This window comes from Antedon mediterranea, chromosome 4 (assembly GCF_964355755.1).
Source record: "Antedon mediterranea chromosome 4, ecAntMedi1.1, whole genome shotgun sequence".
Classification (NCBI taxonomy): domain Eukaryota; kingdom Metazoa; phylum Echinodermata; class Crinoidea; order Comatulida; family Antedonidae; genus Antedon; species Antedon mediterranea.
The window spans coordinates 6,837,783-6,981,961 of record NC_092673.1 but is presented as its reverse complement, the minus strand read 5'-3'; the positions used below and the strand labels follow the sequence as shown (position 1 = coordinate 6,981,961).

At 34.2% G+C, this 144,179-nt stretch overlaps 6 protein-coding genes across 9 annotated transcripts; 3 read left to right on the top strand and 3 right to left on the bottom strand.

The window, feature by feature from the left end:
- The first annotated feature begins 16,979 nt into the window (after positions 1 to 16,979).
- On the top strand, positions 16,980 to 23,699 carry LOC140046507 (integrase/recombinase xerD homolog). Its single transcript, XM_072091168.1, has 2 exons — positions 16,980 to 18,802; positions 22,558 to 23,699. Exons 1-2 carry the CDS (start codon positions 18,586 to 18,588, stop codon positions 23,487 to 23,489), a joined length of 1,149 nt encoding a protein of 382 aa, XP_071947269.1. The 5' UTR covers positions 16,980 to 18,585; the 3' UTR covers positions 23,490 to 23,699.
- Positions 23,700 to 46,693: 22,994 nt separating this feature from the next.
- Positions 46,694 to 53,808, bottom strand: LOC140047963 (outer dynein arm-docking complex subunit 3-like). The gene is made up of 12 exons (XM_072092994.1): positions 53,750 to 53,808; positions 53,153 to 53,246; positions 52,692 to 52,816; positions 52,163 to 52,240; positions 51,636 to 51,809; positions 51,347 to 51,451; positions 49,955 to 50,077; positions 48,970 to 49,129; positions 48,432 to 48,699; positions 47,882 to 48,044; positions 47,483 to 47,687; positions 46,694 to 46,922 (listed from the first exon to the last, which is right to left on the bottom strand). Exons 2-12 carry the CDS (start codon positions 53,232 to 53,234, stop codon positions 46,795 to 46,797), a joined length of 1,611 nt encoding a protein of 536 aa, XP_071949095.1. The 5' UTR covers positions 53,235 to 53,246; positions 53,750 to 53,808; the 3' UTR covers positions 46,694 to 46,794.
- Positions 53,809 to 54,638: 830 nt separating this feature from the next.
- On the top strand, positions 54,639 to 70,782 carry LOC140046509 (DNA repair protein SWI5 homolog). 2 transcript variants are annotated; one of them, XM_072091173.1, is made up of 5 exons: positions 54,639 to 55,051; positions 62,745 to 62,793; positions 63,864 to 63,988; positions 65,113 to 65,198; positions 68,761 to 70,782. In XM_072091173.1, the coding sequence occupies exons 1-5, from the start codon at positions 54,777 to 54,779 to the stop codon at positions 68,823 to 68,825; spliced, it is 600 nt and encodes a 199-aa protein (XP_071947274.1). In that variant the 5' UTR covers positions 54,639 to 54,776; the 3' UTR covers positions 68,826 to 70,782. The 2 variants fall into 2 exon arrangements, with proteins under 2 accessions (XP_071947274.1, XP_071947273.1); XM_072091172.1 differs by having other exon boundaries at positions 65,113 to 65,207.
- On the bottom strand, positions 55,886 to 56,998 carry LOC140046576 (beta-2 adrenergic receptor-like). Its single transcript, XM_072091274.1, has one exon. The coding sequence runs from the start codon at positions 56,996 to 56,998 to the stop codon at positions 55,886 to 55,888; it is 1,113 nt and encodes a 370-aa protein (XP_071947375.1).
- Positions 70,783 to 78,521: 7,739 nt separating the features above from the next.
- LOC140046506 (uncharacterized) lies at positions 78,522 to 92,364 on the bottom strand. Of its 2 annotated transcripts, none has more exons than XM_072091166.1 (7): positions 92,044 to 92,364; positions 89,809 to 89,935; positions 82,278 to 82,472; positions 81,737 to 81,876; positions 81,009 to 81,189; positions 80,309 to 80,441; positions 78,522 to 78,876 (listed from the first exon to the last, which is right to left on the bottom strand). In XM_072091166.1, the coding sequence occupies exons 1-7, from the start codon at positions 92,290 to 92,292 to the stop codon at positions 78,639 to 78,641; spliced, it is 1,263 nt and encodes a 420-aa protein (XP_071947267.1). In that variant the 5' UTR covers positions 92,293 to 92,364; the 3' UTR covers positions 78,522 to 78,638. The 2 variants fall into 2 exon arrangements, with proteins under 2 accessions (XP_071947267.1, XP_071947268.1); XM_072091167.1 differs by lacking the exon at positions 92,044 to 92,364 and adding an exon at positions 90,747 to 90,880.
- On the top strand, positions 85,528 to 128,221 carry LOC140046504 (outer dynein arm-docking complex subunit 3-like). 2 transcript variants are annotated; one of them, XM_072091165.1, is made up of 12 exons: positions 85,528 to 85,598; positions 86,477 to 86,581; positions 99,406 to 99,605; positions 100,023 to 100,202; positions 100,651 to 100,878; positions 101,433 to 101,558; positions 102,020 to 102,163; positions 104,416 to 104,576; positions 105,103 to 105,259; positions 107,540 to 107,695; positions 110,754 to 110,838; positions 126,058 to 128,221. In XM_072091165.1, exons 2-12 carry the CDS (start codon positions 86,551 to 86,553, stop codon positions 126,189 to 126,191), a joined length of 1,602 nt encoding a protein of 533 aa, XP_071947266.1. In that variant the 5' UTR covers positions 85,528 to 85,598; positions 86,477 to 86,550; the 3' UTR covers positions 126,192 to 128,221. The 2 variants fall into 2 exon arrangements, with proteins under 2 accessions (XP_071947266.1, XP_071947265.1); XM_072091164.1 differs by lacking the exons at positions 85,528 to 85,598; positions 86,477 to 86,581 and adding an exon at positions 92,462 to 92,682.
- The last annotated feature ends 15,958 nt before the right edge of the window (positions 128,222 to 144,179 follow it).

Genomic DNA, 144,179 nt, shown 5'->3' with positions numbered 1-144,179 from the left:
GTATCATTAGATAGATAATTAGAATAGTTATTAAATGATACTTTATTTGATAAAATATGTTACATCAGTCATAAGTTATATCTAAAAAAGTGATTAATAGCAAATTTGACCTATTTGAGCTCTAATTTTGAGTGTTTCTATTTAAATGCCTGTAATTACGTGCCAAATTACGTTTCAGTTTTGATATTGTAAATTTTACATAACTATATTATAGGCAAAATATTTGTAAAACTTTGTTTTATAAAATATGTCATTAAGTTATATTTTTACTAAAATATAATTATTGAACAATTTTATTTTTGAATACAAATTTTTAAAAATTACAATTTTCAACCAAAAATTATATCATGTTTGCATGTAAAAATATCAAGTTGGCTATCATTAGATAGATAATTGAAATAGCTAAAATATGATACTACTTTTGATAAAATATGTTATACCAGTCATACGTTATAATATATACAAAAAAAATGTGATTAATACAAAAATTTGACCTATTTGACCTCAGATTTTGAGTGTTTCTATTTATATTTATGTAATTTCGTACTATACAAATTGTGTTTCAGTTTGATTTTGTAAATTGGTAAAATTTAGTTAAAAAATGTTTATATTTTTACCAAAAAATAATTCTTGAAAAATTTTAATTTTGGATAAAATTGTAAACAAAATACAATTTTCACCAAATAACTATACCATGTCTGCATGTAAACATATCATGCTTGGTATCATTAGATAGATAATTTAAATAGCTATGATATGGTATGTCATTTGATTTCTTAAACCAGTCATAAATTATACCTAAATATGTGTTTAATACCAAATGTGACATATTTGACCTCAAATGAGCCCTAAATTATATGTTCCACTAATCCGATTTTGGTAGATTTTAAAAATGAAGGACATTTTACAGCGATGCACAGTAAATGTACGTATTCATCGTATTAGTATGTTCATAATACCGTTGAAATACACAGGATTTTAGTAACAAATGTGTATACGGTACTGTTGATGTAAATTTACGTCAATTTTTTTGTTAAAATTACCAGGTTCGACGTAAAAATACAGAACAGAGATTTTAAACCGGGAATTTACAATTCCGTTGTAATTTTATATACAAAATACCGTAAAAATAAAATTTCACGGTTGGGACCGTTATTTTTACAGTAACATTGATTACGGTGAACGTAAAATTACAGACATCCGTAATTTTTTAGTTATAATTACCAGCTTCGACGTTAAAAAACAGAACCGAAATTTTAAACCGGGAATTTACAATTCCGTTGTAATTTTATATACAAAATACCGTAAAAATAAAATTTCACGGTTCTTACCGTAAAAAAGGTTTGAAAACTATTGCAATTTGTTTTGGGTTATACCCTTTTTTTCATAGGTTGCCTGGACTAGCTAGTGAGATTCCTATTATACGTCGCATGGCATTTATGCAATTGATCATACGTTCAACAACGATTACGTAATCATTAGCTCAGTTTTACGCATACTGCCGTTTCATTTTTCATAAAGTTATGTAATATTTTTGTATAATGGGTGTGGCTTAAGTAATGGCATCATTATATTGTTCAAATCATATTTATATAGTTCCGTGGGTTTGTACATGTCATAAGCTTTAATTTAATACCAAACTTTCCATATTAATTTGATTTTTCCCCACGAAGTTATGTATTATATAATGGATGTGGCTTTGATGACGTCATTATATTGTGAAATTATATTTTTCTTATGTTAGTGGTATTGTTCATAAGCTATAATTTGATACCAAACTTGATATATTTATGTAATTTATATATGTTTTATGTTTTTACATGGCGTGGTCAAAATGACGTTATTAAATTGTTCGAATTGTTGGGCACCCCTTCTAGAATTGTTAGTTAGGTCCTAAAGAAGGTTTCTGCCAGTTTGGTGCTTTTGTCACAAAGTGCACAAATTATGCCAAAAATAGGACCTAAGCGACCTGACTATTATTAACATGCCTGGTGGCTATTGTGGCATAATATTCTCTTAAACATATAGTACAGTGTTGTAGTTAGCGCCTGCTGATGTTCAGGTCTTTTCACCTTGATGTTAATATCCAATGTCCACAGTAATAGTAGGCTAAGTAAAAACTAAACCAGTCGTATGATCTGAGCACCTCCGCTCATTACGAGAAATGTTAATGTCGTTCTATCTCTGCCCTCTTTCTTGAGCTTTACCTTGATATTTGTCAAATCTTATGTACTATTTGTTTGTTATTACTATTATTCTAAGATAAAAATGAAAATAAAAAAACATTTATTATGTACTAATAGTAATAGTAGGGAGGCTAAGTAACTAAACTAAACCAGTCGTATGATCTGAGTACCTCCGCTCATTAGTTCTTTGCCTGATTTGTTTATATATAAAAAGTATCTCTTCGGAGATCCCGCCTCGTGAATAAAAATACTGTAAGATGAGGGCGTATCAATTTGATCTCTGGTGCGCGTGCGTACAACTGAGGACTAGTGCTGTTCCGCCGTACCACGCCGAGAATGTTAAAGAGTCGCTATCCAATCGAGTTCGAACAATACCATGAAAGCCCCAGTGGTCTAATGGTTAGGACATCTGCATATCAAGCAGGCGGTCCGAGTTCGAGTCTCGGTTGGGGCGACTTTTTCTCATTCTCACAGATTTCCTCATCTTTATCGTTTCAAATTAATTAATTAAATTTCAGTATTTCACCGGGCGGTTTAGAATTAATGTTCTTTGCCTGATTTGTATATATATAACTATGCCTTTTGTTTGTTAACATCTTTGATTGGTTGATTTGTTTTATTATGTAATTTTGTGACTTATATATGTTATCCTTTGTTACAATTCTTTTCACCTGATGATGGGCTATGCCCGAAACATGTCGTTAAAATAAATCTATATTGAGGCAGTTTTAACTTATTTGATCTTGATTTTTTTCTATATCCTGCCTATGCAGCTCTTTGATTTATATATATATATATATATATGTATATATAAATTACTGAAAAAAATGACAATGCTGTGGGTATCAGTGGCTGGATCTCAATGGAGATACAAAAATAAAAAGCGAAAAGCTAAATCAAAACGATAAAGTAAACAGCCAGAAAAGTTAGCAGAGCTTTCGGGCAACACTAGCCCTTCATCAGTGCAAGTGCAATATATATATATATATATATATATATATATATCTTGATATATATCAAAACTTAACAATATTTATTTACAATTCAGAATAAATATAAGCATACTTAACAATAGACCAACGCAAAATGGATATCATAACTTTGTCGGAAACAGCTATTTTGAAAATGTGCATAAACTAAGTGTAGCATTGCGTTCGCATGCGTGTTTTCTTCGTCATACTATAATATAACATCTAGAACTGTATTTGTTTCAATAATCAAAATCAAAAAACCTGATATTCACTTTGATACATTCAAATACTTTTTATAAGTATTACAATTTATAGAAGTTACTTTTCTTCGAATAAACGTCCTGTCCAGTAATGAACATATTAAGTATGGATGATTACTGACAACAAAGCCATTACAAAATGAATGGGACAAACACACGAGTGCACAGTCTATAACGCTACTAACGTGTTTGCTAGAAATGGTTTGATCCAACAGGCAAACGTCTTGTCCATCCACGCTGACCTTTCTGAAGTAGCCCCGTACAGCTAAATAAAAAACAGTTGTGACATTTTAAATCACTAAACCTGACTGACAATCATATAAATAGCTTTGTCAGTTGACATGACGGGTTTAATGACAACATTAATCGGTGGTGGATCCTGTATAGACTTACAGGTTACTCCGGGAATAACATTTACATTGTTATTAGAAAAAATAAGGCTTTTTAGATCGATTAATATTAATATTTTCCAGATATTTGGATATGAATGAATGCTGAATTGGATTAACGGATAAAACGAAAAATGAATAGTTGGTTTCGTAAAGAATTCTGAAATGCAGAGAGCGACAGAGGGCGCGCTATTCACTATTCGGCCGATTTAAAATTATCGTTTAATAGTGCTTTTTTCGTGTACGAAAAAAATCTGTTTGGATTTTGGAAAATATTGTTTTTATACTATTGTTTTTGAAATATAACATCGCCACTTATTTTGTACTTTCGTCCCAAATGTTATTGACTGGTTTACCAATGGAAGTATATTTTTGGAGAGATATATATGTACTAATATAGATCAAAAAGGCATTTAAATTAACTTTGGACCGTTTTTAGGATTTTTTTTTATTAATGGGAACATCTCTACAAGCCCGTCGACGTTTCATAGCTGTCTTTCAGCCTAGGCCTAGATAGGTATAGACCTAGAACAGTAGGTGCATTTATAAAATCCATATATAGTATAATCAATTGTGATTCAAATGTAGGCATTGGCTAGGCCTACCTTTTATTTGATTTAAATGACAGGAATCTATTTAGATGTTAAATAAAACAGATAATGGATGTTTTATATTCGTGTAATGGTACAAATAATGGCATTTGGTGAATGATAAAAGGTTATATATCAACTCGACTGTCGCCTCGTTTATTTATAACCTTTCATCGTCCACCTCATGCCATTATTTGTACCATTACACTCATAAACATTCATTATTTGTATACTGTGTATGGCATATCTGATTCGTCGATTGCAGCCACCATCTTGTTGGTTCCTTCTTAATGAAGTGTCACTTTTTGTACTGCGATAACATGGCGTTTGCAATCTAGACTTAGGCTATAAAATCTTTAGATAATGGTAACTACACTTATTTATTAAGTTTTTGTTACGTCACCAATATATCGATTTTCCCGAATATCAACGGGAATGATGCCTTGGTATATGCCTATTTGCAACAAAAATCTTGACGATGACTTTAAAATTGTGGACGTGTACGTGCGTACAAACAAACAAACACATAATATCTACATACAAAACAAAACAAGTAAAATACTTTAATAACGAATGTGTAAATTGACGAATAGACACGAGTAAATAAATACCAGATGAAAAAAAGAAAACGAATACAAATGATCTGTGAATTGAATGATTCGTGCAGTGGTAATTTTCTGAACAACCCTTTTAATTTGCATATAACAAATGCATTACCAATTTTTGATGCTACACAGCTTCGTTTTATTTTTGTTGAACCTGTAAAATGAATTCATTGCGTGACTTAGATTTACAGTAGAGTAATTAGGTTCGAACATTAAGATAATGTAAAATCAAGACTGCTTACTTTGATTGATCGTGTTTATTGTTGTGTCCGTTGTTGAATCGGTTGTTGTGTCCGTCGTTGCATCTGTTGTTGTGTCCATCGTTGCATCTGTTATTGTGTCTGTTGTTGCATATGTTGCTATGTCCGTTGTTGCATCTGTTGTTGTGTCCGTTGTTGCATCTGTTGTTATGTCCGTTGTTGCATCTATTGTTGTGTCCGTTGTTGCATCTGTTGTTGTGTCCGTTGTTGCATCTGTTGTTGTGTCCGTTGTTGCATCTGTTGTTGTGTCCGTTGTTGCATCTGTTGTTATGTCCGTTGTTGCATCTGTTGTTGTGTCCGTTGTTGCATCTGTTGTTATGTCCGTTGTTGCATCTGTTGTTGTGTCCGTTGTTGCATCTGTTGTTGTGTCCGTTGTTGCATCTGTTGTTATGTCCGTTGTTGCATCTATTGTTGTGTCCGTTGTTGCATCTGTTGTTATGTCCGTTGTTGCATCTGTTTTTGTGTCCGTTGTTGCATATGTTGCTATGTCCGTTGTTGCATCTGTTGTTGTGTCCGTTGTTGCATCTGTTGTTATGTCCGTTGTTGCATCTGTTGTTGTGTCCGTTGTTGCATCTGTTGTTATGTCCGTTGTTGCATCTGTTGTTGTGTCCGTTGTTGCATCTGTTATGTCCGTTGTTGCATCTGTTGTTGTGTCCGTTGTTGTGGCTGTTGTTATGTCTTTTGTGGCATCTGTTGTTGTGTCCGTTGTTGCATATGTTGTTATGTCCGTTGTTGCATCTGTTGCTATGTCCGTTGTTGCATCTGTTGTTATGTCTTTTGTGGCATCTGTTGTTATGTCCGTTGTTGCATCTGTTGTTATGTCCGTTGTTGCATCTGTTGTTATGTCCGTTGTTGCATCTGTTGTTATGTCCGTTGTTGCATCTGTTGTTATGTCCGTTGTTGCATCTGTTGTTGTGTCCGTTGTTGCATCTGTTGTTATGTCCGTTGTTGCATCTGTTGTTATGTCCGTTGTTGCATCTGTTGTTATGTCCGTTGTGGCATCTGTTGTTATGTCCGTTGTTGCATCTGTTGCTATGTCCGTTGTTGCATCTGTTGTTATGTCCGTTGTTGCATCTGTTGTTATGTCCGTTGTTGCATCTGTTGTTATGTCCGTTGTTGCATCTGTTGTTATGTCCGTTGTTGCATCTGTTGTTATGTCCGTTGTGGCATCTGTTGTTATGTCCGTTGTTGCATCTGTTGCTATGTCCGTTGTTGCATCTGTTGTTATGTCTTTTGTGGCATCTGTTGTTGTGTCCGTTGTTGCATCTGTTGTTATGTCCGTTGTTGCATCTGTTGTTATGTCCGTTGTTGCATCTGTTGTTATGTCTTTTGTTGCATCTGTTGTTGTGTCCGTTGTTGCATCTGTTGTTATGTCCGTTGTTGCATCTGTTGTTGTGTCCGTTGTTGCATATGTTGTTTTGTCAGTGGTTACATCTGTTGTTACTACAGTAAAAAGAAATTGTGAAGTTCGTTAGTAGAATGATGTTTAAACAATCAGTTGGTTTGTTTCATTTCACTCTAAAGCTCAAAATGGATTTCTAACCTGCAATTGTTGTACACATAAGCTCGATTGTATCCCACAATGGATCTGTTGGAATAAAAAATAGATTTTTTACCATGTTAATCATATGCAATGGAAATGTAATAAACTTGAAATATATATTTTTATGCAACACGAGTCGGTGGTTAATTCGGCCTTTTTCTGGACATGTATGATGAACGATATTGCACCTAAAAAATTTAGGTTTTGAGTAGGGACAGTCTATGCACATCTCGTAAGCGACCTCCTTCCTAAAAACGGCCATCTTGTAAGCGACTACCTCCCAAAAGTGACCTCATCCATCGTACGCGACCATCCTCGTCAGTGACCACATTTCTTTACGTAAAATAATATAATGGCTTACCGTCATATATGAACATTCCAAATGGATTAACGAATGTATCACTGAGTGTCTCGATATTGTTCCCCGTTTCTTTATCGGCTCGATAAAGACCGTCATTAGAGCATATCCAATAGACACTATTTGCATAAAGAGTTATATCTCGAGCCACTCCGCATGGTGGGAAATTCACAAGTTGCTGAACATTTGTAAAATTCAGAGCCGCTATCATTATATGACTTTCCCCTTTGTCGCTCCAATAAACCCTTTCAGCTAAAAAAAAAAGAAAAATCAGGATTGAATTCAGTTTCTTTTACTGTTGTAACGACGGAACGGAAGTATTGTGGACCTCTAATGAGAGGACACCTTTGGGACCCAACATAAGTATCATTTTAATATATTATTTATATCAATTTTGTAATAATAACGATATAAATTGTATTTTTTTTTTTTTGTATTTTGTATTAATATTTGTCCTCAGTGAGGAAATTCGGATTAGGCCCTCCACGGACCCACGGCAGCCAGCAGTGCAGCGCCTACCAGATTAGGCAATGAGAGTAAAGCATCTTGCCTAAGGATGCAATTAGTATGGTACAGATAACCTCGAACCCATGCCTATCACATGCTAGTCCGATATTACCATTACACCATCATTCCCCAGTATATACAGCACCCGCCACGATTTCTAGATGGTCTCCCATCCAAAACGCAACCGGGCCCAACGTTGCTTAACTTTGGTGATCTGACGAGAACCGGTGTTTCAACGCAGTATGGCCGAAAATAATTCGTTCGTGTTTTTTGTTTATATGGGTGGGATCAACACACACTCCCTGTCCCTTAATTTGGGCGTTCCCTGAGGAACACAGTAGTCCTAAAACTATATTACCTATCGTTTCGTGGGAAAGTGTTTCATTAATAGAGGTGTCCCATGAATAGGGGTGTTCCAAAGAAGGGGACTAATATAAAGGCCCATCTGGCAATAGCAACGACGAGAATTTGAAATTAACTAAAGAATATAGTCCATTATTTTCGAACTTGCTTGGGAAATAATCCTGATAATACAAAACACATCTAACTATTAATAACCGAATTGACCAAGGGATCTCAACAAGCTGTATCTTTGTTTATTTTTCTAATTTGTCGAATTTTTGACGAATTCTGACGAAGAACCGGCTGTATGAAAACAACTATCGATTTAGAGGATATACTGACCGCTGTGTTATAGGTACGATAATTTACCATTCCCACTAGGATGCAGCGCAAGGACGTAAGCACAACCCTAGTGAATTGACAAATCACAAGTGACAGTTCGAATAATCCATCGCTTGTTATTGTTTAATTTGCTTGCGTTGCAGCTTTCGTCCTTGCGTTGCGTCCTCGTGGGAACCAAGCTTTAATGTCAAACATTCCCAATAGTTTCGTGTTCAAATTGAGCTGAAATCAGTTATCTTTTCCCCTTCTATTAACAAAAAACCAACTGAAACCTGTAAAATCGACAGCGAGAGCAGAAACCCAGTCTGTCGTGGTGTACTGTAATTCATTTACCGGTGAAGACAACTGAAAACGGATTACTTTAAGTTTTTTTCCGTAAAAGCACAGGCTGGAAAAAAGTAGAAACATATTAAGACAAACGCGGTAAATATATCATTCTTTTGCCTGAACTTAATTAAAGATAACAAAAAGGAGTAGGCCTAAATTTAAAAGTATTTATTATCGTCCTCATGCTTAATTGGAAATAGAAAATAGGACCATAACCTTCCGCGCGCGGCCCCATGGAAGTCGGCAGTGTAGCGCCTATCTAGATCAACAAACCGGAAGACGATCCCATATTCTCTTTAAATGTATGTTTAGTATAATAGGCAAATTGTAGTACAGTATGTATCATATGTGGCGCCTGTATCACCTTACGGTTACAGCGGCTGTCATGCGATGTTGCCTATATTTATTGGATAAGATAAAATAATTTAGTATATACTTACTCATGTTCCACACTGACCACTAAACCTCTGGTCTGGGACGATGATGCTGCAATATACTCTTTAATTGTTTCACCTCCGGAGCCGTCTAAGTTTGCTTTCAGAAGTGATCCTGCCACAATATTGACATAGTAAATCTTTCGATTAACCGTGTCCAGTGTCATTGAGCGAATTTCTAATTTAAAGAGGGATGTTATAATACTTTAATAAAGTTTAAATACAATTAAAAACAATTCTCCACGTTAGCGTCAATCTTGATCCTGATATCTGTTCGACATGGCTATTATATTACGGATTATACGAGGCCAAACAAGACATTGTGTGTGTCCGTCTTGTATATTGTTGAATGTGTATAGAAGATGTTGAAAAATAACCACCCGAAAAGTTTATAAAAGCAATCTAATGTGCGGAGGTTTTTAAAATGCCAGGAAGTAGGCCTAAGAAGAAATATACAAAGCAATGAACATAAGGTAGACGGGAGAACAAGTAACACTTCAACGTCTCCCTCCAATGAAAGACCCTATCCAATTAAAGACCGTTGCACTGCGGTCCTGAACGATCTCTCTTTTACCAATAGCTCATGCTCTCTCCAGTTATAAATTTCCATTAATTAGAACATAAGACCACGGTTTGAGTGGAACCAATTGACCATTTATTTTCAAATTTTCCCTCCAATTAAAGACCGATAAACTGTTATAATCAATGCATGTGTAGGTAGAACAGTCATTGAAAACCAGACAAATACTTCACACAAACCTGATTACAACTTACATACACGTACAACCTGAATACATTTACCATCATAGTTCGTGGAACAAGATAAACATTCTGACGATCCCTCTAAATAAAGTAATTTAAAGACCACTTCTATTCCGAACTTTGATAGGATTGATTCTAATTAAAGACCTGATACACTAATTGGATCATTGAAACGCTGGTCATAAAAGTTGTCTTTAATTTGAGGGATACCTGTATATTGATAGTTATGTTTCTCACCGTACTCAGCAGTGACAATTCTTTCTACATTTGTTCCGTTCAGATAGGATCGATATATGCCTTCATCACCCGATAAATCCGTCCAATACACACGGTCGTCTATGTCGTCATACGCTACAGATACACCCCAGCCTGTGCTTATATTACCGATGGGAGAAAATTCAAGATTTGGTAAACACACCTCTTTTGGTATAGTCGCTTTGAAAATGACATCTTTATCGTTATCTGTTATTAGGACAAAGTCCTCTATTTTATTCATTTGGGAAAGAAAAGAAAACATTATATTCAGAATAATATATTGTGTATCTAAGAGAGATATAGATATATTCAGAGTAATTGCTGTGTATTTACCGCATTTTAAAAGATAAATATATACTACTTTCCTGACAATACATAACATCGCAATCATGGATGATACATTGATACTCAAAAAATGTATTATGGAGTCCATTCACTCCCTTTTGGAACATTATAGCGTAATACTTATACTACTAATAATTATAAAATTATATGAATACACTTACCTGAAAAACACGTACAAATAAGAATAAAAATAATCAATTTTAATAATGTAAGTTTGAATATAGACAATCGTGAGAGACAAGTAAGTCTGTTCATCTTCAAGTATTGTCCAGAATTACCAACTCCTGAGATTAAACATTGTTTTCTTCATTCTTGTTATACGCATTGGAGAGCAGCAACATTGGTTCCCGTAGGCCTACAATTGTTTGCCGATTGATTGAGTCACCTGATCAAATGTTCAGACGTCAAATCAGGAGGTATCAATGCCCTTTTTTATGTATCAGTTTGCATACTCGTTTTATGTATTGATCAGCATCAAGCATTGTCTCGTAATGGTAACTAATAACATCAATTTGGACAAATATAATCAATCCACTTTTGTTTAATTTGAAGTTAATGATGTTGTATCATTGCAGTTATATGAACGATTCATTATGTTACAGTCCAATGTAATTTACCATGAACACTTTGTTTTGTTGCAAGAATAATTGGCAAAAATTTGCATTTATTAACTTACTAACAAAGTTATCACATAATTACAACCCCATAATCATATTATGCCTAACTTCTTACTCATTATCAGGCCATCATAATTATTATTTATTAATTATCACCCATCTCTAATATCGTCATCATCATCTCAATCATTTTTATCATGTAAATCGAAATCGTCATCAACTGCATTGTCTTCATCTTCAATAACATCATTTTCATTAAATACTATCATTGTGAGAAGTTATTTGCGTGCGTTGTGTATTGCACTTTACTTATACACCACTATATTTATTACCAGTATTTTAATTAAGCTCTCTATCGTTTTGTATTACTAAACGAGCACAAACTAATATGCTATTCAAACGTAGGAAACGTTATCAAAAAGTACAGAATAGCAGTTAAAACTGGCACAAGTGTTTAGTTAATTTGATACGAAGTGCAAGTTTTTATACTGCGTATTGGAAACAACACGCTTGTAATTGTATAGTGGTCAAATTATTGATTTAAACATCATTCAACCGGATATTACATGGAGAGTAGAATGTCTAAGAAATTAACATTGTATATATGTAAACACCGTGGACTCATTATTAATATTTCTGTGTCTTGTAGCGGTCACTTTTGAAGGCTTAAGTTGAAGCGTAAATCATTAGAAACCACGCGCTAATGTACCTGTTAGTGAGAAGTATTTTTGGCAAATTGTTGTCTAAGTTAAGCTAAATTAAGATTTAAGTGCTTATTAGAATTACATTACGTTATCTAATTATAGTGCAAGCTTTTGATATAATTATAATTAACTTTTGAATAACCGATGCGTAAATACTTATTATTTGTGATTGTGATTACCTCGCTCGTGCAAATCTCGAAAATTATGGTCAGTTGAGGGATTCGAGTTGGTGACCTCTCATTAATGCGCATGCGTGTTAGAGTAAGATATCCATTCATAGCGAATCAGTTGACAAACTGAAGAAATAGTTACAGTGCATACTACTGTGACAGAAACATTAATTGAGTTGAATTTTGGCACACATGGCGTGTCTTGTCTGTACTTGAGCAAGTTATGGACAATCGAATCATCGTAAGAGAATGCAAAACGTAAAAAGAATAACTATAGATGCAAGTCTATAATGCTTTGTGTGAACGATCTATATGTTTTCCAGTATTAGTAATAAGTGAGATAATAGGGAGATTTCGCAACCTTACGAATACGATAACGAAAACGGATACGTCACACATTTGTGAAACTTTTGAGCTGATCCCCATTTCATATTCGTAAAGCGTATTTGTGTTGAAGAATATCACCAGTCATATTCGTAACTACAAAACGAGTAGGCCTATAGTTTTTGATCTATTTTGCACATTTTGCATTTGAATCAGGAATGATTCATGATTATAATATAATTATACTTTTATTGAAAGTAATTTAATAAAGTAATTTACTAAAATGGCAGGTCAATTTTGATAAATAGAGAGGTTTCGCAATCTTACGAATACGATAACGAAAACGGATACGTCACGCACACGTATTCGTAAGCCATAAAAAAATCTGTTTCGCATGGCAACGAAATATTGAGGCGCGTCCAAAATATGACTGCGGTAAATTTGAGCGAAGCGCCGGTACGTGTTGCTTGGTGCTTGGCTGCCTAGGCCTAGCGTAACATCAAAGCGAGTGAGGACTTTAAAAACTGCTATTTATCAAAATTGACTTGGCATTTTAGTAAATTACTTTAGTAAATTACTTTCAATAAATCTATAATTATATTATAATCATGAATCATTCCTGATTCAAATGCAAAATGTGCAAAATAGATCAAAAACTATACTCGTTTTGTAGTTACGAATATGACTGGTGATATTCGTCAACACGAATACGCTTTACGAATATGAAATGGGGATCAGCTCAAAAGTTTCACAAATGTATGACGTATCCGTTTTCGTTATCGTATTCGTAAGGTTGCGAAACCTCCCTAATAGCAGTTGTAAAAGTCCTCACTCGCTTTGATGTTACGCTAGGTCTAGGCAGCCAAGTACCAAGCAACACATCACCTGCGCTTCGCTCAAATTTACCGCAGTCATATTTTGGACGGCGCCCTCAATATTTTGTTGCCATGCGAAACAGATTTGCTTACGAAAAACGAATACGTGTGCGTTACGTATCCGTTTTCGTTATCGTATTCGTAAGATTGCGAAAACTCTCTAATCGTTGAGGTGGAAATGTAATACAAGCCCATTTTGATGACAGAGATATTTTAAATCTAATAAAACACAAGGAGTATTGGTTTTGAACAATTTCTTTCTTAAAATTATTAAACTGATATTTTATTCGAATACTGCATATACTATTCAATGGAGGCCGCTACAGCACCGGTCGATAACATCACTATGCTCATCTCTTGTCGTTTGAAGTGTATGCTTGTACATACATTTAATAGAATATTAAACGTATATAGTTGATCAGTCATAACGGATGAGAGACAAAACACTCCACTTTTACCTCGCTTGAAGGCGGATCAGAGGAAACTCCATTATGTATTAATATTATATTTTCCTGTTGTTTACACTCGATGCGTATTTCACACACCGGGAAACAAATAACATTTAAGATAATTAAATTGATCTTAAACGATGTTGACCTATTAAAGATTCATTGTGAAATTAATCTGTAAATCACGTTATGTGATATATAGGTCTACGAACATTTTAAGCGTCTCTATTTTTCTTAATTGACTAAATATATTGACAATAAAACGGCAACTAAAACGCTCTCAAACCCGTTATGTATATAATAAGATATTCCTATTTCATTGTCCATGTGCAAGTTTAGTAAAACTTAAACTACATTTTCTGTTTATTTTCAAGGTAAGCGTGAGTTTAAAACTATTAAAAAATGCCACAAAACCATCCGGCCAAATGTTGCCTAAATGGATATAATATAATAATAATAATATTCTATTAGTTCGGACAGTAGAATTCGTAAACATCAGATGATGTAAAATCGTGTAAGTATACGTCTGAACAGAGCCTTAGAAACAAATCGCAATCTTCTTGAGGGATATTTTGTCGCAGCTGTTGATATGCGCCAACCTCGTTAACGTTTTGGAATTGTGTTTTGTCGAGACAAAGGCAACACATTCCAGCCGTGCACTTGTACAATTGAAAGCCAGCGTTATTTTTCTTTTTATGTAAACATTCACGTGAGCAATTAAAGATGCTTCTTGTTGATCGGTCTTCTAACACTTGGTGTGCTTTGGTGTTTTCTTCAATATACAGGCACTTACCACGAGGCATGGACTTGATCTTTCGAAAAGAAGGCAACTTGGTTGGGCAAACGGATTTTTCTAGAGTAAAGCAAATATGGAAATCGTAAGTTGTTTAATTAGGATCTAATTAGCATGTACCATACTATCAAGTTAGACATACAGTAGTGAAAAAAACTGACTTTCGGACATTTAGGCCTAGGCCGTTTATCAAACGAAAACCACTCACACATCATGCAACGTTTAAGCTTATATTATATTTGTCAGTAATTATTTTTTTTTTCTTTTGGTATCTAAACATGATATCACAAATTTCCCTCAATCGATATTGTAAGATTAGATATGTTGCCTTTCTGTGCATAGCATTGTTAGATTATCGAAGAAGCATTTGCATACAAATGTTGTTGATGATTATGTTATTATTGTGTTTCCACTAAACAATACAACCATTCGTAAAGAAAAATAATCGTGCTACCCCATTTACTACAAAGGCGAATATCTGAGATTCGCCTAAAGAAAGGCAAGTTTAACTAGAGATACTATGTTTAATAGAACATTAACCCAGTCAGATACATTTTCTGACCGTTGGAGAAGGGGATTTCGAAAATGGAAGAATGATTATGCTGCGTATAAGCTGACGCTTTCGATTCGCAAGAACAAATTCGCCTAATGTAAGACAGGACGGTATAACTAGAGATATTATGTTCAATAGAACATTAACCCAGTCAGATGAATTGTTTGACCGTTAGAAAAGGGGATTTGAAAAAGGAAACGATGATTACGCACGCGTATAAGCTTAATGAAAAACGGGTTTAACTAGAGATAATGTTCAACAGTCAGATGAATTTTTTCGTAAACATTTCTTCTTTCTTATTTAGTTTCCCCCTAGGTTTTCCCCTGATAATTGCACATTTATGTTATACATTGCTATGGAGACCTATGTATAAAGTTGGTCAGTCACAATCCCTTATAGCACAACATGAGTGTATTTTCCAGGCATGTATGGTTACTTCCCTTAGGAAGAAACTTAGTGCCGACAAGGCACGCATAGTCTAGGCAGCAAAGTCTATTTCTGGTAGATATTTTGCATTAAAATACCAAATGTTCAACTAAAAAAAAAATGTGGGGTAAGTTAAGTATAAGTCCTATTATTAGACCAAATAGATGATTTTCAATGGCGATGTTGACAATGATGCTTCAATGGTGTCAATATAAAAAAAGTATTCACACACATGATAATCTTTGGTGATGAGCTTGACTGGAAATGTTACCAGGCCTAATGTTGGTATCTCTGGCGGTTGGTGTGATTGTCAATGATGCATCGTCTGAAGTAGTCGTTTTTGGTGTTGTTGTCAAGCCGTCCGAAGTAGCCATATTTGATGTTGCCAATGTGTCGAACATCGAAACAGTCGTTTTCGCTGGCGTTTTAATTGTGCCAACCGATGTTATCACGGTGTCAATTAAAGTAGTTGATTTCGACGTTATCGGGGTGTCGACCGAACTACTGTAGTTGTTTTTGACTTTGTCAGGGTATCGAACATAGTTGTTTTCGACGTTGTCGGGGTGTCGACCGAAGTAGTTGTTTTTGACGTTGTCAGGGTGTCGACTAAAGTAGTTTTTTTCGACGTTGTCGGGGTGCCGACCGAAGTAGTTCCTTTTGACGTTGTCGGGGTGTCGACAAAAGTAGTTGTCTTCGACATTGTCGGGGTTTCTACCGAAGTACTTGTTTTCGAAGTTGTCAGAGTGTCGACCGAAGTAGTTGTTTTCGACGTTCTTATTACGTCATTGATTGAATCTTGGCTTATTATCACTGGCGCATTAAGTATAACGGCCACCGGTATTATATGTTGCCCTAATGTAAAGATAAAATAAATAGTGAATTATCCTGACCTGATTAACGTGGCCATACAATAATTTTGGCAGTACAAATTATGAAAATGGGCGCCTACACGTTGTATTCGATATTGAGGGACACAAATAAGAAACAATTCCTGTATCGTAAGACAGTGATGGAAACAGTTTTGTGAGCGCTCGGTACAAATTCATGAAATATCAATATAATCTGTATCTGAAAAACTAGCTAATCCCTGGGTTTCGGATCTCTGTTTTGCAGTTGTCTCGGATTTCTGTTTTGCAGGAGTCTCGTATTGAGCTCTGGTATTCATCATTTATATATTATTTTACTACTAACAGGTGGTCGATACTGTACCGTATGGCAAGTAAGCTTGAATCACAACACCTAACATAACTAACAGAAACATCTGCAAGATAAAAAAGATAATGTTTTGCTGAAATTCAAACCAACAGCTTTGTAACAAGCCTACTTCATCAGGCTTTTTCTAATTTTCTAAGCAACACATTTACAAAGTCTATAAATATATATACCTTCCTTTATAAATGTTTAATTTTGACAGTATTTTAAGCTCGTTCTACACATTTTCTGAAAATGTGTGATGTGTCCATAATATGGACCCGACGAAGTTATATCACTACCTTATTGTAGCGTATCACTACCATATTTTCGCACATCACACTCTTTTTGTCAAACTAGTTTGATAGTGTAGACAGAGCTTTAGAGATTAAAAAGAGAATTTTCCGAAGCATATAGGAAAATAGTTTTGTGTCACTTAGCAGACAGGTATAATTGTAATTCCTGATAGAGGGTGTTTCATTTGCCAAGTCATGCATAACATATCGCTGGAGGGGCTTTATAAGCGGCGGCGCATGTGGTTTAATCCTCTCCTTTGTTTTAATTAAGACTAAACCTACGTCCTGCGTCAAAACTCAATTTTCAAATTCCATTTCATCGTTGTCATTATATATTTGGAGAGTAATTTTTCGTATCACATCCTAACTATTCGTGATTTCTTCAGAATTCAACTGTATTTTACGCATTCTCCCTCGTTTCTGTAAGTAACTGTTTTAATTTATAAAGGTATCATGCCAATTACGGTATGCCTTTTCGGGCACTCCTTTATTCGGAGGCTACGTGACTATGCCAACACACCGTTCAACAATGCGGCTAATATGAGACTATCGAAACACAACTTTGTTATTGCCTACAGATGTAGAGGGGGTCTTAAACTTCATCAATACCCATCTTTATTATATGCTTGGCCTGTGTCGCCTGATGTTGTAATTATACAACTTGGAGAAAACGACCTAGCTGACCGAGATAATCGCTACATAGTCGCACGCTTATGCACTTTAGTTAACTTCCTGCTATGCGGAACAGGTTGTAAACTCGTGATGATTTGTCAACTCCTTAAACGATCGCCGAACGTAGTGGGTGGTCGCTTTAACGACAGGATCATTCAACTCAACCGAACTTTAGAAAGGCGGTTTGCAAATAGGCATGATGTTATACTATGGAAGCACAGAGGATTATGGGGCGATTTGTCTCATCTACATGTAGACGGTGTCCATCTCGGTCCATCAGGCATGTACAAGTATATGAGGAGTGTAAGAGGAGCGATGATGCACGCAGAAAAAATTCTTAAAAGGCCAGTATTTAAATAAATGTTTCTATCATCAGTAAATATAAAAAAAAAATAAATAAATAAAAAATTTATTGATGATATTTTTTTATAAGAATATGCAATAATACTGCTACTACTATTATATATTATATATATAGATATAGTATTTTATACTATACAGTATAATTATCTTTCTTCTACTATTACTTAGTAGTCTACTACCTATGATTACGGTAGGCCTACCTAACCACCAACTCATTACATGGTTTTCCTGGGTAATTTCCAGCTATTTTAGCTGTGCCTCCAGGCTTTTTATCTTATGGTCGGCCATTTTATCTTCGGTTGGTGTTATACTATGCCATATCGATTGGCAGTTTTTTTACTCTCCGCCGAATGTATTTTTATTTATAATAACGTAGCCACCAACTATCGGTCCTGGGTAACTTCCAGCAGTTTTATGCTGTGCCTCCAGGCCAAGTGGTGGGGCCGACCATACTATGCTTATATAGCTTTTTATACCATGTTAATTATATTTCTTTTTGGTTGGTTGGCTCACCCACGTTTGGATGTTTACCTGGATAATTACCAGCTATGCTGTGCCGCCAGGTTACTTGCAAATCGATGGGTGAATCATACATGTTACCACGGGATATAAACCCGCAACTACTTTATATAGATATATATTTTTTTTGTTCTTTAATTACTATTATCTAGGTAAAATGCCGAAATCAAAGTCCACCCGCCGGTCAGCGGCACCAAAACCAACCACAACGGAACAACTAACAGCTAATATCGACTATGAAAAATTGGCAGAGGCCGTAGCAAAACAGATGAAGAAACCGACCGATGCGCCTCCTGCTACTAATTCATCAGAGGGAGATGGACCATCGGCGATGGAAGAAGCGGTTACCCCTTTAATCAGCGACCTTCTCCAAGGTGAGCCGTCAACTGGGTGTCAATTGACAATGATGGACACTATTGCCTTGGGGTCGGACATTCCTCTTCCCACCAAAACAAAAATTTGGAACGATCAATATATCGAAATAAGGTCTCTGCTCCCCAACCAACGCGACCCGCATATGTCTGTGACTATAGCAGGAAACCAAGTGCGAGTCGAGAGCGACCAAAAACGGAAACCGCTCACGGTTTTAGAATGGCAACAGGCGTTCCACATCTATGCAGCCATTTTCTTGGAAAAATTCCCAAAGGAATGTTTTAACATTTTAAAATATGCGAACAACATTTTGGAGTTGTCAATTACTGCACAGAACAATGCATGGCGAGCATACGATGAACAATTCAGAAGAGCCCGTCAAGGACGCTCCTTGAAGTGGGAGGTACTGCACACCGAACTGATGCTAAAGCTAGTAACATATCAATCGGTCCCGATGACCACTTCAGGGGTGAGAACGGGATTCAATCAGCCTTTTCGTGGGGTTCCCAAAGGCTACTGCTTTGCCTTCCATACAGGAAAAACCTGCACAGCACATCCCTGTACTTTCAAACACAACTGTCCCTTGTGCGACCTCCCTCATCCCAAGATCCGCTGCAGGAAACAGCGTCCCTCTGGATTCGGACATATCACGGCCAGAAATCAAACAGCCAAGCAAGGCAACATTACCAACACCAGTAAAAGTTAAAGTGCTGGCCTCGTACTTAACCGGTTATTCACCACGCCTCTTTACAAATTTAATTTCGGGATTTTCAGTCGGGTTCAGACTTTGTTGCAACACTCCCCCTCCGCCGGGAATCGCACGCAACCATCCTAGCGCCATTAACCATCCGGAGCAAATCACAACTTTTATTAAGATTGGTATCCAACGCAAAAGGCTAGCAGGCCCGTTTGTCTCCCCACCTTTCTCAGATTTTGTCGCATCACCGTTGGGCGTCATTCCAAAGGCGGAGGCGGGAAAATTCCGTATTATACAAGACCTGTCATACCCGCGGGGCGTCTCTGTAAACTCCGGTATCCCTTCCGAAGCCTCTGCCGTGTCATACGATACAATAGATTCGGTAATAATGCTTGTTCTCCGCAATGGAATAGGATGCCTTATGGCCAAGGCAGATATCGAAGATGCTTTTCGCATTGTCCCGATCCATCCGGACGACTATCATCTGTTAGGTTTCAGTTGGGAGGGTCTACTTTACTTTGACAAGTGTCTACCAATGGGGGCTAGCAGATCCTGCCAAATATTTGAGTCATTTAGTCGAGCAATAATATGGATCATGGGGAACAAATTTCAGGTTCATGAGTCTTCGCACATTTTAGACGATTTCTGGTTCGTAGGCCCGGCGCATTCGAAAACCTGTCGCGAAGCATTAGCCAGTTTCATATTCCTTTGTCGCAGAATTGGAGTACCCATAAAAGATTCTAAGACAGTCGCTCCAACGACGAATATCATCATTTACGGCATTGAAGTTGATTCAATCAACATGATATGTCGCTTGCCGGAGGCAAAAGTAACGAAAATAAAATCAATTCTAGATAAATTTGTAACAAGGAAAAAAGTTACTTTAAGGGAACTACAATCGTTAATAGGGCTCTTGAGTTATGCTTGTTCAGTTGTCCTACCGGGTCGAACTTTTTTGCGAAGACCAGGGCTCGAAATTTACTTTTTTTTTCGACTAGCAAACTTTGCTAGTTGTAAAAAAATTAACTAGCAAAATCAGCAGCATAACTAGCAATCACATTTTTTTTTCGATAAAATAGTTAAATTCTACACAAATCTGAATTTATTTAGGTGTAGACCTAGGCCTAGCTTTTAGGTGTAGGCCTAGCTAGCTAGGCAAAGCTGTAGTAGTAGTAGTACCCTTTTTAGCCTAATTAAAAAAAGATCAAGACATGCTTTCATGCTAGTCAAATCAAGGGCGTTTCGGCCTATGGACGATTCGTCCCGAGACGTTTCGGCCCACTTTTTTTTAGGTCGAAACATCAAACTTTTAAAGTTTGAAGCGGAACAAAATTGACTAGGCCTATGTATAAAATATCATTGCCGATGACAAAACTGAGTTTTATATTGTTTATATCCAGACGTAATTAAAACATTAAATTTAATTGCCACCGAGCGAAATTGGTAGGCCATAACTAATCCGTCCAAGCTACGCCCGCCTCACTCCGCCGTCTCTCGCGCTCCACTCGTCTCTATCCAGGAAATTCCCTATCGCACGAGAGGCATGATGTTGGAATAATAGTGGGCTGATCAATAGTTTGAAAACAGCTTACGGCATTTCTTAAGTGAATTTTTATTCAACGTATTCTTCTTTGATGAATCCTTTGCCCATTGCTGTGTCAATCAGTAATTAAAGTTGTGATGCGAAAGTGTGTGTAATTTAATTCCGCAGGTAAACAATAGGCATAAGAAAATCCATCGCACAAACAACAGGACCTCGTGGTGTGCGAGATCATAAACAAAATTGGAAGAGTCCATTAAGTGGGGGGGGGGGGGTGTTTACTATTTACGAATCTATTAAATACGCGCTTCGACCACTGTGTAGGCAAAATATTTATTTTGTTAAATCCCTAAATTGATAATCGCGTATTCTGTGATCACGTGGTTGATGATTTAATCCTTAGCGACGTACTAAATGCACATGCTTTTGTGTTGGGGAAAAGCTTGCTGTTTATAATGCACATCGCTAACAACTATGCTACCACATGATTCACGGTGCTATTCGCGTTTCCTTGACGTAAATTGGCGGCGTGTAAATGAAACAATTGTTTTCACCAAAGTGGTTCCTATTAGCCGTTGTCGACATAGCGATTGGCGGCTAGCGTGGCTAAGCTAAAAAGTACGTATTTTTCCAAAAATTACACTAGCAAACATTTGCTAGTTTTGAAATTTTCAACTAGCAATTATCAAGAATCTACTAGCAAAATGCTAGTTTGCTAGCGTGAATTTCGAGCCCTGGAAGACTCATCAACCTCCTCTCTCTTGCAAAACACCCAAACCATTTCATTAGGCTTAGTTTAGAAGCGAAACAGGATCTGTACATGTGGCTTACCTTTATTAAACATTTCAATGGCAAAGCCCTCATTCTTCCGGAAAAATGGATCACCTCGGATACGATCCGATTATTTACCGACGCAGCGGGTTCAATCGGATGCGGTGCTATCTTAGGAAGTGATTGGTTTGCGTTTCCTTGGCCGTGTTCATTTTTAGGCAGGTCCATAGCTGTACTTGAATTGTTTCCAATTGTGATTGCGTTGGAAACGTGGGTACCCAGGCTCGCGAATAAGAGGATCCTATTTCGGTCCGACAACCAAGCAGTTTGCGAAATACTTAACAAAAAAACCGCGAAAGACGCTACTCTCCTGCGGCTTCTGCGACGCTTGGTGCTTTGTTGCCTAAATCACAACATTCTGTTCAAAGCAAAACACATTCCAGGCAAGGAAAATGTGTTGGCTGACCTACTGTCTAGGCTCAAAATCAACAAAGCATTGTCATTGGATAAGTCTCTTAGCGCTCATCCTACAGAAGTACAGCATGAGCTGCTTCACATTTAAATGCCTGGGATCATTATGCAGTACGAAAAGTTCAGCTTGGGCTGCTTCTAAGTACTCGGTCACGAACGATGAAGTCCAGCTTGGGCTGCTTCTAAATTACTTTGCACAAAACCTGAAGTCCAGCCGGGAGCTGCTTCAATAACTTACTTACGTTAAACAAGATTAATTTGTATAGTTTATTTTACAGGCTTCTCCATAGACCCACAGCAAGGAGCAGCCAATCCCACTCTGACACCGACAGCGGTCTCCTTAATCGAATCCTCCCTCGCACCAGCCACCAGAAAGGCTTACAGACGTAGTCTGCAACTGTTGGCATCCTGGTCAGGAAAACGAGTACCCTTACCACTTAATGTAGGTACAATTTGTAATTTCCTGTCTCATTTATTTGACAAAGGTCTGGCACCGGGAACAATTTCCTCGCATATGTCTGCAATCTCGTTCGTACACAAGTTAGTAGGCCTACCGGATCCTAGCGGGTTTTTCCTCGTTCAAAAAATTATCCGCGGAATTCATTCTAGGGCGGCAAAAGTGGACTCTCGGCTTCCCATAACAAAAGGGATCTTGATTAGGCTACTCGATGCATTGCAGTTTATAGAACCATTACTACCCCATCGTTTGTTACTTGAAGCATTATTTCTTACAGCGTTTCAGGGGTTTTTTCGACTCGGAGAATTGGCATCTAAAGCCAAAGATTCGAACGTAGTACAGCGCAACGATTTAACTCTGAACGAAACTGGGGCCTTAATCATAATACGACACCACAAAACTGGAGTTGGAAAACCCCCCGTTTCGGTATCATTTGCACCATGGGTTAGAGAAAAGTACTGCCCAGTAGCCGCACTAACAAACTACCTCGCACATTGCCAACAGTCCACAGGTCCCTTGTTTCAGCACCTTGATGGCAAGGCGGTTACACAACAATTTGTGTCGTGCCGGCTGAGAGCGGCAGTGTCGTTTATTGGGTTGAATCCGAGCCATTACAAGGGCCACAGTTTTCGTATTGGGGCAGCAACACATGCTGCGTCATTAGGCATGTCAGATAGCCTCATTCAACAATTTGGGAGATGGAAATCTTCTGTTTTCAAGAAATACATTCGTATTTCATCGTTCAGTTCATAAGGGGCAGGTCCGTGGTTTTTGTTTGGTCTGGGTGGGAACCCATCCAAGGCTGGGTTTTTGGCGTTGACACCCAGACTCATGTCTTATATACAGCCAATTTCATATTTTATTGTATTTTAATCAGACTCAAGTAGATTTATAGATGTATATATTTGATGCTTAAGTCAAATTTGTTAACCTAATATTAAGTACTGTTTAGTAAGTAGAGTTTAATACTTTGATTTATACTTTGTTTAAATATTCTGATAACTGATATCCGTTATGCAGTATTTGATTTATGTTTAAGATGACATAACGTATAGGGCGTGACCCATTTTATATTATGTAATATAATTAAGTTTTATACTAGAAGTGATATGTCATCTATGTTTTACCAATATACACGTTTTAATATTCGTCATTTGAATAAATGACATTTCCATCCAATGATGGTTTATCTGTGTTTGTTTGTTGTCCTGTCCGGTCGCTAGCGTAACACAAAGAGAATTTTCCGAAGCATATAGGAAAATAGTTTTGTGTCACTTAGCAGACAGGTATAATTGTAATTCCTGATAGAGGGTGTTTCATTTGCCAAGTCATGCATAACATATCGCTGGAGGGGCTTTATAAGCGGCGGCGCATGTGGTTTAATCCTCTCCTTTGTTTTAATTAAGACTAAACCTACGTCCTGCGTCAAAACTCAATTTCCCTCCGACCACCCCATTCTTCCCCCGTTTTGCTTTGGCTGGGCGCCAGACTCATGTCTTATATACAGCCAATTTCATATTTTATTGTATTTTAATCAGACTCAAGTAGATTTATAGATGTATATATTTGATGCTTAAGTCAAATTTGTTAACCTAATATTAAGTACTGTTTAGTAAGTAGAGTTTAATACTTTGATTTATACTTTGATTAAATATTCTGATAACTGATATCCGTTATGCAGTATTTGATTTATGTTTAAGATGACATAACGTATAGGGCGTGACCCATTTTATATTATGTAATATAATTAAGTTTTATACTAGAAGTGATATGTCATCTATGTTTTACCAATATACACGTTTTAATATTCGTCATTTGAATAAATGACATTTCCATCCAATGATGGTTTATCTGTGTTTGTTTGTTGTCCTGTCCGGTCGCTAACGTAACACAAAACCCATTATGTACAGCTTAGAAGCATCTGCACAAATACAGATTGTCGAACGTAAACTTTCATCTAATTTGTACTGCTTGAGATAAATACAAACTCATACATTATGCCAACTTGTACCTATTAGGCTTAGATCTCCCTCAGACGTAACGCAAGTACGTCATCGCGCCGCAAGTAATTTGATAATAACGACGCGATTGATCATCCGAACAGTCGTTTGTGATTGGTCACCTCGCTTGCGTTGTGCCTACGTCGTTGCGTTGCGTTTAATGGAAAACAGGCGTTAGTAGCGTACTGTACTACCTACCTTTATCCACCCTTGACTACTGCAAAAGATGTAATAAACCTTATACGCAAACAAATTGCGTATTAAATAGCAAAATAATAGCTTTGATTGATTTTTAACGAAAAGCCATTAGTATAACAAATTTCTCCGTTGAAATAAAAATGAACAACAATCGAACGACCTTGAGGTCTACATTATTTTTATTTAATATTATTTTATGTTGAAACGTGTTTACTTTTCACTGTATTGACATCCACAAACCTGCAACACAATTTGACCTATTGCTTTTATCTAGTGAAAGGTGAGACCTACAATTAATATTCAGAATAATATATATATATATATATATATATATATATATATATATATATATATATATATATATATATATATATATATATATATATATACGTTAAGTCTGGAAAAGAAGTAAAAACTACAGTTTGGTCTCTACAGGCTTGTTTCGTGAGTCGTGCAACTCACTCATCAGGAGACTATAATGAGAACAATCAATTACAACGTTGCTTATAAGCACATTTACTTGTAGAATTAGCATTTACAGGTGATATGTTTTGGAATGTCAGCTGTTATGTAACAATGCTTTCTTTCTGTGCCGGCAGGCGGACACGAGTTCGTTGCGTTTGTTTAATGTCGATAATTCAGGGTGGCGGATGATAAATAATTTCTCTTTGAGGCAGAGGTTGCATTCTTTTTGCCAAGATGCGCCATGAGATTGAATAGTCTGTGTTGTTGTCCTTCAATGTCCTGTTTACTGAGTTCGGTTGAGTTTCTAGAACGTGTATGACGGAATGATGAGGTGTGATTTCTGTATCGTGTTTTAAAATCATTTTCAGTGAGTCCGATATAAGTTTCCGAGGTGGATTTGTCTTTGCGTGTAACTGTGGCTTGGTATATTACAGATGATTGTAGGCAATTTCCGTTTAGCGGGCATGTGTTTTTCTGTCGGCAGTTGCATGTTTTGATTTCTTGCGTGTTTTCCATGGATGTTGTTTCGGGCTGGTTGAGTATTCTCTTGTTGTGACTGTCTATTATCTGTTTCATATTGTTCATACAACTGTAGCTAATCTTGATGGTGTTTCGGTTGAAGATTTTTCTTAGTTTGTTATCTTTTGGAAAATGTTTGTCTACTAGGGATAGGAATTTCTGTCCAATGTTTGTGCTGACGTTTTTGCTGAACGGTGGGTTGTACCACAGAATGTCGTTTCGTTGTCTGTTTTTTCGTCTTGTCTGGGTTACCGGCTCGTATTTTAGTGTGTACTGGTATCCACTGTCGTTGAGAGTTTTCTGGCATACAGGGGCGGCTTGGTTGAATGAATTCTTGTCGGATGACAACGACGAGAGTCGTTTGTTTATTCCGGCGGGTATATTCTTTAGGATGGTCGGTGGGTGGTTACTTTGTTGATGGATATACTGTAACGTGGCGTTTGGTTTGGTGTAGGGCTGGTATGTGTTCCTCGCTAGGTTTAGTGTGACGTCTAAGAAGTTAATGACTTGTTTGTTTGCTTCTATGGTAATGCGTAGGCCGTTATCTTTGAATATTTGGCATATGTCTTTTTTAATGTTTTCTGTGCTTTTAGGTGTGGTGTCTGTGACGGCAAGGCCGTCATCTCTGTAAAGTCCTATGTTGATTCCTAGTTTCTGTTGTAATTGGTGTAACAGGAAGCTTCCAACAAGTTCACACGTTTCTGCGCCATCATAACTACCCATAGTCACATCGAATGCGGTGGGGCCTTTTTTTGCCATGGTTGCTGTTTGTGTGATAATATTGATTTTTTGGTATGTACGATGATGTCTCTTTCGTTGTTGGTAATATCATCGTATCTATTAGCGAAGTCTAGTGCTTTGTTCTGCAGGTCATTGCTGATAGAGGGGTAAAATTCTACGATGTCGAAGCATATGAAGTTGTGTTGTTGTTTCTTGTCGATGCTCTTAAACCATTCGATGACCGATGAGGTATTTTTCCATTGATTGGTGCAAAGTTTTGATGTAATTTTGCTGTTAATACGATCGAGTATAGTTTTGCTTATCTTGCCTATCTCTGATTTGGTCGGGTTTATTAATCGGCAAGTCGGTTTGTTAGTGAAGTTCGGTTTGTGGTCTTTAAGGGTTATGAAAGCATCTTTATTTGCAGTTGTATCCACTCTGTCGGCGATGTTCAATTTTGTTGCAATACTTTTGTTTTTTCTATGAATCGTTTGTACGAGTTCAGGTTCTGCTTTCTTGTATGATTTGGTGATGTTTTCTTCTAGGAGGTTGTCATACGTCGGTGGGTCTAGTTTGTAGAAATGTGTGGTTTTGTCGGCTGCAATTAAAAGTTCGGGCTCGTTTTCAATTTTCTTGGAGTCGGTTTTTAACTTGTTGAGTAGAGGGTTGTCTATGTTTTTGAATGTTGTCGATTGTATCAGATGGAGTATGTCATCTTCGAATTTGTATAGTTCTTCGATCTTATATATATATAAACAAATCAGGAAAAGAACATTAATTCTAAACCGCCCGGTAATATACTGAAATTTAATTAATTAATTTGAAACGATAAAGATGAGGAAATCTGTGAGAATGAGAAAAAGTCGACCCAACCGAGACTCGAACTCGGAACGCCTGCTTGATATGCAGATGTCCTAACCATTAGACCACTGGGGCTTTCATGGTATTGTTCGAACTCGATTGGATAGCGACTCTTTAACATTCTCGGCGTGGTACGGCGGAACAGCTCTATAGTCCTCAGTGTTGTACGCACGCGTGTTACAACCGTTAATGTAGAAAACGCCAGCTTATGTCGAAACAACCGTTAATGTAGAACAATCCACCGCTTATGTAGTAAAACCTCCAGCTTATGTAGAAACACCAACAGCTTATGTAGTAAATAAAAATCAACACCAGCTAATGTAGAAACGGTCACCAGCTTATGTAGTAACGAAAAATGCCTCCCAGCTTATGTAGTTACTATCGCCAGCTAATGTAGAAAATGTTACATATTTTACAAAAATGTCTAAATCATGTGCAAATGCATCGATCTTTACTTAGCTATCAGTCTTTCCACCTCTCGTAAGCAACCAACTTTCTAAAACGACCACACATCGTAAGCTACCATCTCTGTTAAGGGACCGCTTCTCATAATCGACCACCTCTCGTAAGGGATCACCTCCTCTCATAAGGGACCGCTTCTAATAATCGACCACTGCACCTCTCGTAAGCGACCACCTCTCGTAAATGACCACCTTTTTTAAGGGACCACGACATATTTCTCTCTATTAAAGGGCCGCTTCTCTATTGAATTGCCCACCTCTATTGAACTTCCACCGTTTCTGTTAAGGGACCACTTCTCGTAAGCGACCATCTCTCTTAACGACCACACCTCTCGTAAGGGACCGCTTCTAATAATCGACCACTGCACCTCTCGTAGCCCACCTCTCGTAAATGACCACCTTTTTTAAGGGACCACGACATATTTCTCTCTATTAAAGGGCCGCTTCTCAATTGAATTGCCCACCTCTATTGAACTTCCACCGTTTCTGTTAAGGGACCACTTCTCGTAAGCGACCATCTCTCTTAACGACCACACCTCTCGTAAATGACCACCTCTTTTAAGGGACCACGACCTCTTTCTCTCTATTAAAGGACCGCTTCTCATAATCGACTATCTCCCGTCACAACGACCTCTAGTAAGTGACCACCTCTATTGAACGACCACCGTCTCTTTTAAGGGACCATTTATCATAATCGACCACCTCTCGGAAGTGATCACCTCCTCCTTTAAGGGACCGCTTTTCATAATCGACCACCTCTCGTAAGCGACTATCTCTCTTAACGATCACACCTCTCGTAAGTGACCACGACCTTTTTCTCTCTATTATAGAACCGCTTCTCATAATCGACTATATCGCTTACGGGAGATGGTTAATGATGAGAAGTGGGACCTGAACAGAGACGGCGGTCGTTCAATAGAGGTAGTAACTTTCCAGAGGTCGATGTAACGGGTGAAGGTCGATTATGAAAAGCGGTCCTTAAATAGAGGAGGTGCTGGCTTTTTAAAAGAGGTCGCCACTGACGAGTGGTGTGGTCGTTAAGGTGGTCGCTTACGAGATATGGTCGATAATTAGAAGCAGTCTCTAACAGAGAAAGTGGTCCTTTAAAAGAGGTCGTCACTTACGAGAGGTGGGGTCGTTAAGAGAGGTGGTCCTTTAAAACAGTCGTCACTGACGATTATGAGAAGCGGTCCTTTAATAGAGAGAAAGAGGTCGTGGTCCCTTAAAAGAGGTGGTCACTTACGAGAGGTGTGGTCGTTAAGAGAGGTGGTCACTTACGAGAGATGGTCGATTATGAGAAGTGGTCCCTTATGAGAGGAGGTGATCCCTTACGAGAGGTGGTCGATTATGAGAAGCGGTCCCTTAACAGAGATGGTAGCTTACGATGTGTGGTCGTTTTAGAAAGTTGGTTGCTTACGAGAGGTGGAAAGACTGATAGCTAAGTTAATATCGATGCATTTGCACATGATTTAGACATTTTTGTAAAATATGTAACATTTTCTACATTAGCTGGCGATAGTAACTACATAAGCTGGGAGGCAATTTTCGTTACTACATAAGCTGTTGACCGTTTCTACATTAGCTGGTGTTGGTTTTTATTTACTACATAAGCTGTTGGTGTTTCTACATAAGCTGGAGGTTTTACTACATAAGCGGTGGATTGTTCTACATTAACGGTTGTTTCGACATAAGCTGGCGTTTTCTACATTAACGGTTGTAACAACGCGCACCAGAGATCAAATTCATACGCCCTCATTTTTACAGTATTTTTATTCACGAGGCGGGATCTCCGAAGAGATACTTTATATATATAAAAAAATCAGGCAAAGAACATTAATTCTAAACCGCCCGGTAATATACTGAAACTTAATTAATTAATTTGAAACGATAAAGATGAGGAAATCTGTGTCCCAACCGAGACTCGAACTCGGACCGCCTGCTTGATATGTAGATGTTCTTACCATTAGACCACTGGGGCTTTCATGGTATTGTTCAAACTCGATTGGATAGCGACTATTTAACATTCTCGGCGTGGTACGGCGGAACAGCACTAGTCCTCAATTGTACGCACGCGCTCCAGAGATCAAATTGATACGCCCTCATCTTTCAGTATTTTTTATTCACGAGGCCGGATCCCCGAAGAGATACTTCTATATATATAAACACATTTCTCTACATTTCTTATAATAAAATAAAAAGTACAATAGTACACTTTACATTACTGTGTATCTTATTCATAAATATAACTGTTTACTCAGTAAGACATTACTTGCATTTATCATTAAATTCATAAAAATTGCTTTTATTAGTTTCATTTGAATATCTTTTAACTAATTTGTATGATTTTAATCTAACGTCTTTTTTTAAATTTCTTTTCTACAGTATAAATATTTTTCATACAGTATTTGCATGCACAAGTTTCTCTATGTAGAATTAGCTTTCCTTAGCATTATTCACATAATGTATTATAATATAAGTAAGTACATTTTTCATGTTACAAATGTTGTACACAAACTCAATCTCTTTTACTTAATTAATAATATTTATCCTTTTTTTTTCAATCAAGCATCTTTTTAGTCGCGTGGAAGCGACTCTATAGTTCACTATGTCGGTCGGTTGGTCGGTCTGTCTGTCGGTCTGTCTGTCTGTCTGTCGGTCCGGTATCACTATGCGTTTTATCGCTTTCTGACCTTATCTTGATATCAGTTTAATCTAGCTAGGTCAATTTTTCACAGTATATTCCTTATGGCCAGGAATCAATGTGGTTATGTTTTCACGGTGCGCAATAAAAAATTACGCGGTCTACGCACGATTTAACGAAATCACGTTTGTAATCATATCTTCACAACCATGAATCACAATTAAATAAAATTTGGTACTCATAAATTTCAGGGCATAAATCATCATATGGCAATACAATTACGTGCGTAGCGCATGTAACGCATGCGTACGCGCGCTTAAAATTTTCAAAATTTATTTTCGATGAAATAAGAGTACATTTCAGGCAATTTTAAGCGTTTACAAAATTGCCATGAGTGCGCATATTTTTGCGCGCGCACTGCGCGTTAAATGTTATTGCGCACTCTTTTTGCCCGATTTCTGTTTTCTTGACTTACTTTTCAACTCGAAATTACGTTATACGAGCACGTCGAAATTGACAGGCTACCCACGTGTAAATTAAAAAAGTATAAATGTTTTTAAACATTCAACATTTTTAAACATGTTCAGTAATTTCGGTCAGTATAGTTCACTATGTCGGTCGGTCGGTCTGTCTGTCTGTCGGTCTGTCGGTCTGTCTGTCGGTCTGTCTGTCGGTCTGTCTGTCGGTCCGGTATCACTATGCATTGTAGCACGCGACTTAATGGCTGTTGGCCTTGTTATTATATTGTTTAGTTTTGTTTTATAATGCTCTTCTCTTCATTTGTAAAAATATTGTGACCTGAATTTTAATTAATTTAAAACATACTGTATACCGATGTACATTTTCAAGTATTTTACGTTTGTATAAACAAAATATTCCTAAAGTTTCAATTTTTATAAGTAAATATAGTAAGTTAAAATGCGTAGGATTAAATTTCTTAAAGTAACAACATAATTTGTTTCAAATGGATTCCGTTATCTTACATTTTTCAAAAGGATGAGTTTTACCTCACCTTGCATTTTTCACAATCTTTACAGTTTTTTTAATTTTAATTAGTTGATAGTCTAATCTTACATAACTTACATTCTGATATCTTTGTTATTAATGGTAATAACATTTGCAAGCCATATATTTTCCCATTCTGTATTTTCATTTGCATATTATTTTGTGCACTAAGTGATAAATGAGTTTAAATTGTTGTTTAACCATCATATTAGTATATACATCACATCTATATGTCTTAACCTTTTCATTTTTATATACATTATTATTTTCTACGCTTAATAGGCTTAGAAATATTTTTCTTAATACAATAGTAACTGTATTGTATGCTTCTTCATTAACTTATTACATATCTTCTCTTTTGGAATTGTTCAGATACCATTTTTACAATTGTAATCATTCCAGATTCGATCCAATTATTAAAATATACAATACAAGTGATTCATTAATCTGTAATATACATTTCCAAGACAGGTTGTTTCATTATTTCAGATCTAGACAAAAATTATTTAATTGTACATTGATAAATACTAATCATTTCAAGAATCACATATTGATAACATTTTGGAATATGTTTTAACAAATTCAAAATTAAGGAGTTTATAAAATGAGGTTCAATATAAATAATATAATAATAATAATAACACTAACACTAATAATAATAATAATAATAATAAGATTTTTATAGCGCACATACCACTCCAGAGTGCTCAAGGCGCATTTAAAAATAAAAAAAAAATAAATCATACAAATTCCTGAAAAATAAAATGCAATTTCTTTGGAGGGTCCCCATCCGTTGTCGTTCTGTCGCGGTCCCGGACCCCTACCTAGGTGACCAAACAAAGGAGCAGGATACACATTTGCCTTGCCACAGACGACCGGGTGCTCAGAGACAACAACCAAGACAGAGGCACCCCAAAGATAATGCTGGCCTGGAAAGGTATACAAAACAATTCTAAGTCTAAAAAACTTTAAGAAACCTCATGATTTCCATATGCCTTAATGAATAAATGTGTTTTTAATAATTTTTTAAAAGTATCAACAGTTTTGCAAAATCTTATAGAGCTCGGTAGAGCATTCCACAGACGAGGAGCAGTAACGGAGAATGCTCTGTCACCCCATGAGTGGTGAGACTTAGGCTGATGTAGAAGCAGCGAGTCACTAGAACGCAGATTACGTCCGGGAACATACAGCCTAAGCATGTCAGAAATATACTCAGGAGCCATGCCATTTATAGACTTAAAAACAAAGAGTAATATTTTAAAAACAATGCGGTACCTAACATTGCCAATGCAATATTTCCAAAGTCATACTTTTTTAAATAAAATAAAAGATCGATCTTCCATTTCCAGCTATTTCTTATTCGGTTAAATTCCTAATCCATGCATGAATTTCAGAGCTTTTACTTTTAGCTTTAAAATCTATCATTTTTATTCCTCCATTTATAAAGGAAGCAATCATTGTGCTCGTCTTCATTTTAGGTTTTTAGTCGCGTGGAAGCGTCTCTATAGTTCACTATGTCGGTCGGTTGGTCGGTCTGTCTGTCGGTCCGGTATCACTATGCGTTTTATCGCTTTCTGACCTTATCTTGATATCAGTTTAATCTAGCTAAGTCAATTTTTCACAGAATATTCCTTATGGCCAGGAATCGATGTGGTTATGTTTTCACGGTGCGCAATAGAAAATTACGCGGTCTGCGCACGATTTAACGAAATCACGTTTGTAATCATATCTTCACAACCATGAATCACAATTAAATAAAATTTGGTACTCATAAATTTCAGGGCATAAATCATCATATGGCAATACAATTACGTGCGTAGCGCATGTAACGCATGGGTACGCGCGCTTAAAATTTTCAGAATTTATTTTCGATGAAATAAGAGTACGTTTCAGGCAATTTTAAGCGTTTACAAAATTGCCATGAGTGCGCATATTTTTGCGTGCGCACTGCGCGTTAAATGTTATTGCGAACTCTTTTTGCCCGATTTCTGTTTTCTTGACTTACTTTTCAACTCGAAATTACGTTATACGAGCACGTCGAAAGTGACAGGCTACGCACGTGTAAATTAAAAAAATATAAATGCTTTTAAACATTTCAACATTTTTAAACATGTTCAGTAATTTCGGTCAGTATAGTTCACTATGTCGGTCGGTCTGTCTGTCGGTCCGGTATCACTATGCATTGTAGCACGCGACTTAATGGCTGTTGGCCTTGTTTCTTATAAATTTATATTTCCAGTTCCTCATCGCTTTTATCGTCATCAGCACCATTATCATACTTATCATTATCATTAATTGCTGTTTGGTTGTTTATCTTCATAAAACCTCAATATCACAATTAATTACCTCATCGATATCTTTTAACATTAATATTAAATAGGTCTATATTTTAACGTCAATTAAGCATTAATGCTTCCTAAGTTAGTAGACAAAATTGTTCAATGTAATTAGTCAGCGGTGCAAGATAAAAACTTGGACGCCTAGAAAACTAAGATATATCTGAGATCTTAGTTTTTTGGACACCCTTTTAGACAGTACTGAACGATTATATTTGTATGGAGTCGTGATTTTGGGCTATTCAAATTTTGTACAATAATTTCCTTCCTTCGCGCTTCATTGTTTGTGAGAACCGAAATGCCATGGTTTGTCTTTAAAACGTAGGCCTAAGATGGCTTTCGTCGCTCTCTGCGGGTGAAATCAATTATTGCTTATTGCAGGCAATGACACTGCATATTCCGTGTGATTTTTTTTATCCAATAAGAAGCATTCTACTATAGACATAGGCTTTGTCTTTAGGAAGGCCACTACTGTACGTATATATCTGATCGCATAACTCACTTGCACTTGCATTTCTAGTTATATTATTAGATAATAGTCAAGTACTTTTTATACGTAACACAATTTTTAGCTCTGAATTTGTTTTGAGTAAGTTTCCTGCCCAAAAGCGAACAAATTATATTGTTTTGATTGGTGACGACAAAGCCGTCACAAAGGAAATGGGATAAACACTCAAGCGCACATTCTCTAACGCCACTAACGTTTATGCTATAAGTTGTTTTATCCAACAGGCAAACTTCCTGTCCATCCGAATTGATCTTTCTGAAGTATCCTTGTACATCTATTAAACAGTAATAATAATAATATTAATGTCGAAAGGTAGGCCATGCAAAAATTCGGGGGATCTACGTGTGGATTACCCGCCGTGCAATATTCAGGTCCACCGCGATGCAGAAACATTTCAATTCATTTAAAAACTGAAAATAATAGTACAGTACAGTACCTGCAACTTGAAATGAATAATTAGCGGTCGTCATACTATTTCGTTGAATGGTGAGAATATATCATGAGCTGTCGGTCTTTCAACTCAATAAATATTATTTTCATTCAACAAATACAAAACATTCATTATCTGCTTCTATAACACATATACTATTGTTTGAAGGTTTGGATGGCGAAATCAAATATTGATATAAAGTTTCTGGTGCACCACGTATATTAGTTCTGAAAGGAACTGTTGAGTTTCTCGACGTTTCGATTAATATACTTTGAGGTCGACTTTTCAGAACTAATACACGTGGTGTACCGCAAACTTTATATCAACACATTTACTGTTCTTATTAAGCTTGTATTCAATTAGGCCGCCGGGAAAGATACAGTGCTCCAAATTTGGACGCGGGGTAGAACACTTATAAGGGTGTTTGTTCGGATTTAAAACTCAATTACACGTGTAAACCTATAATTACAATAGGGACTAAACAGACGAACTGTTCGAACTATAAACAATTTACACATGTAAATGTCAATTTACCACTTGAAATGGGATTTTGAAACAGCTGGTTTATCTCAAAATTTACACCACACGCGACCATTTCACGTGTAAATTGTAAAGTACGAAGGGGCTCTAACAAGCCGCGCACACAGGTTGATTCTGAAACGCGGATCAGTCATTAACCTTGCGTGTCAAAAATGTTTACAAAAAGCTGAACGTGTATACTAGCCCATTAATCATCATTATACAGTATATCACTTTCCCATTATTCCTGAACGGAACATCATGCTCAATTAACCAATCAGAAGTGTTAATACGGGCTAACCAATCAAATGACTTTATGAGAGTATGAGAATGTCAGTTTAAGGAATGCATTGACGATACAGAAATGTATTACTGAATAGACAGATGATCAGATAAACGAAGAAAGGTAGTTTTTTTTAAATAAAAACGCATAATATACGTAGTATAAACAAGACAAAAAAAACACAAACAATGGAAATAGAATAGATATGTTGTTGAAATTAATTTGCATAAAGATTCGTTACCTATCGTTGATGCTACACAGCGTCTTTCTGCAGTTGTTGAATCTGGAAATAAATTAATAACTGTTACACTACAGTCATTTATTGTGTTCAAACATTAAGATCTGATTAAAATTTCTTATACAGTACCTTGATTGGTCGTGGTCACTGTTGTGACAGTTGTGTGTTTTGGATTATTCATAGTTACTGTGTCCGTTGTAGCAGCTGTTGGTGTGTTCGTTGCTCCATCGGATTGTGTGTCCGTTGTAGCAGCTGGTGGTGTGTTCGTTGCTCCATCGGATTGTGTGTCCGTTGTAGCAGCTGGTGGTGTGTTCGTTGCTCCATCGGATTGTGTGTCCGTTGTAGCAGCTGTTGGTGTGTTCGTTGCTCCATCGGATTGTGTGTCCGTTGTAGCAGCTGGTGGTGTGTTCGTTGCTCCATCGGATTGTGTGTCCGTTGTAGCAGCTGTTGGTGTGTTCGTTGCTCCATCGGATTGTGTGTCCGTTTTAGCAGCTGTTGGTGTGTTCGTTGCTCCATCGGATTGTGTGTCCGTTGTAGCAGCTGGTGGTGTGTTCGTTGCTCCATCGGATTGTGTGTCCGTTGTAGCAGCTGTTGTTGTGTCCGTTGATCCATATGTTGCTGTGTCCGTTGTAGCAGCTGGCGTTGTGCCCGTTGCTCCATCGGATTGTGTGTCCGTTGTAGCAGCTGTTGTTGTGTCCGTTGATCCATATGTTTCTGTGTCCGTTGTAGCAGCTGGCGTTGTGCCCGTTGCTCCATCGGATTGTGTGTCCGTTGTAGCAGCTGTTGTTGTGTCAGTATATCCATATGTTGCTGTGTCCGTTGTAGCAGCTGGTGTTGTGCCCGTTGATCCATCGGATTGTGTGTCCGTTGTAGCAGCTGGTGGTGTGTTCGTTGCTCCATCGGATTTTGTGTCCGTTGTTGTAGCAGCTGTTGTTGTGTCCGTTGATCCATATGTTGCTGTGTCCGTTGTAGCAGCAGGCGTTGTGCCCGTTGCTCCATCGGATTGTGTGTCCGTTGTAGCAGCTGTTGTTGTGTCAGTTGATCCATATGTTGCTGTGTCCGTTGTAGCAGCTGGCGTTGTGCCCGTTGCTCCATTGGATTGTGTGTCCGTTGTAGCAGCTGTTTTTGTGTCAGTTGCTCCATCGGGTTGTGTGTCCGTTGTAGCAGCTGGTGTTGTGCCCGTTGCTCCATCGGGTTGTGTGTCCGTTGTAGCAGCTGGTGTTGTGCCCGTTGCTCCATCGGGTTGTGTGTCCGTTGTAGCAGCTGGTGGTGTGTTCGTTGCTCCATCGGATTGTGTGTCCGTTGTAGCAGCTGTTGTTGTGTCCGTTGCTCTATCTGTTGCTGTGTCCGTTGTAGTAGCTAGTAATGTGCCCGTTGCTCCATCGGGTTGTGTGTCCATTGTAGCATATGTTGTGTCTATTGCTTCATCGGGTTGTGTGTCCGTTGTAGCAGCTGTTATATATTTTGCTCCATCTGTTTTTGTGTTCATTGTAGCATCTGGTGTTGTGTCCGTTGCTCCAACAGGCTGTGTGGCCGTTGTAGCAACTGTTGTTATAACGTTTACTCCATCTGTTGTTGTGTACATTGTTGCATCAGTTGTTGTGTTTGTTGCTCCATCGAGTTGTGTGTTCGTTGTAGAAGCTGTTGTCGTACTTGCAACTTTTGTACACATATTCCCAGCTGCTTCGCTCATTGTATCTAAATTGAACATACATTATTATTGAGTTAATGTTTCAACCAAGTTCATAATAAACTGATTAAAATATCGATTTCTGCTATACTTGTTTTCTGTTTTTCGTTTGTTCAGCTGAATTTATCGTGATAAACTGATCAAAATATCAATTTTTGCAAATAGGCTATACGTTATACTTGTTTTCTGTTTGTCGGTTGTTCAATTATCGTTTGTTTTTAATTATTATTAATTTAATGAGTGAATCGGGAGGTATGGAAGGCTGAAAAAGGAAATATAATATAATATTTTAGATACAGTATAACTTATATGAATACGTGAATTTGGTGGTCGAAATTACATAAAATGACTACCGATACGTGGATCGTAAACGTTGTAGTTTTTGGAGAACTGTTTTTATTTACTGACCAATTTTTGTGTAATTTCCACGTCCCTGTCAGGCATATGAAATAAAAAAAATGTCAATTATATTTTTTCACTTAGAACAATTAACTGTTATAGGGATGCATAATCAAAGAAGTTAGCATTTTATTCGAAACCGCTCTTACACTTGTTGATGATGAAAATCATAAATTGCGCCACCTAAAGTAAGTACTGAATATAATATGATGTCTTACCGTCACATATGAATATTCCAAGTGGCCTCATAAATACTTTATCACTGACTCTTTTAATATTGTTCCCCGTTACTTTGTCGGCTCGGTAAAGTTTGTCCGTTCGGCATAACCAATATACACTATTTGCATATATAGCTATATCTTCTGTAGTAGAGCCACACGGCAAATTTACAAAAGTACGAGCATCCACAAGGTCAATGTCCGCTATCTTTATTTGATTTTCAGCTTGGTCGCTCCAGTAAACCATTTCAGCTAAAAAAACAATAACGATAACTTAAAGTTTTACTTTGTAAACAAAATTCATACCAATTTAAATAACGTTTTATCCAGCTATTATTAATATTAAAATATTAATCAACGTTTTCATTTTATATTTTATTCCTACCTTACTGTACAATGGCCATAAACAGAATAATTGTGATAATTAAGTTAAAATTAAATCAAATTAACGGCAATCTACTACATAACAAGGATGACTGCGCTAACAACTGTCTATTTTAAACAACCGATTCTGCCGCTGTCACTAGATAGATATTAACTGGTTATCGCAAGTCACCTGTATGCGAGTCTTTTATTACGAAGTTACCCCTTCGGTATCTGTAGACTCATTGATACACTCACGTTATACAACTCATTGTAAACGGAACTAGATGATAAGTTGTGATGCGATAGTACGCAGTAGAATTATATAATAGGTGGTCGTGTAATCACGGTTTATAAACCAATTTGTCATTTTAATTGGTGGTCGTGGTACAATATGACTAAAATTATTTAAAAAGTTGTGATTTATGTGCCGGAATATGTTGGAAGTTATGCTATATAAATAAATTAGTTTATTTTATGACTGGTTGTAGTGTGGTGCTCATGTCATATACCTATGAAATCCACAGCGATTGCGAAAACCCAGTCTTGTGCAACGTTTATCATTTCAAATATCGGATTAGACAACTGAAAATGGACGACTCCAAATTTTATTGCATAGAAAACCAAACTGGAAAATAAATAGTACAAACAAATAGCACGCGGGTATAATATTTTCTTTTACGTTCATTGAGTACATTTTTTTATTAGAAGTGATATATTCTTACTCATTTTCCACACTAATAACTAAATCTCTGGTGTAGGCTGTTGAAACCGATTTAACGGTTTCAACTCCGGATCCGTCTAAGTTTGTCTTTAACAGTGCATGATCTCCTGTGTCATAAGCAGGTTGTATGTAGTAAATCTTTCGATTAACTGTGTCCAATGCCATCGAGTAAATTTCTGTTTAAAAAAAGATGTAATTTAATCATTCAAATAATGAATATTTATGGATTTAATAAGAATAATAATATTTTATCTATACCATTGTTATATTTAAACGATTTATGACAGTCTGGCTTACAACGAATAGTTAGTTTTCCAGTCGAATACGCCGACTATTTCTTTTTTCATTTCATTTATTTTGTCTTCATAAAATACAACATAAATAAAAAAACCGTGGACAAGAAAACATCACACAAATCCAGGCAGAGAAAGATTCCTACAAAGTGAACCTAATCACAATCTAGTATAGGTCTCCTATTGCACTGATTGTATAAAAACATTTAGAATAAAATTTGTGTAAACATTCAAAATGCATATAATACTATATCAAAATAAATTAAAATATATTGCCATATCATCCTTCACAGGCAATCAGAGAGAAGTTATTGAGACTATGTTCAAAGGAATACAAATAATTAATGTTGATGATTGTCGCATCAAAAACAATCAGATGGTAAAGATACTATTGCCTTATTATATAACCAACAAATGATTCTTACAAAACGCTTTTTGTGTATTTCATACGCATCCATTATCTAGAACATCGCATATTACAGGATGGATAAGTTATTTATCATGCTTATAAACTAAGTCTTATTTGGAGAGCCTTGAATTACAACTGAACACTGACATTAGGTATGGAAGGCCAACATGTTAATCTTACCTAAAGCAGTGACAATTCTTTCTATATTTGTTCCGTTCAGATAAGATCGATATATGCCTTCAGTATTTTCATGCGCACCAACCACGTTGGATATATCCGTCCAATACACACGGTCTTCTATCGGGTCATACTTGACAGATACACCCCAGACTGGGTTTATATTCGCGATGGGTAAAAATTGAAGATTTTGCTGACAAATCCCTTCTGGTATTGTCGATTTGAAAATGGCATCATAGTCGGCGTCTATTATTAGGACAAAGTCCTCTGTGCAATTAATTAGAAAAACAAAACCATAAGAATAAAAGAAAAAGAAAAACTTGCTTAAGATATCAAATCACCACTAATACATTATATTGTATAAGTTATAGTGTTACAGTAGGCCTATATTTTATTTTATTTATATTTTTCAGAATGTTTTGTTAATAAGGAAGATAACATGGTGTAATCGTACAACTTTCCAAACTAATTAAAGTTAGGTTATTATAGGCATAAGGCCTGAAAGCGATTTTGTCGTACATAAATTGGGGACCACTTATGTGAAAGATGAAATACTACTACTACCTATTAAACCTAACCCTCTAAATAATCTGTATTTCACTATAAAGTAAAACGAAGTTCCTCATGGTAATCGAGCCCCATACATCGATATGTAAAGTCTAGTATAATCCATTCGACTACACAGACGGCTCTCATAAAGCGTTTGCATTAGAGAATTCTAGTTCCTCAATTTTTTCGTCACACCTTATGAATACGACTAATGAATATTCATGTTTATTTTGTGACATTTCATGAGAGGTCCTCAACTTATGTACGAAAAGAAATATCGAGGCCATGGAATGTATAATTACTGTATAAATAATATAGTTACTTATTATTGTATATATTTTGTATTGTAATTTGTTTTTAAACTTGGCGTTATCGTGCAAAAAAACTCATGCCTTATAATTACAACGCAAGTAATTATAATGGCATGTGATAGGCTATTGTAATTTAGTTATTACTATTAATAGTTAGTATGGTTTCAGTAAAATAGTATTACTATTGCATTGTACTATTCTACTTATACTTCTTCTTCTTCTTCTTTCCCTTTTTTCAGGGAATTTATTGGTTCAATGTATATTGGCTTTTGGCCCTAATACAAACAAATAAAAAATAACTATAACTTAAGTTAATGGTTTCTTCTTTCAAAGGCAAAGTAGACGTATTTTCCTAAATTATAAGTAAAATTTGTGTTGGAAAGTAATAAACATAGCTTATTAATAGAAGGAAAAACACGAATAAATCTTGGAATTAAACTTTTTTTTAAATCATTATAAAATGTGCATTGCAAAATAAAATGATCCTCAACAATGTTCTTTTTACATAATTTACACGTTCTCTTATATCTTTCTACACCCTCCCATCTGCCCTTTTCAATTTCTAGCTCTAATATCCCTAAACGTAACTTAGTTAATTAATCTTCTTAGTTTAAAATTAATGATGTTGGTCAAGTGATAACTTAAACATATTTTTTTTTTATAAAGAGAAAAGAGCCTTAACTTATTATGTAAACTAAATTGTTGAATGCATTTTTGTTTTTCAATATCACATAAGCGCAACTTAAATCTCTCAAAAATAAACCTTTACTATTAACATATTGTTGTAACCATATATAACCAAAACCAGTAGAATAAAGTAAGTGTTTGACCTGTTGTGCCCAACAATTCTCATTACGGTTAACTTTTTTAAGTTGAAACTCATAACACTTAAAAATGAATCTGTCATGATCTAAAGTAATAATATGTAACCAAAATCTGTAACTAAACAATCCAAAGAAAGCGGTAATCTATCTAACTCAGAAGTTTTATAAAAGCGGAATTTGGTGCATTTTCCCAACTTGCAATAAGTATCTACAAAATTTAGTATGTGTTTTTTCAATAATGTTTGTGCTATCTGACATTCCCCAGATTTCGCTTCCATACGTTAAAATAGGAAGTATTTTCACATCAAAAATATGGTTCCATGTATTACTTGGAAGATAAGATAAGTTACGATAAATAAATGATTTTAAGCAGAATAAACTTTGATTTGCTTTTTGTTGATTATGTTGCATTGAGTTGTTCCATGCACCATTTGAACTAAAAATAAACGAAGATAATTATACGAATTAACAATTTTTAATTGAATATTTTTATACTTCCATTTTTCAATGTTCCTTAAATTGCGGCCATTTTTAAAAACCAAATTTTGGATTTTGTAGTGTTTACAGTAAGTTTCCAAAGTATCACAATAAAGTTCAAGTTTATTTATTAATTTTTGGAGACCTTTCACCGTATCACTAACAAGCACTAAGTCATCTGCATAAAGAAGATGATTCATATGACAATCTCCAATTTGAATGAAATCGTTTACCTGATTAAGTATACCACTCAAATCATTAATGTAAATATTAAAGAGTAAAGACGACAACGGAGAACCTTGTTGTACTCCAATCGAACAATTAAAAGATGGACTAAGTTTGTTGCCAATTTTAACATGAGCAGATAAGTTTTGGTATAAGGAATTTATTATGTTTAACATTCTGCCTGAAACACCGATATATTTCAGCTTATGTAGTAAAAGTGTATGATTTATAGAGTCAAAGGCACGTTTAAGATCAACAAAAATCCTACCCCGCTTTTTATCTAAGTATTAGAGATGACGGTATCTAAAATGAATATATTATCTGTCGTTCTATATCCCTTACGAAAGCCTGCTTGTTCCTCATAAATTAACTTTTTACTATTTGTAAATTGTGTTAACCTAGAATTAAGAATATGTAAAAATATTTTTCCTAGGATTGGAATTAAAGAAATACCTCTATAATTTTCAGGTTTGTTTTTATCTCCATTTTTAAAAATTGGGACAATTAAGCTTGTTGCCCATTGTTTGGGAAATTTTCCGACTAAAAATATTAGCGTTAAAAATAATTTTTAAAATATCAAAAATAATGTTGAGGGCGTTTAGCAAGAATTCAAAATTCATTCCATCAATGCCGGGAGCTTTTCCACTATTTTGAGAATTAAATGCTCTATTTATTTCATCCAACGTTATGTCGTGGTTTAAATTATCATTGTCTTCATTCTGTTGGCATTCTGTGATTTTTGGCAACTCAACGCTACCAATAGACTCATCGTTTTTAAATACTGTAGGTTCTTAAAATGAATATAACATTGATTAATAGAAAGTTCACAAGATAATTTCTGTTTTGTCTTCAACTTCATCCAAAATGTTTTGCTATCCTTTGTATTGAGTGAATCGATAATTTGTTTGCGTATTTTTTTATGAAAGTAAATTTTTTTGCATTTTAATAGCGATTTATATTGCTTTTTTGTCTGAATATAATTATTTAAAAAAGGTTGAATGCGCATAATTCTAAATCTCTTTAATGATACACAGATTGTTAATTAAAACACTTTATATAATATCTAAATATATTCCTGTCATTGTATTTGACGATTGTGGGTTACATGGCATGCAATATAGTACGCACTATTGAACGTTCGTTTAATAGTAGTTTATTGTGTGTAAAAACAAATTATAATATAACCTTTCATTATTCACCTCATGCTATTATTTGTACCATTACATAAATATTTATATATTCTAATAAACAATTATTTGTATAATAATAAATGCATACACCTACCTGAATAACACGTATAAATAAGAATAAAAATAGTACAATAAAACAAAGTACACTTGGACATAGATAGTCGCGATAGACACGCGAATATAATATTCATTTTTAATATAGCATCTGTCCAAAATTCTCTTACGAATACCTAAACACAGTACGTAGAACAGATTCCTTCGTTTCCATAGAGCTGTTCTTTGGTAAATGACAAATGTTTATTTTAGCAATATTATTAAATCATTTATCGTGCTTTTCTTACAGGTTGAGTATCGATAGACGTGAAATGGTAAGACACTCCTGAATGCAGGTAATAGCGTTTTATTAAATTTTAAATTTTTACAATATAGAAAAATACATTGTAAAATTAAGAACGATTTTTTTGTTACAGCTATAATGTAATTAATTACCATAATGCAAATATCTTGCCAAGCACGCATGCATTCATACCACTCTCAAAATAAATACTAATTGAATAGTTTGATTATCGGTTACAGTATCACTTTCAACAAATAATCAAATTATAACAATTTTGTTTCTCTATTTCAAACAAATTATATTTTTCATTAGGCCCTTCTATATCCATGCGTTAACAATTCCTTCATTTTTTAAAGCTAAGACAGATACACAATACCGTATGCTAAAATGTTATAAATACTATGGTCCTATAATGTTATCAATCTACGTTTCCACAAAAGTTATTGAATTATCTCCACCTATCTCAGAATTACAATGCAGAACTAAAGTTCTGTTTACATTATCAAACTTTATGTGACAAAAAATGTGATTTGCCCATATTATATTGACATGATGATGTCATATACTTGGGCATATCAATACCATACTTGGGCAAATCGCACTTTTGTTTGTCAAAATAATTTTATAGTGTAGATATAGCTTTCTAGACATTACCCACAAACCAATAGGAAATCGATTTTTTGCATTGATAAATATTAAACGGCCGTACATTAATCAGGCCGTACAGAAATATAATATAGTAATCTAACCAAAATATAATCGCAGTAGCCTATAATCAGTGGCAACTGATCAGAATTCAAAGCCGAGGGGAAGCTGCATGATATGTGAGTAGCCTAGAACTTCTGTTCAACTACTCTATCAAACGTGTTGACACCTTAATTGTGACACATAGTCTAGCAAAAAATAAATGAGAAGGCGAAAAATTGACGTTCTTGGCTCTCAATATCGAAGTATATTTCAAAATAGACGATAGAAATGTTGGATTTCTTATACGCCGAAAGTTAAAATGCCATGTAGAAAGCTATTCAAACAGAGGTTGCATTGAATTTGAAATAATACTAACCAAATAATTAAAATTTAATTAATATACAAATAGTTGATGTTTATGAATGCAATAGGGCAAATAATTGCATGTGAAAGATGACGATATGACATATTTTCATCTTAAATTCGTTCACCAATTCACATTATTTTGCTCGAATAAAACATTCCCGTTGTCATAATTGTCTTGATTGTCTTGTCAATATTAATGGTGATGAATGTGTTGAGTTTATAGGAATCAGATGTAGGAAACTATACCGATGATCCATCGTTATTATGCTGTTTATGGTAGTGGTGGTTATGGTTGTTATGGTGGTGGTGGTTATGGTTGTTTATGGTAGTGGTGGTTATGGTTGTTTATGGTGGTGGTGGTTATGGTTGTTTATGGTGGTGGTGGTTATGGTTGTTTATGGTAGTGGTGGTTATGGTTGTTATGGTGGTGGTGGTTATGGTTGTTTATGGTGGTGGTGGTTATGGTTGTTTATGGTGGTGGTGGTTATGGTTGTTTATGGTGGTGGTGGTTATGGTTGTTTATGGTGGTGGTGGTTATGGTTGTTTATGGTGGTGGTGGTTATGGTTGTTATGGTGGTGGTGGTTATGGTTGTTTATGGTAGTGGTGGTTATGGTTGTTTATGGTAGTGGTGGTTATGGTTGTTTATGGTGGTGGTGGTTATGGTTGTTTATGGTGGTGGTGGTTATGGTTGTTTATGGTAGTGGTGGTTATGGTTGTTGTTATATGGTAGTGGTGGTTATGGTTGTTTATGGTGGTGGTGGTTATGGTTGTTTATGGTGGTGGTGGTTATGGTTGTTTATGGTGGTGGTGGTTATGGTTGTTTATGGTAGTGGTGGTTATGGTTGTTATATGGTAGTGGTGGTTATGGTTGTTTATGGTGGTGGTGGTTATGGTTGTTTATGGTGGTGGTGGTTATGGTTGTTTATGGTGGTGGTGGTTATGGTTGTTTATGGTGGTGGTGGTTATGGTTGTTTATGGTGGTGGTGGTTATGGTTGTTTATGGTGGTGGTGGTTATGGTTGTTTATGGTGGTGGTGGTTATGGTTGTTTATGGTGGTGGTGGTTATGGTTGTTTATGGTGGTGGTGGTTATGGTTGTTTATGGTGGTGGTGGTTATGGTTGTTATGGTGGTGGTGGTTATGGTTGTTTATGGTGGTGGTGGTTATGGTTGTTTATGGTAGTGGTGGTTATGGTTGTTATATGGTGGTGGTGGTTCTGGCAATGGTGGGGGTTATGTCGGTAGCGGTGATAGTGACGATGATGATGGTGATAGTGATAGAATATTATGATTGGCCATGTGATATAACCTTCACCTATAATAAGATTATTTTTCCTTCATGCTTCACATCATTTCTCATGTCTAGGCTTAAGCAACGATTTTTTTGCTTTCATGTTTTAATTCATTAGAGAAGGAAGGGATGGAAACACAACCCCATTGCCATACAGTCTTTCCTGATATTATTCCCAATATTATAGTACCTTTTTACCTAATTCTGTTTGGTTTTCTTTTTGGCATGTTTTTAATTACAAGACGTTTCAATATATAATTTATTTATTTTATTACATCAATAGAATCATTGTTTACATTTAGTAACACTTTGATAGCTTTAATTTTCAATTTGATTGTTTTCTTTTCTATCGTCTTTTAACTCGTCGTGCTCTCTTTTTTAGCTTCCTTTGGTCCATCAGAACTTGACCTTGTAACTTGATGTCATTATTGGTCAGCATGTCCTCATTGTCCTGACTGTCGTAGCCAAAGTCATCTATAATATAAAAAATATTTACAAAGTTAGTTTATTTTGTTATTGTGTATTTTACAAAAGAAAAAGCTGATAAATGTAGGAATAGCCTGTACTGTTACCTAAGAGACATTCCGATTTACAACAACAATTAGTTATATCTACGCATTAGTGTGTTGTTAGTCAGAATTCGGCGCCGAGACTGCATTGTTGAAAATAGTAAGGACGCCCGTCGAAATGTCTCCTACATGCGCACAATTTATTCATATGAACTATTTTTAATCCTATATTTTGGCAAATCCCAAGGTCCCTAAATCTGTATCTGTAAAAGATTTTACATCGGCTTATCCACCCCGGTTTTCTCGTAAAAGCTTCTTAGAAAGCAACGTGTGTAGAGTATTTAAATTCTTAGCTTTGAATACTGTATTCTTTTTATGTGTGGCCTGATGTGAAGCGGCACCCATATCATGAGCGTGGCGAAAAAACCCTAATCGTCACAGAGAACAAAACTCCGTTATCTATTTATATTATCAATGCAATGCCAATGGATTTTATTTATAGATTTAATATTTTAAACAACTTACCGTCTTCGTAAGGTACTGTATCTTGGATGCGTATGCGTAAATTTTCATTTGGCAGACGATTTTCCATAAATTCACTGAACTCGGCTGTATGTCGAATTTTGACATCTTTCGTTTTTGAAACTGTGGACATCAGTTTGGCTAGTTTGTTAGTTGAGACCGCAAGTTGGTCTAGAGAATCCCCACTGAAAGCGTTGTTCCTCATTGGCTACAAAATCAAACGATAATGCGATTATAATACATAGATATTGGAGTTAAATTGCGATGTATCGGAGTTAAATTGCGGTTTAGTTTCTTCTGTGTTCAGACGAAACGGTTTTAAATTACAAATGTAGCCCACTTCCCAACCGTATCGGAATTATATCGAAGGAAGGGTAGAGTAAATATCTTTTGTTTTCTTACTGGTTTAAGTTTCACATCTTTAAATGTTTCGTAGAGATGATTGATGCCACTAATGATATCCACTGTTGTGCGAGTTGCGTTGTCAATGTGCGTGTTAAGCGAGGCAGCCCTCTCAGTCTGCTGTTTGAGGTGATCATGCATTTTTTCCAGCATCTGCTCACCCCTGTTAACAAGTTATCAATACCTTTATTAGAACATACTAGCGGTTTTATCAATTACAAAATAATACATCGATGATACGTTACCTATGACAATGGTGAATGAAAGAGGCAATTTATAAGCTTAACAGTATTCAACACCCTAGTTTCGGTTTATTTGTTTTTGGCACACATACATGACGTGTTTATACTTATACTTAACATTCACGCATGACTGTATCATCGTCATTATCATATCATCATCATCATGTCTATGTCTATCATCATCGGAATGCATCTAAGCATATTGTCGATACACTTCTCTTTTCGTAAACCCAATATAGCAGCGCCACATTCCCACCATTTTACTAAGGAATTTAAGAAATTTAATTAAAAAGCTGTAGGCTACTAACTGCGACATGTTGCTTTCACCGCTGTATTTCATAGCTTCATACTGCTTCTGCTGCTGGCTCTTCTGTTCTATTAGCCAGTTCTTCTGCTTCTCCACCGATATTTTCTGCTTTTCCAAATGCTCCATTGTGTGGTTCTGTCCGTGGAATCTCTGCAGTATCTCTTCGATGTCAGATACACCTGTTGCGTCTTTGATGCGCTGGAAGGCGTCCTCGTAACTGGTGACTTTCTTCCAACAGGTCTCGTCTTGTTTTGCTTTTTGCTGAGGATCTGTAAAAAACAATTTCAAACAGGTTGTTCAGCGGTATGGACCGACGCAAGTCTTAATAAAATGATAGGGGTGGCACCCTCACTAAATTCCGGAAAAGTAGGGGGTTACCCCGGTGTACTTTTTGTCCAAATCAGCCCCTGTCGTTGCCGTATCAGTCGACACAAAGGAATAATCTAAGCTCTGTCTACACTATTAAACATTGTGAAACTAAACAATGTGATGTGCCCATATATGCATTGTCTTTTGTCTTTTAGTATAAAATAACTTACCGATTGTCTGTTCGTCCGTTTGTAGGAAAGCACGTGCCCGTCTATCGACTTTGTCGGCAATTTCTTTCTGTTTCTCAGCCTTCTTTTTCATCTGCACAAGCTTCTTTTCACGTGATCGTCTGGCCTCCATAATATGTTGCTCAATTTCAGTAAGTTCAGCCTATTACAAACAAATTATTTTCTGATGATAATATTATTAATTTTGATTGATCCATAAGCAAAGAAATCAAAATCACACATCAATCAATTTGAAAAAGAAAAGTGACAATGGGATAGCAGATTATGATCATTGAAGAACAGGAGATTCTTGTGTTATAAGTTCTTAGTTATGATGCTTAAAGCTTGAAAGATTGTTTTAAAAGTAGTTATCAAGTTATCAAGAATACATTTCAAAAAGAAGAAAAACTAAATATTGAAGTTGTTGTCCCCTGAAAAATAAACCTTAACATTGTTTTGTTGTTGAATATGCTATTTTAATGTTACATAATAGTTATTCACTTTTACCCAAAATTGGACCGACAAAAATATAATTAACCTTTACAATTTAGTAAATCCAGCCAATGCGTTTTTGGTTGAATTTAACCATTTTATTTTGTAATTTTATAAATAAAAACAGTATCTTAAGTGATTAAGCTTATTAAAACTTCAAATACAAAATAACTCATTCAAATCCTGATTTAATTAACCTTCATTTTCTTGTTTTTTGGGGAAAATACATTTTTAATATTTATACATTACATACATAAAATATTTTTAAAAAACTATTAGAAAGATGTACTACTTTTACAACTGCTTTTAGGATTATTATTTAGAATTTTTCAATATAATTTATATAACCTATTTAATTAATTTGCGCTAGGGCTGTTATGAAAAAATAACAATTACTGAGCTGAGAATGTGTCTAGATTTTGTCATAGAGACGTAACTGCTTGAATTCAATTAATTGTTAGACTTATTAACTATCATAACACTCTTTAATAGTTACCCTGGCGACATCTTTTTTCAAGTGTGCGTCTTTATTAATGTTCTTCAATTCTCTGAGTTCCCGGATTTGATGTTCGAGTGCTTTCTCCAATGCTCTAAGTTTCCTTGGAAACGTCAAGCTTTCCTATAGATGTAAAGGTTAGACACACGATGTGGGGTGGATTGCTATAAGCGGTCTATAATCGGTCTTAGCGCTTAGCCGGCTATAATTCGTGACGTAGCAAGTAGTCTTATATTATAGACCATTGCTATACCGCGGTCTAACCTGTAAACGGTCTTTAAAATTAAAGCCTACTCGAAGGAGTCTTAAAACAGTCTTAAACCTCTCTTTTTGTTGCTTTTACGTATTATTTATCGTCAAAGACAACCAATTGAACGAGTTTTAAGTGTTAAATCAAATAATAACGATGATTTTATTCTTATAGGCCTAGAATGGATTTTCTCGCGTAGAAATGTACGTACTGTTATGATTGTGAATTGAACAAGCGTGACGAACATTACCTTATTTGGTATTCTACGCGCAAAGTACGCCCTCAATTTGTTACTTTACGCGGTCTTATCTAAGACTGTTTTATAGCAATGGTCTAACAGGGGTGGCTTTAGTAAGACCGTCTATCTGATAAAGCCGGCTTTAATCGGGGAGTTAAGACCATCAGTTAAGACTGTTTTATAGCAATCCACCCGTGAAAATGATGTATACACTTTACTACTAGTTTTTAATTTGAAATTTTAGACAGATGACCACCATTCTTATATTTAAAGTTATTAACAAGTTTTAATTTTGAGAATAAACGGTATAATATTTAATTAAATACAATTAAGATTAATATGCTAATGCGTTTGAGCCGTTTTTATTATCGGGACTGTATTGTTCCTCTTTCCCGAAACAAAATCTCGCTACTGTCTTTATCATATAAAACTAATAGCATTGCGGAATACATGAAGAGTATATAGTGGTTTGCATATTTAATAAATTAAAGGCTCGATCGCGCTGGACTTAAGAGTAAACATGTGCTTAAATTTTGAATATTTTCTTTTGCTTAAAAGCACTGATGAACATTTTAGTTGCTCATATCATTATTTATCAACGTCGGCTTACTGTGTGTTAAGTATTGAGGTTGGTTCGTCAGTGGCGAATGATCCAGTATCTTTAAATTAGGGTGGGGGTCCAAAGCGTAAACATTGTGGAAGAGCTGAATAACTCTATGTTCTATCTCCTTTTTTTTTTGGCATTGTACTTTCAAATTTTAGGACCAGACCGGGTTTATTTATTTATTTATCAAAAATATTTGGTAAATAGCGGAAACCATGGGCCGATGGCCCTAGACAGAAGTGGATTCCTTCATTGGAAATCTTTCTTGGATCTGCCTATGTGTTATCAGAGCCCACGTACCTCTTCAAGACACGCTACAATCTCTTTGTAGTTCACGTGGATCTTTCTTGCCGTTCGATATTTAGTGTCAGCTTTTTCCAAATTGTTCTCGATGATTCGAATAGACTGTATATTACAAAATTAAATACATTATATTTATATCCCATCTAGACACACTATATACACTATCATGATATAATAACTAATATTGCTATAAAGCTTATTAACTAACACGTAATCATTAGCTACGTATTACTTCGCCTGTAAGGTATGAGTGCTTTGTTTAAGTAATTGAGTATAATATGTTTACTTTTAATTCATTTTTCTCGAACATATCTTCCTCATTGTCGGCCTGCGTCTGTGATCTTTCCAAGGTAGTTTCCAACTCCTGAACGCGTTTTTCTTTCTCATTGCGTTCGTACATCAACGCGTTTAAATACTTGGCTTTCTCACATGTTTTCTGATCCATTTCGGCTACAGCAGACTGAAAAATGTTATCATTAATCAAATTCAAATAGAGTAGAAAGCCCTACTTTGGTACACCTATTGATCCACCCTTGTTAAGGATCACTCACCTCGGATAATAGGCCTAAACCTATACGATTCTGAAGAAGCTTCATTCTTAACTCTAAGTACGTGTGAAATATTTTTCTCTCAATGCACAACAGTGTTTCTTAACATTTAATTTTAAATTGTGTTTCCTTAGCCTCCTATTCGTAATCGTTCAGAATTTTCCCTTAATTTTACTGTATTGTATTGTATTGTATTAATATTATTATATTACAGTTTAAAGTTACACTCATGCAGTTGTTAGGTTGTTCACATTTCGAATCTTACCTCGGCTGTCTTTCTTCGAAAGGCGAGTTGATCTTTCCTTCTTCCAGAAAATGCATCAACAATAACTCTTTTATCTCCCTTTTCAGATAATAAAAAAAATTAGGATCATCTTGTAGGAAAAAATAATAATTTGTTTTATAAATTGTTAATTTGTTTTTATCTACCATGAATAATACAACATTTGAATTGATTGATATAAGTTTATTTGGTCCTCATTTGTTATGCTGTGTATTATTTGTATGGCATTTAATGAAATAAATGTTATTTGAATTTGAACTACTAGTTGTCACCCCGTATCAAGGGAACACCATTATTAAATGGATCATTTCGTATACCGTATACGACCAATCCCTATTCAGAGGACACCCCAGCAGAGAGTTTGATGGGTCCCGAATTAGGTCTACCCTTAAGAGGGGTTCTCTATAGGATAATTGTTAATAGTAATGAATATATGTATAATATAATGAATTTAATTATTATGTAGGCCTATAGGAGTATGATTCAGAATATGTAATGTTACTACACTTACATTACGTGTGTGTTCCGAAAGATCAACCCTCTTCATTTTCAGATTGCGGCGGAGAATCGATATTTCTTCTTCGTTCATCTTCTTGTTGAATTGGGAGCTCTCATAGTACGCCTTGTGGTCACGTTCTAAATATCATACATACATATAAATAATGTATAAAGCATTGAATAAAATAAATTAATAACAAAATAAATTAAACATTTTTTTAAAATAATGGATAACTGATAGTAATCATGGTGGCTAGTCAACGAATGATAATATTTGGAGAAAAAAAATATTGAACAAAATTTCTTTGTGAATATATTCATTACCCGTCTATTGATTTAATTTCAATAATAATATATTATCTTACTTCAAACTATTTTGGTTTCTTCAGACTACGTCACACATTATTATAATTATTTGTATTATTCGTTCATATACTTTAAAATGCATTAAATTATTTTAGTACAGATGCATACCTTTTAGGCCAAGCTTTCCTCTGTATTCCTCAATATGGTCATAGATGCTCCAGCCATTTAAATCGTCCGTTTTCATTGACATTTTGAATTATATCTAAAGAAATATATGAATTATCTTGTGCAAAATGTTATTCAATAAGTAAGGTTCTAAAAGTAGAGTGTAATAAGGTATGATATGATTGATGATGGGTGAATGTGTCCCAGCCATGCACAGCGCCATATTCATGACAAATGTGGGGTACCGATTGCTAATATACTGTACACTAGCCTAGGCCCAAATTGTTTTGGTTTTTGTTTGTGTGCGTGTTTTTTAGGCCTATTTGCTACCAAATAAATTATTATTCTTTCGTGGTTTAATCGATCTCCCGATAACCGACCTAGGCCTAAGTATCACACAGGATACCAACAGAAAATATGTACTAGACTAGCGATATGCCTATGTTTATTAGTATTACCTGGCGGTTACATCTATCAATGTCTATGTGATGAGACTTTTTATATGGTTAATTACTCACTTTCATTCAACGTACTTTTCTTCCTACTGTAATTAATTGTTTTTGTTTTAAATATATAAACAAAAAAATAAATAAAACTTACAATTTTCGATTTATTTCAGTGAAAATATATGCTTGATGCAGCTCTTCTCTGTTTGTACTTCGACAAGTAAAACATAAATATCTCAATGTTTTGAGGCAGTTACCATGCAACATGCAAGGTTACTATGGTATTTACAACGCACGCATTGATAATGCGCAATATAACCATGGAAGTTAGATTTACGCGCCTAACGTTGTATCCGGTTTGTGCACGTGACGTGTTTGTATCCCCCCCCCCCCACCCCCTAGTACCACCTTTCATGATCAGCTGTGTCTATTTTCAATGAAATTATTCAAATCATTAGCAAAATATAACATGTAACGTTTTTTTATCTGAAATACCGTAATTCAAATCCTCGTAAATGGATTATTTGAGATAAAACAAACATTTTGTATAATTACGCCAGTTGAAAAAATGATAATAACAACATTTGAATTATCTACCATTGTTTAAGATAATATTATTTGTGTTTCAAAAGAGAATTATAATATTTGAGAGAAAGTGAGAACAAAATGTTTAAGTATATATTAAGTTTAGAAAGGTTGCCCTTATTTATTTTTATTTTTTTATTTATTAACTATTTGTTCTTCAATGTTTATGAGCCGGGGCAGTATTTTAGCCCTTCCCTTGATAATTATGTATTTATGTTTACAATGTATATATAAGAAAGACAGAAAGACTTGTTCTGAGAACATTGTACGATGTATGATTTTAACTTTCCTTCGAGTAACATGAGTTTGCATATTATGTTCATTTTAAGGAACTGGTACCATCAATAATTGTTAGTACTTATAGTCAAAATAATTCGTGCAGTTTGTTTGCGAACCCTCCGCCAAATAAAAGTTTAAAAACTGTTAGTACCCCCTCTGGAGTGTTGTCTACAAAAAGAGATATGCATGAGTGATTAAGTCAAAATATGGAGGAAAACATTTCTAAACCGCGAAAATATGAATTAAAAATGACGTGAATAATGTTCCGTCGTCATTTTTAATCTCTACAAAAAGTGTAGATCAAAGTAACAGCTACAATGTCTACTACTCCTCTTCAATTTAAGTCAAATTCTATGTCTAAACGAAGGTCTCTTGGACTTAGCCGAAAGTGGCTGTCACCTGCCGCAGCCTCACCCTCCTCCAGCTCAAGTTCTCCTGCTGGGCCTGAAATGAACTCAACCTCTGTAGTAGGGCTAAGAAGTCCCAACACCACGTCCAAGGCGTTGTGCAATCGGGAATCAGTTTCACTGCATGGTGAATCTCCAAGACCAGTCTCTACTGTTCCTCCTTGCAGTAATGTTACACCAAATAGGTAAAGTACAAACATTTTTGTTTCCTTATTCTTCTTAATTAAAATAAAATAAATTCAGGGCAGACAGTGTGGTATTATAAAATAATATATGATGGGTGGTGATGTCCTCCTGGCCTATCATACTTTCAGCAACCAGAAGCTTTGATATGGTACAGTATGACACATTAGTTTATTTAAGTACTACCGTTGTCCAGGGGTTTCTACACCTGTTCCAGTCCAGTTTCGGCAAATCAAAAATTAAACATCGGTGTTTTGTTTTCACAATGCTCCATGCGGCTATGTGGCAATCAACAGCCGCATGAACACGAAATATTGACTTTATGTGCTGCCGCGGGACTGTAACCGTGTCATGCGTATAAATCAAGACTAAGCTACGTACTAATTGTCAAGAAATGAAATGCATCAATCAAATTTTATTGAAAGTTTTTAATTCAAAAACAGAAATATTTAAAAAAAGATGTACAATTTACAACTAATAATTAATAAATATATACAGATTTTTTACAACAATGCAAACAAGTAAATTACAGTAACACAAAAGTTCAACATTTACCGAATTTTTTCATTTTTTTTCATTTTTGAGACATCAGGAAACGGTGTGAAAAGTTTCCTCAGACCAACTTACAGTACTTTGTCAGCCAATTTATTTTTTAATAAATTTTGGAAAGCAAGGTACCAAAAAAAATATGAACCAAGTACAAAACTAAATGATACTGTATTTACCCGATTCTAGTATTAGATTTATTCTAAACATTTGGGAGACATTAATTTACTGACTGAGGCTTATAGATATGAATCGCAAAACCAATTTAGCAATTCTCTAAAATGACAACATCAGTGTATTGATAATACTACAATAGGATTGTCATTTTTCTGGCATTTGAACATCATCTTGAGATATTTACGATACTGTTTAAAACGTATAAAATACACAATAGGATTGCACATTGAGCTGACAAGGACTAGGATAGTTGACATACGATAAAACATACAGCTCCATCTGCAATCTTCCGATATGTGACATATGATTCCTAAATTGTACGGTAACCAGCAAATAAGATAAATAGCCATTACAACTAATAGTGTGAACGCGGCTTTAAGTTCTTTAATTGTTTTAGTTGATTTTGTTATTCCGTTGCTTTTGCGAGATTTTTGAACTCCTTTAGACCGTGATGTTCGTCGATTCCGTGAAGATTCTTCGCTCTCTATGGCATTATTGCTTATCTCGGTTTCTTGTAGACTAGGCTCATCCGTGCAAGATCGTCGATGACCTGCGACCTGTATGTCATTGATCTTTTTCAACTGTTGCTTAGCAACTATATAAATTGAAATATAACAAAATGAAATTGTACATAATGGAATTACAAAACAAATTGTAGTTATTAAACTTGAGAATATTTTCAAATTTGAAAAATCAAGAATGCAGACGTAGTTGTCTGGAAAATATATGTAGTTGTTGTCAAAAGCGAAAGGAATTATCGACCATAAGAAAGATAGTGACCATATTAGGATTATGGTTATCGTAAGCCCTTGTTGTGTCACAATTTTGTGATACCGAAAAGGCTGAGTAATTGCACAGTATCGCTCTATTGCAATCGCAGTGAGCGTTGTCGTACTCGTCAGACAGAATGTTACATTCAATATGCCACTAGCTTTGCAAAGACCGGTTACGTCGGTTATTGTAGACAGGCTGTTAAGAAAAGCGAAAGGTGTGACGAAAATTCCAACACCACAGTCGGCAATCGACAGATTCATTAGAAGTACAGATGTCATTGTGTGCAGAGGGCGGTATTTACAGATAAGCGTGATAACTAGCAGATTTCCGATAATGGTTGGTAGTATCAAAAGAGCGATGATAACCGACTGAATCACCGAAACATTATCGTAATCTTCTGATGCGTTGTCTCTTTGTGAACAACAAAGATTGCTGCAGTTGGCTTCATCCATTTTTATATCTAGCCTGGAATACTCCTGAAATTAATAAAAGTACAGTATATAATCATAATAAATTACATGCCTTGTCTTTTTGAAAATTATAGGTTTGCTACAAATTGCACTCCTCAATACATTCAGGGGTGCTGTAGGTGTGCTGTTTGTATTTTGGTGTGTAGAAATTTACAAAATTTAAGTGTGTTGTAAATCTCACTCCTCAAGGGCAGTTTAGGAGTGTGTTAGGTGAGTGATCACACTCGCTCGCCTTCAAAGACAAGGCCTGAGATTAAAATATTGTAATATACAATTGAGGTTTTCAAGAAGAGAGCTTAAACAACTACTAATTTCATTTTTAATACCAGTTTTGGACAACATTGATTTTGAAGGGTGGGGGATTGGGTGTAAAGGGCCTAAAAAAGGTAGAGCGAGTCAAATGTCCTAAAGAGTCAACAACATCTGCAAGGGTTCGAGGCCGACTCGCTCCTAGTTCTGGTGGTGGAACAAGTCGGAGTAGGACTATAAAACATAGGTCCAGTGTACACAGTTAAAACCCAGTTCATTATTCGAGAAGAGTAGGGAGTTACCCCCTGAACTGGTTCAGATTCAGATTACCACCTATCTGATAGGACAGTGATTAATTTAGTATTGGTAATCCTTGGCCACACTGCCTAAAGACATCAATAAAATAATAAATAAAATGAAGTGATGAACTTAACAATACATTATTTCCTATATTTTGCATTGCAGTTTTTTATTTAGGGTAGTGGCTTGGGTTGGATGTTTGCCTCTAAATCTGCCTATGGTCAATTCCAAAACAATAATACTGTATACCTTTCTTCACACCAAAACTTTGTGGTGATCTCTGGAGACCATTCAAAACGTTGAGAAACTCTGAAGATACCCCATTCACACCAACCTAAAGGGCAACAACAGGGTTTTTTTCAAATAAAATCATAAATACCGCCCTCTGTTTTGTTTGTTTACAATTGAGTATATTTTTAATTCAATAATTATATTCAAAGATATTCAGAAGATATTGTTTTATTTATACTATATTATTTTTTAGATTCGCTATATTTTGTACAAATTTTGAAATAAAACTAAAGCAATGATTGATCATGTGAGGATGACATTTTAACCTAAAAACTCTGGAGTTTTGTACCTTTCATACCAAAACACCTGTGTGTTCCCGCAGTTCGCCCTCAGTAGAACGTTCAGCTGTTCAACCCCGGTGTTATGAACTCTGGAGATTTTACCGTTCACACCATAACTATTGAGTGTCACCGACCGGAGTACTTTTCTTTTGAAAGTGGTTTTGGTTCAATGAGCTTAAAATATCATCATTATTATAGAAAAGTACTCTTAAGATTACCTTGGCAAACTAAAGAGGGTGGAGGGAGGGGGATCGGCTACTTTTAACAATGGATGATGATAGTAAATGTTTGTGAATTGAGCAATTTAGTATTTTTGTTAACCATGACATTATTTTCATGAACAAAATGAAAACACAATATAAAAGATTCAAGGTACAGGTACAATGTATAATTAATAAACATGATAATGTTTATTAAAATCATTTTAAAACCATTGTTTAATTTATAGTGTCTTTGAAAAATTTTGTAAACAATATAGAACTTTTAAGTTTATATAAATTGTTTAAAATTATTGTTCATTTTTATGGGCGGCCATTAGGGCAAAAATAGACAAACGTTGCTGTACGAACAATTCCGCTCCCGTAAGCCGACCTAATGGCGTTAAAGAAATAATTCCTCGAATGACAAAACAAATATTGCCGTACGGACACACATTGCCGTATGGTAAAATTGCCGAAAGTACAAAAATTGTCGCAAGGACAAAATTGCCATAAGGACAAACATTGGCGTAAGGAAAAATTGACGTACAGTCAAACTAAATTTAAACGTTGAGGGCAGCATAGTATTTTAAAACCATGTGACTAAAACCACTGTGATGGGGCCGGAGGTTAACAAAATAATCATGGAAGTGAGAATTGTAACAAACTTTGGAAACAGTATTCAGTGCCGTGCAACTTCTCTCGAAAATAAGGAAATTAATCTAAATCAAGTGCAATATATTTTAGATGTTTTACTGTATGTAGAGATGCCATACAATACACTACTCGGAGTTGATGACTCTAATCAATCAAAAGTTTTGCAGAAAAGTTTCATGGTTCGTTTCCTATTGCGTAGTGGTTGCATGATGCCCTCAACGTTTAAATTTAGTTAGACTGCACGCCAATTTGTCCTTGCGCCAATTTTTGTCCTTTCGGCCATTTTGTCCTTGCGCCAATTTTTGTCCTTATGCCAAATTTTGTCCTTTCGACAATTTAACCATATTTCAAATTAACCATACAGCAATGTATTCTTTCATCAATTTGTTCATATGGCAATATTTGTTTGTCAATCGAAAAATAATGTCTTTAACGCCATTTGTTTGGCTTACCGGAGCGGAATTGTTCATATGGCAACGTTTGTCTATTTTAGCCCTAATGGCCGCCCATACATTTTGGCACTAGCATTTCTTTTTTCCCACTGATTAAGAAAACATTGTGTTCCTGTATGAATATTACATCTTTATTTTAACTTATGTCATAATGGTTGAAAAAGATAAATCTGTCTCGTCTACTTGTTGTCTGATGAGATAATTGTTGTATGCACTCAAGTCAATTCGAAATGATTGATTATAACATTATAACCAATAAATTAATTTGTATCTTGTGTCTCATAATATTGTATACAATAACTTTTGCTTTTAATCTTAATAAGATTCACATAAATATTTAGGTAACAGTTTCGATTATAGATATATTGCTGTTCATGTTTGATTAAACTTTGTGCAAGAAGCCAACTAATAAGTTAATGATTGAAGTGTTTAGGAAAACAGCAGGACTCTTGATCGTACCACCATGATTGAGATATTTGTCTCTATGACAATTTTTAATAATACTACCAATTAGTGTTAAATGAAATTCTCAAACTGCGCAAACAGAATGAGTCTACTGTGCGCCTTGTATTAATTAAAACTGTGTGGCTGTCACTCACTTTCATTATATAATGCTGATGGTAATACTGTAGTTGCAGTGTAAACAGGATATAAGGCCTGTTTTTTTGTTGTTTTTTTTTTAACCATATTTAATTTTAATGAGGGTGATCCATCCAGCTATTGCTGATCATCAGATTCACAACACAAACATATACACAAGATGCTCTTCATAAACAAAGTCTTATTACAAGTCTTTGGGAGTGGAGTAATTTGTTCCTTAGAAAAAATCCTGACATGTGACGGGACTTGAACCCAGGACCCTGTTTATGCTATGCACAATAAAGGACAACTTACTTTAAACAGATAATTATACACTTTTTCTGGAATAAACAAAAGAAATTCAAAAAGTTTTCATCCTAGAACAAAAAGATAATCATTTATTAACCATTATCTTCAATGAAAATACTATTGTTACAAGTCTCAAATGACGTAATGATCAATAAAAACAATAACATTGTTGTATTGAACAATTTTTAAGCGTGAAATAAAAAAAAATTTAAGTAAATAGTAGTTAAATTGACTGGAAGTCAATTGGTGTTTGACGGAAGTGATTAACTTCTAAGCTGCGAAATGTTTTCATGTTTTTTGGGAACAATACTGTACCATTAATTTTAAAATGCTCAACTAGCAACCTGCATGAATCCATACTTGCTGTTGCTGACGTTGTTTGTTCATATTTTTTTATATGTAAAAACTTTATTTTTATACTGTTCTGTTTATTCTACTAAAGTGATTAACTTTAAGCTGCGAAATGGTTTCATATTTTTTGGGGATCAATACATCATTCATATTTTAAAATGCGCAACTAGCAGCCTGCATAAATCCTTACTTGTTTGTGATGTTTGTGATATTTTTTCAATTGCAATTACTAATTTGTAGCTGTTTATAGACACAACGTGTAAATCATAACAAAATAGCTGATTAATTAGGCATAGAATAGTTTTTCTTGTGACCTCCTTAGTACCTAACAAATTATCCTTTTTTTTTAAATTCACAGACCTTAAAGACACGTTTCCTTCAGTTGTTAATGTTTTTTAAATAATAATATTACTTAAAAACTATAAAAATAGGTCATTTCTTGTCTTAAAGTATGTTCTATAGTTAAATATGATAAAGAGAGAAAAATAAAAAGAAGTACCCAAGTTATATGTTAATGTACTCTACCCTATGCCTAGGATTGTAGGAATTTGAGTGGAGTTGTGGCTTGGTGTTTATGATGCTTGGCTACGACTCCAAAGGTCTTGGGTTCAAGTCCCGTCACATGTCAGGATTTTTTCAAAGGACCAAATTACAACTCCACTCCCAAAGACTTGTAATAAGACTTTGTTTATGTAAAAGCATCTTATATATATATGTTTGTCTTGTTAACCTCTGAAGGTCTCTGATGATAAGCAATAGCTGGATGGATCACCCTCATTTAAAATAAGGTTAAAAAAAAAAAAAAAAACTACTTCAAGCCTGGTAACAGTGGTATTACATACAAAAATACAGTAACGCTAGCTAGATTCGCCTTGATCATCTCGCATTGTCTTGTTGCTGATTGTTTTTTTGTATACTACTATAATAATTTGTTTGTAACAATACAATATGTTTGTGACCTTAAAATAGATCCCAAAAAAAATGTGTGTCTTTAAGCCTGTTTTCCACTAGGCGAATGTGTTCACACGGATCAGTGTCAACTTAATATATGTATATATATATATATATATATATATAGGTATTTATTCATAAAAAAACACATAAATAGTACAATACAAACAGAAAGCAGCCAACGGCTGAATAATTCTGTAAACAATGTACAAAGTAACAATTCAAATGAATCTAACAACAATATAAATATACAGGAACACAGTAACTCAAATCATTAAAAAGCCGTTAAAATTCTTTAAAATGCCAAAAGACCCTGATTCAGTCATAAACCAAGGCATGCGGTAATCATTAATTCATTCATTATTATTAATAAACCTACAAAGGTTTAGTTCTAGAAGCAATCAATAATGTTAGGGATGGTAGAGCGTTTCCAACAATTAGTTTTACAAAACTTACAATATGCATGCGTATACATGTTTCAAAATTCTTTCAGTTTTTTACTTTAGCAAAATTTTTTATTTTTTTTTTACTTCTTACGAAGAGAAACATTGCGCAACCAATCAGAGCGCAGCAAATACATATTTGACGTTGTTAATGAGCAATCATGTTTTGAAAAGCTCAACAGACATGCATTAAAATGCTCTTGTAGTGTATACATCACAATCTTTTCTCTGTGAAACATTGGATTTGCTGAGAAAACAGTAGAAAACATGCTTTAGGCCTAATGTACTATAATTATAGAAACTTACCTGCACTTGCTTTTAATAGTTGAATACATCCATTCTAAACTGAGTTGCTTTAACAATGTTAGGTGTTTGAATACTCAGTGTAGAATTTTCAATCAAAAGCGTGTTTGTAGATTATGTGTACTACCTGAGCACTATACTAATTGTGAACTTAAATGAAGTGCAGTAGCACTATCAATCTAATGTCAATTTGTAAGAGATTGATAGAGGTGTATGCTGATGACATCACTCTAAAACAAATAGGAAGGATAATCGATTCTGATTGGTTACCGAGTATGGTGAATTTGTTTACTGTGATGTAGAGAAAAATGGACACATATTGTAAAGAAAATTATTTATATATTATTTGTTTTATATGTTTCAAGATATTCCAACCCAAGAAAGAGAAATTTCAAGGCAACGTTTAAGTCGCCGGTGAGTAAAGAAATGAAAGCTTTACTTAAGCCGTATTTAAATAATTGTAGTTTCTTGCAAAAAAAAAATGATTCTTTGAATTTAAAAGACCGGTTGATTCCAGTTTATGGTGCAATATAAAATAGAAATGCAACCAGGGTTTCAATCTGACTTTAGAAATTCAAAACTGCTCACTGTGGATAACTATAGTGACACCATACACAATGACTACCAAACTCGGAAATTTGTAGTAAATATGTTCTGCTCTTTTTAAAAAAATAAACTACCAAATCGGGATTCTAAAGTTCAACTTAGACAGCGACGTCTTGTCGGTTGAAAATTAAACATGTTTAATGTTATCTCGGCCACCTAAATCTTCCCCAGATGCTATCTTGTTGGAAGTCAACAGACAGCACTGATGAGTCAAGTTAAGACAAGATGTTTCGTCAGACCTCGTTGTGGTGTGGCTTTAGGAGCCAGTTTTATGTGAATGGGAACTTATCATTCTTCTATTTCCTCTCATTTGGCATTAGTCAGAAAGTAAAGCTATAACAAATTCCTTATAACGAAACCACTCCTCATTTAAATGGAAACTTATCATTTTTCTATCATTTGGCATAGTTGGATGTTATAGTTAAGTTATCACAACAGATTATATATGGGATTCTGTAGACATGAGAGTGAGTGGCCGAGCGGTTAAGACAGTGGAACCGTAATTACGTAGCCATAACATCGGCAGGGGTTCGAGGCTCACTCACTCCATTGTTCTGGTGGTAGAACGAGTCTTCTCGGATAAGGACTATAAACCGTAGGTCCAGTGTACACAACTAGCTCATGTGCACTTTAAAGAACCTAGTACATCTTTCGAGACGAGTAGGAGGTTACCCCGGTGTATTAGTACATCACAGCCACTGATCACCAACTGGGCCCTCTGGGAGACCAGTCTTTGACTGAAGAGGTCGCCCAGTATAAAATAAAACAAACATGTTTAGATGCTTGTTTCACCCTAATGATTCATAATCATATTGTAGTCTTGGATACAACTTGTAGAATGAATAGATTTCTTTTATTCTTAATATGGTAATTAATAGATGAAAAAGCTTGACAGTGAGATGTCTCCACAAGAAGAGGTGCCACACAATATTCAACAAGAGATTATTAACCTGAAGGAAGAGATTAAATTAATGGAAGATGAGGAGAAAGAACTTAGGAAATGGTAAGTTTTCAAGTTGATAATATGAATATAATGCACTTAAAAATAATAATTAGCATTGAAGACTTTAATGCCTAAGATTAGGTAATTAGCAGACATCATTTTAAGCTTGGTTCCCACTAGAACGTAACGCAAGGACGTAAACGCAACGCAAGCGGTTTAACCAATGACAAGCGAAGTTATAGACAGTTAGCAATCACAAGCGAATAAGCCATAGCTTGTGATTGGTCAATTCACTTGCGTTGCGTTACGTCCTTGTGTTGCGTCGCCAGTGGGAACCACGCTTTACAGTCCATAGTCCTACAGTAATAAAGAAATACAGTTCAAAGTTTTTGTTACACAGTCAGCTCTTTCCAGAAACACAGACATATTGGGCCAGCCCATATGTGTCTGATATTGTATATAGTGTATGATAAATAAGTATTATTTTACTATAATTTATTTCTTCTTTATTCTGGGTTTTCATCAGTAAGACTCAGGAGCGAGTACAAGCATCATCATCAGCGAACATAGAGACACCCTCTCTATCTTTGTTGAATGTGTACTAATTAATATCTATCACATGTGCAAATCACCGACTATATGTTTCATGATTGTAGTGTTTGTCAGATGTTTCCCTACTCTGACGTAATTTGGTCATAGGTTGCAGTCCCACCCAAGAATTACTTGCGAATTTCTCATTGTACATGGTATAATAAAGTACACATTTTCAGAGTAGTGCAAACACCTAACCAAATTATTTTTCATCATGTAATTCAATTTCTCTTTATACCATTAGGGTTAGGAATTTTATACAGTACATGATATTGTATACAAAACCTTTCCCATGATTTGAAGTTCTGTACCATAACTGTACTTTTTTTTACAAAAACCTTAAGATAATAATAAAAAAAATGAACAGTTTTGAAAAATCAAATCAAAGTTAATGTTTTTTCCCCTAATAATTCAATTCAATTCAATTTCTTTATTGCTGCAAATGCCATCAAGAGCTAATATCCGCTTAAAAACATACTACATCATACAAACATATACATATTTACATTTAAAATTGTTGTTATGATTACTATAGTTATTATTGTCATTACTACTGTTGTTGTTATTATAATAATTATTATTTATTATAATAGTGGATTTGTGGAAGAAGAGCTACAAGTACATATAGAGAAACTTCATGAATACAATGAACTGAAGGACGCTGGACAGATGTTGCTTGGTAAAATAGGTAAAATAGTGAAATAAAGCAAGTGGTAGTGGTAATGGTAGTAGTCATGATACTTGGTGATAATGGTGGTGATTGTGGTTGTGTGATGATGATGATTATGATCATAGTTGTGGTGGTGATGTGAGTGATAATGATGGTAGTGGTGATAATGGTGGTGATTATAGTGGTGGTGATGATGATAGTGGTAATGATCGTAGTTGTAGGGGTGATGATAATGATGGTAGGGGTGATTGTATTTGTGGTGGTGATGGTAGTGATACTGTAGGTAGTGGGAATGATGGTGGTGATATTAATGGAGGTAATGATGGTAGTGGTGATTGTATCTGTGGTGGTGATGATAGAGATACTGTACTGTAGGTAGTGGGAATGATGGTGGTGTTGGTGTTGGGGGTAATGATGGTAGTGGTGATTTCAGTCGTGGTGGTGATGGTAGTGACTGTAGGTAGTGGGAATGATGGTGGTGGTGGTGATGATTTTATTTGTGGTGGTGATGATAGAGATACTGTAGGTAGTGGTAATGATGGTGGTGTTAGTGTTTGGGGTAGATTTCAGTTGTGGTGGTGATGGTAGTGACTGTAGGTAGTGCGAATGATGGTGGTGATAGTGGTGGTGGTGGTGATGATGGTAGTGGTGGTGGTGATGATGGTAGTGGTAATTTTAGTTGTGATGGTGATGGAAGTGATACTGTAGGTAGTGGGAATGATGGTGGTGATAGTGGTGGTGGTGGTGATGATGGTAGTGGTGATTTTAGTTGTGGTGGTGATGGTAGTGATACTGTAGTAGTGGTAATGATGCTGGTGATGTTGATGATGGTAGTGGTTGTAGTTCTTGTGATTGTTAGTTAGAAGAAGATGATAATCATGGTGTTGTTGAAGATATTCTGTGCTGATGGTTGTATTGGTAATAATGGTAGTTACGATTATAGTGTGATGATGTACTACAGGGTGATGATTGTAGCCACGACAATGGTGGTGTTTGAGTTGTAAAATGCCCCTTACACACATTTATAGCTGAACGTCATATGTGACTTCAATATGGTTTGTTTTACATGGTAGAGTATTTTTTTTTCACCACTGACTGTCATAAATTCTAAATTCGTTAAAGCATTGTACACATTCAAAAGCAAATTACCACTTGTAAAATATTATTATTAATAAGTTAGCAAAGTCCAATTTCTGTATCTCTATAAACATAAATTATTCTAAATTATTTTGTAATTCAAGCTTAATCACACCATAAAGCTGTTTGAACAAGCATAAACAAAGTCTGTATTTAAGTAATCAGTTATTCCACCTACTTGAGTCGTGTTGGTGAACATCAGTCCAAAATACGCAGAATTTTTTCCAAAATACGTCAAGTTGAGGGCGCTATACTAATCCAAAATATGCGAGTCTTTCCAAAATACGTCGACTTGAGGGTGCTATTCATTTTCCAAAATACGTGAATTGTCCAAAATACGTCAAGTTGAGAGCGCTATAAATTATCCAAAATATGTGAATTGACCAAAATACGTCAAATTGAGGGCGCTATTCATTTTCCAAAAATACGCGATTTGTCCAAAATACGTCAATTTGTCCAAAATACGTCAATTTGGGACCGCTAGTAATTTTCCAAGTTTGGTCAACTAAGGGCGGCAAACTTTTTTCCAAAATACGAGAGCCTTTCCAAATGTATCATATTAAGAGTGCAAGGTAAAATTACAGTTTAATGTATTAAAAAAAAAGTTTCTTAGAGTAAAACAAACAAGTACATTTTAGTTATTAATGAAATTATTGGAAGGCAGAATTTTTTGTAAATAAAATATCATAGAGTAGCCAATTATTATTTTTCAATGTAATCATTTATTACTGAATAAAAACAAATATGTGCCAACATCAGTTAATAGACAGTGCCTATATTAATGTCGGAACGATGTACGATTGCATTGCCAGACGTAGCTAGTTTAAATGAGGCATAAACCGGCTACAAAAACAGCATGTACAAGTATAGTCATAGATATGTGTTATATATTTGGTGATCTACAAAAGTGATATTTTTCCCGAGCTCGACAGACCAACATCGCTTTCAATTTAATGTACTTATGGTCTAATACAAGTTACCCAAGTTTTAAGTTTGAAATCTACCATAATAGTTATTTCATATAATATATAATAATAAAAAGCATACTTATTGTAATTAAAATAATAGCAATAATTGGTTAGAAGAAGTATTTAAAGCTATCAGATCAGGTTTGAACTGTACCATGAAAGCGCCAGTAGTCTAATGGTTAGGATTCGCGTATTTTTGAAAACTGTGCCTTCAAGTGGAAGGGTAGTTGGATAACTTTCTTATTGTAGAAAATTAATAGCGCCACAAAAGTAGTTTTAATTTTCCTATTTTTAGAAAATTAATAGTAGCCTCAAGTTGAAGTATTTTGTGCCCCAAAAATTATTTTGGAGAAATTGCGTATTTAGGAAAATGATTAGCGCTCTCAAGTTGACGTATTTTGGAAAGACTCGCGTATTTTGTATTTAGTATAGCGCCCTCAAGTTGATTTATTTTGGAAAAATTCTGTGTATTTTGGACTGATAGTGGATAATAGTTGGATAATTTTCCAATTTTAGAAAATTAATAGTGCTCTCAAGTCGACGTATTTTCCAAATTGACGTATTTTGGACAAATCGCGTATTTTGGACAAATCGCGTATTTTGGAAAAGGAATAGCGCCCTCAAGTTGACATATTTTGGACAATTCGCTTTTTTGGAAAATGAATCGTGCCCTCAAGTCGACGTATTTTGGAAAGACTCGCGTATTTTGGATTAGTATAGCGCCCTCAAATTGACATATTTTGGAAAAAATTCTGCATGTTTTGGACTGAATTTTACCAACCCTATTGCTTTACTTTTGTTGTTGAATGTCTGGACCTTGGTCAGGTATAGCAGTCTATAAACAGTCAAGAGATTTTTGTCTGCTATTCAGGACACACTTGTTATACTTTTTTGTGGTCTACCATACATTGGTCATGCAGAAGAGGCCTTAGGAATTAAGCATCAACTTTATAAAGGTCAATGTAGAATTTGTGATGTCATTATGCGCAAAGTGTTGTTTTGGTTTTTTGAAAGTCTTTGGTGTTGATTGTCCCTTTTCAGGGTTTAAATAGTACAAACATCATTACAATAAAGTTAATTTTAATGACAACACAAAACAAAATTACATATTGTCCACCTTAAAAAATAATTGTTTCACATTTTTTTTTTGAATATGCCTTTTTGATGTTCTGTAATGGTTATTCATTTTGAACAAAAAATTGGATTGAAAACAAAATATTTTCCTGAAAAACATGTATTTTATTAACAGCAAAAAAATAGTAAAATGGCTGCCAACCAATGGGTTTTTGGTTGAATTTTACTATACTGTTTGTTTTGTCCTTTTATAAGTTAAAAATTTTTTTTTTCTGCATAAATTCATTAAAACTACAAAATAACCTATTTAAAATATGATTTTTTCATGTTTTTGGGGGGCAATACATCTTTAAAAACTAAATTTTCAAAAGGATTTTTTTTTTTCATTTCAGCTACTCTTGAGGGAAGAACTACAAAAGAAATGTACGAGAAGTTTGGATTGGATTTAGATGATTAATATTAAGACCAGTAGATTTTTAGATTCTTTTATATTACTGTCAAAATGATGTACCCTCATTTTGCAGTTGAGTTGAGTTGGCAGAAAGGAGAAAACTTTTTATCTGAATTGTATTGATACTGATCATATATAGTAATAATTCCTTGTTTACAAACTGTAAAAAAAGGTTTTAATATATAACTATAACAGTATGATAATACTGTCCTGAAAAAGAATTGTTGAATGAGATGATACAGCTGTACTGGAAATATTAAATGCAATTTTTGAAAGAGTTTGCCAAAATATAGAGGGCACTATAACTTTTACAGAATACATCATCCAAACATCTAAAGCCTGGTTTCCATAAAATCGCTACACGACAGAGCGTAGCGATTCTATGGAAACGCTAGAATTTATCCGGGATCTAGTACGCAATCGAGCGCTAAATATTCTTTGGTACGCGTATACGATTCATCGCCGACAAAATCGGCAAAGTTTTTGAACATGGTTGAGCTTTGCCGATTTGACTGCGATGAATCGGGGAGCCTTCCCGATTGCGTCGGCGACATCTGCGCGTGTAGCGATTTTAATGGAAACGCTGTAGCGATTTTAATGGAAACCAGGCTTTATAGGCATGTCCCAAAAGAAGGGTTCTTTTGTATTACAGTACAGTAGTTGGCAGCACCGACATGAGGGGACCCTTAGGGGAGAGGAGTGTTGTTGAAAAAGTGTAACATCCACGTCCACAGTGACCGACATGAGGGGACCCTTAGGGGAAAGGAGTGTTGTTGAAAAAGTGTAACATCCACGTCCACAGTGACCGACATGAGGGGACCCTTAGGGGAGAGGAGTGTTGTTGAAAAAGTGTAACATCCACGTCCACAGTGACCGACATGAGGGGACCCTTAAGGGGAGAGGAGTGTTGTTGAAAAAGTGTAACATCCACGTCCACAGTGACCGACATGAGGGGACCCTTAGGGGAAAGGAGTGTTGTTGAAAAAGTGTAACATCCACGTCCACAGTGACCGACATGAGGGGACCCTTAGGGGAAAGGAGTGTTGTTGAAAAAGTGTAACATCCACGTCCACAGTGACCGACATGAGGGGACCCTTAGGGGAAAGGAGTGTTGTTGAAAAAGTGTAACATCCACGTCCACAGTGACCGACATGAGGGGACCCTTAGGGGAAAGGAGTGTTGTTGAAAAAGTGTAACATCCACGTCCACAGTGACCGACATGAGGGGACCCTTAGGGGAAAGGAGTGTTGTTGAAAAAGTGTAACATCCACGTCCACAGTGACCGACATGAGGGGACCCTTAGGGGAAAGGAGTGTTGTTGAAAAAGTGTAACATCCACGTCCACAGTGACCGACATGAGGGGACCCTTAGGGGAAAGGAGTGTTGTTGAAAAAGTGTAACATCCACGTCCACAGTGACCGACATGAGGGGACCCTTAGGGGAGAGGAGTGTTGTTGAAAAAGTGTAACATCCACGTCCACAGTGACCGACATGAGGGGACCCTTAGGGGAGAGGAGTGTTGTTGAAAAAGTGTAACATCCACGTCCACAGTGACCGACATGAGGGGACCCTTAGGGGAGAGGAGTGTTGTTGAAAAAGTGTAACATCCACGTCCACAGTGACCGACATGAGGGGACCCTTAGGGGAAAGGAGTGCTGTTGAAAAAGTGTAACATCCACGTCCACAGTGGAGATGGTGGAGATTTATACTCCACAACAGCGCTCATGGCGCTATATAATTTATATCTCACCATCATTATCACTATTATTATTTTCTACAAGGCATTTGGAAAGACATCGACAACAGAAAGAAAACATACATTTTCAGAAATGACCCATCTCACTGTCCAGAATTTACCTTTCATATCGTTTGTCCAAGTTGCTGTCATAAACTTATATTGGTTCTTTTAAACCCCTATCCCTATTCCACTCCCCCTTTCTCTCTCCTCTATCCCTATTCCCCTCCCCCTCTCTCTCTAACTTCATTTGGAATGTTATTACATAAATGGAGTATAATAATAAACATGAACATACATTTTTTTTATGAGTATTATTATTCAAGAAATAGCACAGTAATCCATATTATTCACACAAATTTTAAGTACATGTTTTAAATAGTTAAAAAGAATACATAAAACAAATATCAAACGGTTTTTTGTTTATCGCGCGTGCTAAAATTAACTTCTATTCCCATTCTGGATGAATGGTCAAGTGGCGCGGGATGGCACGATGAGGGCGTGTGAACATGCCAATTATATTCGATACCGGTGCTTTGTTGGTAAACACAGGCAGATGGTGCCAAGTCTTGTGCTCCTCCTTGTTCGCACGTGTCCTAGGTGATAGAAGACGAAGGCGTGGCTGACGTCGAGTAAAGTGACCGAGCTTTGCAGGATGTTTCCCCAGTTGCCCGGGCAACACCCTTAATTTCATACTAAATGGGGTTTTTTTTGCCACTAAATTAAAATTTAGATCCCGTTTCATCTTATATATTAACCATTAACGTTATAGAAGTCCAGGGTTTGGAAGAGCTTATAATAAGTAAATTTACTGACTGCAGCGTAAAATTAACCTTGCACAATTTAACGACGGTCAGCGTAATTTTTTTATAGATATGTTTCTGAAAATGCTCAGAATGAATTTCTGACTGTTTGGATTGCTTATGTGCGTCTGAGAAGATACAGTACGTCGAAAACCCCGTCATATGGGTCGTTGATTTGTCCGTAATTATTGCATTTTGCCGGGGATTCCCCATCATTTAATTATTTCCGTAGTACCCTATTTATCTTCTTCCCTACGTCCGTAATATTAGGCCGACTGTCTGTAGTAATTACGGATGTTCCGAACTTTGAAATAACAGTGTTTAATTGCTTCTTTCTGCAAATTTCGATCATATTCTCTTTTGTGTGTGGATTAAGCAACACTGGATACATGAAAATGAATTTTGGAAATTGTTGTTTTACTAACTTATTTAGCATTTATTTCAAAATAATACAATTCAACGTTTTACTCAATATATTAATAGCAGCAGCTTCACATTTTTTGTCTAACTTTTTAAAATTATTAATTGATAACAGGCCAAGTAATTAATTTGTATTAATTGATTATAATTGCTACAATAATATTACCTTACCGGAAGTACCTTCGTGGGGAACTTCTCTGGTCTCAGACGTTCGCATTTAACGCAACAAATGTTATCCTTAGTCTCGTGTGTTTTACCGGCGAAAAAAATAGGCGTTTATGTATATGTTTACTATTTTGTAGGCCTAACATTAATTTAAACATATTACAGTATTTTGTTTAAAATCATACATCGTTTGTAAGGTTCAGTGAGTTGGTGTCAAGTTAGTGGTAAGTGGTCGTCGGATGCGGTAAAAGAATGGCGATATCGTCAGATGCGGTAAAAGAATGGCGATGTCGTCAGAAACGGTAAAAGTATGGCGATGTCATCAGATGCGGAAAAAGAATGGCGATGTCGTCAGATGAGGTAAAAGAATGGCGATGTCGTCAGATGTGGTAAGAATGGCGATGTTTTTAGAAGACGCAGATACAGATGGACAAGACGGACGGATAGATTGTAGCATACAAGCCTATATACATACAATACATAATATCTGTTTATGACATGCGTTTTTAGATTCTATTATAGGTCAAACAAAAATCAATTGTAAATGTCAATTTAAAACCACACCAAATAGCAGTCAATCGTCCATTGTAACGTAAGCTGTTTTCTTTAAATTTTTATTATTTGTTTAATGTAAAACATTGAAATAACTGAATGATTTATTACCAGTGAGACAATTGTAAATGAGATATTTAGTTTGTTTGACCTTCTATCATAGAATCTAAAATCGGATCTAGCTGTCATATAACACAAATTACAAAAACAAAAAAACCTAACTAGTATCTCAAGTTATCTAGGTACAACGTTCATGGATATCGTTTAAAAAAAATAAATTAAATACCTGTAGGCCTAATTCCAAATTAATTTCTTGGTATGAGTCGAAATCAATTAAAATAACGAATATAATGTTATTACTTAAAAGAACTCAGTACATCTAAGTAGACTTTCGTATTACATTAAAGTATAGCAATTAAAAAACGAGTTAAAAGAAAATACAGGAGACGATCAACATGGAATGATGAGGACAGAGAAGATAAAGAAAAAAAAACAACAAACAAGTTAACATAAATATTGTTTATTTATAGACGTGTCTTTGAACATATTTATTGTTCACAAGTTGAAAACGTTTGGAAAAGTTATGGTGATTCATAGAATAATGAATTATATTCTTTATTTAATCAAATTAACATTATTATAATTATTCAACTATTATTGTACACTTTACAGCTCGCCTTAATGTATGTATGCATGTTATAATAAACATTGATTTCAATATCATTACTTTACAATATATATTCGTAATGTATAGAACAATTCCACGACACTACACTATACATCAGCAATTATGCAAACACGAAAAATGACAATTTTGCAGTTTTAATTAAGTCATTTACGAACAAAATAATGATTTCACTCGTAAAAAGACACCATAAACGGTTAAATTTAACCAAAAACCATTGTCTGACAGATAATTTTGACTATTTTTTGCCCATTTTTCTTCAAGTAAATATATTTTTAATCCAGTTTTTGTGAAAATGAATAATATTATGTGATAATGGACAATTCTGTTTTATAATTTGACACCCAAAAGGTTAGGACTTCTGGGTATGTTTTCAATACTTATTCATCCTACATGGGTTTTGTCGCAATAAGAGGCTACAAACCAAGTTCTCTTTGCAAGATTTGGTAAGCCAGAGTTTAAAACATAACCCGAAATAAGCTAAATTGGCATATTCACTGTGATAGACAGTACACAGTTACTATGTAATACTATAATAATGCATTTACAAATAATAAATGTTCACGACTGCAATGGTAAAAATAATTTCATAAGGTGAAAGATGAACTATTAGGCCTACATATATTTTTCAGACCGTGTGGCAATTAAACAAATTTTCATCTTTCACTGAATGGAATTTCCATTGCACGAAAATAAGATGTTCATTATTTGTTTTATAACACACCTAATATTAACGATAGCCTACAATAAATAACAGTCTAGATTTATTTCGCACGTATGTGCTCATTTTAAACAAAAATGACCGCGCAAACACATGGCGATGACACTTAAAAGTGAAATAGAACATTTAATATCATGTGACCCATAATCCTCTAACTAAATGAAAAGAATCTGCATAAGTGTGTATATCAATTTGTATGTTGACAGTTACATGTCTACACACCGCAACATGTCAATTTTCTAACTTATTACTTGTACTCTGGTTGTTCTAGGATGTTTGGAACGACATATGACTTTTACAACGAATTCTCTGAATTGAAGGTTTGTAACTGCGTATACGAACGGATTCACCATGGAATTTGACCAGAATAGGTAGGCGAGGAACTTCCGGTTCCACCAGCCACAAGACGTGTATACAATTACGGATACATTCATTGGGAACCAACAAATGAAAACTGCTGACACAAGAGCGATGGACAAATGGTTGCGGTGTGTGACTCTCATGCTTGAAGACGGTTGATTTAGGTGGGATATTTGCCTAGACCTATTTGGGTTTAGGCCTACACGTTGTTTATTCTGATATCCGACGGACGAAACATTTAAAGGTTGCCTACGTACTCGTGCACGAATATTTATATATACAAAAGTATTTAAATAGATTAAAAGTATCAATGGTGTAATAAAAAAAACTAAGGTATAGAAGATATTCAAAGCGTCACCAGATATTGCCACAGTGCACATATTGTCACCAATCTTTATGAGTTCTGGGCAGCCAAGCCTACTAATTACCAAAGCCACCACGCCAGCTAACAAGGAAGGTATCCATCCAATAACAGACATAGCAGCTGCTCTACGATGTGTTTGAAAACGTTTATACTTCAAACCCATTTTCACCATCCAATATCGATCTAAACTAATTAATAGAATCATCCAAAGTGACTGTTGACAAGCTGTAAAGTCAATAAACACCCACATTTTACAAACAAATGTTCCAAGAGTCCAGTGTCCGTAATGAACAAAGACGTTATACAAAGGCAGTGTAACACACCCAACAAGAAGATCAGCGATGCTTAAATTGAGCACCAAAATGTTGTTTGGTTTGGAGTTTATTTTCTTTTCTACCAGCCAAGAAACAATCACAATAATGTTACCACAAACTGTTATGATCACCATAAGCCATCCAAATATGTCTCCGATAGAAACGTTCATATTGTATTCTTCTACAGTAGGCCTAGTCGAAAGTGAAACGTTCAGCAAACTATCGTTTATCGTCGTTTCATTCTCCATTGCTGATTCTTTTTCTCGTAGTAGGTTGTGTATTTTTGTACAACTGTCAGTGTGATCTCTGCCACGAAAGAAGTGGTAAACCCAAACAAGATACCTTTTTATACGAGAGTTGCAATGAAGGAAACTTACAGGTAAGCAGACCGATTGGCTGTTTTACGTCACGTGATCTGAATAATTGTTTGTAATCCCCACATACAGTTTCATCCGGTAATAATTTATTAATTTATGTTGACTTCTTGCATTGAACAATATTATTTAAAAACAAACTAAACTGGATTGTTATATTATGTCCACCGATATGGTGTATTGTAAATACGAAAAGTAAATTGTATTTACACAGTAACGAATGTTAAAATGTAGTATTTCGATGTGGTTCTAAATTATCTAAAGCGAAAAAATGTATGAGACTAAAAAAGGTGACTAATGAAAAAAGAAAGAAGAAATAATACACCTGAAGAGTAAGAATTAGTGATTGTAAGTCTAAATCAAATATGGTGATATGACGTTTGCGGTACATCACGTTTATATGTACAGAGATCTAAAAAGAAATATTGAGTTACTCGACATTTGGATTGAAATGCTTCGAATTTCCCGGTCAAAATCTATACGTCACTAGTACTTTTTTTTAAAAACATGAATTATAAACGTGTAACTGAATACAGTTTAAAATAGGGGTTACGTTATTTTATTTTTTTTATCACGTGTTTTAATAAAATGTGACACCATTTTAACTTTTCTAGTTTAATTAAATTTCAATCTTTACAATAAAATTCAAAAGAAAAAGCAATTAGTTCTTAGCTGGGATGATTTTTCTGGCACATCTGTGTCGTCACTAAACGAAAACGTTTGGTGAAGACTTTCGTTACTGTGCCAAGATTGTGATGACCATAGTACCATCTCGTTGCCGTTTGTAAACAACAACATAACGTTTAATAATTTTGGAAGTATTCTCCATCAGTTCTTTTGACACGTTCCCTTCATCTCCCACATTATGTACACGTAATTATTCAGGTGAGAAATATACAAAAAAAATATATATAATCGGTAATTTAAACATATTAAGCCTACAGTATTTTGTTTAAAATCATACATTGTTTGTAATGTTCAGTGTTTTTTTAAAGCTAATATTTTTGTTTCTTCTCCCAGTATTCTCAATATACAGCAACAGTTGGTGGTAAGGGAGATGTCATCAGATGCGGTAAAGGAATGGCGATGTCATCAGATGTAGTAAGAATGGCGATGTCGTCAGATGTGGTAAGAATGGCGATGTCGATCATCAGATGTGGTAAGAATGGCGATGTCGTCAGATGTGGTAAAAGAATAGAGATGTCATCAGATGTGGTAAGAATGGCGATGTCGTCAGATGCGGTAAGAATGGCGATGTCGTCAGATGCGGTAATAATGGAGATGTCATCAGATCTGGTAAGAATGGCGTTGTCGTCAGATGTGGTAAGCGAGATGTCATCAGATGCGGTAAAGGAATGGAGATGTCATCAGATGCGGTAAAGGAATGGAGATGTCATCAGATGCGGTAAAGGAATGGAGATGTCATCAGATGTGGTAAGAATTGAGATGTCGTCAGGTGTGGTAAGAATGACAATTTTGTCAGATGTGGTAAGCGAGATGTCATCAGATGCGGTAAAGGAATGGCGATGTCATCAAATGTGGTAAGAAATGAGATGTCGTCAGGTGTGGTAAAAATGGCGATGTCATCAGATGTGGTAAGAATGGCGATGTCGTCAGATGTGTTAGTGAATGGAGATGTCATCAGATGTGGTAAGAATGGAGATGTTATCAGATGCCTATATGCACACAATATGTGTATGGCATGCGTTGCCGACACTAGAAACCAATTTTAGATTCTATTATAAGTCAAACAAAAATCTATTGTAAGTGTCAATTTAAAACCACACTAAATAGCAGTCAATCTTCCATTGTAACGTAAGCTGTTATTTTAAATTTTTATTATTTGTTCAATGTAAAAAGTTGACATAAATGAATGAATTATTACCAGTGAGACAATTGTAAATGAGATATTAGTTTGTTTGACCTATCATAGAATCTAAAATCGGTAATAACTTAAAGTGAAACAAATTTAATGCAAAAAAAATAATAAAATGTAGTGCGGAAAAAAAGTGAATAAAAATAAATTAAGTAATTCCAAATTAATTTCTTGGTATGGTCGAATTAAACCAAAGTTTTATATTTCATGTGGAGGCTATGTTAACTGTAGTAACTTAAATGAATGAAAGATTAATCTCAGGTAAGCCCGTAGCCAGTAAGTTCTTAGGGTTCGAACGAAATCCCTTTTCCTAAAAGTGCCCCTTTAAACTAGACTAGGCATAGCACAATATTATAATTTTTTGCCTATTTTGAAGTAAAGCCAACAGGCAAATCTTACTTTTAATACTAAATAGACCTAGAAAATCACAAGAAAATCTCATAAAATAGCTAAAAAGTTCATTTTAGTTGCACTGTGCATGCGTTGCTTTCCTGGGGACGTTCGTCACGTGCCGCGGACGTGTGGAGTGGAGGTAATTTGTGTGTGGAACGCGTGGTGCGGCCGTGTGGAGTGGTGGTAATTTGTGTGTGGAACGCGTGGTGCGGCCGTGTGGAGTGGTTGTAATTTGTGTGTGGAACGCGTGGTGCGGCCGTGTGGAGTGGTGGTAATTTGTGTGTGGAACGCGTGGTGCGGCCGTGTGGAGTGGTGGTAATGTGTGTGTGGAACGCGTGGTGCGGCCGTGTGGAGTGGTGGTGATTTGTGTGTGGAGAGAAGATCGACAACTTGCTTGATTTATTCCCACGTTTTTGTCCTGGCTCCAACTTCTCCTACAAAGATATTAATAGATTAGCTAAAAAGGACCATACTTTTCAAAAAAATTATGATTAGTATGGTTATTCTAGGCCTGCTTACATGGGGGTTCTAATTAACAACTAATGTAATTACTCGATCCTTCTTGCGTACGTCTAATCTGTGACCATCAATCTCAGTTTTTTTAGGCCTACACATGATTTAAAAGGGGAATTCCCGAAAGCGAAACATGCACGACCGAGTGTGTAGGGCACAGTCATGTCGTGCAGTAATTTTTACTAATTGGCTGTGGTGCAGTGTATAGTAACGCGGCCTATTTTCTACCCAACATAGCCTTCAAACTGATCACTACTTTCCGAGCATTTAGCGATCTATTTAATTCATTTCAATACAAAAATCACCCCTCTCTCCCCATATCTCCCTCTTCTCACTTCATTTGGCATATTAGGAGTAATAAACATCAACAAAAGCATTGTTTATGAATATTTATTATTCTAATTTAAATATCAATAATCAAGCAAGACATAGCACAGTAATCCATATTATTCACACCAATTTTAAGTACATGTTTTAAATAGTTAAAAAGAATACATAAACAAATATTAACTAGTTTTTGATTATCAGGTGCTAAAATTAACTTCTATTCCCATTCTGGATGAATGGTGAAGTGGCGCGGGATGGCACGATGAGGGCGTGTGAACATGCCAATTGTATTTGATACCGGTGCTTTGTTGGTAAACACAGGCAGATGGTGCCAGGTCTTGTGCTCCTCCTTGTTCGCACGTGTCCTAGGTGATAGAAGACGAAGGCGTGGTTGACGTCGAGTGAAGTGACCGAGCTTTGTATCCCTTGGAACTTTGATGGCTGCTTTTTGGCCACTGTAAGTAAAATTATATATTCAGTAATTTAAACATAATTACAGTATTTTTGTTTAAAAGTATGTCATTTGTAATGTGTTTTTTTTAAAGCTATAGGCCTACATATATATTTGTTTTATTCTTCAGTAGAAGAATGTTCTCCGAGAGTGCCCAGTATACAACAGCTAATAGAACATGTGTGAGTTGGTTTCAAGGTCAGTGGTAAGTGAGATGTCATCAGAAGTGGTAAGAATGGAGATGTCATCAGAAATGGTAAAGAGTGGAGATGTAGTCAGAAGTGGTAAGAATGGAGGTCATCAGAAGTGGTAAGAATGGAGATATGTCATCAGAAGTGGTGAAGAATGGAGATGTCATCAGAAGTGGTAAAGAATGGAGATGTCATCAGAAGTGGTAAGAATGGAGATGTAGTCAGAAGTGGTAAGAATGGAGATATGTCATCAGAAGTGGTGAAGAATGGAGATGTCATCAGAAGTGGTGAAGAATGGAGATGTCATCACAAGTGGTAAGAATGGAGATGTCATCAGAAGTAGTAAGAATGGATGTCATCAGAAGTGGTAAGAATGGAAGTCATCAGAAGTGGTAAGAATGGAGATGTCATCAGAAGTGGTAAGAATGGAGATGTCATCAGAAGTGATAAGAATGGAGATTTCATCAGAAGTGGTAAGAATGGAGATTTCATCAGAAGTGGTAAGAATGGAGATTTCACCAGAAGTAGAAAGAAGGGAAATGTCATCAGAAGTGGTATAATTGGAGATGTCATGAGATGAGATAGAAATGCAGATGGACAAGATGTTACAGAATGGATACCCAATATAAGGAAGAAAAGAAAAGGAAGTCACAATCAGTGATGGACTTATATACAGTAGTGTTGAAAGAACAAGACATTATAACAGAGAACTCTGAAGAAGAATATCAATATTACTGTGTGGCATGTGAACAAACTATACTAATCCCTGTTTCACACACAGTAAAAAATGCTGTTGACGTCCTGGTGTGTTTAACTTTGGAGTTTCTAGGCTGTGTATTACAGTATATGTATATGCATCAGTATATAGTCTACCTTTTATTCTCCAAATACTCTCTTTTCCGAAAGCTCAGCAATTTCTTTCTGGCTGTTTTATTTAATCATTTGTATGATTTGTTTTATTTTTTTTAATGCGCCTTGAGCACTCTTGAGTGGTATGCGCTATAAAAATCCTGTTATTATTATTATTATTATTATTTATTTAGGTTTTTGCTTATTTTATTTGTATCCATTGAGATCCGCCTGATACCCACAGCATTGTCATTTTTTCAGTAATCTTTTGGATTTAGTTGTGAAATGGGTATAATACATTGTAATGTAATTTAGTTTGTGCAAGGAAGCCCTCCCTGGAGTTCATTACTTTATTGCTTATTTATGCATTAGTATCTCTGGAATGGAAGTGCTTACTTGTAGAGAGCATCAAGAACTTGTTTAAGTCTTGTTCCATCACAGATGTTGCAGTCTGCGGGTTTACCATCTCGAACCCCCATCAGCTTGCTTCCTGCAAGGGAACTGAAGAATTCTATTGCAACTGCTCGGTCTGAAAATGAAGACAAAACTGTAGGTTAATACAGTTGAACCCCTCCTTTGGGACATGCTGGCCTATTCCTGTGAAACAAACAAGATTTATGGAAAACCCCTTTTCAGGTGACACCCCTATAGGGGGGATGACTTTTGTCCCCTAGGGGTTGTACTATATTTTTAATAAGGTTAAATTTATTTAGTATTTCAGTTGTGAAATACATAGTGTGAACTCCCAACCTCACAGCTACACAAGTAATGCCAGTGGCAGTTAAGTTGGTTAAATACTGCACATGTGTTGCGTGTATGCGCTTCATCATAGTGGCAACAAAACCTTAATCCTAGGGTATAGGTTTAGCACCCTAGCTTTATAACCTTACCTGGATGTACCTGTATGACTAAAACAGCATCAATGTCTAAGCCTAAGTAAAACTGAATTTAACTACCTTTAAGAACCCCTCCTTTGGAGAACAATTTCTCATGACATGAATGAGAGGAAATGCATGTTTATTTTAACAACCAATTCAGGGATCACTTTTTTGGGGGGTCTTAAAGGTTTCCACTTAATAGGGGTTCTAGTACATACCCTTTTCATTTGCAGACTCTAACCATTTTTCAACAGTTTTCTTAGCGTCAGGTTGTAGAGCTTTACTCAGAGTCTTATCCATGTGTTGACTATCTACATCTTTCATCATCTTACCCAGGACTGTGCGGTCTTTCTCACTGGCAGCCGGAAAAGCTCTAGGCTGTAATGTTCGTTTCATGCTCTGTTATTACAATGAAAAAGAACAGTGATATTTTATTTTTCTACATTTTATTATTTTTATATTTTAGGCCGGGTATCTTGGTATCATACTACACATGATGACTCAAAATGATGCAATATCACATCAACAAATAAAGAGTAGTTTTGTTTTCTCCGACATGAGATATCAGATGTTCCAGAGTCCTGAGGTGTCCACTAACATGTCCACTGAGAGGATGGTATTAAAGGATGACATTTCCATGAGCCCTGTAGGCCTCCAAATGGGCAACGATCTAACCCATCATAAGCAGGGCCATACGCAGGATTTTATTTGGGTGGGTGCGGATTAATATTTTGGACCATTTTCATAATATTGGGTGCCCCTCCCCCCCCCCCCCTTGCATACGGCCCTGATATGTAGGACGATGCCTCACATCAATATCATGTATAGTGTTGTCCACTAGTGACCAATCAAGTTATATCCAAATCTTGCTTTATTTTTCAAGAAAAAAACGATTATTATTTAATAAAAAATACCTAAAGACTGAACATGTGAAAGCTGTACTTACATTGGACGGTGAGGGTGAATGGATTTTTGCAGCCGAGTTGGATACAGCTGAAGGTGGATAGATTTTTGCAGCCGAGTTGGATACAACCGAGGGTGTATGGATTTTTGCCGAGTTCGACACAACAGGTAACCTGGGAACTACTGTATAAGATAAAAGTAATAGTAGTCAACATATTTATTTTAAGGTAAATCATAACATTGGAAATTTCCAACTATACCTGTCCAGGAGATCTCGTTCAAAGTGCTAATATCCTTTCTGTTTGATTGGTTGATTCCATTAAAGTAAGCCAGTGTGTTCCATGGCCATTTTGTGTTGGTTAATAACATTTTATTTTCAGACATTTTATATTTGATGAATTGGGAAAAACTTCAAAGACTGTGATTGTGCCATTCAATTCAGTTTCACTGCAATAACCAAAACCTCTTTCAGCTCATGAAAATATTCATCCCATTCAACTCATAAACATTATTTAATATATTATTACAATGTTTATTGCCATTTTTCATAAATTGAATTGTCGGATGATCATTAAGAAACTTACGAGATCGCGAAGCTTTTTTCTTCAGTTCATCTTCAATATCCTTCTCCCTTATGTGTTTAAAGACATGATAGGGTGGACTGTGGTGGGTTGTGGATGAAGGCGCTGTTGGATGTCCTGCGATGTTGGTGAAAGCTGATTTTTTCATTTGTCTAAAACCAGAAACCGCATCAAGCACGCTGTGATGTGCACTAACACCTGTAACACGCAGATATAAAAAAGATTATTTTGTTTTCAAACACAATTAATGGAGAATAAAATGTTTTCCCCTGTTTTTCGCATGTGCAGATAATAATATTAATGTATTATTTTATATATCACAAATTCTATCTGTTTTCAAGCAGTTTTTTTTAACACATATGGAAACATACTTCTATGTTGCAGCCAGTAATCAGCACAGTTGGTGCTTTGACCCAACCAGGTACCCTTTTGGGATGGAGAGAGGCAAACGTATTAAAGTGTTTTGCCTAATGACACAGGCAATGCTATGAGCATGCATTGGATTCAAACTCTTACGATCTGAAGTCCAACTTCCAACACACTATAGCCACACGCTCTCCGCCCATACAGCACCTGATGCTATTCCCAGATGGTCTCCCAACAAAACCTAACGTTCGGTGACGAATCAAAGTGCATACATATTCATATTTCCTAATTTTGTGACACAAAAGTTGCGGAAACTGGCTTTAGGAAAGTACATTCCATGTCTCTATAAGGTATGGGACTACTGTTTTTGCCCGACCAGGGACTGATTTGAACCCAACAACTCTGATTACAAGCATGTTGACCACCAAGACACACTGCCACTTTTCATCTACACACTTTTGTTTGTACATATCAATGCATTTGTTTAGTCTGGATGGATTAGTAAGTTTAGTATCTGTATCCCTACAGTGAAATTAAAACCTCATCATACACAAACACTATCCATATATGGTTTCCATAATTAAGCCAATGCTGAATGTTTCACCTCACACGAAAATCACCTCCTACATAGGGTGGTTATTATACTATATCAAAAACAATCTTTAATCAGTTAAATGAATTTCATGTTGGAAATGATTTTATTTTATTATTTTCATATTTTTCACAGGTTTACATGGTGGATAATGATGGTCTAGTCTAATAGTTCTTGGTGAGCTCAACCCACCTTATTCTGAAGAAATATAAACATCACTTATTGGAAATTATTATGAGCACCATTTCTGTTTGCCGCAAGTTTTGTTTTGCCGTACATGCACTGGACTTTTTTAGCAACTAAGTTGACTTAACAACTATTCTGTATAGTAAGGCTTTTTTGCACATTGGTTTAAAACCATGCAGCTTCCACTCTATATCCGTCAGTATATAAATCTCTTGGAAAATTCAAGTCACTTCTAAAATCTTTATTTCTTTTCATTATTAGTTATCCATATTCAGCAGATAACTCCTTGTAATTGTATGAAATCATCTTCTTTTTTTTTTTTATTATTCTTTCTTTGTGTCAATTTTGTGTCTCACGTATCTCTAAAACGTGCTAACATAACATTTTATAACTTTGTCTACATGTGGGCATTTACGTGAAATAGTGCACCTCCTATTGCGAATGACGTTAGAGTTGCGCAACGTGATTTACGTGCGATTTAACGATTTTCTCGTATTTAACATAGGTCAAAAACCAAATAACATTTTAAATTGAAACTTTGCAAAAGTTTAATTTATATCAGGCGCTAACTTTCTGTTGAAAAAAATTGCATGTTTTACACAAAGTCACGCGCGCATGCGCATTTAAGATTTTGAAATGCGCAAAATTAATTTCTTTCTACGCGTTTCTTGTCATTTTGAGCATGTCAAAAATTCCCATCCGTGCTCAAATTTTTACGCGCACGGTGCACACGTAGCGTTAAAAACATACTTTTTTCGCGTGATTTATGTTTTTCCAGCCTTTTCTAGTAATTTTACCAACTTTTAAGAAATTTCGACTTCAAATTACGTCATACGGGCACGTCGAATTGGATAATTTACGTGCGTTTTTTATGAAAAACTTCAAAAATTTGTCAAAATTAAACCTTTTTTTAAACAGTCGTAGTTTCTAAACTAAAGGTAAAAAAGTTATTATATGCATCAATATGGCTAACCGGACATTGTGACGTCATCGCCATCGTCATGGCCATGCGAATATAAAATATAGGATTTTTGTATCTTTCGTTATAGTGCATCACATTTAATAGAGCGCATCTCCACTTATCCGTTTTCCATTTTAACCCAGATTTTGATATCAACTATCTTTCGCATGAGTTAAAAATATTTAAATTTTTATGACGTCACCATATCTAAAAATGTAAATAACGTGGGTCAATTATTTTCATCTTTACAGTAAATTTCAATCTGTTCTAGCTCGTCAGAATAAAAAATGATAATCATGATTAAAACATTTTCTGGAAGCTATTGGACTATAGATACGAATTCATGTAAACATTTTGCCAATCGGATGTTGTGACGTCATAATATGGCCAGTTGAATAAAAAAAGTCGTATTTTCATATTTTGCGTCATAGTTCATCACATTTAAAAGAGCGCGCATCAATATTTTACGTATCCAAATTTCTTCTACACGTTAATATGTTGTTGCTGAGACAATCTCCTTCCGAAATTACTATTTTAGTGTTTCATTTTGATGTCGTCGCCATGTTAAAAATAGGAATAAATGGCGGCTCCCGTAATTTCACCTATTCTACACTGTATGTAATATGTATACAGATTATACCGTTTGCACTGTATATACTATAAGACACAAAATTGACAGAATTCAGCACTAACAACATATCATATTGTTCAGTTCAGTTCATAATGCTATAATCTTTTTCTGTGTGCTATATTCCAACGTATGACGTGCACGTGGCGTTTGTCGTGCGGATAACTAACTCGTCAAAGTGACGAGTTCAAATCTAGTTTCTTTTTGGTCTTTTACTTCTGTGATATATCAGTGTTTTATAACATTTTATTTTTATTATTTACATTTTGTTCTAAGGTTTCAGCATGGGTGTTTACAAAAGTACATGTGTTCAATGCAGAATTTTAGATTTTAAACCTGATAATACTATCAAATAAACTTAATGAAAGACAAAACCAGAAAACAGATGTACAGTACCTGGATGTATGTTATTATATGTACAATTACTACTTTTAGTGTAACACTATTTTTGACAATTTCGTATTTCATTATTTAATAGATACTTCTCCAAGCTGAAGCTGAGAACAGTACACTATGTAGGATTTATCATGTTGATAATAAAATACATTGACAATGTATACTTTACGAAATACTACATGATCTTAAAATGAGGTAATGTATTTAAAGTAAATTAATACAGTACTGTTGTACATGTGTCATGTGGTACTTACTGAGATTAGAATGGCGGGGAGGGGTGGAGCTATTTATATTATGTACCAAGACACTTTGAATGGTACTTTCAGATGTTTTTAAAGAACAAATTTAAGTTCTATATCATCTAACAGCAAGCAAACAACTCATCAATTATAGGATTGGCTGAAAAATCCTTTGATTTAAACCAATAACCCTGGGATTGTTAAGAAATCTTGTCAAACAACAATTAGCCACAGTCACAGTCTTTCACACCTGTTCCAGGCATGGTTCCGGTCCGGCCCCGAAAAATCAAAATGAATGTCAATATTTTATTTACTGTATATTAATTTTAAAAATTTAAACCAGGTCATAATTGTAATAAAAAGAGAGAAATAATGCACTGTACCTAAGTGGTCCGTGTTTAAAGTTCTCTCATAAATGGCCCTAGCATAGCTATCTTAGTTTTATAGTACCGGTAGTTGGTAAACAGTAATGTACATTGTAGTCCTAGACTGCCTTTTCTAGTTGCTGCAATAATGTGTTTTTTTTTGGCAGAATCCGTTAATACAAATTAGGGACCCATTTGAAAAGTTAGGGGCCATGGAAAAACCACTCTCGTTAAATTAACCAGTCCAGTGCGAACGAGTCTTTATTTTCCATTTCATTCTCTTCTCTGGCTTGCGTGATAATAAAGGCTATTTATGCGTGTTATTAAGTCCATTAAGTGTACATGCAAACATTTTACTAAGAAATTGATTTAGTTGCCATAACATAAATCATTTGTTATGGTAATGTTATCTTGTTTAATGTGCATCGCTCTTTTAATATAATATTGTGAAAGTTCTTTATATATTCAGTTTACTTAGTGTGCTGTTTGGCCTTCACGGTTTTAATATTAGCTTATGATGTGAGAGAGGAAAACAGAGAGAATATGGACATAGAATACTCATTTAGACGCAAATGTAAGTACAGTTAAACCCCTATTACTGTAGGGGATACTTTCTGTCCTAAGTGTCCCCTTTATAGGGTAAAATACAAATGTTAGGGTAATCTGTGACTCGACACAACCTACTGGGCTGAATTGTACACTTTGTTTCATACAGCTTCCAGCAAACAACAGAGAATGAGATGGACTTGATTAGTGATTGGTGATAGTGTTAAAGGCTAGGTGCGGGCAAAACATTTATATTGATCATATACATTCCAATAATTATCAATCTATAGTTTCCCCTATGTTTCACATTTTTTGAGATTTTATTTGTGTTACACGAGCTTGTCGAAAATAAGCACTTTCTTATCAGTGGGGGGATAGTTCAAATTAAACAGTAACATCTCTGTTTTTATAGCAGAATTTTGCAAAATTTTGTATTTGACCATTTTATTCATGCTTTTTCGTCTGGGTTTCTATTAAAATTATTTGATTTATGTACAATTAACTAGATATTATATTTAAAATTCATGCCTGTACCTGAGCTTTAAAACATGTATTGTTAAATTATTCGCAAAGGAGGCTTCTGTAAAATAAGGGCATGTGGCGCAGCGTATTGGACATCGTGATCGTGATATCGTGAGTCCGAATCCAACAATCATTGCATTGCTTCTATCGTTCGGCAAGACACTACGTTTTCTCTCTTCTCCCAGGTGTACAAATGGACCTGCATTATGGGAGTTTGTTTAATCCTAAAAAAGGCCGGGCTAATAATGTGAAGCAATTTGTGCAATATAAGCGCTATATAAGAACGTGTATTATTTATTATTATTAAAATATTGGTTTTTTTTGTTAATTGGATAGCACAGACAGTACGCTATTTAAATTCACGAAGCCCTGCTTTTGTTGGATTTATAAAACCTATATACATTAACTATTAAATATTGATTAGTTAAACTAATCAATATTTTTTTATAGTATGTACTAGCTAGTGCAATAATTATTATGTACTGTTGTTATAGCAATGCAAATAATTATTATTAGTGTTTTTTCTTAGAACTTGTGTCTCATTGTTTAAGATAGTGTACAATACTTTTGATGGATTGGCTATAATAGAACGCCCATTACAGGGACACCTTTAGGACAAACAAAGTGTCACATAGGGGTTGGCTGGAGTGTTAAAAAATAGTGATGCCTATTTAAGGAAGTGTGATGTGCCCAAATATGGTAGTGATATGACATCATCATGTCCATTTATATGGGCACATCATATTTGTTGTCGCATAAAGTTTGATAGTGTAGATAGGATAGAGATGTTTCCCAAAGGAGGGGTTCTGCTGTACGTGTATTGTGTATGTTCTATTTACTGTAGTACAGGTCTGCTGGACAAGTGGTCAATAAAACTCATGATTGGCCTGTAAAACCTTAGTAACTGGACCATTGTTGTGGCCAGTTAATTTTTCACAGACAATTTATGAGAAATTTAATTATTACATAATTATGAAAATGTTATTTGAAAAATAATTATATATGGCCATAAGATGTTTTGAATCTAAAAAAAAACTGTTTCGCTGTTAAAATAAATTCAATGTTAAGAATGCCTTTAAGCAAAATTTAGGAGCAATGTTTAGAATAATGATAGAAATGTTGATATACTGTACAATACTGTACTGTACAATACTGTACACTACTGTACTGTACAATACTGTACTGTACTATACTGTACTGTACAATACTGTATTGTACAATACTGTACTGTACAATACTGTATGGACAAACTGTACTGTACACTACTGTACTGTACACTACTGTACTGTACACTACTGTACTGTACACTACTGTACTGTACACTACTGTACTGTACAATACTGTACTGTACAATACTGTACTGTACAATACTGTACTGTACAATACTGTACTGTACAATACTGTACTGTACAATACTGTACTGTACAATACTGTACTGTACAATACTGTACTGTACAATACTGTATGGACAAACTGTACTGTACACTACTGTACTGTACACTACTGTACTGTACTGTACACTACTGTACACTACTGTACTGTACACTACTGTACTGTACACTACTGTACTGTACAATACTGTACTGTACAATACTGTACTGTACAATACTGTACTGTACAATACTGTACTGTACAATACTGTACTGTACAATACTGTACTGTACAATACTGTACTGTACAATACTGTACTGTACAATACTGTACTGTACAATACTGTACTGTACAATACTGTATGGACAAACTGTACTGTACACTACTGTACTGTACACTACTGTACACTACTGTACTGTACACTACTGTACTGTACACTACTGTACTGTACAATACTGTACTGTACAATACTGTACTGTACAATACTGTACTGTACAATACTGTACTGTACAATACTGTACTGTACAATACTGTACTGTACAATACTGTACTGTACAATACTGTACTGTACACTACTGTACTGTACAGTACTGTATTGTACACTACTGTACTGTACACTACTGTACTGTACACTACTGTACTGTACACTGTACTGTACACTACCGTACTGTACAACACCGTACTGTACAATACTGTACACTACTGTACTGTACACTACTGTACTGTACAACACTGTACTGTACAATACTGTATTGTACAATACTGCTGTACAATACTACATACTGGAAGTCAATTCAAGCCCTGATGCTTGCACAAAGACTAATCCGTGAAGGATCTAATGTCATGTCTGTTACATTGCAATTTCAGAAATTGAGTGTGGTCCGGGTCACCAGCTGAGGCCCCAACCCCTCGTTTCCCTGGATCTGTATGTAACATTCTATGTTTTATAATAATGAATATAAATTAAAGATGTATTGTCCCCCTGAAAAATAATTCTTAACAAAATTGTTTTTGAATATGCCATTTTAATGTAACATAATAATAATCCACTTTGACCAAAAATTATATCGAAAGAAAATGTATTTACCTGAAAAAAACTGTAATTTAAAGCAAAAAATGGTCAAATTGGCTGCCAATGGCTTTTGGTGAAATTTCCATTTAGTTTGTCATTTTATTTTATAAGTGAAAACATTATTTTGTTTCATTTATTTTTTTTCTACGGAAGTGATTAACTTTATTAAAACTATACAAAATAACATATTCAAAGTCTGAATTTAATTAATCTTCATTTCTCAGTTTTTGTGGGACAATACATCTTTAATTCTTCAAATTCTTTTCTAAAAAATACGAAAATTATATTACTTTTCCTGGCTCCATTGATGTCTTCATAGAAGTGCTGATTGCTGTCGGTAATCAGTTTCTGCTTCTGTTGTACGTAGCTAGGCTCACTGATTATTAACCGTGTTGGTACCTTCCAAGTCATGAACATCTATAAATATAAAGTAAAGCTCTGCTACATTATCAAATTTCAATGTGATGTGCCTATATTTGGACATGATATACTGTAATTCTCATGAATTTAATTACAGTATTATGTTATCTATCAATAATAAAATATTTCGCCTGAAAAAAAATGTAAACAAGTGTTTAGTATAGGCTTACTGATGTTAACCTATATCATTATTTTCATTGATCGACTCACGAGATATAAGCTGAAGAAATTTGTTTTATCTTTTATTTGTCTTACCTGTATAATATAGGTAAATTATACAGGTACAGTAAAAAATAACAACTGGAAGCCTGATGTAATTCAGGCAGTGGTATCTGGTTACATTTAACTGTTTTTTACTTATATTAGTGAAATCATTATTTCTTATTCTTTTTTGTGAAGAAAAAAAAATGTATTTATACTTTATTATTTTGGGATACAATACATCTTTAAAAAGTCACTAACAAGGTCAGTGGAACCGCTATGAGGACCCAGCAAACTGTAATAGAGGTGTCTCATAACATATGAGAGTTGATCGTAATGTTATTTTGTATATCTTGATCCTCGTTTGTTTCATAAGAAAGTCGTCCCCTTAATAGAAGTGTTACCTGAATATGGGTATCCCCCAAAGAAAGGAGAGCCCTACTGTAATGCTGTTTGCATATTATAGATAAGATTCCTTTGTTTACTGTGATACCCTTAAAAGTAAACAAAAACGGCAACGCTACTGTCATGTGTTGCTCAACCATTACCATGAAGTAACGTATATATATTATTTCAGAATGAAACGCACACTCATATTTATACCTACCAATGGACTGCCACTAGCCATGGTTGATCAAATCCTAGTTAGTATACAATCTAGCCTCAATATTTTATAACTATTTTAAAAGTTTTGTCCACTCAGCCATCATTAAGTCCCACGCTACAGACTTAACCCAGCGATTGATTACACGTTGCTAAGGGACAGGTCATAGAGATATTCGACCTTGCTCATTGGAGCGTTACAGACTAAGTACAGATACAGTTATCCGTTAGCCGATTTTTACGTAATTTAATGCGTCAAAATTGGAACATAATAATATATCGTATAATTTGTATAGATTTTAAATGACGGTGTTTTTTTTCAGGTAAACAAAAATATTAAATAATACCAATATCTTCTATTTAAAATGTGTCTTTTAAGGTTTTTTTTCATGAGAAAGAATTGTTGCCGACAATTAAAAAAAAATGTTTAATGATCTTTCAACTTTATCATTCCTGTAGAATAACTACAATTTTGTAAATTGGCAATTCTTTAGAGGCCTGATCTTTTAAGGGATTTAATTTGGTCATTTCATAACTCGGAAATACCCCATTGTTTAAAGTATTTCGTTTAATTAAAAAACTTGGTCGGCCAACAAAATGCGGATATTTTCTCGGACGATGCTTACTACTTAAAATATCTGGTCAGTACGATGTTTGTTGTTTTTTTTTTTTGTAAAAGTAGAAAAATCAAACTTTATGCATGGACACAATCGCATTTTTTCAAAGTTAATTTAATAAATATCCGGCTGCGTACCAAACCCTCACGCTATCTCTACAACGATAATCGATCAAAGTAATTTTAATTCTCCTGTTTTCTTTTTTTAGATAATAGTGTTTTCGTCACCACGTTAAACATCATGAACCACGGGAGTCCCATTACTGTACACATTCGCATTCAGACAAGACAAACTGTGTTACCATGCCATAAAAACAAAAATATTATTCATTTTTCTCATGAGTTTGCGCGCAAAAAAAAAATGTTGTCTAAATATATAAATTGTATATAATTAAAAACAGCGTAATATTTTTTTTAAATTCCATTATTTTTAGGCCTAAAGGTTTTTTGTCTTCGTAACCGCAAGCCTATAAATACGTACTCCCTTGACTTAGAGATGTGAAAGTTAAATTTACCTGTATTATACAGGTAAGACAAATAAAAGATAAAACAAATTTCTTCAGCTTATATCTCGTGAGTCGATCAATGAAAATAATGATATAGGTTAACGTCAGTAAGCCTATACTAAACACTTTTGAATTAATGTTAAACACATTTATAATTATTGTTCGACATTTCTACTAACTTGAGACGGATGAGGATTATTTCGTCTGTTAACTGAACATGGTCGAGGCATACACGGTACACAATGTTTAGGAGCAAAGTCTACATCGTACAAACTGCACAATCTGTCGCTCTCAAATCCAACTTCTTTTTTTCCATTCGGTATTTTTGAAGACGGGAAAACGCAAAGACTATTTTCATGTTGCTCTTTTATTTGTTTGGCAACGAGATTATTTTCGATGGTAGCTTCAACTAATGTTTCCCTTTCCATTTTTGAAGTTTACAGGGAGTTGCGATTTGCTGATGTTAATGCGAGATTGCGACTACTGATTATTATTATGTTGAGAAAGTTTCTGGTTTCTCTAAAACAATGACTGCATTGTTGACGAAACTTTTTGATTGTAGTCCGCCCTCTAGCGGCGTACTTGGACTGCGAAATTCGTCCTCTGTGTGTGAGAGTCGTCATGACAATTACACAAACAAAAAGTCGTCTATCATAACATTTTGTCATTTTGGTACACAAGTTGTTAGTTATTTTGTAGTCTGTTTAGGCGTAGACCTAGCTTGTTAACTGTAGTCATGCCTGGGGCAGTTAAACCAAAGAAAAATATGCCTATTACGGAAGAAATTGCAGAGCTTCAAAGGAAGATAGCTTTGTTGGGTAGGTTGATTGTTTGATGACGGTGTGCCAGGCTTGACGCGCGCGTAGGCTAGTCTTCCCAACCAGCCCAGGCCCCGGACCTAGAAAGTAGCCTAGGCTTGTCTGGATGGGCCTAGGCTAGGCCTGACCCTATATATCATTTACAGTTAATTTAGCAGCTAACTAAGCCTAGCCTCTAGAGTAAACACTGTGTACTACAAGCAACACTAGCCAGCAGCAGTGGCAGTCAGTGCTGGCGCCCACCCAGCCGGGTCATCTTCTTTATTTGTTATTATTGAATTATGAATGACGAATTTACATTTTCATTAATCATAATTAGTTATCCGCTTGGTATACCAAGCGGATAACTCCTTGTTATTGTATGAGATCAACATTTTTTTTCTGTATTATTAGTTATCCGCTTAGTAGCGGATAACTGCTTGTAATCGTCCTGTTACTTTTTTTTTTTTTTTTTCTTATTTCTTTCTCCCTCATTTTTGTGTCTCGCGTATCTCAAAAACTTGTAAACATAACATTTCATTACTTTGTCAACATATGGGCATTTACGTGAAGTTGTGCACCTCCTATTTTTGAATGACGTCAGAGTTGCGCAACGTGACTTACGTGCGATTTTATGATTTTTTATGATTGATCATAGACTAAAAACCAAGCATAAATTTGTTTTGACACTTTGTGAAAATTTAAGTCATATCAAGGGAAAACTTTGTGTGGATTAAAAATGGCATGTTTTACAAGACGTTACGCGCGCACGCGCATTTCTCCTCTATTTTTGTGTCTCGCGTATCTAAAAAACGTGTAAACATAACATTTCATAACTTTGTCAACATATGGGCATTCACGTGAAGTTGTGCACCTCCTATTGTGAATGACGTCAGAAATGCGCAACGTGACTTACGCACAATTTTATGAATTTCGCGTATTTAACATAGATTTAAAACCATATAACAATTTAAATTGAAACTTAGCAAAAGTTTAATTTATATCATGCGCTAACTTTCTGTGGATAAAAAATTGCGTGTTTTACACAAAGTTACGCGCGCACGCTAATTTAAAATTCAAAATGCGAAAAATCAATTTCTAATCAACTTTCTACGTGTTTCATGTCATTTTAAGCATGTAAAAAATTCCCACGCGCGCGCTTTTTTTTACGCGCGCGGTGCGAACGTAGCGTTGAAAACCATTTTTCTCTCGTGATTTATGTTTTCAAGCCTTTTATAGTAATTTTACCAACTTTGAAACAATTTCGACTTCAAATTACGTCATACGGGCACGTCGAATTGGATAATTTATGTGCGTTTTTGAGGAAAAAGTTCAAACATTTGTCAAAATTATACCTTTTTTTAAACAATCATAGATTCTAAACTACGAGGTGAACTTTGTTTAAATTACATATCCAGGAAGATGATAAGTTGTAGATAAGGAATCATGCATTGATATGGCAAACCGGACATTGTGACATCATCGTATGGCCACGCGAATATAAAATATAGGATTTTTGTATCTTTCGTCATAGCGCATCTCATTTAATAGAGCGCCTCTCCACTTATCCGTATTCCATTTTAACCCAGATTTTGAAATTTTCTAGGTCAATCAACTATCTTACGCAAGAGTAAACATTTTTTTATTTTTATGACGTCATAATGTCTAAAAATATAAATAACGTGGGTCACTTATATTTATCTTTACAGTAAATTTTAATCTGTTATAGCTCATCAGAATAAAATATGATAATCACGATTAAAACGTTTTCTGGAAGCTATTGGATTGTAGATACGAATTCATGTAAACATTTTGCCAATCGGATGTTGGGACGTCATCATATGGCCAGTTGAATAAAAAAAGACGTATTTTCATATTTTGCGTAATAGCTCATCACATTTAAAAGGGCGCGCATCTATATTTTACGTATTCAAATTTCTTCTACACGTTAATATGTTGTTCCTGAGATAATTTCCTTCTGAAATTGCTATCTAAGTGTTTCATTTTGATACCGTCGCCATGTTAAAAATTGGAATAAATGGCGGGTCCCGTAATTTCACCTATTCTACACTGTATGTAATATGTATACAGATTATACTGTTTGCATGTATATACTATATGACACAAAATTGACAGAATTCAGCACTAACAGCATATCATATTCTTCAGTTCAGGTCATAATGCCTTAATATTTTTCTGTGTGCAATATTCTAACGTATGACGTGCGCGTGGCGTTTGTCGAGCGGATAACTAACTCGTCAAAGTGACGAGTTTCATGTCTAGTTAGTTATCCGCATTGAGCGGATAACTCCTTGTAATCGTCCTGGATCTTTTTCTGCTTCTTTCTTTCTCCCCCATTTTTGTGCAGAACGTATCTCAAAAACTTGTAAACATAACATTTCATAACTTTGTCAACATATGGGCATTTACGTGAAGTTGTGCACCTCCTATTTTTGAATGACGTCAGAGTTGCGCAACATGACTTACGCGCGATTTTATGATTTTTTATGATTGATCATAGACTAAAAACCAAGCATAATTTTGTTTTGACACTTTGTGAAAATTTAAGTCATATCAGGGGCAAACTTTTTGTGGATTAAAAATGGCACGTTTTACAAGAAGTTACGCGTGCACGCGTATTCAAAATTTCAAATTGCGCAAAATTAATTTCTAATCAACTTTTTACGCGATTCATGACATTTTGCGCATGTAAAAAATTCCCACGTGCGCGCAAATTTTTACGCGCGCGGTGGCGAACGTAGCGCTAAAACATTTTTTTTTTGCCTGAATTATGTTTTATAAGCCTTTTATAGTAATTTGACCAATTTTTATACAATTTCTACTTAAAACTAGATTTGAACTCGTCACTACGGACGAGTTAGGTTATCCGCAGCGCAAAAGCCACGCGAACGTCATACGTTAGAATATTGCGCGCAGAAAAAAGATTATGCCATTGAAAAAAATGTTAGTGCGCCCTCTATTTTGTGTCGCCTCTAAGTATACGGTATATAATAACACTATGTACTGAATACGTACTACATACAGTGCAGAATAGGTGAAAATAAGTGACCAAAGTTATTAACGCTTTTGAACATGATGACGTCATCACAATTTAAAAAATGGTGAATCGTGCGAAAGATAATTGATTGACCTAGACAATATAAAAAAAATGGGAGAAAATGGAACACGGATAAGTGGAGTTGCGCTCTATTTAATGTAACGAGCTATGAAGAAAGAGAAAAAAATCCTTTATTTTATATTCGAGTGGCCACACGATGACGTCATAAGGTCCGGTTAGCCATATTGATGCATCATTCGATATCTGCAACTCATCTACTACCAGAATATGTAATTATAAAAAAGTTCACCACGTAGTTTAGAATCTATGACAGTTTAAAAAAAGGCATAATTTTGACAAATTTTTGAACTTTTTCATAAAAAATGCGCGCAAATTGTTTAATTCTACGTGCTCGTATGACGTAATTTTAAGTCTAAATTGATTTAAAATTTATAGATTTACTAGAAAAGGCTGAAAAAACAAAAATCAAGCAAAAAAGGGATGTTTTTGCGCTACGTGTGCACGCGCGCGTAAAAATATTGCGCACGCGTGGGAATTTTTGAAATGCTCAAAATGACATGAAACGCGTAGAAAGTTGATTAGAAATGAATTTTGCGCATTTTAAAATTTTGAACGCGCGTACGCGCGTAACTTTTTGTGAAACATGCCATTTTTAATCCATAGAAAGTTTGCGCATTATAAGACTTAAATTTTCACCAAGTTTCAATACAAAACGACATTTAGTTTTTATTCTATGATCAATCATTGAAATTCACAAAATCGCGCGTAACTTACGCTGCGCGACTCAAAATTTGAAAAAGAAAGTTTCTTGCACATCTACAGCTACAGGGCAATCTTTTGACAAAGTTATACCATCATTTGTTAGCCAGAATTAGAGATACGCTGCGAACAAAATTCGTGGAAAGAAAGAAGAAGATAGAAAAAAAAAAAAAAAAAAAAGAAAAAAAAGATCCTGACAATAACAAGGGGTTATCCGCCAAGAGCGGATAACCAATTACGTCATACGAGCACGTCGAATTGTTCAATTTGCACGCCTTTTTAATGAAAAAGTTCAACAATTTGTCAAAATTATGCCTTTTTTTAAACAGTCATAGATTCTAAACTACGAGGTAAACTTTTTTTTAATTACATATTCTGGAAGTTGATGAGTTGTAGATATCGGATCATGAATCAATATGGCTAACCGGACATTGTGACGTCTTCGTATGGCCACACGAATGTAAAATATAGGATTTTTTTGTCTCTTTTGTTATTGCTCATCACATTCAACAGAGCGCATCTCGCTTATACGTATTCCATTTCCCCCGAGATTTTAATATTGTCTCCGTCAATCAACTATCTTTCGCATGAGTTAAATACATTTTAATTTTTCTAACGTCATCATGTCTAAAAATGTAAATAACGTGGGTCACATATTTTCATCTTTACAGTAAATTTCAATCTGTTATAGCTCGTAAGAATAAAATGTGATAATCACAATTAAAACATTTACAGGAAGCTATTGTATAGTAGATACAAAATCATGTGAAAATTGTGCCAATCGAATGTTGTGACGTCATCATATGGCCAGTTCAATAAAAAAAGTCGTATTTTCATATTTTGCGTAATAGTTCATCACATTTAAAAGGGTGCGCATCTATATTTTACGTATTCAAATTTCTTCTACACGTTAATATGTTGTTCCTGAGATAATTTCATTCTGAAATTGCTATCTAAGTGTTTCATTTTGATACCGTCGCCATGTTAAAAATTGGAATAAATGACGGGTCCCGTAATTTCACCTATTCTACACTGTATGTAATATGTATACAGATTATACTGTTTGCATGTATATACTATATGACACAAAGTTGACAGAATTCAGCACTAACAGCATATCTTATTCTTCAGTTCTTGTCATAATGCCATAATCTTTATCTGTGTGCAATATTCCAACGTATGACGTGCACGTGGCGTTTGTCGTGGTGCGGATAACTAACTCGTCAAAGTGACGAGTTTCATGTCTAGTTCTTCTTTCCTTCCTTCCTTTTTGTGAGTCGCGTTTCTCTAAAATGTGTAAACATAACATTTCATAACTTTGACAACATATGGGCATTTACGTGAAGTTGTGCACCTCCTATTTTTGAATGACGTCATAGTTGCGCAACGTGACTTACGCGCAATTTTATGAATTTCAATGATTGATCATAGATTAAAAACCAAAAGTCATTTAGTATTGACACTTTGACAAAATTTAAGTCATATCAGGGGCCAACTTTCTACGGATTAAAAATGGCATGTTTCACAAGAAGTTACGCGCGCACGCGCATTTAAAATTTCAAAATGCGCAAAATTAATTTCTAATCAACTTTTTACGCGTTTCATGTCATTTTGAGCATGTCAAAAATTCCCACGGGCGCGCGATTTTTTACGCATGCGGTGCGCACGTAGCGATAAAAACATATTTTTTTCTCTTGAATTATATTTTTCAAGCCTTTCCTAGTAATTTTGAAAAAAATTTAGAACTTTTCCAGTTTAAATAACGCCATACGAACACGTTGAATTAGACAATTTGTGCGCGTTTTTTAAGAAAAAGCTTAAAAAATCATCAAAATAATGTCTTTTTTTAAACAGTCATAGTTTCTAAAGTAAACCGTGAACCGTTTATTTTTATTACAAAATCTAGAAGTTGATGAGTTGCAGATATCGGATCATGCATCGATAAGGCTAAAAAAACATTGTGACGTAATCGTATGGCCACACGAATGTAAAATATAGGATTTTTGTCTGTTTCGTTATTGCTCATCACATTCAATGGAGCGCATCACGCTTATCTGTATTTCTTTTTCTTCTATATTTATATATTGTCTAGGTTAATCAACTTTCTTTAGCATGAGATAAAAATATTTTAATTTTTATAACGTCATCATGCCTAAAAATTTTAATTACGTGGGTCATTAATTTCATCTTTACAGTAAATTTTAATCTGTAATAGCTCGTAAGAATAAAATGTGATAATCACGATTAAAACGTTTTCTGGAAGCTATAGGATTGTAGATACGAATTCATGTAAACATTTTGCCAATCGGATGTTGTGACGTCATCATATTGCCAGTTGAATAAAAAAAGTCGTATTTTCATATTTTGCGTAATAGTTCATCACATTTAAATGTGCGCGCACCAACATTTTACGTATTCAAATTTCTTCTACACGTTAATATGTTGTTGCTAAGATAATTTTCTTCAGAAATTGCTATCGTTGTGTTGTTTTTTTTATGACGTCATCATGTTAAATATTTGAATTAAAGGCAGGTCCCATAATTCAGTTAATATGTCATATAATAATACAGTAGTACAATGTACACCAGCATAGTCTCTGATGTGAGCAAATTGTTGTTTGCCGCCCTCTGTATCATGTAGAATTAATGTCTCCTTTTATACACAGTGTACTGTATAATTATAATAGGCTACAAGGCGAAAATACAGGACCACCTCTTATTATAGTTTTTAACGTATGACGTGCACGTGGCATCTGTCGTGCGGATAACTAACTCGTCAAAGTGACGAGTTTCATGTCTAGTTATATAATGCATTTTTCAATTGTATGACCCACTTTACAACGCTGGGAGAGGTACATAATGAATAAACAATAACAAATAATTGATTATACTGTATTTTGTTCACAGATGGTGACCGTAAAGCATACTACGAGAGCTCACAATGGACGATGAGCCAGAATCGTGAGACCATAAGTAAAATGCGTAAAGAAAACAAACAGCTTCATCGTAAACTAGCGGAGAGTAAAGCAGGAGATGAACGTGTGATAAGCACGGCTTTTGACAACCACATGGTTGAACGAGCAGCACTTCGAGGAAAATCTGGAAAAGTATGACAAACTAAGTTTTTATTAACATTTTGAGATTTTGTTACCGTGTTAAGGCCATCTCTACTCATCTCAAAAGTGAAAATGAGCATTATGTGTACACTCAACCTACGATATAGTCCTAGCCGTATCTGAGAAGTTTTGGCCTAACAGGGTTAATTCTTTTTGTATCTAACTTGTTTTTAGTCGCGTGGACGCAACTCTATAGTTCACTATGTCTGTCTGTCTGTCACTATGCGTTTTAGCACACGACTTATGGCTGTTGGCCTTGTTTGTTTATACCCTGGATGAATAAGCCAAAAATAAAATATATTTTGCATGTATATGTATCAATTTATAATGGACAATGACATATACAGTACCTTGTATCTAGGCAATGTTTATCTTTGTAATAAATTTTATTAATTTTTATATTTTTAGGAAGCTATTCTTGTAATGGATCAGAAAGTTTGTGAAGCAAAGAAGTTGTTAAATGCAGAAAAATCAAAAACAAATTTGAAAGAGAAAAAGTATGTTGAGTATCAGACGCAACTAGCTCAAATGAAGAAAGACGCTTCAGACGCTGATAGCCTGGCTGATGGCACATCAGATGAAGCAATGGTATATTACTACTTCTAAAGCTCTGACTACACTTTCAAACTTTATGTGACAACAAAAATGTGATGTGCCCATATGGACATGATGTCATATTACTACCATATTTGGGCATATCACACTTTTTTGTCAAACTAGTTTGATAGTGTAGACAGAAATGAATAAAAAGTTTTAACAGAGCTTGTGTAGTGTGAATTTGATTTGTGGGAAGTTCACAGAAGACCAAGTTAAATCAGGGAAAACACACTATAAAAAAACCTGTTTTTGAGATGTTTTAAGTTGTTGTGTGCTTATGTACTTGGATTGGTAATTAACTGACCAATTGCAGTACACTGTGCTGGTAATTGATAGCGTTCCCTTATCAAGGTTGCGAATATGTATATGAAAAAATGGAAGATCAAACATACTGTATGTTGCAACTGTTATATTTTCTCCTCTTTTATTTTTCATGCAGGCTTTAAGGTCACTCGAAAACAGACTTGATAAAGCGATCTTGAAACTAAACGAGGCCGAGCACATTAATCAGACGTACCACTCCATACAAGACCAGATGATAAAGGACAGTCTGACCTTTGGCAATGACCTTGATTCGTTGGAAGCCGAGATTGCGCAACAAAAGCAGGAACTAGAGGAGTTGCAAGCAATGAACAGAGATGCTCAGATTTCAAGAGACACAGCAAAGGTACTGATTTCTAAAGAGATATATCAAGCTATTTCTTATTAGCTATTTTCCTTTATTCCCTGTATTTATAAATAATATCAATGTGAGTACCAATTTGGGGTGAATCCTATTTACTTTAAGCGAGATACTTGCCCCCAGTATCATAACTGTAATATCAGCATTTCTAATGTGTATCATTGTACCTGTGGTGCCTGTATCATGTAAGGATAGGTTAAAGGTTAGGTTATGGTATATGATACTGGCGATACATGTGAAACACACATGATCCTGTATTAAAGAATTTTATTATTTTACGGGGGAAATCTAGATACAGTACCGAGAATTGGGTTGGTTTTATATCTCAAATATTGTTTGTTATTATTTGTTATAAGTTTTTTTAATCTTTGTTTTATAAGCCGTTACAAAACTATTTTTTTCTGATGGTTTAATTATTAAATGAGCACAGATACATGTTGATGTGTACAGTACATGCATTATTGTAATTCAGTGTCCAAGGGTCCAATTAACTGTGTGTTTTTGTTTCGCATTGATTTTTACTTTGATTTTGTATAAAGGCTGAATTGTCCAAACATGAAGAGACTGTGTATCGGGAACGAAGGGAGAGAGAAGAAGCATTGGCAATACTAAAGAAACAGGCAGAAGAAAAGAAGGCGCATGCTGAAAGAGTGGAACAACGAAGAGTAAGAATTTATTTACAATTTGTTGCTGTATTTTATTTTCTTGATATTAATTTTGTTGCATTTTTCAATATCTTAGGGGGATTTTGTTTGATTATAAAATGGCTATCTCATGTAAACCCCTCCAGCAAATAACAACTTCCCCCTCCCTAAAAACCTTCCCCTCAGAGTCATTTATTCAAATAAATATGGTGTATTAAAAGAAATATATTATACATTTTTATAATTTTTTGCTGTATTTCATAACTTTTTGATACTAATTGTGTTGTATTTTTTAATATCTTAGCGGGTATTCGTTTGATTATACGTGTTACCAATTACACCCAAAAAATACACCCCTCACTTGAATAAACGTCCCCTAAGAAAATTTCCTTGGGCGTTGTTTATTCAAATAAATACAGTATATAAATTTAAAAGAATTAAAGTATACATTTTTACCCTGTCTCTCTGTCGTTCCGTTACAGCTCCAACGCTCATCAATGCAACAGGATGAGTTGACGTCAGAATTGAAACAGTTGATAAGTGGTGAAGAACAAGAAAAGAAGATAAGTACATATGAAGAAGCTTTCCTGACAATCAAAGAAGCTACTGGAGTCTCAGATCTTGAGGTAAACAAGAGGGCACAATTGTTGTTTTTATCTCCTTTATTCGCTCACTTCATTTATTATTCCTTATCTAATTACATTTTCTTTCACATACTCTCACAGTTCATTCTTCATTTTCTTATTCACTCATTTCATTCATCATTCAGTATTTATTCCTTCATTTAATCTCTTCATTCATACATCATTATTCTTCCACATACCTTCACATTCATTCATCATTCAGTATTTATTCCTTCATTTAATCTCTTCATTCATACATCATTATTCTTCCACATACCTTCACATTCATTCATCATTCTGTATTCCTTCATTTATTCACTTCATTCATACATCATTATTCTTCCACATACCTTCACATTCATTCATCATTCAGTATTTATTCCTTCATTTAATCTCTTCATTCATACATCATTATTCTTCCACATACCTTCACATTCATTCATCATTCAGTATTTATTCCTTCATTTAATCTCTTCATTCATACATCATTATTCTTCCACATACCTTCACATTCATTCATCATTCTGTATTCCTTCATTTAATCTCTTCATTCATACATCATTATTCTTCCACATACCTTCACATTCATTCATCATTCTGTATTCCTTAATTTAATCTCTTCATTCATACATCATTATTCTTCCACATACCTTCACATTCATTCATCATTCTGTATTCCTTCATTTAATCTCTTCATTCATACATCATTATTCTTCCACATACCTTCACATTCATTCATCATTCAGTATTTATTCCTTCATTTAATCTCTTCATTCATACATCATTATTCTTTCACATACCTTCACATTCATTCATCATTCTGTATTCCTTCATTTAATCTCTTCATTCATACATCATTATTCTTCCACATACCTTCACATTCATTCATCATTCAGTATTTGTTCCTTCATTTAATCTCTTCATTCATATATCATTATTCTTCCACATACCTTCACATTCATTCATCATTCTGTATTCCTTTATTTATTCACTTCATTCATACATCATTATTCTTCCACATACCTTCACATTCATTCATCATTCTGTATTCCTTCATTTAATCTCTTTGTTCATACATCATTATTCTTCCACATACCTTCACATTCATTCATCATTCTTTATTCCTTCATTTAATCTCTTCATTCATACATCATTATTCTTCCACATACCTTCACATTCATTCATCATTCAGTATGTATTCCTTCATTTAATCTCTTCATTCATACATCATTATTCTTTCACATACCTTCACATTCATTCATCATTCTTTATTCCTTCATTTAATCTCTTCATTCATACATCATTATTCTTCCACATACCTTCACATTCATTCACCATTCAGTATTTATTCCTTCATTTAATCTCTTCATTCATACATCATTATTCTTCCACATACCTTCACATTCATTCATCATTCAGTATTTATTCCTTTATTTAATCTCTTCATTCATACATCATTATTCTTTCACATACCTTCACATTCATTAACTCAACTCAACCATTTACTCAGTCTCTTAATGACATTTTTATTTAATACATGTCGTTTATTCATTCATCTTCAGTCCTTATTCATACAAATTTTGATGTATTTCATAGCTAAAAATAATGTGTATCTTTTATTGATTGAGTGATTGATTACTCTGTTCATTGATCGGGTGTTTTATTAAAATATATAAAGATGATTTATTCATTACTTTAATGGTATGTTGATAACTTCTATCTAGATTATTTTAACACTTTCAAAAATCTTTAAAAAAATAACCTGAAGAATAAACAGACATAAATATATAAAAATATATACTGTAAAGAATTAATTTTTGATATATTTGAATAGGCAACTTATTATATACTGTATAGATGCAATATTTATTTCTGTTTAGTTAAATATGTGAAATTTCTGTTTATCTTTTTGAATTAAAATGAGTGAAAAAAAAATAGAATATTATGTATATTCTTCTAAATAAAAGCCAAAAAGTCTCCCAAAAAAAGGACTTTTTAATTGTTTAAAATGTTTAAAGTCATTGGTTGTTGTTTATGCCTCCCTGTTTCTATAGCTTTTCTAATTTAGAAAGTTATGTAGCTCCTGCAAGACCAAGACTCAACCTTACTGGTGCTAAAAGAAATTGGTTAGGAGTGGTGGCATATTCCCATACTTGGGTGCTGACATTTTACCTTTCTCTTGTTTTCACAGTGCTTCAAGACTTTTTTTGCGTTTGTAAATTTAAAACCTTTATTTAACCATTTTTTTATTTTAGGAAGTAGTGCTAAGATTTGAGTCTCAAGGCGACACCACTAAACATCTGCAAGAGTTAAAGGAAGGAGGTGAGAAACAACTGGTGAGATTGAAAGAAGACAAAGCAAAAATGCAACAGGAGTTTGAAGAGATGAAATACTCAGGAGAAGCTAAATTGTCCAGGTACCAAATTAGATATTTCTATAGAAAGTTTGTTATCTCTTGATATTAAAATACTGAGGGCGCTGTCACTGTTTTCGAGCAGTCTTAAAAATCACTATTTTCCTCCGCCCCAAAAAATCAAAACATTCATTTCAATTAATATAAATTACAACATTTTACAGTTTTGTAATTAATTATATTGCAGTCGAATCTCCCAATCCCAGACCATCTGAAAACCAGAAACTCGGGTCAATTCATTCTTTATTCAGTTTTGTCAACTTCTTCCAAACCAGACTTTTCTTAAAATAAAGCTTTCTCAAACACAATTCTGGTGCAAAGCATAACATCAATGATAAAAACAAATGGTGTATAATGCAGTCTATTCAGTTACTAGTTCACTGGTAATTTTAGATTTGTAAACTACAATTTTTTTTTAATGCAGAATACCAGAATTGTTAGAAAACCAGACATATTAAGGGTGTCTGATATTTGGAGAATTCACTGTATGCAAATTATGATAATAATTTAAATGATGAATTGTTTTTAGTGGTCAACGAATGCTGGAGGAATTCCAGAGCCACTTGAAGTCAGAAGAAGACCGACGAGATATTTCAAAGACAAAGCTGGATAAGTGCAGTAAAATACTTGTTAGTGTCAAGTCTGGAGTGGAACACCTTGCTGATAAGTTACAGCATCTCAAGGCTGTGAGTATACTGTACTTGTGTTCTACTAGATATTCTGTTGTTTTTTCAGGACATACAGTACCTCCTTAAAGGGTTTCAGGACATACCTCCTTAAAGGCTCTTTCACACTTGTTACGGCACGGTTCCGGTCCGGCAAATCAAATGAAATGTGAATGTTTCATTTTCACAACACTCCACGCGGCTTTGCACCAATCCATATGAAAAACTAAACATTGATGTTCGATTTGATTTGTTGAAACTGTGCCAGAGCAGGTGAAAGACCCTTTAGTAAAGTACTATCAGAGATACTACCAGATTTGTTGAGTGCTGATTTGCATTTCCCTGGACGTGGAGCTCGCTGCGACTGTATATGGAATTTTTTTTTCTGCCTTGTTTTTGTTAAATTCATTGATATTTTGTTTTTACCCTGTTAATGCCATTAACAGCGAATATGAATAGAAATATTTCATGATAAAGTAGAGTCATGGTAAGTTACAATTGAACCTCGATTAACTAGGTATGTAACTTCTATTAATAACTTTTTTACAAGTCTAGTTGATCACGTGCTCTAACATGTTTCAAATATAGTAACAAACGTCGATTACAAGAATAAAGTGATGGCGGCAGAAAAACGTTGGAAAAAGTTCAGCTGCTCTTGCTCTAAATACAGAGTCAACAACAAACAGTCGATCACAGAAAGGAAAAAGAAAGAGAATAAATAAAGAAAATACATTACCTGTATTAAGTGAATGTATTTTTAATAACAAAAATAAAATAAATGATCTTGTTAGGTGTACTATGAACTATTTGTTACGATCTTCAAATCTCTAATTGTGGGAAAATCCGATTCTAGTGTGATTTTCTGTTAATTGTGTTATTTGTTCTGAAATATAAAGTGATAAATTCAAATCAATTCAATAAGAAAAATATTAGCTGTAATCGAGGCCTAATCATCATTTAAATTCTCTAACCGTATATTTTTCTGGTGGTAACACTACAGTGAACAAAGAATTAGGACTATAAACCATTTATATTTCTTTACTTTATAAAATATATCTTCATTTACAACACCTGTGATATATGTAATTAAAATTAATAATAATAATTGTCTTTCCATATGCATTTAAAAAACAAATTATCATTATTACATAAGGATCATAAAATTAAATGTCCGTGAAATAGTATTATAATTGGTATGAATTATTGGTATGCAAATTATTATTATATACAGTAATCTGGACAATGTTAATGAAATTGACAGATAAAAGTATGGTAATTTTCTACGTCCTAAATGGATATGAAAGATAATTTCTTGTTAAAACACAAAAGAAAAGTTATGAAATTTACAAATAAAATCCAAAATTACATCCGTTTCAATTTTTTTCCCCCATAAATTTTCATGGGTTAGCCTATTATATTAGCCCATATTGATCAATTTATTTCAGAATAACAAATTCCATATAAAAAAACAAAAAATACAAATAAAACGAAAAATCATACTAACATTAATTATATTTTCTCACATTTAGTGAAAAGACTTGATATTTTTAAATGGTTTGGAGAAATTTATGCATTTTTTTTTGGTCACTTGTGCAAGTTAGCAATATCCCTAAACAATAGTAGTATTGTATGTAGTAAAAAGCCTAAACACAACTTTCTACTCATTCTCACACCTTTATCACACTAACTAGCATATGGAAAGAGCGAGTGAGTGGCCAAGCGGTTAAGACAGTGGAACCGTAGTACCTTGCCATATTAACACTAGGAGTGGAGTTGTGGCTTGGTGGTTATGATGCTTGACTACCACTCCAAGGTTCCTGGGTTCAAGTCCCAGCACATGTCAGTATTTTTTCTAAGGACCAAATTACTCCACTCCCAAAGACTTGTATAAGACTTTGTTTATGTAGAGCATCTTGTGTATATGTTTGTCTTGTGAACCTCTAAGGGTCAGCAATAGCTGGATGGATCACCCTCATTAAATATGGTAAAAAAAATGGCAAGGGTTCAAGCCTCATTCGCTCCATTGTTGGTGCTTGTAGTAAAATGATTCTTCTTGGGTAAAGACTATAAACCATAGGTCCAGTGTAAACATCTGGCTCATGTGCATTTTAAAGAACCTAGTAAATCTTACCTCGGTGTCCAGCATACACACAGCCACTGTCATTCATCAAGAGAGAACCCCTTGATTGTCACTATACGCTCTTTAGGGTCACCCTCTATAATAAATAAGGTGAAAGAAAAAAAACCATCAACTCATACATTTTTACTTTTGAATTGACTATGTTTATATTTTTGTTGTAGAATAAAGGTCATGTGCCACAAGCTCAAGTATCACCTGATTCAGATGAGTACGTTCTGGATCTGCTGGCCACATGCGAAGAAAAACTGCTGAAATTGATGGAAGAACTAGGAGATAAAGGCCTTGAAGAAACATTGGCAACAATGGAACAAGAAGAGGTAAATATTATTTGTATTTGTAGCTACTCAGTCTCTCAAAAACAAAACTATGTTAAAGTTCTGTCTACACTATCAAACTAGTTTGGCACAAAAACCCACAATTTCTAGATCAATAGCCTGGCGTTCATACCTTAAGAATACCAAGTTTGCGCTGATGGCTTTGGTCATTTGACTTAACCAGCATTGAACTCAAACATCTGGAATTTATTTCTTCTTTACACCAAGTGATCTCTTCAGTACACGACAGAGGACCAATCCAAAACCGTATAAAAAAAACACCAGAAGACGATTCCATATTCCTTTTGAATAGTGTACCAAGTTCTTTAACGTCAAAGACAATGAAAGTAAAGTATTTTGCCAAAAAAAGCACTGTGGCATAGACATGTCTCAAACCCATGCCTCTTACATGCTAGTCCAGTAATATTAATCCCTCAATTCAATTCAAGTTCACATCTTTAGCAAAAGCTGGGATCTTCTTTATATACAGTAGAAAAAGAATTTTGTTCATAATTGTAAAAGTACATTACAAATGCACAAACATGAAGAGAAATGAAATTTTTAACAAATTATATCATTCATTAGTAGAGCCATGGTAATCACTATGCTGCTGTGCCACTATTCTTCACTAATCAAACCGTACAGTACAGTAGATCTAACTTGACAATAATCTCGTCGTATCAAACAATATGGTGATTTGATTTATTCATTACCATGTGAAATATAGAAAATGAAAACTTCTAAATCCCCTGAAGTGTCCCTCAGGTAAAAGAACAGACCTTATTTTGAATGTTAAATAATACATGATAATAATAATACAATTTGCAATGTCTTTGTTTTAAAAAGTGCATACATTACTATCACCTCTGGTAACAGATTCAAAAAGCTTTGAAATGTTTTTTTTTTTTTTTTTTATGTTTACTTTATTATTTCTTTTCAACAACAAAACAATAATGATTTGTGTTTAAGACTATATTTTATTACTTATTTCATATATTTATTATTCAATAAAATCAATAATTATTAATTAATTTGAAAAACCCAAAAAAAACAAAAAAAAAGTATTAGTATTTATATTTAGTTAATTATTACTTGTTACAAACCATGATGGAAAACAGATTGAAAAAAAAACCATTACAAATAGAAAAACAGAATTCCCTACTATACTGTATCTCATCTCAGGGAAGATTCACTCTTCCCTGCTCATTCTCAGCAATTATTACAAAACATACATATTAATACCAAACACATTGATGCAGTGTTCCCCAATATACTGTAGTTAATTCTAGTCCAGCAATTTAAGCGAATTAACGATTATTATATTATAATTATTGATATAATATCGGTGGAACTAATCTACAAAATACAAAAATGAATATTGTACTGTGTCTATCCAATTGACAAAATATACTGTAGGCTTTGGGTGATCTAGGACTAGTGTACTACTAGATAAGTGTGTATGATTTTCTTAAACCATTTTGAATACCGGTTGGAGACAATTAGTCCAGAAAATCTTGCTGGCAAAACCTGCTTCGAGAGAACACCAAACATTAATGGCAATTAAGGGGCAGTTTAGAGGCCATGAGCATGTCCCTTAGCTAGGCAGGTACATTTATAAAAATAAGAACAAAGCAATAAAAAAAACATTAGTTACAAAACTAGTCATAAAGTTTTCTTAAATCTTTTGATGCTAAGAGTAAGACATGCATTGACATGTACAGTAGTTGGCAAGAATTTGTGAATAATAAATTATAGTGCTGATGTAACTGCTATCTTTATCTTTTTCTAATACTGTAGTGTTTACTAACTATTTTCATGATCTGTGTTCAGAAACGCATTTGTTCAATTATTTCTTACGAGATAGATGAAAACTAAAACTACTACTCTAATGGCATCCTTAGAGCTATTGCAAAATTAGAAAATATTCATTTACTTAATGCGTTGGTTAAGCTGTAATGACTTATTGGTAGGGTTCCTCATCGACTAATTGCTCCGTCACAACCTCGTCACATGACAAGAAAATGTTCACTCAAACAGCAGTCAAAATAGGTGAAAAAGTAGAGAAAAATGCAAGGCAGTTTTATTAATCGCGAAACAAATGTGACCATCGGAGGGAATTGATTGCCTCGAGTTGTAATCTTTAAGGGCTGAGTGGCATAAGTAATTTGAACGTGGACGCATCTTCCAATTTATCAAAACATTTCTTCATCCACAAATCAATGTCTCTCAACGTAAGATTTGATTTATGTTTAAGAAGGTTGCAAATGAAAAATCATAAGCATTAATATTTTGGCTTGATCGTGAATTTTTATTTGACTTGTAATTTATCATGAATGTGGTACATAATATGTGCATGTCATTTCCTTCTCTAATGGATAGTTTTACAAATTATTTTCATTATATAATATTTTCCATATTTTTACAATATTAAATAGTTTTCTTTACATTACACTTTACACAGTTTGTTATTGTGTTGATGCCTGCATGTTTAAAACTTCTATATTTAGTTCATCCAGTTATGTATTGCTTCATTTTACTTTTCCCTTTCGTACAATACGTAGTACAGTATTGCAAAAACATTTCAATTGAAAACTTTTAAATTAGTACAGGGGTGTAAATTTTCAGCTTAATCAATTGTAATAGCTCTCATATCACACATTATTTCAAACAAACAACAGTTGCAAGTTACCCCCTTGTTATGCCTACTGTAGTTTCAGCCTAAAGTTTGTCTAGTACGCCCCTGATAATACAATCATTCCCTCTTCTAATATCCTCCCCATTCGTTAAATGCAAACTTTGACTGGGTAGAGGATAAAGAAAACTTATGGTTGCAGTAAATCTGCCGTTTATACTGTAAGTGTAAGGTGTAATCTCATGATCGAATATAATCGTAATCTCATGATCGAATATATTCCCACCCCTTATTTTAGGACACAACACTTGGTAAGTCCATTGTAACGAAACCCAATTATTATCCCACCCCAAAATGTCCACATTTTTAACAATTATTATAGATATTAATATACCACCAATATGATTATGAATGTTTTTATTTCATTAGTACAATGTTGGCTACGAGACAAACCTTCCACAACATAACACTCGTATCAAGTTACCTACCACTCATCCGACCAACGTTTATGATGGTAAGTTCAAAATTTACTTTTTTATATATTTTACATTTTCAATATTTAAACTATGCAGAATGACCAATGAGTGTCGATAACTATTTGGATCCAGACTGTTGGAAATCCTACAAAAAACACAAGATGCTTTAGCTGAAAGAAAGTTTATAGAATAATGACATCAGACAGGATTTGAACACAAATAGTCAGGCAACTATTTAGTTGCCTGCTAATTTGCTACTACTCCAGTTGCCCGGATTGAAGCACAACTGAAGAACTCCAACCAGGGAAGAGTTAAATGATGTAATTTAACTCTTCCCTGCTCCAACTAACCTTTAATTCTACTTTCCATGTAAACTACTATCCCACTTGCCAGTCAAACTATAATTACTACTTTCCCAGTAAGATAAAACTTTGCTAGCCCAACGAGATGCATCTGCACGTGTACACGTCCAATTGCCCACTCACTACCTCGTACCTGTAGGCTGCCCTATAAAAGTTAAATCACAGGATTTGTACAATATTTTATGGCAGAAATTAAATCATAATTTTGTTTTTCAATTCAGTTTCAATTTCTGACGGTAAGTATTGTATTGTATTTATGTACATTGGCATTTTATGAAGGAAGAACATAGCAAAACAACTACCGCCCTCTACAATTTTATCTCTACATAATATAACCATCAGTCAAATAAAGGAGAGATTTTTTTCCCCCTTGGGCAAAAGAAAAATATTACTACAGCACTTACTATACTAATGAAGATATGTACTCACAGTAATCATACAGAAGCTTAAAAAGAAAAATTAAGTGCTTTGTGTAACCACCTCCATTCATAATCATAATGTACCTCAAATTAATGGCCAGATTTGTTTGGTTGTCTGGCATTCCACTGCTTAGATCTGTGTAACATAACTTACTGTAGAAGGTTTTTAAAAGTCTTTTTTTTCTTTTCTAAAAACAAAAGGTTTTATGTTACTAAAATATTAGTACACTATTTTGCTGTGTATTTTCAATGTTTAAATCTAAATTCAAAATAGTGTATAACTTAAGTTATTTCCAGAGTTTTGTTAGGCTATGTAAAATGATTTACACATAATTATTTTAATTTTATTTGATTTTACTCCGATACTAACTGCAAACCAACTTATCTTCCCACTGGGAATTCACTAGATTTCACTAGTCCAAACAAAATTATTTTACTAGTCCACTCATATCGCACCAAGATAGCAGGCCCAATACAAGCATGTTGTGCGCACAAAGTGAATAATGTATACGTCTCCAATTCAATTCAAATACTGTAAAATACTATTGTTTTGTAACATTTATTTAGAAAATGACTATATGTTGTTACAATTATTCAAAAAAAGTAAATTTACTGTAGAAAATTATAATGATACTATGATTTTGAGTAATCATATTCTGCCTATCTAGCCTGGCCCTACATATTCTTTATCATTTCCCTCAGTAGAGATTCAAAATGTGTTCATCTTTCTTTACAATATTGTGGTCATCTTTGTTTTTTTGGTGTTTCTTTTTAAACGCAATTATCAGACATAACTTCAGTTTGTTCGATCTGCCTAGAGGCTCTTTAAAAGAATACTATTTGACGGTATAGACAGCTTTTGATGATTAAAAGTGAAAGCCATTTCGATTCCTTCCACAATCTTCTTAATTCGGGATTAAAATTATTTGAAAATTTCTACTAATGCTTAATGCATTTATCATTTATTTCGATATCTTTAATATTTATTATCCCGTTGGGGATGAAATCATTTCTTTCATTTGATATTACTAATATCCTTACATTAACAGGGGGGAAAGGAATAGATTTCTTGTTGAAAATTTACATTATATGGTAAATTTTATGTGTTTCGTTTTCAAGGTTTCCTAATTTAGTTGCTGTACTACAGTGAAATTGCAAATATTGGACAACTGCTTGTATGATATTTTAATAAATTTGAAATTAATAATAAAAAATGTGGTTATATTATTCAATTATACCACTGCCATGTACTATAACCAGATGTATTGTATTGTAACCATAAAATTAATATTATTCTAATTGTATTTATTTTTATAGAATATTATTTTATTTGTCTACAAAAAGTAAACAAAATATGTTATCTATACAAACAGGTGTCAGGTGGCAATGTATGACTATTAGCATTATTAGTATTAAGAAAAAAGAAATAATAATACAATTATTTTAATAAAAAAAAACACAATTTTTATTTTATTTATTACAATCTTTAATAAGGGTGATCCAATTATTCCAACTTCCAGTGAAGGAACTGATCTTGAGGGCCTTTGAGGGCTCTGTAAGATATTAAAGAAAAAAAAGAAAAAAATGATGATATGATGAACAACAATGATATTGATAGTTCCAACAATAAATGTCTAATGACGTAATTATCAAGATAGGGATAAAAAAAACTAGAACGTTACATTTTTTATTGAATACTCTCACCACCGTCCTACATAAAAAGTTTCAATACAGGTTTCAATTCAGTACATTTTTTAAAAATTAAAAAACTGATTTAACTGTAATTACACTATAGAGAGTATACAATATCTCCTAATTATAAAACAGGTATTTCTGTATATTTTTATTTTTAATAAATAATGTAGGTAGTTTTCTGAAACATTTATTTATGAATTTGACTGTTAAGATAACTGTTTTTTTTTTTACTACTGCAAATGCAATACATTTTACATTTTTCTCTCATAATGTTAACCTATTAAATATTACAATAATCGGAATAAAATTATTATTTAAATTTTCAAGGTTGCTTGGGACAGGATCTATTACATGAAGCGCCAAAAGCAATAAAATAAAAAAATAATCAATCCATCATCTGCGCGATAGTGTGCAAACAAAATAATAATTGAAACTCGTCCTTTTTTTTTTACTGTTAATTTTATAGTTTGATTAAATTTACTGTATGTGTGCGACAGAAAAGTATTTACCTATAGTCATTTTAAGAGCAGTGTTCACAAAGTGCAAATGACATCTGAAAAGTTGATTTAGAAAATTATTTAATTAGCAAAGAAAGAAGATATTCAAGGTTACCATATTTATTCTAATAAATCGCCAGGGGTTTTTAGAGGGGCAATTAGAGAGGCGGTTATTTTTTTTAGCATAATGATAATAATGATATTTTAACATGTATTTAATCAAATAAATTCTCCCTAAATATGAAAAAAAAATCATTTTCAAAGTGAAAAAATACAGTAAATATTCTATCAAAATGTTTTTGTAGATCATGGAAGTCAATGAATTATACTATCAAATAGAAATGTGTTAATACAATATTGTGTGTATACGCATGTGTCGGGGCGTTTATTTGAGGAATAAGGCCCCAGACGTTTATTAAAATAATACGGTAATACAAAAGAAACAAAGATATTATATAAATGGCTATTCATTTTATTATTCAACATTTATTTCATCATTTACACAATAAGCAAAACAAAAATATAATTTGGTCGATCAGGGACAACCTCAAATCCCCTATTGTAGCTACAAACTCCAAACATACTCTACAACACATTTCAAAATTAACTTTTAGTTTTTACTTTTTTTTTCAACTCAGTTGTGAATTCAGCTGATTATTTAACATTTATAGATGAATGCTATCATGACTTGATACCTAAACATGCAGGTAACATGAATGGGATGACATTTGTATAAAGTACTGTAGGCTAGTGTATTGCAACTGAAAGTCCCCATAAAAAAATGCTAGCATATATACCGCTTCATCTAGCTTTGCAGTGTACTAAAGCTCTGTCACACTATCAAACTTTACATGTGACAAAAAATTGTGATGTGCCCATATACTGTATGGACACGATGATGTCATAACTACCATATTTGGGAATATCACACTTTTTTTGTCAAACTATTTGATATGTAGACAGAGCTCAAGTCTGTATTTATTGTCTTATTTATGTAATAGTCTACCAGTCGACATCCTTTTGCATTTTGTCTAGTCCGAGCTCAAGCATTATACGTATGAAACGCCATGTGTGCCAAAAATATTGATCTTTTTATCATAAGTAAGTTGAAATTCAGTCTAGAACCTAGACTAGCTTTATACAGTTAATGATACAGTTGGTTAAGAAAAACTAACCTGTAATTATTTAGGCTTTCATTAACAAAAAAATACATTCAGAATCAGATGTTTAATGTTTCTTTTGTTGTATAAAACCGGTTAGCATGTGATGTTAGTGCTCTCTAGATGCTTGTTTTTTCAATGAAAGTTATTTATAGATTTAATACAGAACAGGATCATCCTTAAGATTATTTGTAACCACTGGATGAATCTATTGGACGAAATCCAGCCATCAATAATGTTAATACACCTACTGTATATGACATTTTTTGTGGGAAAAAAATTGATGTGCTAAAAGAGGCATTACATTTACAGGCCTATCCTGGCATATACATTGTCTAGGCCAGTTTACATGTACTTCAGTTTAAACTACCAATTTAACTTTTTGTATAGACTGTATTTGTGACTGACAAAAACTGCTATGTATTAACATTAATTTGTGGTGTCTATTTCTGTAAAATTAATAATAATAATATTCCTAATGTTGCTATATTTATTGCATCAATTTTACAATAAACTGGTATAAATTCATTCATTGATATGATTGCTAAATTAATATTGTTGCAGAAATGATTATGTTATGGACATCATTCTTGTGTGAACAGGCAGTTTCCAAGAATGGGCGTCCAACGTGCATCCTTCAAATTTGTGTTTTTATCTCCTCAGGAATTGGATTTTGATTAACTTTACACACAATTTATTTAGTATACAGTAGTTAGTATTCGGTTTACTTTAACTTAAAGATGTATTGTCCCTTGAAACACAAAAAAATGAAAGTCAAGATATTGTAAATTTGAATTGGCCATATCAAAGTAATATTAAAGTTATTCACTTTAAGTCGAAAATTCGAGCCAAAAACATCAAGTTTACGTAATTAACAGGTAAATTAGTTTGATTACATTTCGTCTGGAAAATCGTCACAGCAAAAGTAAACAAAGATTTCAAACCACGAGTGTGCATTATGCATGATACTAATTAGGATTGTTTACAACTCGTCACGGTTGAGAAGGTGTTTTTACACAGATCGCGAGGAAAGTTTTATGATTATGCATACAGAGTAGCCAAACAAGCGCGTTGCATTATGAGATATATTTTGATCGAAAACTTTGACTGGAAGTCAAAGTTATTTTTTGAACAAAAAAACGTCTGTATTTCAGTTATGGTAAATAATTTTTTTTTCAACTAATTTTTGGTGAAAGTTAATATTTATTATAATACTTCAAAATTACCCACTTTTTTTTCAAAGATTTTTGTAAAATTTTTTTTTTAATTAGTCAAAGGGACAATACATCTTTAAGTAAAGTTGTTTAATTTTTATAAGAATATGGTACAGTAGATTATAATATTTTCCTAGAAACATTGAATTAAACATAAAATTATTATAACATTTAAGTTTTAAGACATACTATAAAGCTGGATTCCTTCCTCTTCAATTAAACCAAGAGTAATACAAGAGTAATTTATCCAATATGATGCTGAAACATAATTAACTTTTGATTTCAATTTGTAATTAATTAGGCTAATCATTGGCTTTTTTTCCTTCTAATTAATCAACATTTACTATTCAATTATAATATGTAATTCATGTTTAGCAAGATGTTGCTTGAGTATATAACAACACAACAATGCTTTCCAAAAACTACATATTGTGTAATATTGTCTTAGACAATAGTGCTGTTTTAACCAATTAGAAAAATGCTAGTGTGACTGGGCTATGATTTGTATTTAAAACCTAAAACCTACAGGGATTTAGCCAGTGTAGATGGTGAATGACACAAAGTTAAGATGCAAAAAAGTCTTTTTTCCAACCTCGTCTTGATCAACATATCCAAACTGCATGTTTCAATTCAATTCAATTCATCGACATTTTTATTCCATAATCAAAAAAAAAACATATACAAATACAATACAAATAATAAGATAATGGAATGGGATACAAAATAAGCACAAGTGCTTTAAGCATGTAACCCTAACAAAAAGATCAAACAATTAGTACAAACAAAAAGAACAAACCAAAATAACATAATGTGATTTACTTAACTTAAATATTTCTATTGTTATAATATTGCTTTAATCTCTGTTTAAACAAACTTAAAGTGGGGGATTGTTTTATATAGTCTGTTAAATTGTTCCAAATATGTGTTCCTTAGTAGGAAATACATTGCTGTCCGACTTTGGTGCGTTTTAGTTGTGGACAGTAGTTTGACCTGTTTCTAGTTGAGTAATTATGGAATGAGGCAGATGTACTAAATAAGTTATTAAATGATTCAGGTAATAGATTATGTTTATATTGATACATAAATATAGCAGTGTGTTTCGTATAAAGGTCAAAAATATTTAATGTTTGGGTTGAAATAAAAAGTGGATGAGAAGGATGCATAAAATGAACATGACAAATATTTCTAAGTGCTTTTTTCTGGAGAATATGTATACGGTTTAAGTTTGTAGCAGAAGTAGCACCCCATACTGTGATAGCATACGTTATTCTAGGTAATATAAGTGCATTGTATACCGTTAACAAGATTTTACTTGATAACATAGACTTCACTTTGTTTAAGACACCAATTATTCTAGAAATACTGTTTGCTACCTCATTTACATGAAAATTAAACGATAAAGTTTCATCCAGAAATAAGCCTAGAAATTTAACTTCAGTAGCTTTTACTATACATTCATTTCCCATCCTCAATTCTAGTGAGGTAGTGTCAGCTGACTTATTTCTAGCCTTAAATATAACATATTTTGATTTGTTTACATTTAGCGTTAATTTGTTAGCAATAAACCAGTCCGAAAGTATAGATAACTCCTGGTTCATTGTATCAAAAGCTTGAGTAATATCATTGTGACTATAAAACACATTTGTGTCATCTGCATACATAATCATGTCAACATGGTTACATGCTAGACTAATATCATTAATGAATATAAGAAATAATAATGGACCCAATATGGATCCCTGAGGAACTCCAGTGTTTACTCTCATTTTACTAGATGCAGTATTAACAATAAATGTGTATTGTAGTCTTTTTTTAAGATAGTTTGAGAACCAGTTTAGCGGAACTCCTCTTATACCATAAAATCTTAAAGATGTATTGTCCCTTTGTCTAATTCCAAAAAAATAAAAAATAACAGATTTCGAAAAAAGGTGGGTCATTTTGAAGTATCATAATAGTTATTAACTATCACCAAAAATTTGTTTAAAAAAAAATCATTTAACTGAAATACAGACGTTTTTTTGTTAAAAAAATAACATTGACTTCCAGTCAAAGTTTTCAATCAAAACATATCTCATAATGAAACGCGCTTGTTTCGCTACTCTGTATGCATAATCATAAAACTTCCTCACGATCTGTGTAAAAATACCTTCTCAACCGTGACGAGTTGTAAACAATCCTAATTAGCATACGCATAATGCGTACTCGTGGTTTGAAATCTTTGTTTACTTTCGCTCGCGACGATTTTCCAGACGAAATGTAATTAAATCAATTTACCTGTTAATTACGTAAACTTGTTGTTTTTGGCTCGAATTTTCGACTTAAAGTGAATAACTTTAATATTACTTTGATATGGCCAATTTAAATTTAGAATATTTTGACCTTCATTTTTTTGTGTTTCAAGGGACAATACATCTTTAACTTATCTAATAATATATCATGATCGATTGTATCAAACGCTTTTGATAAATCAAGGAAAACTCCTAGTGTGAACTCTTTATTCTCAATAGCGTTTGTGATTTTTTCAATCGATTGTATTAAAGCATGACTAGTTGAATGGTGTTGTCTAAATCCATACTGTGTTTTACTCAGTACGTTATATTTTGAGAGGTAACAAATCGTTTGATCATACACAATCCTCTCAAATATTTTGGAAAAAAAGGGTAAAATGGAAATAGGCCGATAATTATTTATATCGGAGATGTCACCATTCTTAAATACCGGGATAACTTTAGCAATTTTTATATCAGCCGGGACACAGCCCGATGATAATGACGTATTAATGATATGCAATAAAGGTTTTAAAATAAACGGGGAAGCAGATTTTATGAGTTGGGCACTTATACCATCATGGCCAGGAGAAGTATTCTTTGTGTTTTTAATATAGTGGTTAAGTTCATGTTCAGTAACAGGCTTAAAAAACATTGAAGAGGTAAAATTTCCCTTTAAGAAAGTTCTGTGGGTGATTTCTTCATTTTGAGATTCATGCCAAAATTTATTATTTAGTTTTTCTCCAATAATAATAAAAAAAGAGTTGAATGCATCAGCTTTCTCATCATTATCAGAGAAAGTCTCAGTACCCAATTTTATTTTTGTAGGCAAATTGGTAGTCTTTTTCCTACCCATTATATCATTTAGGATTGTCCACGTTTTTTTAATATCTTGTTTATTTCGTTCAAACTGGACCATATAATATTCTTTTTTCCGATTTCTAATAGTAGTGGTTAACTTGTTTCTAAAATGTATGTACGTACTTTTATTAGTAGTGGTGTTATTTTGTTTGTACTTTTTATATAATTTATGTTTTTGAGAGATAGCTCTGGCAATTTCAGCTGTGATCCAAGGAGATTTTAACTTGTTCGCCTTATTTCTAATTCGTTTTAAAGGGAAACAATTATCAATTGTTTTATTTAAAGTGTTTGTAAAATTTTGATAAGCAACATTCGCATTATTTGAGAATAGCACATCATTCCACTGATTACTTTGTAATTCTTGCAAAAAATACTCCGTTTGTTGAGGAGAGTATTGTCGTTTATATACAAATCGAGGATATTGCTTATTATGTTTTTCCAAAGTATCTACACAGAATATTGGGAAGTGATCAGAAATATCAGTAATAAGTATTCCACTTTTAAGGGACGTAGTAAAAGAATCGATGTTGCAATAAATGTTATCAATTATTGAAGCACAATTATCGGATATTCTAGTAGGACTTTTTATGATTGGCTGAAATGACTGAGAAAATATTGTGTCTAAGTGTGATTGGATAGTGTTGTCGGTAGATTGTTGGAGTAAGTTTATGTTATAGTCTCCCACAAGGTAAGCTTTCTTTTTTTCTAGATTAATCATTTGCATTACACATGTTAATTCATCATCAAACTTTTGCAAGGAACGTGAGGGTGGTCTATAAACTATACCACAAATAACATTATTTCCTGATTCTAACTCAATCTCAATAAAAATAGTCTCTGCTTCAGTCATACAAGATGACAGATCATTTCTAATAATATATGTTAGTTTGTTGGTAACATAGAACGCTACCCCACCACCTCTCTTATCTTTCCTATCATTGTGAATCAAACTGTAGCCTGGTAACTGGTATAGATTAATATTATCTTTTTCGGTTAACCAGGTTTCACTGAAGGCAATAACGGAGAAGGCATGTACGAGTGAGTCTAAATAGTTTGAGATTAAGTCAAACTTATTAACAACACTACGACAGTTTAGTCCAAATATAGAAAAAATAATTAGTCTACGTTCTACAAGACAATGATAGACTCTGCGGTAATGTAGGTATGAAATATAATTCATAAACATTAATTAATTGTGTTCAATTGAACATTAATTAATTTGGCTTAATGACTTAATTATAGTTATTTTAGTGGCTTGTATGGCTTACCGTCGATAAACAGTTGTCCATTTCTGAATACGGGCTTACGTTTTTCGGCATATGCCTGCGCCATAATTGTAGATAATTCTCTCTTTTTCTTCATGTCCGCGTCAGGTAAATCTTCAGTAATAAATACGTTTTGTGATTTACTTTTTAATTTTACTTTTCCTAGTTTTAGGACTTGGTTTCTTTGTGGACGGTACAGAAATTTAGCTATTATATGCCTCGGTTTGTTATCTAAACGGCGTTTCCCGGTGCGATGGCAATTTTCAATTTCGATGTCCTCGAATCCGAGTTCTTCGCGTAGTACTTTTTGCAATAAGTCCTGGGTGTTTTCTGTAGCATTTTCTATAACTCCTCCAAACCTTAGATTAAAACTCCTACTGTATCTTTCTTGTTTTAGGATTGAATTTTCCATGTCCGCCATTTTATCCTGATAAGCCGCCATTTTGTTTTCATACTCCTCCATTTTCTTGATTTCATTTCCAATTTTTTTTATTTCTTCCTTCGTTTTGTTAGTTGAATCATGCGCATATTCCACACTTTTTTCTAGATCTTTGACAGTTGTTTCCAGTTTGGTAAGCCTTTTGTTGTAGTTTTTTTGATTTTCTAGGACTTTATCTAGTTTACCATTAAGTTGTTCTGATAGCCTACCTAGTTGATCGGCGAGCGTTTGAGTTTCCCCCTGTCGGTCGCCGGAGGCTTCGATTGGATCATCTGCTTCTAGACTTTCGGAGGGTCTAGCTTTTCTTGTTAAGTCAATTGATTTAGTATTTGCCCTAGTAGGCCTATTAGTCGCCATCATGCAGTCTTCTTTTAGTTAGTGTATACAACTTTTAAAAATAGTAGAGTTTGTTGGCTATATATTACCTTTAGTCTGAATTTAAGATCTTTTTCCCTGCGTGTAAAAGTTAGGTGTTGTCTCTACTCGCGCATGCTCATTGGCTCAAATAACTATTTGCCCTAGTAGGCCTATTAGTCGCCATCATGCAGTCTTCTTTTAGTTAGTGTATACAACTTTTAAAAATAGTAGAGTTTGTTGGCTATATATTACCTTTAGTCTGAATTTAAGATCTTTTTCCCTGCGTGTAAAAGTTAGGTGTTGTCTCTACTCGCGCATGCTCATTGGCTCAAATAATTATCAAAACAAATTTAATATTAAAGGAAGAATGATCAAGGTTGATTGTTTTAATTTATGGAACCACTGCTCTCTTGGTTAGCTTGACCTCAGAGATACTACTGTATGCTGCAACCAAAAGTTTTAATAGGACTGAACACTTTGATTGAAAAAAGTGGAACAGTATTCATTTTAAGATCACTCCTTTTCAACTACCATATATTTATCCATGTTTTTTTGTGTATATTAACTTCTTTATATAACTTGCCTGCAGTATTATATTACAGTACAGTTTTAAATGCCAAAATTGCCATAAATATTTCAGTATACAACACTGTTAGTTACATTACTACCTGCTTTTCATGTCCATTACTGCAGCAAATTCCCTAATTGTCTAGTTCTGTAGGTTTAAATTGCAACATTACATTATATTGTTGTGTGTCTGTTGCCCAATAAATTCCTATTTCTACAATTTTGTTACATTAACGTTTGAACTGATGTACTGGTTTGATGAAGATTAACGGCGCGCACACGTAACCACTCGCTCTTACGACTGTTTATCATCTATCCTTCACCGGTTGAAGTCCATAAAAGAAATATTGCGCGTGTCCAAAAACGATGTAATCAAAACGCCTTAACTAACCCTCGAGCATACCCTACAAATAAACATAGCAGATCAAAGTATATTAACAGGAATCAACACCCATTTGATGCGATCGTACGTCATAAGCCTACAGCCTGTTCCTTTTAACTCTCCCTACGGGCAACATTTTAAGATGCTCTCGAGATCCAACTTAAAATGAACTAACAGTCCCAGCTGTAATGTGCGAGGCATTTGGAAAGTTACCTCCATTAAAAAACATTGCAAATTGCTCGTCGACTCGAAACTCTATCCGTAATTATGACATATGATATGTAGGATTGTTACGGATAGTGCCTTTACCTTGTTTCTATTCAGTAGGTGGATAGGTAGTAACTACTACGCTGCAATTACAGTATTTATTGCATTTAAAATTATGATTTCTCTAAATACGTCCTTCTTTTCTCCAGATTTAAACTCTTCTTTATGACCGATCTATTTAACTTTGTTTATTGTCTATTTCTGTAAAGTTTTTCAGAACTGGCGTTTTTAGTATAGTATTCATAAATGAAATTCTGTTTCTAAGAAATATTTTTTTTTTCCAAGCATACAGTATTCTTATTTCTTTCTGCCATTTTTGATTACCATTTATTTTTTTGCTATATTCAGTGCAATGGCGAAAATAAAAGACGATTTGTTCTATTTTCACCCCATTCAATTGTTTGCCATAATTTCATTCTTAAAATGCACAAAACAATGCAATTTAACAACATTCCATTTCCGCTCACAATGTTTTCGTACAGAATGTGCATAATGCGTTTGTGCGGATCACCTGACTAGTTACCATTCTTTTTTTAACATTAATTTTACTGTCTTAATATTTAAAACTTAAAAGACACAGTTTTCGCTGTTTTGGAAACAGTAGTGGGTATATAGCTAGTAATAATAGGCAGGGTTTGATATGCCTCACTGAACCAGTATTTGAATTTGCTGCATATAACGGTAAATCGTTAAACTAGTTGCGTTACAACTAGTTTAACGGAGTAAAATCATTTGGGCACGCTCCCTTACCCCAGTGTTTCAACTCTGATCCTACAGTATCATAAAATGTTTTGGCAATTCCAAATTTTTGTTACATTTTAGGTACAGATGCAGAGACCTTCCACAGCTATTTTGATTTTTGTATCGGCTATATCATTTGTTTTGGTCTAAGCCAAGGCTTTCGTACCAAATAGTATCCCATAAGACACCCTTTTCAGCCTGTAGGTTTGAAACCAAAATTCCTCCTAAACTAGGACACAAAGGTGGAATAGTTTGAGAATGGGGTAGGTCATATTCCCAACAGTAGACTAATAGACTAAGAAAAAAAACCATATTTATATTTTCTTTCTTAAAACAAAAGTTATAAATAAATGAATTACTGTATAAATAATACTTTGTCCTATAATTCAAGTTGTGATTACAGTAGGATTACATTATGATCTGGAAAACAGCCTACAGTAATTAGGGAATGATTGAGCTATGGGATTATGTTAGGTCAAATACGATATTTTAAATTGATGAAATAATAGTTTGCTATTATTAACTACAGTATGAACTTTACTTACAGAGTGAAACAGCATTGAATGATTTTAATTTAAAAAAAACATAATTATAATCTTCAAGCTTAACCTATCTTGCGTGATTAGTAATTTCCTTCTGCAAGATCCTCTATTAATGGTATTGTTTTATTATTTAATCATATATGTATTGCAATTATTTGTAATTGTTTTACGATTGTACCATTGGTAGAAATTAATAAGTGTTTGGTTGCTTGAGTGGAAACTCGGATTAGGCAAACCAATGGCAGCCCCTACCAAGATTACCACACCATGGGATGTTCCCTTAATCTTTTTTAATAGTGTATTAAGTTTATTTTTCATAACTTTTTAAAATGCCTCTCTATTTACAAAATTTGTGTACAAAAGAATAGAGATTGTAATTTGAACTATCCCCCCCACTGATAAGAAAGTGCTTATTTTAAACAAGCTCGTGTAACACAAATAAAATCCCAAAAATTATGAAACATAGGGTAAAACTATATATCGATAATTATTGGAATGTATGATCAATAGAAATTTTTTGCCCGCACCTGGCCTTTAACATCATGCACTTTATGTACGTGTCAGCAGCAATGGTTTTACATCCCATTCAAAAGATGAGGCAATAAGACTAATTAGCATCTTGCCTACTGAATTTTTATGAGCTGCATAACTGAATAATTAAAACTACAAAATGGCCTATTTGAAATTTGATTTTATTTATCTTCATTTTTCATGTTTTTGCAGACAATACGTGAAAGATAATAAATAAAATTATCAATACAACTGCAATTAATTGTTCTTACTCAGCAACAACTTTTGTTGTCATATTCAATATTATCTCATTTTATGTTCTACAGTAATTGTAACAATAAAAAATGTTAATCTATTGTAGGCCTACTTAGCTGTATCAGTTTTGAAGCCATAACAGTTTTATTACACTTAGATCTATTGTTATCACTCTAATTACATTTCCTTTATTGACTCACTAGCAACAAATATTATTTCAATTTTCAGTAAATTGAAAATAATCGTGAGGATCCATCAAACAATTAAACTAATTATTACACTTGCCACAAAGCTAGTAATATTTATTATTATTGATTTCACCAGATGTGGCAAATAAAGTAAGCTATAAAGATGATATTTTATATATTGTTTTTATATTTCTGTTTCTTCAAACAATACTGTACATTCAATGTTTGTAGCGAGTGTGTGGTCGAACAGTTAAGACAGTGGAACCATAATATGTAGCCAGAGACTTACTCACTCCATAGTTCTGGTGGTAGAATGAGTTTTTTCAGATAAGAACTAAACCGTAGGTCCAGTGCATACATCTAGCTCATTTGTACATTAAAGAACCTAAAGTTCTGTCTACACCATCAAACTAGTTTGACCAAAAAGTGTGATGTGCCCAAATATAGTAGTGATGACATCATCAAGTGTCCATATATTGGCACATCACATTTCTTTGTCACATAAAGTTTGTAAGTGTAGACAGAGCTTTATACATCTTTTGAGACAAGTAAGAGGGTACCCCGGTGTACTAGTCCCCACAAAGCCACTGTCTCGCATCACACAGCCACTCTGAGTCCAGTCTTTGACTGAAGAGGTCACTGAGTATAAGTAAATAAAATATTAATAATCTATAATAATATTGAATTGGGAGCATTTTATTGATGACAGTAGTGGATTAATTTTCACCTGTTCCCTTTCTAGGATGTATGTTTTATATGTTTCAATGTTATTTTTGAGTATGGCGACTAACTGTATGCTTTAATATCTGCTAAAGCTATGAATACACACTGTATTTATTGAATGTTTTTTCAACTTATCAATGATGTATAGTTAATTCTTAAAATGTGAATATTGATTCTATTTTTGATTACAATAGTGTTTGCATAGTGAAATAAACACTAGTTTTGCAGTACACCATGTAGGTTTTCCAAAATGGAAATAAAGTTTGGTTGAGAATGTCTCATGATTTGATTATTTAACTTTTAAGTATTAGTAATTATCATTCAATTTTTGAGCTACAGTTTGTTGAGTCTTGTAAATTTGATCAATGTGATTATACCTTGCAAATACTTACAAATAAGACCATGGAGTAGGCCGTTACAAAGCAACTACAAAATTCCAAAATCTTGAAAATTCCTATGTATGATTCAATTGTGTAGTTATGTTTTGCAAATTGTGATCTGTGTGATTATTACTGTTTACTTAACGGCGTTGTTTTCCTTTGACAGATGACGAGGACAGCGGCGAGGATGAAGATATAGTAACAAGAGATAAACTAAAAAAACAAGCACAGTCAATTGTTGACTCAAAGACGAAGAAACACAAAGTTCGTGCTCGCAAGAAGAAAACCATCACAAAGTGAGGATAGAAAGATGCAAGAAAATTCATTTTTTTTTTAAATAAAGTTGTTAATTTTATTATTAAAATCTTGATGTTAACAATTAAAATATTTGAAAGGTATAACACTCTTTATTGCTTCGAATTGTATAATACCTTTTGAAAAAAGTTTCTGCTAATTCAAAAATGTATAATGTTATGTAATAATTATTTTTTTATTGTTAATACTGTATTACACATGCAGTCAGTTGTATTATAAAGAAATGTACAGTAGCAAGATTGGAATAGTGTTGCTATTCCATTTATAATAATTATTGTAGGAGGCCTACACATTTTTCACTTTTTCAGAAAAACATCAAATGTGTTTACACATACTGAGTCGGTTAATCAGTTAACTCGTCATACCTCTGTTAACTCATTCAGGCTCGTGTTAACTCTGATGTACAGTACCTCCGATATAAAAAAGCATGCGCTTCCCATCGTGGTTACAGTTATGTCGCATGTTTAACCGGTGTGAACGTAGAACAAGCTAAATGATGTAACTCTGATATACTATAATTTAACTTCGATAGAGATACAGTACTAGGGCGTGTAAACATAGCTAAAAGCTGTGTGAACAAGCACTAGAATTAAGCGTGCATATAAAGGAGTAAAGCTTATCCGAATCATTATCATAGTCACAACCGATGTGCTTGTTTGCTCCGTGTTGTCAACTCCGATACTTCCGTGTTGTCAACTCAGATACCTCCATGTTGTTAACTCCGATTTACCTCCGATAGGTTTTAAGAGTACAACCGAGATAAACATTTTAAATATCTGGTAATTGTTCTATTACCGTTATGGAGATTTTTTTACAGTTATGGATATTGGTTTCCATTATTAATTTATTGTTTAAATTATTATACAAAAATATTTATAAAATTCGTTTTATGTATGCTATGACTGTACAAATTTTCTTTTTTTTCAAACTTCCAAAATCAGGTTGATTTCTATAAATTCATGAACCTCCACAATCATAACTTTTATTAATTTTACTACATCGCGATCACGTGGTCTCACTAAATGGTCATGATAGAACAGATGCTAGCATCTCAGTCCCCTCAGGTCTTTATCAAGCACTATTCTGTGTCCATTTTGTCTTCATAAAACAATCCGTCATGATCGGTCGGTGCATTGCGCTCAATTTCACCATAAAGCACACACTTATTTTACGCAAAGTTTAATTCTCTACGCAAGATAGTTCAACTTTGTGATCACTTGCGCCGTAAAGATCTCACTTTGTCCACATTTATTTATTTCTGTGTGTGGACATTAAATTTAATTGCGTATCCCAGCAGACAGTACCCCGTATGTACGCGTTGTTTAATATCATGTTTCGAACGTGGTTTTACAGGACATCTATGCAGTACTGACAGGTTTAATGTTTTCTTACGACTTAGTATTGTAATAATAGATCCCGTAGGAAAATGTAACATAATATATAAAACACATGTATAAAGTTTAATAAAAGTGAAATATAATAAGTTTTTTCCGTCCAGTAGTTATGGATATAATGATGGTGTGCCAACCAGTTCTGAAATATTCAACAAATTCAAGAATCGAACGAAATAGCATTCCGTCCATTGTTAATGAAACCAAAAAGAATAATAATTGTATACCTCTGTTGAGAAAATTGTAGAATATTGATGTATTCCATTCACAATGTATAAGTATAGTTTTCCATGCTTGATCGAAGCGTCCAAAATACTGCAGAGAAGCTAATGGGCCTTGGTAAAAGATAGGGAATTTTAATAATATAGGTGGGTTGTTAACACGAAAGACAAAAAAGATGATAGGGGATTATCCAGGGCCGCGGTTACAGTGGTCTTTTTCTATTGGAAGGAGACATGGATAATTACCATCCTATGTACATAAAATGTAGCATTTTCCACCAGTCAAATGATCGAAAAATATCCGTCCGTGCAATTTGTGTCTTTTGAAATGATAAAACTGTCGTATTTTAATGAACTTGTTATGCATTGTATATTTACTGTAATAAATAAAATTGTCGACTTTATTTCCAATGTTTGTTACTTTGTTTTTGCCTTCGTCCAAATGATCCTGGTTGTTATTTTAATGTTATTTGCATAAAGTTGCTTTGCCTTGTATGTAGTGTACTAACAGCACCTTGTGACAAAAGCACCAAACTTGGCACAAACCTTTGGGGTCTAACTAAGGATGGTATGACGTCATTTTGGACCACTCCCCTTTTTATATATATTACGTAACTATGTTAAAATAAATGTCAAGTTTGGTGTTGACCCCATGTTGTTGAAGAGTAGGTTTGGTTATTGGGTTATTGGGTTATAGGTCTATATAGATAAAATACGGGGTTTTTTTTCTTTAATCTTTGTAAAATTTTAAACTAAATAAATGTATATAGACAAATAAGCAAGCAAACAAAATTGAAAATTCAGTTGTTTATGTTTTTCGGTTGTATGTTTTTTTTATTACGCAAATTTAAATCGAACTTTACGTAACACATTTGGAAAAAAAAACAATAAAATGGCGAGGTAAAATTATTTTCTCATTCGTTATGCAAATGTTTTCAAGTCTGCATGGGAAAACATTCGTTTAAATGGTTAACGAGCAGTGAGTTGCCACATTCATCGCGCGCTTTAGTACAACAACGAAATGTTAATTGGAAAAATATGTAAAAGGGGCTTAATTTAGTGTGTGTTTTTTTTAAGCTTATTCGATTCGTAAGGTTTTCGGACCCATTATGTGGATTTAAAAGTCACAATAATCTTTTAATGACATAATAAATGGAACTGAATCATTTTAAAGTAATTGTTAACGTATCATTCACATTCATTCACTCACAGTTTTCATGTAATGGAATTCGTGTGATTGCTTACGTCTTCAACTATCATGGACAAATCTATTTCTTATATAATATTAGGGAAAAGTGAAGTGAAGAAGTAATTTCATTCTTGCCTGATAATATACGAATGTCTATTTCCATATCAGATTGAGTGATTATCTGTAAGGTTGAAGTAACTTTTTAATCTAGATTACCACGCCAGTCTTACGCTTTACGTGTGAACGTACCCTTAATACAAAGAGTGACTCCGAGGCTTACTCCATCCCTATTCATTTAGTCATTTAAAGATAACAAGCACAATGGAGTAAAATCGGCATAATGAGCAAAGCAAACATTGTTAGAGAAGCAAAATATACTTTATGTAGGCCTAAAGTAAAGTATTTTTATGATTAGTAGGCCTATCCCAACTAAACTGAAGTGTTGTTACATTCATCAGTAGTTCGTAGACGTTACTACACCTGACATTCCATTCTAAAACAGCCATCTGTACCATATGACGTCATACGACATTCGTTTGTGTGCTTCATGAAACAAATAAGTGGTATGAAAGCGACATGCATGTTCTTCATTCTGTGGTAAGTAAACTTTTGAAATGTTTGTATTTACATAATTACTCTTTTTGCCGGCCGACCGATTGACAATAGTTTTAATTGCCCAACATGTTTCGTCCGTATAAGAATAAGTTTATCAATTCTATATACGGGGATTTAAAGATCAGCTGCGCGTGTATTGTTGTTGACCGTTTTTGTCGTTTGATAGTTGTGTATTAAGCTATAGGAGGTTAACAAATACTTGTTTGTTGATATCATCAAATTTGCGGTACACCACGTATATATATAGTTCTGAAAAGAACTGTTGAGATTCTCGACGTTTCGATCAATGTAGCCTGATCGTACTCAGGAGAGAGCATACTTTTTTTGTTACCACCTCCATGCATTAATTGACGATGTATTTAAATTAAATTTTGGTACATTTAAGATTAATTATTATTGGGTCTTTTATGCTTTGATATGACAATTCATGTTAACCATTGAAATACTATAAGGTTTGTTCCAATTTTGTCCTCCGTTGCACTACATATGCACTGAAGGACTTTTTAATGTATGCAAATAGTTCTCGTTCATTTGTCATTCCTCCAACACTTCCAGACACCACTTTTTCTATTAATATACATATATTCCTATTCTCTGTGTCATTTAAGTTATTAATGATTTTAAACTTAATCTGTAGTGTTAGAATTCGACTTATTCATCAGTGCACTTAAATATTAAATGCAATTAATTTGTTTTCTAGCTGCATTTGATGTTATTTTGAAATAGACTGCAGGCGGTTTTTGGACGAAGCAGGTGTTTTCAATGACTAAAAAATCGTTTTAATGAAAAACCTTATAATTATTTCAGACGCGCTGTCACCGGGAAATGAAAAATTATTTGTACATGCAAAGTTGATTTTTTTTCAATTTTTAATTATATAGTCTTACATTTTGTTGCATACCTAGTGCTATTCCGTCTGCTGTGACCATGACTGTTCTAATAACAGTTATTCTATTTGCTATCTGTTGTTATTGAAACATTGGTTTAAGCATATATTTCGTATGGGAATGTCAATATACAACATGTATGCATTACAACATTTAAAGGTGTGTGTGTCCCCGAAACATATGACAAATGAAGATTAATAAAATCAGACTTTGATTATGCCATTTTGCAGTTTTTTAATAAAGTTATTCATTTCCCTAGAAACACATCGAACAAAAAATAATGATTTCACTTATAAAAAGAAAATAAAACGGTTAAATTTAAGCCAACCCCATATTATCTACTGACAATTTTTTGAACTATTACGTCATTGAGAGTAAAATACATGAGTGCAATTTCGTATTTTAGTCACAGTACAGTGACCAATCGGAACGGGGTGGCACGAGCCTGTTGACTGATCGCGTTTGAAAGAATAAATGAGAGTAAAATAAACAGAAACATACAATTATTTTTCCTTATTAAAATTAATATTCATAATAAGACGCAACCCAATGACGTAAGCGCAACGCAATAACGTAAGCGCTACGCAAGCAATTTGACTAAGCAGCAATATTTTATTTTACGAGCCGCTTGTCATTGGTGCGTTAAGTCTACGTCCTTGCGTGGCGTCCTAGTAGGGACCAGCTTTATGGATAACTGTTTGCAAACTTCTTGGTATTGATCATCACTGATGTTAACATTATAGGTTTGAGGGATTATTAATAATGTCTGCATCGAGTTCAACAAAACCATTTTAGGCATGCATGAAATAACATGACATTTGTATTAAAAAATGAAAACTAGTATAGCTAAGTAAAAAAACAATCTACGAATTATATTTACATAAATTCGTTTATGATATCCTTCCTCAATCGCTTCACGTCCATAAATCTACTCGACTTTCATTCGCGTCTCAATTACTTCGTAATACTTCCTAAGACTATATCCATTGATTGAATGTACATTGTTTCCGTCGGCGATGAGAGGGTGTATAAGCACGTATTTAGCCTACAAGCACGGATCAATGATAACACAAGAGGAAGAAAACAAAATCCGATTTTGTCTGGAGAGGATTAGTGTTGTTTCCTTGTCTTAGAAAGCACACCCATTTACAATGCCTCTTGTAAAAAGTAATCTACCTAAATTAATGAGTATTTTATTTTAGTATTTTTAATAAATTCAAAACGTTGGTAATCATAAAGGCCAATATAGTATTTTACGAGGCCTTAAAGCTTTTCACGCTGCTGCTCTGAGCCAGTTACGTCCAATGACGACTACTCATTCATAAGCTAAAGCAAACAGCAGTTATAGTATCTAAGGCCGACAGTTTTGCTACTTTGTAAACTCGACTTTAATTTATAGATCCCGGCTGCTGGACCAAAAAGACGTATGGGAAAAGAGAGTCATAAGGGCTCACGGTTGAACGATTTTGGATTCTCGGCTTTTGATTGGTTGACGCGAATCAACAGACTGGGAAGAATTTTCGTGAAGTCATGTTGTCTCTAGAGAGTATTCAGTTGCATGCCAACAGGTTACACACAAACACAGCACATTAAAGTTCAAAAATTGACCATTTTTAAATGGGCATGTGAATCATTAAGAACTATCTTTGATTTGTATGTATTTTTGCGATTAAAGGACATCTTTTTAATTATTAATCATAAATATATCTGAAGAAAAAACAATGATTAATTTTAAAATGTCTAGCAGCGTTTTTTGTAAGAAATATTTCTTGTTTAGGTAGTCGTCGTAACATATTAAATCGTGTTTTTAACGCTTTAGCGCAACGCAAGTGAGTTGACAAATCACAATATCCATCGCATCGTGTTAAAGCTTGGTTTTCATTCTACGCAAACGCAAAGACCTATACGCAATTACTATTTATCTGGGTACCCAACCATCTTGTCGTAATTGGTACAATTTCTTGTTTTGCAGCGCTACATTGTTGTGTCCTATACTAGTGAGCAAAGTTTTACGTCGCGAAGTAGAAACAATCTTTATCATCTACGTTTGACGGACTAGCACTGATAAATTTACATACTTCATAAAGTAGGCCAATTATTAGATAAAGGAAACGTGCTTAAGCAAATGTTTACACCTATAGGGTGAATGAACCATAGTATGTACTCGTTCACAGATGTACGCTCTACTTACTACACACAGTTATGTTCCCAAGCGTAATAGTTATTGATATTAATATTCAAATGATAACATAGAATAATCAGATGGTGTAGAAAGGATTAAATTATCAGTCATTTTTAAACAGATTTGAACACTGGAGTGGTTTTAGTTAGTTCAAGTAACGAACACAATTTTATAATGTGCAGTACCCGGATGTGTTTATTTCGTCTGTTCTCGATTTATTAGGTCATCATACAAAATAATATTTCTTGAGTTCCTTTGTCATTCTTCCTTCCTAATTTGTGCCCTCATCTGAATTATATTTATGAAACTAATCCGTGAAAGTTAAAGCTACCAAATCCAGAACAAATCCTACATACTGTAACTCCATGTCCATATACCAGCTAGTACATAACTCTCATGTTCTCAGTAATTTGAGCATCTAACTATAGATACACAGCATTAATGTTTTCTAGCTATGGCTTTTTTGTGAATCGAATTAAACTTCCAACAAATAAAAATGATTAATAATTTCATATTTATTCATTTCATCTTCTCCAACTTTGATAATCTGTACTTTTTTTCCTATTTATTTAGTTAAAAGGAAGAGATAAAACAATCTTGCTGTTTCATTATCAAACACATGAATTTACCGTAATATTATTATTCCATAAAACAAAGTTACAACTTATCGGCAGTAGACGCATGGGTCAATTCGCGAAGCCCATCTGACAAAAGCCGAGGTTTACCCGAAAAGCCGAGGTTTACCCAAAAAGCCGAGGTTTACCCGAAGTAAGATACCGATGACCGTATTTGTCTTTGTAATACATTGTTGACTGTTCGTATTGTGTGCTGACATGTCTCAGCTCAGAATGTAAACTAAAATCTAAAGTCAAAAAACACTCTTTAGATTTACCTTGTCACTCTTTTGAAGAGTGGTATTATTAAAGATCAAGTGAAACTGACTCTTTGAAATGAGTGATTTCCTCCACTCTTTTGAAAGAGTGGTATTATTAAAGACCAAGTGAAACTGACTCTTTGAAATTAGTGAATTCCTCCACTCTTTTGAAGAGTGGTATTATTAAAGACCAAGTGAAACTGACTCTTTGAAATTAGTGAATTCCTCCACCCTTTTGAAGAGTGGTATTATTAATAAAGACCAAGTGAAACTGACTCTTTGAAATGATTGAATTGCTCCAATCTTTTGAAAGAGTGGTTTTCACTCGTTGAAGAGTGATCCTATAATACCACTCCTCAAAATAGTGAGCATTCACACTAAGAGTGGATGTTGTTTCTTTGTAATTTGGAATTAAAATCTGCTCGTTTAATTGAAGTTCAGCATAACAGTAAATACTAAAGATATAAGTATTGTCCCTCTGAAAAAATATTTGTTTTAATTTTTATTTGTTCAATATGTTCAATAGGCCTATGCTATTTTAGTGTAATTTAGTGTTATTCACGTTGACCAAATATTGGATAGAAAAAAAAAATATTTATCTAAAAAAATGGTAATTTAAGGTTGATTGGAAGACAATGGATATTTGGTTGAATTTAACCGTTTATTTATTTTATTTTTTTACCTAATTGAAACAAACATTTTTTTTATGGAAGTGATTAACTTTCTACAAACTGCAAAATGCAACGTCTTTTTTTTAAATAATAATCTTCATTTTCATGTTTATAAAGAACAATACATCTTTAATCTTATTAACCTGACCAAAAGTTTACGTATTTTAAACAAGTTGTTCTAAATTAAGTGCATCTTAATGTTTAGTTTAATCAGGGATTAAATACTTAATTAATGATTTAATCAATGGTCTATTATTAAAATACTTTCCATCAGTGTCGATAAATGATCAATTCAGTTGTTGACACAAAACAAAATAATTATTTAATTATAGGAAAAAAATAGAAAGAAAATATTATTCATGTTTATTTTTTAATTAAGTTGACTGTCTATAAATCTAGACTTTGTATCCTAATTTGCTCGTTATTTAATTATTTTGATTATTATTTTTTTAAGAAATCCATGATGAAGTTAAAGACTGTCTTATAATTTCCGAACATTATGTTTGAACTCTAAATGAATTTCTTCTCTGCGTATAGTGATTTTGTATCGTTGTTTTCTAAGGTGCTACCAGTTTTTATTATGAATGATTTTTGATATTTTTAAATATTATATTTTTTAAACACATATTAAATCGGGATTTTTTCCAGGCACTTACTTTGCATTCTATAATGCTTAATGGCAATAATGAATAACAAAGGTTTGTATATTTTTTCCTATCGTGCTTCTACTGTATCTTACCCAATCAAACAATTTTTTGTTTTATTCTTTTCTAAATTTGTATTTAATATTTAAACTACATTAGTTGATCATATGTCGCTAATCTCCACCTTTACTTATTTTTATGTTAACTTCATCATATAGTTTATGTGAAAAAAAGAATACATACCGTTACTCATCTTCCATTGGAACCTTAATGATAGTGATTTTACAGATAACAAACCCCTTATCCCAAACCGGCCTTTTATTTTGAACCTGTGATTTATCGTTAACCTCTAGATGCCTTTTGAGACACCGTCTATTCATCTTTTCACCACTTATAAGCGGTAACATTTCCATGTTTATAACACGATCCACTCGTTAATTCATTCCAATGTAAAAGGTACTTTGGATAACGCAATAATTAACGTCCAGTAGAACGTGCCGGATGGGTATGATGCTGTAATTACGCTAGGTTTTGGTTCGTTACCTTACAAAAGCTTGGCGAAAAGGAAGAAAAGAAGCAATTAATGCGATATTGCTTATTATTATTGATTGTGACTGAGGTATATAATCAACCGATACATTACAAGCCATTACCAGATCCTGTGAAATCTTAGTTAATTCGCCAAGCAATCATTAAGCTTCATTGTGACTGAATGAGCCCTGCTTTATTCTAAGAAGTGATTCTCAAAGTTAGCCTAGCATCAGCAAAAGGTTCAGTAGATTAACTTTGAAGAGAAGCTTTACTGTATAGCCTTCGCTGAGCTGTGTTCGAAAGGTAGGCCTAAGATTTTTCAATATCTTTTATCTTTGCTTTTCTTCTCCTTAACTAAGCCATTCTCCTCACTAAACCCATTACTTAAGTCATTTCCTGTACATAGTACTCCACAATAGTACTTGTTAAACTTAAATGATATTTGACAAAGATTATACGCTTTGAAGAGATTTAAAACGGTTTTCAGAATTCAGAAAGGGATGTGATGTTGAAAGATTGTTTTGACAAGACTGTTCGGCTTTTTTGATCAAGTTTTTTTTTAAAGAGTTTGCGTTCGTTCGTTCACTTACTCAATGTGTATTTGTTAACATTTAGATTTGTTAGGTTAGGCCTAAGTTTTTTTGTTCGCAAAAATGATTCACTGAAGAACAAAAACAATGTTTTTTTTAATAATTTCTAGTCGAATTAAATTTCTTTTCATCTCAGTCCAATTGATTTAGTCAAACTGATGTTCTAATCGAGACAATATTGCCTCTCCATAGCAACAAATGACCCCAGTGTGTAAAGAAAGAAATATCTTTAAACTTTTTTCAGTCTTTCCGTCGTCGTCATCGTCCTCCTGCCAACACCGCCACTTATTTCGCCACCTTTCTATCCACCTTCCCACATACACACCTTTTTGTTGTTTGATAAGTGTTTTAGTCGTGTATTAGGCATATTTCTTATTCATTATGCAGTAGGATGTGGCCTACCCTGCGTGCCAATTAGATGAAACATGATGTCCCCTAAATAAAAGCTCTGTCTACACTATCGAACTTTATCTGACAAAAAATGTGATGTGCCCATAATATGGATATTATGATGTCATATCACTACCTTATTTGTGAATACACTTTACACTAGTTTGATAATGTAGTCAGAGCTTTATTTTGTCATGTGACATCTTTGTCAATTCGTTTACCCCAGCAATTAATTTGTTTATCCCAACAATTAACTCGTTGTCTCAACATCAACGCAATTTTCCTCCATTTTCCAATGTAGTTTACCAATTATATTATATACCAAACGTAATCAATTCACAGCGACAACCATCGTCTGTTTAACACACTTTATGCAACCAATGTCTAATGTATACTCGCATAACAAGAGTTCATGGATTTTTAAATCAAGAAAACACATTTATGTCAATGTACGTTTTTATGATAGCATTTCAGCACTTAGTTATCGTCATGTTTGTTAGGTAGCATTATCCTCTGTATTTAGACAGCTGACAGTCGAAGCGCTCAATTAATTCATTTAACTTGCATTGACGGCATTGTGCGACGAGATATATATGGCTCGTATTAGGCAATGTTATACAATTAGTGAAAGAGCTTTCTTTAAATTATGTCAAATTATCTCCTGTAGAAATAATAAACATGCAATGTTTTCGTTTTCATGAAACTGTATTTCGAATCATCGTAAATGTCGTTAATGCTGTGTTATAAATGGAACCTATATTGATTTGAATTACTGTATTTCTCTCTGTGTGCAATGCATGTTTCATATATGCTCACAATACTCTGTTTAATATGGCCTAACTCTGATTAGTGCAGGCCTACACAGACTTATGTAGCATACATAGCACACTCCATATTTAACGAAACGAAGTCTGGTTAAACAGTACGTCAGTCAGTCCAGCCTTTCTATGAATAAAAATAATAATCTTCCCATTTAACGAACTCAAAACACCCTTGTTTTATTATTGCAACTGTATTCTAACTAACCGACTGCTTCCATTATAATCAATGCGGAAAAGACTATATAAGCCATTTAAAACAAGCAAACACTCGAATGTTTTATGCGGAATAAAACAAAAATACTCAAAACAGCAGTAGAACTTATACAGATACGAAATTAACCAATCAAATTGCATGGATATAGGCCTACTAATGTGTGCTACATTAACAGTCAGTAGGTCTACCATGATTTTGTTAATATTATTAATATTAGGTATGTGTCTATCGTTACGGGTGGATATGATATTTTTCGATACAACATTCGCTACCATGCGTTCACAAGTCATTACGATAATGACATTGACAATTCATGAAAGTAGGCCTATAAGAAGTAAAGTAAAGTAACATTACAAAAGTTTTAAATGGAACAGGGCAGCCATGGCATTTCTCTCTTGATGGCTAATATACTGATAAAAGTCATATACACACCACAATCCCATTAATAGGCATAACAATAACATTATTACTATATAAGTCACGGTTGAATCATCACTAGGCCTAGGACGTACGCAAAGCAGAAAACAGTGACTTAAAAATATATCGGCTACGGCACTGTGCTTACGTCTTGTGACTTGTGACACGAAATGTTCTTACGGTACTTTGCGTTCGAGACGGTACGTTGCGTTTACGTCCTTTATTTGCGTTCTTGGGAACCTAGCTTCAGGCAGGGATACGTATAATACTCTTTCAGAAATAGCGCCCCCAATACTAAGTTGATAATCAGTCGATTCCGAAAGAATGATACCGGTATTGATGACGACATAGACCCACTTTATGAAGCCTGTCAGAAATACCGTTTTCGTTGATTATCTCAACTCTCCCTGTCACTTCATGTTTAATGGTAAGTTGAATTACTGGAACCGTCCCCTTTCTGCAATCGTAAATTAAATTGTTCACTTAGTTTATAATACTGCGATACTTGATATGATGTGCAACCAATGACAATACACGCTGTATTTATTTTTGTTAAGCGGTATGATAACATTTCGGTAAACGGATGCTAATTGCTTTAGCTAGCTCTCTGTTCATCCATCTCATAATTACAGAGATTATTCGCCTAGAAATGTTCAGATCATATTAACAACGTAACAGTGTATAGCGCCACCACCAAAATAATAATCTTTATTTTTTGACCAGACGTTTCCCCCTTCTCGGAATTATATACTTGATACTACGGTACACTTCGCTTCTACTAAAGGATTAACCATCGTTTCAAGATGAGGAGCTTTATTTCGAGGTTTTGTATGGTAGACCTATTAGACCTATTGCGGTATTCCGATATAGTTCGGTTATTAATGAAAAATATTTCGCCAAATTCAATCGTCAATGGTCGTAACCAGATCGGACCATCACTCTCATTAATCTGCATGTGTTTACGAAATAATTAAGATAATAATTCTGAAACTAATGAATTTCATGTAACTAATACGTACTCTTCGTCTAGAACAAATTGAATTGGATTATATCACATTAAAATGTTAACATCGACACTATAATAGTAATGCTACACATTCAGGTATAATTATGTTTATATATAATAAAGCTAACACAACATAAACTGCCATGAAATCATCAATAGCATACTGTGGAGTTTACGAAGTACTGAAACTCGACAAAGTGTTACTCATTTCACGTTACGCTTTTTGTGTACTGCAGTTTGTTATCACTTGACAAAAACGCAGAGATGGCCGTGTCCAGTCGCTATACAACAAGTTTCCATTGATCAAATTACTTGCGTTGCGCTCATGTCCTTGCGTTACGTCATATTGAAGTCAATGCTTTATTTTTTGCTCAATGTTTTGCGTCCCAGATGGGAACCATGTCTTTAGTACCATACAAATACTGCAATCTTCAAACATCCATTTTTAGGCGGTAAATAAACAAGGAATAATTTAAGCTTGGTTCCCGCAGCGGCACGCAAGGAGTAAGCACAACGCAAGTATCGGTTATTCGAATTGTCGTGTAAACTCGTTTAAGCGTGGTTCCCACTAGCGACGCAACACAAGGATGTAACGCAACGCAAGTGAATTGACCAATCACAAGCGATGGCTTATTCGCTTGTGATTGCTGTCTAATAACTTCGCTTGCCATTGGTTAAAACGCTTGCGTTGCGTTTACGTCCTTGCGTTACGTTCTAGTGGGAACCAAGCTTTACGTTACGCTTACGTCGTTGCGTTAGATCCCAGTGGTAACCCAGCTTATTCCTACTCGGGATCCTACCAATATCCATACCAATTGTACCTTTTGTTTGAAACACGTTTCTATCTAAAATAAAACAAATAAACTGTGTGCTGTCAAATACAAGGCATTCTAACTTCTTTAATACATTCACTATTAGTATATTACATTATTGATGTTCGCTTTTCAAACATTAAAATGTGTGATGCATCAAAGTAAGATGTTGTTATTGTAAATGTTTTCTCTGGAGATTGATACTGCATTTAGATCCTCATTGATTACCTTTCAAATTAAACATTTACCCTTCACTTGACGATTCACCTCCCGGGAGTCAAATCGTTAACGGCCTAAGTAAAGTATTCTCTACCTCATCTCAATCCTTCAATCGTCAACGGTAACTCGTGGAGTCATTTAGAGTCGCAGTTAATGATAGCTTGGCTGTTATTTATCATCCACCCCTCACCGGCCTGACAACTTTAAAATGTATTTGCAATAAATTCTTACATAAAAGGCATGAAAGCTACACATGCCATAAGAGACAAGCAATATAGTTGAAATGTACAATCTGCTGTACAAACACGAGTTACTAATGTTCTTCTTTGGTCCCATCTGCATTCTTTACATTGGTTTTAATGTCGTAAATTACAATCTTAGCTTTTTACGGACACCAACGCCAGCTTCTTAAAATCATGTAATGATAGAGTAAACCCTGGGGTTAATGTTATATTAACAGTTGATGTTTATCTGAAGGTGTAAATGACGATGAATCATGCCATTGTAACATCAGTTGTGATGCTGGTGACATGCATAACGAACTATTAAAATGTATTTAAAGATTGATAGTCTGTACCTACCATATCACAAATAACTGATTTTTATTTTTTTTTTCGATTTATGAAACGTTTCAAGTTGATGTTTCTTGTAACGCTTCAAGATGACGTTTATTAAACGTTTCAAGTTGACGTTTCTTGCAACGCTCCAAGATGACGTTTTACGAAACGTTTCAAGTTAACGTTTTACAAACGTTTCAAGTTAACCGTTTTACTAAACGTTTCAAGTTAACGTTTTACAAACGTTATAATTTAACGTTTTACGAAACGTTTGAGGTTAACGTTAAATTTATGAAATTTTTCAAGTTGACGTTTTACGAAACGTTTCAAATTAATGTTTTATGAAACGTTTCAAGTTGATTTTTTATGAAACTTTTCAAGTTGACATTTTCATGTTGACGTTCAAGTTAACGTTTATGAAAAGCTTTAAGTTGACGTTTTATGAAACGTTTCAATTTAACGTAAATGACGCACGTTTGATATTAATGTACCGTTTGCCTTTTTCATTTGTCCAGCCTATACATAATGTCAGGTAAATTAAATCTTAAAGTCAAACCAGCTATTACGAGACATAATATATTCGTGGTTACTAAAATGATTCACCCCTTAAAATACACTCAAATAGGCCTACACTGCTCCATCCCAATTACCCTAATCATAATCCTGGGGTTTCTTTGAACCCCTAAGATAATCAAATTAATTGAACGTTTTTAATGAGGAATTCTGGGTAATTGAATTCGATATGCCATATTAAATTACTTGCGATCATTAATACTCACTTTTTTTGTGGTGTTGATTGTGAAAAACATAACCAATTATTTTCCAAAATGGCGTTCAAAAATCATTTTTATTCGTTTTCCACTTGGCAAATCTATTTTCGTGATTCGGTTTATGTGCTACTACGCATGTGTACATTATTGCCATCTACTTTTTGCAATACAAAAAGTGCAGCAACCAATCAGGAGTCGGGGATCGATTCGCGCGAATAAATGCGTCTAGTAAATTAAAGATAAGCAATTTAAAAAGAACTGTATGTATAATAAAAAGGGTCATATAGGTAGGTAAAAGCCATACACCAGTTTTAAACCCAGGGTTGCCCTTTAAGAACTGTTACGGACGGCGTGTAAACCAAAGCACTGTTAGGTTTAATATACGCCAATATTCTTTTTAATTTAAACTGAAAGTTAAGATTTGTAGAAACAAATTTGGTCGGAGACATAATAAAACCCGACATTAACGCTACTTTAATAGCATACGGGCTTAAAGGATAAACTTTATAGTTGATCTGATTGTATTTCAACGGTACTAAAATAAGAAATAAATAATCAATGCGTGCCATTTCGCTTTGTTCTTTGTAATGTTGAACTATATTTTAAATAGACTGAATATTTTCAATACGATGTTAATCAATATTTCTTGTGTCATATGCGCTGTAACAACCCGAATAATATACTGTTTTAATGCAATATATTTTCTTCTTTTTTTCAACAATTCAACCTCGAAATACTCTTAGGCCTATTATGTTATGTATTCGGATTTATTTGTTGTTTAATATATCGATAAAGTTATTTCTCTACCGTGGGTAGCAACAGGCAGAGTATGGCAAAAGGCTAAGAGTGAGGTAGTTTGGTAGCAACAGGCCGAGTGACATATAGTTAGGTGACAAATGACCGAGTGTCGTAGGTATAGGTGGCAACGGACCAAAAGCGACGTAGTTCGGTAGCAACAGGCCGAGTGGCATGCTAGGTGGCAGAAGGTGTGATTCCAAAGTTACAACATTTTCCACTTCAAGTTCCATAAATTTCTAAAAAGCAAATTGAACGTATGTCCTATAATTCCTTTGTTGCAGACACGAAGGATGGGAACGGCTTTATTTTAGACAGTTTAACTTTTTCAGCCTGGTTCATTCTTTACTGATTTCGTCACTTCGGAATTTTTATCACAGGATACGTTTTTAACTTAATTTTGAACTATTTTCTTTTTCGAAGCGTTTATGGTATCTTAACAGTGCAAAAAGGGCGTCATCTTCCGATTTAGGTTTATCGGTCCGCGTAGCCAGTCTCCCCCGATGGTAAGAACACAATTCGTTTGTACTCTACATCCTGGCCAGGCCTAGACATCTAGTCACAATCAGGCAAAATGAAACATAGGTTATAATACATAACAAGGTGTTGACGTTAATAATCTGCTAAAATTACCCGTTTCATTTTGTATTTTTAAATCGTTTGCTACAAACTTTTAGTTGCTACCAAGGCGTTTACTGTTTATGAGGTATAATGTAATATAAAAAATGGCTTCCTAATAAAAAAAAAACTTGATATGAAGGAATGATAAAAACAGTAAAATTTATCCAAATTCTTTATAAATTGTATGATCATGGTAGTCAATGAATTTTGCCACAAATGTAAATAATATAAATATAGGCCTATATAATAATATGTGGAAATACAATGGTGTGTGTATGCGTAAATTATTTTACGACAATCATAACCATCGATAATTAGCCGATAAATAAACATATAGCCCTACCGTTTAAACATGTAAAGTGTCCCTCTGAAAAAAAACTTTTTTTAAATCGTTGTTGTTGAATATGCCATTTTAATGTAACATGTTATAAACTTTAAAAAATTGTTTTTAATATAACTACATAGTTATACGCTTAATAATATACACAAAAATTGAATTGGAAAAAGATATTATTTACATGAAAAAACTTTAATTTAAAGCAAAGCATTAGTCAAACTGGCTGCCAGCCAATTGGTTTTTTGGTTGAATTTTACTATTTATTTATTTTTGTTACGGAAGGGATTAACTTTATTAAAACTACCAAATAACCTATTCAAAGGTTTATTATTCTTAATTTTATGGAACGTACGGTATACTATGAAAATGAGATATTTTCCGGTGCAAGGAGATGGGCTCCTTAATTTCCCTTTAGGGAGCCTCTTATTCGGGGCTCTCCATGTGAAACGTACGAAAAATTTAAAATATATATGTTTTAACATATTCAGGGGAAACTTTGTTTGGTCCCGAAGGTGTCCTCTAAATAAAGGTTCTCTGTGCTTAGAACGCTAGTATACTGCTTATCATTTCTTGCAAATTCGATATAACGGTTATTACGGTTGATACCATTATACCTATCATGATAGTCTCTCGGATAAGGACTATAAACCGTAGGTCCAGTGTACACAGTTATAACATGTGTGCACTTTAAAGAACCCAGTTCATTATTCGAGAAAAGTAGGTGGTTACCCCGGTGAACTGGTTAAAAAAAAATTACCACCTATCTGATAGGACAGTAATTAATTTACTATTGGTAATCCTTGGCCACATTGCCTAAAGAAATAAAATAAAAATATATAAATAAATAATATTTTTATGGTAAAAAAAAAGTGTACAATAGGCAAGCGAAAAATTATATGTTTGTTATTCTATGCCTGTGCTTAATCAACTAAATTAATAAATACAATATTTAGTAAAGAATGAAAATAAACGGAAAGGAAATAATGGAAATCGTACACTTCCCTGTAATTATAATTATACCTATTTTTAATAAAGTCACCATACGTCTGCTGCTTGAGTATCAAGACTTAATTTTGTAATTTTATATTATGGATTTAATTTTCTTCATATAGCTTAATGTTTGTAAGTATAATATTATACGAATCGATATCTTTTATTAGGCCTATATTAATGGAATTATATTGAAAAGATTGGGTTCATGTATTAGCGTCCTGTTTGA

Excerpts from the sequence above, each read along its gene's own strand:
- LOC140046506 (XM_072091166.1), bottom strand. The coding sequence starts at position 92,292 with ATGGAAAGGGAAACATTAGTTGAAGCTACCATCGAAAATAATCTCGTT. Across the intron at positions 81,877-82,277 it reads GAAAAAAGCTTCGCGATCTC|TAGTTCCCAGGTTACCTGTT; the intron begins GTAAGTTTCTTA and ends TATCTTATACAG. Across the intron at positions 81,190-81,736 it reads ATTCACCCTCACCGTCCAAT|AGCATGAAACGAACATTACA; the intron begins GTAAGTACAGCT and ends TTGTAATAACAG.
- LOC140046504 (XM_072091164.1), top strand. The coding sequence starts at position 92,601 with ATGCCTGGGGCAGTTAAACCAAAGAAAAATATGCCTATTACGGAAGAA. Across the intron at positions 104,577-105,102 it reads GGAGAAGCTAAATTGTCCAG|TGGTCAACGAATGCTGGAGG; the intron begins GTACCAAATTAG and ends AATTGTTTTTAG. Across the intron at positions 105,260-107,539 it reads AGTTACAGCATCTCAAGGCT|AATAAAGGTCATGTGCCACA; the intron begins GTGAGTATACTG and ends TTTTTGTTGTAG.
- LOC140046576 (XM_072091274.1), bottom strand. The coding sequence starts at position 56,998 with ATGGATGAAGCCAACTGCAGCAATCTTTGTTGTTCACAAAGAGACAAC.
- LOC140047963 (XM_072092994.1), bottom strand. The coding sequence starts at position 53,234 with ATGTCAATGAAAACGGACGATTTAAATGGCTGGAGCATCTATGACCAT. Across the intron at positions 48,045-48,431 it reads GGTGAAAGCAACATGTCGCA|GGGTGAGCAGATGCTGGAAA; the intron begins GTTAGTAGCCTA and ends ACTTGTTAACAG. Across the intron at positions 46,923-47,482 it reads TACAGTACCTTACGAAGACG|ATGACTTTGGCTACGACAGT; the intron begins GTAAGTTGTTTA and ends TTTATATTATAG.
- LOC140046507 (XM_072091168.1), top strand. The coding sequence starts at position 18,586 with ATGCCGAAATCAAAGTCCACCCGCCGGTCAGCGGCACCAAAACCAACC. Across the intron at positions 18,803-22,557 it reads AATCAGCGACCTTCTCCAAG|GCTTCTCCATAGACCCACAG; the intron begins GTGAGCCGTCAA and ends TTTATTTTACAG.
- LOC140046509 (XM_072091172.1), top strand. The coding sequence starts at position 54,777 with ATGTCTACTACTCCTCTTCAATTTAAGTCAAATTCTATGTCTAAACGA. Across the intron at positions 62,794-63,863 it reads AGGCAACGTTTAAGTCGCCG|ATGAAAAAGCTTGACAGTGA; the intron begins GTGAGTAAAGAA and ends GGTAATTAATAG. Across the intron at positions 63,989-65,112 it reads GAGAAAGAACTTAGGAAATG|TGGATTTGTGGAAGAAGAGC; the intron begins GTAAGTTTTCAA and ends TTATTATAATAG.